The 144,179-nt window shown below is 32.5% G+C and overlaps 1 protein-coding gene and 1 long non-coding RNA gene across 4 annotated transcripts; both read right to left on the bottom strand.

The window, feature by feature from the left end:
- Positions 1-43,303: 43,303 nt before the first annotated feature.
- LOC127718970 (mitogen-activated protein kinase kinase kinase 2-like) lies at positions 43,304-110,650 on the bottom strand. Of its 3 annotated transcripts, none has more exons than XM_052225043.1 (16): positions 110,528-110,650; positions 90,153-90,452; positions 84,255-84,367; positions 82,543-82,592; positions 64,826-64,931; positions 63,868-64,044; positions 62,752-62,883; positions 62,082-62,167; positions 61,612-61,694; positions 60,672-60,971; positions 59,330-59,347; positions 57,390-57,538; positions 56,200-56,325; positions 55,289-55,418; positions 52,539-52,713; positions 43,304-50,629 (listed from the first exon to the last, which is right to left on the bottom strand). In XM_052225043.1, exons 2-16 carry the CDS (start codon positions 90,154-90,156, stop codon positions 50,392-50,394), a joined length of 1,887 nt encoding a protein of 628 aa, XP_052081003.1. In that variant the 5' UTR covers positions 90,157-90,452; positions 110,528-110,650; the 3' UTR covers positions 43,304-50,391. The 3 variants fall into 3 exon arrangements, with proteins under 3 accessions (XP_052081003.1, XP_052081004.1, XP_052081005.1); XM_052225044.1 differs by having other exon boundaries at positions 110,570-110,640; XM_052225045.1 differs by lacking the exon at positions 59,330-59,347.
- Positions 110,651-131,358: 20,708 nt separating this feature from the next.
- Positions 131,359-132,341, bottom strand: LOC127719008 (uncharacterized). Its single transcript, XR_007990093.1, has 2 exons — positions 132,117-132,341; positions 131,359-131,513 (listed from the first exon to the last, which is right to left on the bottom strand). It is a non-coding gene; the product is annotated as an uncharacterized LOC127719008 (long non-coding RNA).
- Between the last annotated feature and the right edge of the window lie 11,838 nt (positions 132,342-144,179).

The following is a 144,179-nucleotide window of genomic DNA, read 5'->3' as shown; positions in this document are numbered from 1 at the left end:
AGTTGATTTACTCTTGTTTTGTCTGCAGGGTTTTTTTATGTTGTTTGTTCTCATGTGTGTTTACTTTTTGGGTTCATATGACATTGCCTTATATAAAAGTTATTTGTTATATTTGTTATATGCTTAGGATACTTTTGTTTATACAGAGTTTTGATTTAAAGGAAAAACCGCCTTTGTCAAAAATACAAATACTAACATTACGACAAACACAATTCCGTTTTAATATTTTTGTCATGGTAAGAAAACACATCAGCTGATATCATTACAAACTCAATCTCAATTTGATATTCTTGTGCGTTAATAAAACAAATCTATTCTATTATTAGAAATTTACCCGCGATAATATAAACGTCACGATGAATACGTCAATATTGGTGACGTTTATCCAATATGTGACGTGCACTTTATATTTCGTGTGTGGTATACGGGCGTGCTGTCGTAAAATCATAGGAGGCATCCGTTGTTATTCGGCGATTTGCATCTTATAATGTACTATTATATTATTTATTTATCTATTTATCTGTGCTGAGTATTCTTGTGTTTATTTGTACTGTATTCCTGTCACGTAGTATTGACATTATAGGGATATTTTCAATATTGCCATATAAGTGGGAGGTTTGGCTTACCTCAAAACCAGGTTAAACCCCCTTTTTTTTCTTAAAATGTCCTGTACCACGTCAGGAATATGGCAGTTGTTAGCAACAGTCCGTTTCAGCTTGATACCTTATAAAGTTAAAGATTGTTTTATATCTGATTCAAACTAACCTTTTGGGGGTCTGGTTGATACCTTGGAAAGTTTTTAATTGGTTTATACTTTGTTGAAAGTAAATTCTAGGATGTCATGTTGAAATCTCTGAAAGTTGCACATTGGTTGAAACCCTATCTAAAGAACACTTCTGAAAGGACAGACTGGTGGCCTGGAAAGTATGTTGTTAACGTTGTGAGTTTAAGTTGAAATCTTGGAAAGTTACAGATTGGTCGCTACCTAATTCAGATACCTTAGAAAGTAACAGATTGGTTGATATTTAATTTAAAGTATAATTTTGGAGGTCAGATTGCACCATTGAATGCAATGTAGTAACTTTTGGATGTGAGGTTGATATCATCGGACGTTTTAAATTGGTAAATATTTTATTGAAAAAACTCTGGAAGTCTGCTAGATATTTTGGAAAGATGTCAAAACAAAATGTCCAAAAACAGCAAAACGTAATATGACGATGGGCAGGTGGGCGAGCGGACAGATTGCAAAGTGTTTCTACTTAGTGTAGTCAGTTCCTTCTCCAGTTTTCAACCCAGATGCTTAAAACTTTACAGAAGATTGTACATATGTTGAAATTATGCACTTGCAATATTGTCATTTCTGATGAGTTTATTTCTCATTTTTTTCCGAACTGACAACTTAATAATTTTGCAGCAAAATCTTGAAAGAGGGTACAAGTTTCGTGAAATCAATTTCTCCTTTAGTGTTCAACTCGTCTCCCTGGAACTTCACAGGAAGATTGCACAACTCTTGAGGTTATTAGGGAGTTCTTTTTTTTATTTTTCCAGACTTGGGAACTTAGTCGTTTTTCAAATATTTTAATTTCCCATATACAGTATTCTACGTTGGCAACCCACCTTTTGGGTCTTAGATCGATTTTTATAAATATATGACAATTCAAATTTATGAAATTAATAGTATTAAAGGTTAAACGTCTCCATGTTAATTTCTTTGATCTTTTTCCTATGATCAGACTATATGAGTACTATGATACACAAATGTACCAAACTTATGGTCTGGGATATATATATGGGAGACCTGCAGGCATTTAAATAAAATAAACATAAAAATTAGATTTAGTTAATCATTGATGAATGATAGAGATTGCCTTTTCATTGCTTCTGTACTTTGATTTTATTGTAAGGCTATAATGTTATCATCTATTTTATTTTTCATCTAACGATTATAGAGAAAATATAATTAATTTCCATTTACTTTATAAAGATATCTACTAAATACATCATGTGACTATTAATATAATGCAATGAAGATCTACTGTATCTAGGCATTACTATATCAGTGCTGATGAAATGTTTTCATTTCAGTCAGAATTAACAATACACTTCAAACCTGGAAGGCCATTGATGTTAAGATGTTTATTAACACAAGAGCTGCCACGGATATTCTCGAAAGCTTACAGAAAAACAGTTGTGTAACTATCACTGCTAGTTTTGGTGTAGGAAAAACGTTCACTCTCCGACATACAGCTTTACAATTTGCAGAAGAAAACTACGATGTTCTTCTTGTGACAGAGCCAAGTGACATTCTGAATTTTAACAATCCAAATAAGAAAACATTATTTGTTATTGATGATTTATGTGGGAATATTTCAGTTGATCAGAGTCACATTAATAGTTGGGGACCAGTCATGGAGAACATTATGCAGATTCTTGATACAAAACAAACAAAAATACTTGCCGCGTGTCGGTTACAAGTGTACCTAGATGAAAAGTTTGATTCTTTATCAGTTTTCAAGTCATGTGTACGCAACATATATTTATCAAAAACTGAAAAGTGTTCAATAGCTAAGTTGTATCTTACAGTTAATGCTTCTGAGATTGGTAAATACTCTGACTTATATGACTGTTTTCCCCTTTTATGTAAAGTGTATTATGAAAATCCTAAACTTAATATTAAAGATTTCTTCCAGCACCCGTTTTCAGTTTATGAAGCTGAAATTAACAAGCTACTGCAGAAAGGGTATTACACTAAGTATTGTGCTCTGGCTTTGTGTGTCGTGTTTAACAACAAGTTGAAAGTAGAAATATTTACAGAAGAAACGGATAAAGTAACCAAGACTATCATCGAGAACATATGTGAGGCCTGTAAATTAGACAGAGGAACATCTAGACTTATCTTAAAAAGTGAACTTGACTTACTTACACATACATTCCTAACGGAGGAACATAACGTTTACAAGACTATACATGACAACATATTTAACTTTCTAGCGTATGTCATTGGACAGCAAATAACCCGTTGTTTGATAAAAAACGCAGACAATGGTTTGATCAGAGACAAATTTTTATTACAAAAATGTGATGACATGGACCAGTTTATTGCTATTATACCACTAAGGTTTCATCAGATTTACTTACAGAGAATGCTTGATGACTGGACGAGGGGAAATGTACGAGGTGTATTTAATAACATCAATATGAAGATACCTCAGTTTAGACAGAAATTTCTTTCCTATATGCATACACTGAAAAGATCTTACCAAAGACAACTGGCAAATACATGTGATAAATCTAAACCATGTAAACAAAAACCTACCGTTGGTTTTGTTTTTCATGGATATGATACAGAAAATAGATCTGTGGATAATTGTTGTCAGCATGGTTTTCCTATAAACAAGTGTTCATATAAAGACAAGTCACCCATCATGATTGGAATAAAACAAGGTCATACAGAAATGATACAAATGTTGTTGGACATGGGAGCAGAATATTATAAACGTGACAGGATGGGTAGGTCACCATTAATGAAGGCTTGTAAGCATGGTCATACAGAAATAGTTAATATGCTGTTACAAAGAGGTGCAGACTGTCGTGAATGTGATAATATGGGAGAGTCAACTTTAATAGTTGCTTGCAAACGTGATAATACAGAAATAGTAAAGATGTTGTTGGACAAAGGAGCAGACTATAATAAATGTGACAACATGGGACAGTTACCTGTAGTGGTTGCCCTTATACATCACCATGCAAATGTGGTAAAGATTTTATTAGAAAGAGGAGACAATTTATTTGAACGTAGCTTCCTTTGTGAGTCATATGTACGAAAAGCTTGTGAAGATGGCTTTGCAGACATAGCAGAGATCTTGCTAGACAGAGGAGCAGATTGTAATAAATGTGATGAGAATGATAAGTCGCTTTTAATGATGGCTTGTGAACATGGTCATATAGAAATAGTAAAGATGTTGTTGGACAAAGGAGCAGACTGTAATAAATGTGATTACAAGGGACAGTCTCCTGTAGGGATTGCTCTTAGACATCATCATACAAACGTGGTAACTATTTTATTAGACAGAGGAGACAAATTATTTGAACGGGGCTTCCGTGGTGAGTCACATGTAGGAAAAGCTTTTGAACATGGTTATACAGACATAGTAAAGATCTTGCTAGACAGAGGAACAGATTGTAATAAATGTGACGAGAATGGTGAGTCGCCTGTTATGAAGGCTTTTAAACATGGTCATATAGAAATAGTAAAGATGTTGTTAGACAAAGGGGTAGATTGTAATAAATGTGACGAGAATGGCGAATCGCCTATTATGAAGGCTTGTAAACATGGTCATATAGAAATAGTAAAGATGTTGATAGACAGTGGCACTGACTTCAATATAAGTAACCGGTATGGGGAGTCACCTGTAATGATGGCTTGTAGACAAGGTCATTCGGAAATCGTGAAGATGTTGTTAGACAAAGGGGTAGATTGTAATAAATGTGACGAGAATGGCGAATCGCCTATTATGAAGGCTTGTAAACATGGTCATATAGAAATAGTAAAGATGTTGATAGACAGTGGCACTGACTTCAATATAAGTAACCGGTATGGGGAGTCACCTGTAATGATGGCTTGTAGACAAGGTCATTCGGAAATCGTGAAGATGTTGTTATACAAAGGAGCAGATTATAATAAATGTGACTGGTACGGTGATTCACTTGTAATGAAGTGTTGTAAACATGGTCAGAAAGAAATATTACAGATTTTATTAGACAAAGGCGCAGATTATAGTAAACGTAATAGGGAAGGTCAGTTACCAGTAATGAAGGCTTGTGAACATGGTAAGATTGAAATATTAAAGATGTTGTTCAACAGAGAAGCAGATTATAATGAATGTGACTGGTATGGTAAGTCACTTGTAATGATTGCTTGTGAACATCGTCACACCCAAACAATGAATTTGCTGCTAAACAGAGGAGCAGACTATAATAAATGCGACGGGTATGGTAAGTCACCTTTAATGCAGGCTTGCGAAAATGGGTATACAAAAATATTAAACATGCTGTTAGACAGAGGAGCAGACTGTAATACAAGTGACTGGTACGGGGAGACACCTGTAATGAAGGCTTGTAGGCATGGTAATACAGAAATATTGAAGATGTTGTTAGACAAAGGAGCAGATTATAATAAATGTAACAAGGAGGGTCAGTCACCTGTAATGGTTGCTTGTAAGCATGGTCATACAGAAATGGCAAAGATGCTGATAAACAGTTAAGCAGACTGCAATATATATATGTCTCTGGTATGAGGAGTCATCTAGTATGACTGTCACTTCGGTATCTTTCGTCTCTCTTGTGTATACAATGTCAGGTAAAAATAGTGAAGATGTTGTTAGACAAAGGATTAGATTATAGTACATGTATTCCGACATTAAAAAGCCATATTATACTGCTGTATAGATGTATTCTGACATTATACAGCAATATGATACTGTTGTATAGATGCATTCTGATATTAAAAAAGCATTATTATACTGTTGTACAGATTTGTTCTGACATTACAAAAAGCCACATTATACTGCTATTTAAATGTATTCTGACATTATAAAGCAATATGCTTCTGTTGTAAAAATGTTTTCTGACGTTATAATGCAATATGAAACTGTTGGATAGATGTATTCTAACATTATAAAGAAGAACGATTCACTTGTAAAGATGTTTGATGACATTTAAACGCAATACGATACTGTTGCATAGATGTATTTTGACATTATAAGGCAATATTCTACAGTGGTAAAATTAAATGTAATACTGATGGAATATATACCACTATCAAAAGATATAATACTGTTCCATAAAGATCTGCTACTTTTGTAAATATATCTTTCTATTATTGTTGTGAATATGTATGACTTATAGTTGTATAAATATGGATGTGCTATTGTTGTAAATATTTGTGGTATTATTGTGAAGAGTGTATATACATCTCCGAGTTATGTATTAGTTCGATATAAATAATGCTATTTGAATGTTTTTGTTAACATTTGGACCTTATATTCGTTCAGTAGTCAGTACTTCGGTACTGGCATGATTAATAACAAACCTTTCTAAATTTGCCCCGGTTATAAATTTAGAAATTATAAAGAAACTAAGGTTTTAACTCCCTCAGGCAAAGTTGGTCTTAGAAGGATTTGGCTATTATTTAAGGTCTTTTTGATTATAGCTCTTCAACTGTTTGGGTTTTATTCATCCTTGGCTTTCAAATATTCGGCTTTGAGCGTTCCTGATGAAGGTAAATTTAGAAAAGCGCTTCGGACACTTGAATTTAAACGTGTTGTTTTCATTTTTTTCTCGACTCAACCTGCAATTCAACTCATCCAATTTCGACTCAACAGGAGTCGAATTACATATTTTACAGAGTTCGGGACTATGGGAAAACTCCGACTACTCCGAAATTTCGAGTCAACCGAGCTAGAGACGATGATTGGTTGATTGTTTGTTGGTTGCTTAACGTCCGGTGGCAAATATTTCGTGCATGTTTAGGATGAGAGAACAAATTAACAATAAATACAATAATTAGTTCCTATATTAGAGGCAGTCCAGGATAACGGTCGGAGAAATTAAGACTGCCAGGGCAACATGCGGGTATATTGAATAGGGAAAGAAATTTAGCCTTGCTACAAGCCACCAACGGATTTTTGAAAGAGTTGTCACAAGGGTTCTTAATATGAAAAGAGCATGGCACTCTCTTTACAAGAGGCATCGGATTTAACGTCCCCATTCTGACCGAACGTGGCTGCGAACGTGTACATCCTGCACAACCAAACGGACGCCCCACTTCTGCGAGTGTTTTACTGCCAGTCGAAGGAAGACCAATGGTGACCATATTTCTATTCCCTAGTCATCCTGGAATCAGTCGTTTTTTATTTGTTTTTGTGTAGGAACACATTCGCTTGACTCTAAGTGCCTGACTGTACGGAATGCTCTTAGTCGATGAGCAGGATGGCAACTTTTTTGGGACAGATATTGGTGAGTATCAGTAGGCTTAGAATATAGGTCTGTAGATATCATGCCATCTGTTATCTGTTAGGGAAGTGGAATTATCGAGGAAGGTAATTTTGGATTTAGATCTTCCAGGAGTAAATTTGCTACTTTGATGTATGTTGTTAACATAAGTAATGAAAGTATCGAAATCCTGTCCACATCATCTATAAATCTAAACCAGGAAAGCCGTTTTTCGACCGAAGATTCAAAGAGTTGTTTTTTTCTAATTTGCCCATAAATATGTTAGCATATTATGGAGCCATTTTGGTAGTCAATAGCAGTTCTATTTACTTGTAGATAGTGATCTCCATCAAAGGTGAAGTTACTTTTTTCAGTTCCAGCGTCAGTATTTTCACCAGGCATTCAGTAGGTGGAGATTTTACTTGTTGGAAATTCAAAACTTCTTCACATGCATCAACTGCCATCTGCATGTGGAATATTCGTGTAGAGGGAGGTGACATCCATAGAGACAAGTGTAGTGTCGTCAGGAAGAGGATTTAAGGCCTGCATTTTTCTAAGATAATCAGTTGTGTCTTTGATGTGAGATCGTAAGTCTTCAACATGTTGACGAAGATGAAAGTCAACGAATCCCGAAATTGTGCAGTCGGATGACCGTTCGCGGAAACGATGGGTCTTCCTGTGTTCTTTGCCTTTTGAATTTTAGATAAAAATAAAATCTGCCCGGTTTTGAATTTTCCGGTTTCAAATATTCAAGAGTTTTGTCATCGATGAAGCCGTTTTACTACCAAACTAGCAGTTATTTCTCTGCTAAAAATTGTTGTAGTATTAGAGTCCAGTTTTCGGTAAAACCTTGCATCGTCAAGTTGGTGTTCAGCCTCTTGAATATAGGCAGATTTGTAAATCAAGCGCTTGGAGCAATGATAGAGGGTTTGATTCCATCTGCGAAGTAGTGTATTGGATAACATGTCAGGTGTTTCAGACATGAACTTGATTTGTAATCCGTTGGGAATGTTCATAATGGACTTAATTAGATGAGTAGTGTTCAGTTTTAATTTGGTGTTGTTTAAAAGCTCTAATTTGTTTAAAATAATCATTGATGTTCATGATGTAAGAGATGGAAACTTAAGTTCACTGGGATTGTGTGAGTATCATAATACAGGTCATTCACAGAAAAATAATATTGAAGGCAATACAGAAGGACCAACCATAAAATTTGATAAATGCCATCCTGCTCACTGTACTAAGAGCATCCCGTACAGTCAAACAATGTCTTGACGAGAAGGGGCTATACACTCAACACTTATTCTTACTTACCACCCATCTCTAAAACAGCTTCGGTGTCATTCGTGAGCATTGGTAAACCATTTTTTATTAGTACTGTTGCGCAAATCTTTAGAATTTTATAATTTTTCCATATCAAACTTTTGAAAATGAATGTTGGTATCAGGAGTTACGGAATGATAAAAATAATGTCAATGGTAATAATCAAGATTTGTTAAAATTGTATTGGTACGGAGCCTTATGTAAAGTTTTTTAATAATAGAATCCACCGACGTATTTTGTCATTTTTCAGAGCTTGTCCGTTACGATTTAAGGTCTAAACAGGTCGATATGCTATACCACCAGAACCTCTAGAAGATCGTTTGTGTATATTTTTTTTTTGTGATATTGGCCAAATTGATGATGAGAAACACTTTCTTTTTAATTGTTGTTTTTACTCTGATATCAGACATGAATTCTATGCCAAAGCCTGTCTTTTAAATGTTGACTTTGATTATTAATACGATATTGAAAAACTCCGTTTTCTTATGTGAAATGAGAATATGGTTCCTCTTTCAGCTAGTTCCCTTTATTTTATGTCTTATTGTGCTGTATTTGTGTTCTGTCATAAATTTATTTTAGGTGTTCGTTGTTACTCTTTGGTTTACATGTTGAAGGGACTATTATATTATTTGTTTATGTATTTCTCTGTCCTGAATGTTCTTGCATTTATTTGTTCTTTACTCCTGTCAGGTAATGTTGTCATTTTAGCGGTATTTTTAACAATGCCATAAAAGCGGGAGGTTTGGCATGCCACAAAACCAGGTTCAAATCACCATTTTGTTCTTAAAATGTCCTGTACTAAGTCAGTAATATGGCAATTGTTATCACATAGTCCGTTTTTTCAGTGTTTCTGTTGTTCCGTTTTGTTTCCTCTTATAGTTCATGTGTTTCCCTCAGTTTTGGTTTGTGACCCGGATTTGTTTCAGTTAAATCTATAAAAGATATTCGATTTAAAACCCAAGAGAATTTAGGAAAATTTGGAATAAAGTAAAGCTGAACAACAATTGTAATATCACGACTGAGTTATTGCTTAACGTGTTTTTAAAGATATTAACAAAACTAGTCATGATATCAATATAGCCAAGAATCTTCAAATTCCATGATAAATGAAAGTAATACAGCGAAATAACTATTAAAAGCTTTAGAAAATATTAAGAATACAAAATCGTCGGGTGAATACATTTCTTCTTATGGCCCAAGAACACAGTTATTTCGTAGTGCATTTCTTTTACACAATAAATGAAAATTGAAAAAATCGCACCTGCGCTTTCTCAATTATGTTTTTACAGTGTAGTGTACTACTTTTGGGACAAATTATATATAATTATAGGAAATTTCATTTGCTCTAACTCAAAATTTGAACTATTTTATGTTAAGGGGGGGCTTCAATTTTTTTGACAGGTTCCGAGATACAAGATAAAAAAAGAAAGATTTGATGGAGCGTTTGCATTGTTGAAAATGCACATAGACACAGGTGAACGACATTGGCTCTTTAGAACAAAGTGTCAAAGTGGATTTCACTAGACTAGTAATGTTTTGCTATGAAATATATCCTGTGTGAGATTACAATTCGATCAATGTAAACGTGCTTTGTTTTTTTTTCAAAAGAAAGCAGATACCCAGAGTGACTTTGATATGAATAGAGAGAATCTTTATTTAAAGTGTGTCAGCTTATACAGTATTTCGGACAATTGTTACAGTATTTCGGACAATTTCTACAAGTATCTCAACAGAAATAGCCTAATAATGATCATAGAAAGATGGCACGGATCTTTTATTTGCATAAGAAATTCTTCCATATTAACGAAGCCAATGCACTTTGATAACAATAATATTGCCCTGTTGACATCTTGGTTGTCTCATTTCTTCTTGTTCTGTGTATCTGACTGACTACGAAGAATGAATGACCCAAAGATACGCTATTCGCCTTTGACTCAGAGCAACGATAATATTGTTCCGGAAAAAAAATTACAGACGACTGACGCCTGGAAAAGGGTATATTGCCACCTGGCCTAAATGAATTCGCATATATATTGGTGGCTTTTCTAGTCTTTCTGAATATATCGCGACTGTATTCGGAATACATCTGCACGTTCTATAGTAAGCAGATACATTCGGAATATGGACTCATTCTTAGTTCATCTTAACCTTGGATCCTGACCAAACCTCAACTTTTCTAGCCATTTAAAATTGAAATATGTGTTTTATTCTTGTAAATTCCTCAATAATAATTTAATAATTTTGCTGAAGCGTAAAAATTGCAAACCGGAAGTGAAATCCTGAATTGCTTTCGGCCCGGTCCAATACGGATTTTGTACCGTAAAAATGCTTATTGGGCCGATTCTAAAAGTAATATTGACTCATTATTAATATCAACAGCGCGATGTCGTCAGAATTGCACATGCTGATGTATTCGTGTGTAGGCAGATTTTCTCATACCATTTATAATCGAATGTAATATGCCCATAAACAAGAACTTTCTAAACAAGATAAATAAAATATTTATTTGAAGAAAAAAAAAACAATACTTCTTCTGTAAGTAAGTAAGTGAGTAAGTAAGAAATTATTTATTATAGTGACATGTGTATTATTACATTCATTTATACATAAATTTCTCTAATTTGAAATTGCAAATGAAAGTACTGTAAGAAGATACCAGAGGGACATTCAAACCCATAAGTCGAAAATAAACTGACAATGTCGTGGCTAAAATAAAAAAAAAAGACCAACAGACAATCAATTGTACAACAAAATACAACATAGAAAACTAAAGACTGAGCAACACGAACCCCACCAAAAACTGGGGTGTAAGGAAACGACCATTTGATATTCATTTCATTTGTAACAAACTATATTTAAGCGATAGCAGAGTAGAAATCGTAATAAAATGAAAACAAATGAAAGAAAAACATACTGGATCCTATAATAAATAAACATCGCAGTTACAAGATACGGTACTTTTAGGTGTGTAAGATGCCAAAAAATATATGTCATATCAAAATGGTTGATACATGAATATGCATTTAGGTCCTTAAATTAATTTGAAAAAAAAGATAACGATTCGCAGGGACTCATTGATATTCTTTGTTGTTAAGGCGATGATTTTCAATTAAACTAAACCGTATGATCGATGAAATACAAATTGTCTAGATTTTGGCGTTGAAAATATGTTTTAATGACTATCGGTATATAGGTTGTAAGAATATATTAGCAATATAACTATTTGAGAAATTGTTTAGTTTTTCTATATCTCTGATAATGCAATCAAAAGAAAGATTCGTATGTTAATTTTTATGAAAAAAAATATTTGTGATTTCTAGGAAAACGGTCTGTATAGCGAAACGTTCCCTGTTGTCGTGTAAAGTAGGGGAAACAGTTGTGTGCACAGTATAAAGTTTAACAAATGGAGCATATATTGCATTATAAAGAGTTTCAAGCTGTGTGTATTTGTTGCTTTATATCTTCTCATTTTAAGTTCGAATGATGAATAAAATTGACGGTACAATAGTGTCAACTAAACATGACTGCAAAGAATACTACCTGGTATGGGAACTATCTGTCAAACAGTCTCATAGAGTTACGTTCACAAGGTGTCACTGTGTTAGGAAGGTCCACAAAAAGTCAAAGTCATAAAAATCTAGTAAATTGAATGAATCATAATAACTGTAAAATATGTATAACAACCCACGATAAACAATACTACTAAGTGTAAGAGCTTCCTAAAAAACTGGACCATGGGAATTGCATGCAAGGTGTCATTGTGATATGCTAGCCCAAAACAAAAAAAGCCATACGCTCATTTCTCCGTAAAAATGATAAAATCTTGATATGATAAGCTACACATAATGACGTGTAATCCAACCACAATTAAGAGGTTTCAGTGATGCTGTCTCAGAGGTCTAAGTCAAATACATGAAAATCCCCTGTCTTATCATACTAACGGCATAGTATGGTCAACAGAAGACTGAATTAGTATTGCTGACAAATATGCAAGCTTTCTATCAAACGGTCTCAGAGTATAGTTGTTTCAAAAGGACGGACGAGGACTACTAATATATGATTTCAACTTTACAATTGTGAATGTTCCATTTCTACATGTTCTGTGTAGTAACATTCCAGCTGCGCCTGCATACGGAGTATATATCTCCCAGTTGATACTATATTCCAGGGCTTGTATATCCTATCATGATTTCCTTCATTTAGGGTTGCTGCTCACAAGGAAGCTATTAAACCAAGAGCTGCAAGTGGTGAAGTTGTTATCATCCCTTCGTAAATATTAAGGACGCCATCACGATTTGGTTGACCGTTAATGAATATCCGTTTCACAGATGATAGTGGATATGTTCCTAATCTCGTCCCCTTTTTAAGAATGTGACCTACCGAGTTATACTTATTACCGGGTAAGAACTAACATGAGCAATACGATGGGTGCCACATGTGGAACAAGATCTGTTTCCCCTTCCGGGGCACTGGAGATCACCCGCAGTTTTTGGTGGGGTTCGTGTTGCTCAATCTTTAGTTTTCTATGTTGTGTTTTGTGTACTATTGTTTGTCTGGTGGTCCTTTCATTTTTAGCCATGGCATTTTCGACTTTGAGTTTGAATGTCCCTCTGGTATCTTTCGCCTCTCTCTCATAGAATATTTATTTCACAGATGACGACGGATATGTTCTAATCGTCATAACAACGATCCCACCCTCATTTCCCCGAATGTCATCTATGATTGATTATGTGCTATTCTTGTTCTAGTATCTGTTTGTATTAGGACTAGCGAGGGAATTGCCATTAGATTCTTGATGACTTTATGAAACATTTTCAGCCTGGTTTTGAGGCGGCGCTCAGCAAGTAAGAGCCATTGAAGACGGTATATCATGGATGTAACACTACTGGTGTTATGGTAGTCATGTATTATAGATGCAATGAATAAGCGTTGATTCTTGAAAAAGAAACCATGAGCCCGGAGGGCGAATGGTTTGTTTTTCATGAATCAACGCCTATCCATTGTATCTATAACTTAAACTATTGTGTTAATGTCTTTTCAAAATTAAAGCTTTTTCTTAATTAGAAGGTATTTTAAGTGAGTTCAAATGACCATGTTATCATGTTCAACGATGCATTAATAAATCTAAGTTCACAATTAATTGGTTAGAGAAATACAAATATAACAAAACACGTCTGTTTTTAAATTATCAGGCCCCTGAATATTATCCGTGTTTACAAAATAAGACATATTCGAACTTATTTCTAAGTATATATAATAATTATGTTACCGAAATTTCTAGTACGAAGTCGAATTCTAGGCATATCACGATTAACTTGCATAGGAATTTGCGAATAAACATTGGTAAAATTATGTAGCAAAACAGATGACATTATACTATATTTATAAAACAAAAATCGAAAAAAATTGAATGTAATCATTTTTGTTTCAAATATGGGAAATAGCAAATAATAATCCAACAATAAACGGTTAAACCCGCTATTATTACACAAAATATCCATAATAACATACAAAACTAAAAAAAAGAAAAACTAAAGAAAAAAGTAAAATCACAAAAATACTGAACTCCGAGGAAAATTCAAAAAGGAAAGTCCCTAATTAAATGACAAAATAGTCATAACAAAGAGAATACAGGGATTCGAACCTAAACCGACAAATCCCTGCCTTTAATTTGACCCTTTATCTCATCTATCTTAACCATGCTAACCTCGTGTCTACTAACTTTTATACGATTGCATATTAAGTATATATAAAGGTACAAGCCCTGTGTTTCCGTTGTACCAATATTGCTCATTTATATATACATAACAGACCTTTAAATTGCAACCCATTAGAAGCCGAGAGGTTTTGTCGATGTGTTGATCTCAGTCACAAATAACATATTTCAAGGAGGGTTTCGATTCCCAGTGAAGGCATACAAGATATTATTAGAAGTATTATACGTCTCAGCAAGGATGTAGCTCATTAGATACAGCACCGGGGCATCACTGTAAGTGAAACTTTTCATTAGATAGGCTGATAAAAAGACAAAAAATGATAATTATAGAAAACGTCTACTTAATCTATTTTCACTTTATTAAAAATTGCTATAATGCATACGTAAACTGATATCTTTATCTATAATTTAGATAATCTGATGATTTTGGTGGAATTAAAATTCTATTAAAATTAGTATTAAAAAGTTTGCCTTTTATTTAGGCAGAAGTATATGTCATCATACATTTGCTGATACCTTTCAAATTCTTTGGAAGTCTCGGTAAAAGCTAGCCATTTACAAAATTACAAAGTATATGATGCATTTACAGTAAACCTTTAAAAAGATATAATAAATTTTCAATTATAGAGGTAGTATATTAAGTTCGATAGATTGATTTAATACAGAAATTGTAAAAAAAAAAAAAAAATAAAAAAAATGGAAGGATTACACGGATAGGTCTTGTTACGTCAGAATTACTGACTAAACCACATACCTGCGAACTACTGGAAAAGTACTACATGTTACACACGACAAAAGACTGATACCTGTTTTACTACATGTATCTAGCTCCTCTGCAGATTACCGTGCTGCAGTTTCCTTATGTACAACAATTATGAGTTATGCTATGTGAAAAAACATTTGCAAAGTCAACCTGTAGGGTAAAATCTCCAACTGAATGGTTACATCTGAGATTCCTATAACCACTGATATAGTTATTTCAGGTCACATGGAACATGTGGAAGGCGATTTGCGGTACTATTGAATCTGGATGCCAGACATGTCAGACACTCTACTACCAATACAATAGATAATAACATTATTGAAGCTTGAGGACTGCAACTAATTAAAACTTGAACAGTTCTGTGCTTTTTATATAGTCAGGCAGCCAATCTTTTTTGGTCTTGAATGAAAAGAATATACAAATAAGAAGATGTGTATTCCAATGAGAAAACACTCTAGCAGAGACCAATTGACGTAATGACATAAAAGTTAACATCTTTAGGTCACCATACGCCTTCAAAAATTAGCAAATCCAAATGGCAAAGTGGCCCGAAATGACAAATTTTAAACAATTCAAACTAGAAAAACTAACAGCCTGATTTATGTACAAAACAATAAACGAAAAAAACAAACATTATATACAACAACAAACGACCACTGAATAACGGGCTCCTGATATGGGACAGGCATATACAGAACATGGCGATGTTAAACATGTTAGCTGGAAAAGAAAAATTATAAAAGTCAGTAAAAGAAATCTTACTACTCTTTGGTCGGGTTGTTGTCTCTTTGACATATTCCCCATTTCCATTCTAAATTTTATTAACTTACCGATACATAGCACAAAGTTAAGTTAAAGTATAGTTTCATGAACTTGAAAATACTTGACAAGCAGGTACATTTAGTAGGTTCGATACCAGGCAAACGGATGAGAAAGTCAAGTTATACACTAATTCAGATTGTTAACCTCAAGAAAATGCTATGAAGAGTTCAAGTAAGAATTCCACTTTGTTGATTTCTGCCAAGTACTCAAAAGCCAACAAAAAGTCTAATCAATGTCACGAAAAGCTGATAACAGTAAATATCTTATAAAAACATACAGAAAGAAGTTGAATTTCCTGACAACGTTCTGCAAAAAAAACCCAAACAAACATGTCAGGGCCTTTTATAGCCGACTATACGGTATGGGTTTTTCTCATTGTTAAAGGCAATAAGATTACCTATAATTGTTTACATCCGCGTCATTTGAACTTTGTTTGATAGTTGTCTCATTGGCAATTATACCAAATCTCCTTATTTAAGCATACCACATCTCCTTATTGTTATAAACATCTGAGAAACGTCCAACTCTAAAACAGTAGAGAAATTGGCATAAGTGTTTCTGCTTCTATATATACATAGAGCAGAAAAACCCAATCATTGGTCATGAAAGTATCTTATTTTCTTCCTTCAAACGTTCAGCTCTGATTGAAGGTTGTTTATTTCATGATACATCATATATCCTTTGCACGCATGCCCATTGAGAAATGGATTTGCAAGTGGCTGCAGTGAATGTAGCAGGTCATAACATAAAACCATTCGTTTAAATTTATGTGACAAGGGAAACGTTGCTAGACATGATATATTTTTTCTTTGCTTCTTCACTATGTTCACTACATCGCGGTACAACACGTTTTACTAATAGATCTGGTGATGTGAAGCAGATTTCTCTTTTTACTTCTCATTGTTTCAAATTTTTAATTTCTTTACTCTTGTGATGCTAAGTCATGCATGGAGAAAACAAAGTTGTGTCGATTCTGTTCAAGACCTGTCGGTACATTATGAAGTTATGTAGATGTAAATGAAACATTCCATGTAAAATAATTTTATGATTTAAAATAAAATAAATCTATGTCAATATTTATTTTCAATTTTTCGTTTAAGTGTCACTTCTCTTTCTTTTGGCAGTAAGTTTGTAACTAATTATTTTGTTAAAATATATGAAAATGAAAAGTTGTTCTGTGATTGAGTTCATTTTTTTAAATTATTAAAAGGTACGATTTAAACTATAATTTTTTTTTGTTAATTAGCTGCGTTTTAAAACATGTTATGTTATGAAATGCTTATTTCCTAATTCATTTAAATCTATTTTCCTGAAGATAATACACAAAAAAGTGAGAGCACTTGTCTTAAAAAAAAGCCTGTATGTTCGGATGTATATCAGAACATACAAAGTCGATTCTTCTTATGGCATCCAGTTATCCATCAGACTTTTGATGATTACTAACTGCTTATTACGGATCTTTGTACAGATGCAAATATCTGCCTGATTGATCAGCGGTGAATTTCCCCAGAGAACTCAAGAAATATTTTAACTTCAGAATCTGTTGGATAAGAAACAGAAGTACGGAAACGTTTCCGATGTTGATCGTATTGTTAAGGAATTTAAAAGTTAAGACGTCATTTGAAATGTAAACAAAGAAACGCTATCATCAGGTAACGTTTTTTATCACATGAAAATCTGAATTAAAAACTGTACATTTAAGTGGTAAAAAAAACAGAAAACTCTGTTATGTTAATGTAAACAAGAAGACGTGTTGCTATGAAGCCATCGGCCATCTTTCGGGTTGTTGAAGAGCGGATCTGTATCATAACCGACAAGTGTTAAAATGATCATTAATCATGGCGATGACCAATTGACAAATGTTATATGACTTGATACAACTTTGAATCTTCGTTTCTGTTTGTTTAATGTCAAACGATAAACAAAATAACATTAAGCAAAGTCTACCATAAATTGAAAAAAAAGACATGAAAAGGATACACATTTTATTGTTATTGTGTTGTTGTCCATATTCTTTTTGGTAATCATTTTTAATTTTCAGGAAATCGTATGACTTACATCGCATCGTCCGTCAACAGAACCGGAACAGGACAAACTGTCAGAAAAACTTTGACGATTATAATTTTATTAGTAAAGTGATTTTTTATATTTGATTTTTAGTAGTTTTATTGATTTGCTTACTGATATAAGGTACGTCCCCATAACATTTTACCCAAATCCCGAGAGATAAACGATACCGGAAAAGATTTCTACGCAGATGCGGTAAAATAAAAAAAGTTAACGATTTTGAGTTCATTAGTAGATTAGATTTTTATTTCTATTTGTATTGATTTTTCTACAGTAATTGGGGACGAATTGGGGACTTCGTCCCCATATTATTCCGAACACGACACCTGGTGAATTCTTGTTTTCTATTTTCATATTAATAAAAAGACAATTGTGAAATGGCTTCTTTCTTTTATTTTTGCCAGCTTTAACAAACACTGGAAAAGTTTTTAGGATATCATGAGAGTTATATGCCGATATCCTTAATCAGTATATTTTGTAACTAGGGATGAATTTAATGATATAAATGACTGCAATATTGATACACAACAAAAAAAAAACTTACCCCGTTTCAATTTAGAGTGCTAACATTTCCTTTGTATTCAACTATTGAACAATCATTATCAAAACCTTACCAAGGATACCAGGCTTATAATTTTTTTTTTGAATAAGTAGTTTTGATATCTCTTGATGGTTTGTATAACAAAAATATTTGTCCGCAGCAATGAACATTGGCCATAGTTGTACTCTATGATAAATGATATTTGCTTGTATCATAGATCATTTGGAAGCTAAGGATTGATTGCATAATAAACAAATCGCATTTAGTTGTTATTTTGTAATGTATTCGAGTTGAAGGCTAAACTGATTTTGAATTAATATGAAATAGAACGAATATTTTGTATGATTTGGATGAATTCAGGCAAACCGATTTTAAAATGTTTAGATTATTTTGAAATCTGCATTCGTGCAACCATTAATTTGAACCTACGCTGTAGATGAATTTGACCTTTGAGTTCGGTATTATTGTTAATACTAATGTTGTATTTTATAAATCAAATATGAGAATCAAATCAGTGAGCATAAATTTGATTACTAAAGTCACTTAAAGGAGCTATATATATATAAAACAACTGATATATTCCTGACTTCCGAAGAAAATGGCGGGTTGAACCTAGTTACATTAAATTTTGTATATTTGTATGCCCAGTGATTATGTTTATCAGTCTGTTGCAGGTTAGTTTAACTAATGATATTGAAATCTTCATTTTAAAATGATCATAATAAATCACATGTTTTATGTTACTGTCAATTAAAAGTATATATCTAAATACACATGAATCAATAAATAATTACCAGATCCTTCTGAGCAGAATCAAAACACATTACATTTTCTTGGTGTTTTAAAGTAAATGGTCCCACTTGCAGAGCATGGTGTGGAAAGTGAACTCGTTGAGCATAATCCCATGAATAGTATAGAGTTGTTTGTACTGACTGTGTAGAATTACCTGTAAAACAGATGTAAAGGTCAACAGCTAAAGAATACATGAGGTTCAGGATATCCTGTAAAATAAAATCTTAATCATTTAAAAAAACACACATTCCTGACATCATTGTAGTACATTTGAATTTCATTTACCCAATCCAGGTCATATAAAGTCATAAAAGGATACTTGTATATGGAGCCATGTATATGTATTTTCAATTGCCTGAATTGAAAGTAAAATTGTCATGATTGTAATTTATTAATTGTTGTCTAGAATAAAGTTGACAATTTATACAACTGAATGAAAAGCTGATCTACATGTGAATATTATTCATGCACTGACCATTCGGTAGGGACTTTATACACGTTTTGTATTTTCAATCTGGCTACAAAAGCAAATAATCATGATTCATTTTAAATGTTTTATTAAACTTCTTCAAAACAAAGATTATTTTCCCATTTACATTTCGACTTTAGCCAAGAAGCTACCTATATTTTCCAAAAGAGCACTTTGAATTGCCTCCTATTTATCATGTTGCACAGCTGGTCTAATTTAAATATAGATCTCTTGTTTCGTTATCCTCATATGCTTATATATACTAGCACCGGAGTTAAGATAGATCTGAAGTTTAATCAGATTGCATGTAGTAATGTTATCTATTGGAAGAGAGGAAATGGGAAAGAGAAAAATAATTTTTTTAACAAGAAAATTACACCCCACATAGGACATCAGCATATTAAAAAAAATATAGGTAAAATCATGCTTCTTTATATAACAATTGTATCTGATCTTTCATTCCTAACAGGCATTTAGGTTCACGATTGCATTTCTTTTTTTTAAAGAAAGCAACTTGTCCTTACCTTGAACATAATAAATGACATATTATTAGTATAATAGTCCGAGTCCTTATAGATTAAGTTATATACTTTAATTTGTTCACCATATCAGTGGAAAAAAGAAAATATTCAAAAAACAATTTACAAGATTGACTTTTTGTGCTGCCAATATATCAAAAATCGAAATAATATACGGCAAACGCATAAAATGTTAACCCTTAAGGAATGTAAAATGTTGCATGTCTGTTCGTTTTATTTTCTTATTATTGGATGGTAATTGGCTTTAAAAATCAGTCATCGGCGCGCTTATGATTACATTGAAATATGATTAGATAACAAGACTCTAAATGATCGTACTTAAAATCCAGGCATTCAATTGTAGTAGTTAAGTCACGTACTACAGGAAGTAGTGAATAAAAAAGTTATATATAATTATTGATTTTCTTCTTTATTACTGCACATATATCAATTAAACTTTGTGAATATGTAGTTTATGTTATAGTGAAAAATTTAGGTTATAAGTCAAAAATCGCGAATTTTCCCTATTTCACTAGCAAATAAATAAGCAAATAAAATATCACAAAAAGAATAAGAAAAGACACAAGTAGGTCTAATGTAGATCATCTTCTCCTAAGATACAACATAAATCATTAAAATGTCATAGCATTCAAATATCAAATTTATCATTGCATAATTCTAATCAGACATCTGCAATTTAAGAATAAAATTGAGAATGGAAATGGGGAATATGTCAAAGAGACAACAACCCAACCAAAGATCAGATAACAGCCGAAGGCCACCAAGGGATCTTCAATACAGCGAGAAAATCCCGCACCCGGAGGTGGGCCTCAGCTTGCATAATTCTAATCAGACATCTGCAATTCAAGAAACGTATTAACAATAATATAGAAAAGATAGGAAGAAAAGGGAGAGACAAAATAATTTGCATGTGTGTGTGTTGGTGTGGATCACTATACATTCAGATTATGCACATAATTGAAAAAGGAACCTTTTGGTTTTTTTATCATTATAGTCGAAAACAAAATACCAGATGTTATAGGCTCTAGATCCAACACAAAATCATCTGGTAACCAATTAAGACTATTCCTAAGAGTATGACGTTAATTTCTATTTTGTGTATTTGAAAGAGATAAAAATTAGGGAATGTAGCTAAACATTTAAATTGCTTTAAAATAATATTGAGTTTTTTTTTGGACAAGAGGCGAAGTTACTAGGCACCGATTTATTTCCTACTTAAGAAATCTTTTTGCAAGGATGACCTTGAGGGAATCCGCAGTAATGCTATGACGTAGAATTTACGGACTACTTTATGGTTTTTAAAACACGTTTACGAAAAACCTAACGCTTGCACAAACTTATCGCTGGGTTCGCCGATGTCTTATTTGCTATGACGTCAGGACTACTACCAAATGATTGTACTAATGGTAGAGTATGAATTGTTGTGAAATACATCCCAAATTATAGAATAGACGAAAGATACCAAAGGGACATTCAAACTCAAAGTCAAAAACGAGCTGACCACGCCAAAGCAAAAAACGAAAAAGACTAAAAGACCAACTACAATATACAAAACACAAAATAAAAGACTGAGCAATACGAACCCCACACAAAACTGGAGTGGTCTCAGGTGTGGTTACAAACAGTGGAACATATCCGTCGTCATCTGTGAAACAGATATTCCATAACGGTCAACCATGCAACTCGTGATGGGGTCCGTAAAATTTTCAAAGAGATAATTTCAACTTCACAACTTGTAATTTGGTTTAAAAGCTTCCCTGTGAGCAGCAATGCTCTATCAAGAAAACCACTGTCCAAGGATTAGTGGAGGGTTGGGAGTCCGCTAACATGTTCAACCCCGCCACATTCTTTATGTGCCTGTCCCAAGTCAGGAGCCTGTAATTCAGTGGTTGTCGTTTGTTGCTGTTTATCATATTTGTTTTTCGTTCATTATTTTGTACAAAAATCAAGCCGTTAGAGTTCTCGTTTGAATAGTTTTACATTTGTCATTTCGGGGCCTTTTATAGCTGACTATCCGGTATGGGCTTTGCTTATTGTTAAAGGCCGTATGGTTACCTATAGTTGTTAATTTTGTGTCATTTTAATCTCTTGTGGAGAGTTATCTCATTGGCAATCGTACCACATCTTCTTATTTTTATAAGTCCTGGAATATATTGAATTTAAGTAGACTATAGAACAGCAAAAAGGAATGTTCTTTTCCTTAGTTTGTTGTCAAATGCTTTCGAGGATTTGTGTATGATAACCCGTACTAGTTTCTATTCGTCATGATATCATATTATTAGCTATGTTTCTTTCAAAAAAAAATTAAGATTGATCATGAACCTAAAACTTGAATAAGAGACTTAGTGAAAGAGCTAGGACAAAAATTTCCAATGTTAGTTTCACTCGTAGAGTCAAAATCAATAAATTATTAAATCTTACTGGAAAGTGAATATTATGTGTGGCATATAATTAAAACATTTTCAAACAATTCTAACATATTTCAATAAAACCAAAATATGTTACTGATGATGGCATTTTAATAAAATTAGCAAAAATGCTTTTCGGCTCTACATGTTTCTAATAAAGGCATTTTGTTCTAAAATTGCAAATTTTACATGTTTTATAAAATTCTGTCTCTAGGGACGTTACACCTCAAAATGAAATAATTAGAAATACAATACATAGCTTTACTTCGAACAACAATCTGGTTTTAATTTCAAGGAGAATGTCCCACTTCTACATTTTACGGATAGATACACAAAAGTGCAGAATTCTTACATACTTGCGTTTTTGTGTAATCTTCAGGCTTTCAAAACGTGGGTATATTATAATCTGTTTAAAATTAGCTACAATATTGTAAGTATTTATAAGAACACCCATGGAACCTTGATAATGTGAATTAAAGTAAAGATTTTTCAAGATTTCTTTCTTATTGCCGCTATGTGTAATGATTTAATTTTGGATGTAACACGTCTTCTAATCTGCTGAAAGTGTTTTGTCTACCAGCTCATAGACATAATTTTGTCATGTGACCGTGACGCGGATTATTCAGTGTGCATCACATTCTTTATGTTATTTCTTCATAGACAGAAAAAAATATTACAGTCATTCCTTAAATAGACCAAGGAGGAAATTGGCTCTACACCTTTGATTTTAAAGTCAAATATACCTTTTATATGAATATACATTTAGGTGTTGGAATAGGAATCTGAAGACACATTCGAGGGAAACAGTCGGTTTGACATTTTATACAAAGTCACGGCTGATCGGACTACGAATGTTTATTGAATTTATAATCCGGCGTTCAGACAGTGCCTTGCACTTTTCTCTTTCAGGTGACCTATTCGATGTCAACCTTCTATGCCAACAAAAACTACCAAATTGATAAACTGTTTAAATATTTTTCGTCCTAAAATTTATTGAAATATTTGATACTGGACGTAAGAAAAAACTGCAAGTTACTTCTAGCAGTTTTCAGACAGATTTTATTCTGAAATATTTATTTGCCACCAATCAGATATCGGCGTCATCCTTGCTAACAGTACGTCAGTGCTTTGATTTAATTTATTTTGAATTTTGATAACTGGTATCTTGTTATAAACTGTAATTCTGCGTTAATTTTTAGTCATTTTGTCGACGCAACTGCTCTCTTGGTATAACCATTTCTTACAATACGCATTGCCACCAGATTCTGTAATTTCAATGCATTAAAAAACAAATCATTCAGTTCCGAAGGGAAGTGGATATAAGAACGGCTCTCAAAATAAAATTGATTATCTCTGATGCGAACTATTGCAATCAGGGGACAACTTAAAATCTGATTTTATTTTTCAACGCCCCGCGAAATAATTGTTCAGTAGGTAAATGGCTTAAACGAGTAAGGTTGCCCTAAATGTTAATAAAATACATCCCTGCTCCTTAACAAAAGACAAATACACTCATTTTTTGACAAATGCAATTACATTTCCTTCATATAAACAACTTTTCATTGGCTAAATTATTTTGTCAGTTTTTTTTTCAGTTTGAAGAGATAAATTCAAACTTCAACTAGAAAATTTGTTTCATAAAATGACAAACCCTTTGAAATATGCACAGTGACAATTACAGATAGAAAAGGCCTATTTTAAACTTAGTACTAAAAAAAGCAAGTTTGTCCAGGTACACTCATAAGGAAAAATGATTTGTTTTTAAACATATTTTTTAAAAAAGATTTCCCATTCCAACATTTTCCAATCCTTTCATTGGAAAATTATACGACACACGTGTATTTAATTTTCCAATTAAAATGCCGTTATGGAATTCCATACCATCATGAATAATAATATCGACTTTCGCTAAATATTTTATATATCTTGTTGATATTTATATCAGTAGAGAAAAGAACTACTTTCATAATCCAACAATAATTTGGCTTAATGAGTAGAAGATGGTTTTTGGTCAAAGATTGTTCCTCTTAAGTATTGTTGCTTTGGAGACTTTAGGTAAGACTAACATAATTTAATGCATTGTATTGCCTGAAGAATAAATGTTACATATACATGTTTTCGATATTCAGATGTAATATAGCAAGTTCTAAATGCAGACAAAATTTAATTCTTTTGTTTTTAAGTAATTTTAAATTTCTTAACTAAAAAAGACTTGGTATATTGTTTTCCTATTTTTCACTCTCAGTTTTTTTGGGCCAGCACATTTATTAAAAAATCCACTCTCCCGTTGTTTCTGTTATAATGAAGGAAAAATGTACAGAAGGTAATTTTAGTCAAAAAGAAAGATTGTAGGTGTCTGATTTCAAAACACTCGTTACTTTGAAGCTATCGTTTTCCTTTTTTCATTTTTTTGTCTCATTATAAAATTCAAAGGTTTTGTTGAGAACAGTATTAATTACATTGTATATTAAAATATTTTAAATAAACATTGAAAAGTTTTTATTGCTACTGAGGTTTCATATGCGAGAACAACCTGTAAAATATAAACTTTATCTCTATAAGTTTGAACCATGTACTTCTGAGAGAAAAATCCCGAAAACTCTTTATTTTATTATTGTAGATTATTGGCATGAAAGTCAAAGCTACAGATTTTATGACATCAAATCCGAAATCCAAATTTTTATCAAATACAGAACAAAACAATTACAATATACTGAGCTTACTATAACAGTCTTAGCAATGTCTTTGTCATCTTTATTAATAATATATTGTATGAACGTGGACCACAAAGAAGAAACTAACAAAATAATAATTTGAATATTGCCGCTCGCTCAAAGTTAAAGCAGTAAACAAAATTGTATGTTCTACGCATATAGCATACATTAAAATGTACACCTCTATTCGTAAAGTAAAACGGCCAGTTGCAGGAAAAATTATGTAAGTCTCATTTCTCTGTCGTAAGTCTTAAAATAAATGCATCAATACTCAAACCAGGATAATCATGTCAATGTCCCACCACACAATCCTCGAAATTTAATAATTAAAAAAAAAGTACATGTAGCTTTCATATTTTACGACATTTAAAAATATTTGACTAATTCTTTCATATTAAGGTGGTACATAACACTACAGGGAGATAACTCTCTAACAATCAGCTGAACGTTTTAATCACATTCTATTGTTAAGGAAATATTAAGCTTCTCAATTATAAAAATTAATGTTTGTCAGTCTGCTATATATCCAATAAAATTTTTCCGATAGAGTGTGTGGTTCAAGTTTTTTTTAAATTCTTATATTTTTGTCAAAGGGTCGAAGTAAATGTTTTGTCAAAATTAAACGAGCCAAATTGATTTTAGTCAAGGTGTTCGGGACCACCTTAAAGTTTACAACAAGTTAATTAATAAAAAACACGAAATACAATATCAAAACAAATTGCATTTTTATCTGATTGGTAGTAAGCAGTTTTGTGTGGTTTTGTCTTCCTATAATATAAAAGGTGTATAAATACCTTTGTAGCGTAGTATTAAGTACATTTGTTCGTCCTTTTTTATGTTGGTCATGTCATTGTCAGTTTTCATTGACTTAATAATATTGGAAATAACATCATTAATTCAGGAAAAAAATCGGACGAATGACATAAATACTGAGTCCTCAACAAAAGGGGCGGAGTTTCAAAATGAATGCAGCGTTGATGATTCCGACCAAAACTCAAACCGATGACTTATTAAATCCAGGGGCGGATTCAGGCGGGGACGTAGCGGGCGTGTGCCTCCCCCCCCTACAATTTGCAGAAAATGGGTTGTCCTCAGCTTAATAAAAAATATTTCGATAATTTTACCTCAAAAAAAGGTTCGCCTCGCTCCACTCGGCAAAATAATTAAGTTTACGTCCCCCCCCCCCCCTCTCCCCCAACCTAAACTCCTGAATCCACCCGTGTTTAATAAACAATTCCGAATTCCGTAATTTACCTGGTTGACGTGCCCTTTTTTAAAACTGAATTGTATGAAGCAAATTAACTTAGTAGGTACATAGAATAGACTGGTTCCCTGTCCATTATCTGTTTTGCTCGAGTGTACCAGCCTAGTAAATGGAATTTTGTTTCTTCCCCTGTTGTTTCCAAAGTTCGATTTAATGTTTTGTGTACTGTTTGTCTATTCGCCTTATTTTTATTCCAGTCATGGTGCTGTCTTTTTTCTCTGGTTTTTTAATGCCCCTTTTCTACAAGTATCTTATCCCCCCTTTTTTATCATATATTTTCCTGTCTTACTCTGAGTGAACTGGATTGGTTTATATATATTATTTTACAGGACTGGTAATTGAAAATACATTTACAACACCAAATATTGGATTCAGGAGTTTATTTCACATCGCTGATTTTTTGCAGTACGTTGTTGATATCAACAAAAATGGTCTTGATTTAAGCGGAATTGAGACACTTACATTTGAGGTGAAGGCGTGTCAATCTGTCACAACTATTATGTCAAATTCAGACGATGGAAACTCTTCAAAGCCCATTTATGAATTTATTATTAGTGGCTGGGCAAATCTAAACTCAGCTATTCAAAGACGGAATGACGATTCACTTACACCAGGTAGCCAGCAGACCATCAAATTCTACACTCCTGGCCTTTGTAAATGTGATGAATACCGACCATTTTGGATCAGTGCCATCAACGGAGTTCTAATGATAGGAAAAGGACTTATCGTTGATATAAATGTTAAAGCTGAGTGGACCGACCCAGATCCTTTTACAGTAAGAAGCATAGGAATATACACTAATTCGAGAAATATAGGAGAATGGAAGGTACAGATAGAAGGTAAAAACTGTTTCCTTTTGTTAATTTCTTAATCGCTTCAATACAAGCGTTATTGTTTATCAGATATCTAATCCTAATGAACTTTAGAAAAGAATTTGTAAATTTTGCTCTTTGAATTCAATTGAGAATGAAATTCATTTTCTGATGGAATGTCTAGCATTCGAACAACAGGGACAAGTAATGTTAAATTTTTCTTAAAAAATATTAAATAATTTTAAAAATCTAAACACAGAAAACAGCAGTGTGGCTATAATTAGTTTTACCCCTATTTTGACATTTTTACCTATAATTATGTTTGTTTTATTGGTTCACACATCGTTGTCAATATAATGGAATTTTATGCGACTGTCATACAAGTGAGAGGTTTATCAAGCTATAAAACAAGGTTTAATCCCCCATTTTCTACATCAGAAAATGCCTGTACCAAGTCAGGAATATGACAGTTTTATCCATTCGTTTGATGTGTTTGAGCTTTTGATTTTGCCATTTGATTAGGGACTTTCCGTTTTGAATTTTCCTCGGAGTTCGGTATTTTTGTGATTTTACTTTTGACGATAATAAAACAACTGCTGTAGTAAAATCCATATTGTCATAATCATTATTGTTTTTTCTTATTTATATCTATTATATCTATCATTATATGTAACATGCATTTTAAGGTTCGATCAATAGTTTAATAAAGTTTTGGAATTCGTATTCGAGAGGCTTTAATGTTAGCGGTCTCCGGTAACATTTACATTATATTTTAGGTAGTAAAGCGCTTTAAAAATGTCCCATGTAGTTTTTCATAGTTAGATATTTTCACACTTTATTGAACTGTCCGTTTTTAATGGCCTGGTCATATATTAAATATTTTGAATATGTTTTGCAGTTGTGAACACCCTTTACGATGGTCGTTTCTCTCGATGTACAACAAACTATAAAGCAGTCCTGAACATTTTATTCTCAAAGAATAAAACGCCATTGTTCCAATGTGCTGCCCTGTGTGATCAGCTACTCTCTTGCATTGGACTCAACTATCATAATCAAAGGTATGTTTTGTTCTTTTTCATAGTCATTCCTCCAAATTTTCTGAACAACTAAAAGAGTATACTGGTATCAGGTACTTCAGACAGATATATTGCATGCAATACCAAAATCCGAAACAGTGGTGACATAAGCCACACTTCTTTACTTTGAAGAGAGTTGAGGATATGACCCGAAAGAAAACGCTGTATGGGGTTTGTGTAGAAACATGATATAGGCTTTGAGTTTCCTGATATTATTGTAAATAGGAAGTAGTATACAGATGACAATTTGCTCTACTGCTGCCATTTGTATACTTTTTTTACATGTCCTTAGCACAACTATTGTGGGTTCTTTATTAATCGCCAGGTACATTTTTTTAATCGATAAAGCTGAATGACTAATTTAAATATGACATCAAAATACACACATGTTGACGGACTTTAAAATTGCAACACACATTTTGGTGACTTTTTTTTTAACAATTCATGATTGATCCTCATATACTACTATTCATGCTTACCATACTTCTTTCTGTTTAGAAAAATTCAATACCTGACTAACCTAAGGTTATTGGACATAACGGATTATTGAAGTCGCTCGAATTACTTAAATAAACATTTGAAACCCATAAATGATTTTTTAAAGTTTTTGTTTCTTCTCTCAATCCATACCCACACTTCAATTAGTAAACAAATGTTGTATTTCGATATTGCCGAGACTGAGTAATGAAAATCTAAATTAGGCCATAAGAATATTGCAGGTAGAAATAAGTGAAGTGCTATTGCTAGACAATTTCACGTCAGAAACTCCTCTTACTGTCCTTATAACAACTGTACAGACAGACGGGATTTGTTGATGACTTCCCATGACCAGATCAATATGAAGTGACAACGCCTTGTCAATAAAGTTTGATTACCTAACGTCACTTGCGAGACATGTTTACGGCCACAAAGTCAACTGCTTAATAAGTCGTCGAATTCCATGTCCAACAGATTAACGCCATAAATGTTTCCAACATACTGAATTACCAAAGAATCTCTTGCAGAAAATATTTAAAGCCCTAACGTTTAAACTGCATAATTGACACAAAATACAGTAATGGATGGAACAGAGGCCAAATCAGAAGGTACAAAACAGATCTCGAAACATGCCAAACAGAACTGGTTTACCTTTCTGTCAATCAATTGAGTGTTGGTTAGAGGAAGTCACTGCCTTCGACGGTGACATATCCCTAAGTTAGGGGGAAGCCAGGGTTTTCAGTGCATACCACATGATTTGAACATTAAACATGACGTAATCAATTAAATTTTTGAGCTTCAGACTTTTCGTATACAATGAAGTAATGCATGAAATTTATGTTTAAGCATTTAATTTACAAGAATTGCATATTGGAAATTGAGAACTAAAAAGAATGTTTTTAATGTCTGTCAATATATTTAAAATTGTGTATGTAGAATAAGTGAAAACTACAAAATGAAATAGCCACGAAAACGCATTTTTTTCTAAATGCACGTAAGCTCCGCCTCCTTAAGAAAAGATTACGCCTGCATAAAAGCACATACTTTTGTCTGACGCATACACCAATGTCAATTTTATTAGGTTTCAAATAAAAAATACAAATTCAAGGGAAATTTCTACGAATTTTCTCAGTCAGACAAGAATTTTGAAAATCAACATATTATCAAAACAATCCCAATAATGAATCTATTTGAAATGTTGATCAAGTTGTAATTTGAAAATTGAACTTCCTCTTTGGTATTTGTAGCGTCTTTAATGAGTTTTGGTGTGGTCCTTTGACGTTTTATCGCAGGAATGGCCAACACGCTCGAATGTTCCATTTGTCGCTTCAGTACCAAAATTGTCCTCATAAATGGGCGCTAGTGCAGTCCTGGTGGCATCTAGAGGCGGATTAAGAATTGGAAATCTCCTATGTCAAACGTGTCTAAATCTTTATAATCCACAGCTTGTGAAACACTCATTTCATAAAATGGTTCAATATTTTGATGCATTAGAATTTGCAACTGTCTATATATTCTTTTTATTGATACCTCAAATATAATTTTCTTTAAAAAAAAAACATACAAATGAAGAAAAAAGAGTTATAAAAGTATTTACTAAAATAGAAAATATAAACGACTTCAACATGTATTATATATGTTAAGGTTCTGAGTTCATGGTCATGAAACTTTGTTCGTGTAGATCTGACGAGTTCGTTAAACACTTCCTACTTGAGTGTTCTGAATATTCTTCTATACGAAATAAATACTTTACTGTTATCAATGAATACCTAAGTTTTACCTTTCCATGCATCTGCTTCATAGCGTTATTGTCCTAGGATAAAATACAAATATTGATAGGTGATCATTTTTATCAGGTTGATCCCTATATTAGTAAAACTATGCGCCGTTTAAGTGAAAAAATTATGAACGAAATGAACTCTTACAGATCATTGGTATTGGAACCTAAAGTTTGGATGTGATTTGTCTGTGTAATATAGATATGTAATTTCTTTTATGCAAGCTGTCTTATTTTATAATGAACCAATTTTAACAAGATAATGACATATGAATATCGTTTACTTGTTTGTATATATTTATTGTATATGCTAGACGCATCTTTGGATACCCAGTTCGCAAGGTCTGCCATCATCAGGGGTCCAACTCTCAATTGTTTGTAATAATCTTTAACTTTGATCTAGTAAGCATGTCTCCTAGCCTTTTTTGTTTGCTAAACATACCGTAACTTTTGGTTCAACATTGAACACTTGCCCACATTCTTCGTCAAATTGAAATCAATGCTTATATTTCATATACCTTATTTTACACATATATGGGTTATTAAAACTAAAGGAATATATCCTTTTTTCTTAAAGTTTCTATACTGCAATATTTCAGTATGATCAATAAATAAAGCATCTGTAATACTAGTTTTATTTATTTTGATGTTATTCAATCTACAAAAAAATGTAATTAGAATTAAATCTCTGAACTCGCTCATTTTTTATGCTTGGTCGTTGTGTGGGAGATCTAACAAGATCCCATTTGAGTTCGAGTAAGTTGTCAAAATTTGAATAAGGTCACAACCTTTGTCTGACGCAGCGACCAAGCATAAAAAACGAGCAAGTTCGGAGATTTAATTCTAATTACATTTTTTTGTAGATTGAATAACAGCATGATTTGAAGCTGCTTCATGTACGTTGTTCCATTCAGAGTAGAAGTTGACAATGGGGTAGAATTAAGGTCAACGGGATGCTGAACGGGCTGGAACCTCTGCATCACCTCGTGAGATTTGAGTATCATTGTGGAACACATCTGCAGCACAAAGGCTTTCGGCATCTTTATGAGTCACTCTTTCAGGATCCACATATCTTTCTCTAAATATAATATAAACGGTCAAAACAGTGACCTTCACATTCCTGCTTTCCACATCCATAAGTAATGATATTTTAGTTGGATAAAAAAATGCCTATATATAAAAATAAGAAGATGTGGTATGATTGCCAGTCTGTATCTGTATTTGTATCTTTTCTTCGTCTCTTTCTGATCCGATATCAGATCAGAGATTTCTCGCTAAACGTATATATAAAAATTTCACCCACCATAATGTCATTGTTCGTTTGACTTTTATATACATGTATTTGCAGAAAAAAAATTCTTAAGAATCCATTTTTTCAAATCACAATTTTTTTTCTTGATATATGTGCACATGTGATATATACGAACTCTGACTATTAATTTCGTAATTTTTATCACTTATTAAAATAGTTACCCATTAGGTCTCTATGATAAATTAATTTTTTGAGGTAGTTGATACTTGATGGAGTAAGTATAAATAGTCTAACAGCCTTCCAATCAAAACAAAAAACAACATACATGTGCTTTAAATGTCTGTTTGATTGTATCATGTGACTGAACATATTTAAATATTAAAGGACATCTATAAAAATGCTCAATTTTTTCTTTATAGATTTGATTATTGATTTTATATCGGTTTATGAGTTAACAAACATATATTCATAGATGATTTTGGAAATTAAAGCTATTTTTACAAGATCTTTTTTGTGTTTTGTTTCTTAAAAAGAATGATTAGAAATATATTTGATTTAATAAATATTTCTATACTCTATAAGCAAGCTTTTCATGCTTTTAACACGGTGAACTCACAACAAAACAAATAGACAATCTTTTATCAAGATATACCTACATAATAAACATTTCTTTTTTTTGTTAAGTGCAGACCTGCAGACCAGCAAAGCAAAAAAGCAATTTTTTGAAAAATAAGAAAATACAGTTTTGGAAATATCATTGATAAAGACCTTTATGGCTGAAAATAACATTATTGTATTTTGATAGTAAATGAAGCTATTGATATAAATCAAAATGCAATATTCATTTTGATCGTATTTGTCTATAATGTACTGTTTTACTTGTTTATAATATATCTTACATTTCCTTATAAAATAGAAATTTGACAATGGCGAATACTTTGCTATTTGATGAGACATTTAAAAATCACATGACATCTAACTTAACTGAAATTCAATTCTGTTGACTGGTTAATTTAGGTCATTTCAATATTTAAATGTTAAGTCACATGATGCAATGAACCAGACATTTAAAGCACATGTATGTTGTTTGTTGTTTTGATAGGAAGGCTGTAAGACTATTTATACTTAATCAATCAAGTATTTACTACCTAAACAAATAAAATTAACATAGAGACCTAATGGGAAACGTTTTTAATTATAGACCACAAATTATAAAATTAATAGTTAGTTCGTATATATCATATATTAACATGCATCCAGAACAAAAAAAAAGATTTGAAAAACTAGATTTTTAAGAATTTTTTTCAGCAAATATATAGAAGTCAAACGGACAATAAAAGTAAAGTCCATCACCGTTTATATATATATACACACCAGAGACCAAATGACATAGAAGTTGACAACTAATGTTCACCGTACGCCTTCAACAATGTGCAAAACTCTTCCGTATATTAAGTTATAAAAGGCCCCAAAATGACAAATGTAAAACAATTCAAACGAGAAACGATTTAAGTACATGTACAAAACAATAAACGAAAAACAAATATGTTATACAGCAACAAACGACAGCTATTGAATTACAGGCTCCTGATTTGGGAAAAGCACACACAGAATGTGGCTGGGTTAAACATGTTTGATGGCGCCAATTCTTCCCTCTTACTTGAGACAGTGGTGTAACAGTTCGACATAGAAACAAACTTTAAAACCCTGTTGAAAAGGGCTTATCTCATCAGATCGATACAAAGCACATCAAAAACCAAACAAAACACAAAAGACACAGAGTAGAGATTTGAGAGTACTCGCAGTTACTTAAAGCTAATTCAAAGTCAACAACAACTAAAAAATATCATGTGTCTAAGGCTAAAAAATCAATCAGTACAAATCTAACATCCAATGGATTTAGGATCAAGACGTCATTAACAATCAGAGAAGAACATGACCTTGTGTCATATCAATTATAGGTATCGACAGATTGTAGAACCGTGAATGTGTATAACAATGATATTTAGTTTGGTCTTAATTTGCTGATAACAAAAGCAATATTTATACCGATAAAAACAATTTTCAAAGATCTAATTACAGTGTTGATTTGGTATCCTTTTAGAATAAAATTATTTAAAGGATGTACAAGTTTACCCGGATCGTAACTAAATTTATTAGCTCGGAAATCAACATTTTTGAGATAACGAAATTCTTGACTCAATAATTTACCAGTAATCTACATACATTACGTTGATTGAAATCTAAAAAGTCACTACAGACACGGGGATACCGAACGATTTGTGATATATGAACACAATAAAATGGTGCAAAGGGAACATCACCTTCCAAAAAGGGAAAAGTGATATTAGGGAACGAAAGATCGTCCCTGTTGTCGTATATTATTGTGTACAGTTTCACGTGTAAAACTAAAATATCTAAATCTTGGAAAGGAAAATTATTTAACGTTTGAATTTGATTTATTTAAAGCAAGTTCCTTTGTGTAAATTTGGGCAGTATATTTAGAAAATTCTTTATTATTTAACGCAAAAACATCATCAAGATAACGGTAAGTGTTATTAAATACAATTTAGATGAATCTTTACTGAGTTTGGCCATAAACTGTGAATCATAACAATACAGGAACAAGTTTGCTAATAAAGGGACGCAATAGGTGCCATTGGAAATACGTACAACCTTTATTGCCGAAATGTACATAAATGTTGAAAAGAAGAAAATGTAGAGCTTCAACCATTTCATCACACCTCCAGTAAGTATATCTAGCATATTTACCTTTCTCTTTAGAGAAGAAGGCTTTATATGAGTTGCAGCAAATAAATTTGCAATCAGATATTTCAAACGACCATTTAATAAGACAGGAAACGTTTTTTTGATAAGATTGTTTGAAAGTGTAGTGTAAGGAGTTGAAAACTCAAAACTGACAACCAAATCAAAAGGACCATCAAAAGCAAGTACATGTAATTTAACGAAAAAATCGAATTTTTACACTCTAACTATAGTGATTTCCACTATTTACATATGTATTATTACAAAGGTTAATGATCAGTTCTTTGACTAGTTAAAGGCACTTCAAGAGGTTTAGCTAGCTATAAAACCAGGCTTTACACACTTTTTTCGTCGGGTAATGCTTGTACCAAGTTAAGAATATGACAGTTGGTTTTCACTCGTTCTGTTGATTGATAAGGTTTTAATTTCTCACGGATATTAATGAAAGAATATAGTATCTGTTATATATGTAGACTGATTTTTACGAAGTCTTCTTAGGGATCTATGCAGACACTAAATATATATCGTGCGACAATATACTATTTTGTGCACTCAATATTTATTTTGTGCACTCAATATTTATTTTGTGAGCTCAATATATTTTGTACGCATAAATTATTATTTTGTGTGCTCGATTTGAAAATATTGTGGGCTTGAATTAATATTTTTGCGCTAAATATAAATATCTTGTGCGCTCAATTTCGTATGGAGTTTACATGTGGTAGTGTTGTCTAATGTCTCTAGTTATGAGAGATTCATCAGTCATAATAGATTGTATAATGTTTTATTTTGACATGAGGTTAGATTACAGGAAAATTATCTCACTTCTCGCAAAATATCATCAATTATGTATAGTTTTTTAATCGACATTTGAAACGATATTCCGGAAGCTCCAAATGAAGATTTCGTTGCAATCATCAAAGAAAAAACATTTAGAATCCAATAACAAATTTCCACCTTATCATGCTTATGGAAAAACAAATTATTGCTGAAATAAGTTGTGGTTTTTTTGAAAATGTAAAATTGGATGAAAATCTTATTCCGCACTTTTATACTCAGATATATCATAAAAGTTACAGATCAAGTTAGAGTTTCTTCTGGACGAAAGATTTTTGCTGATGTTTTGTCCCATTTTTTATGATTTCTGGATCAATTGATCCGGTCTAATAAAAAGTATATCAAATCTAGTTTTCGTAACAGTAAATTGCTTTTAGTTTAAAAAAGATGCATCAGGGATTGGGTTCGGTCAGCTGTTGTTAGTCATCTTCGCATCTTTAAATGAATATTCTGGCCCCAAAAATGATAAGATGAAAATTACCTTCTACATTAGTATCAACATACTACGATATATTAGAAAGTGTAACATTATAGCAAACTCAGTACCATCAGAATGCTAGTTTATAAAATGTAACAATACCTTATCATATGACAGACAAGACCTATGTTTGACAAAAATGTCCGAGAAAGTACATGAACGAAAATCAACTGTATGTATTATCTCGTTTAAGCTTGACAAAAGATATTATCACACCTACTTTGGTCATTCTGAAAAACAATTATTGCTACTTTAATTCAAGTTAGATGATACATACAAATAAAATGTGATAACACAATTTTGGATTTAAAGTGAAACATTCTCTTAAATTTAAATTATCCAGAAGTTCTTTGGGATTTTTTAGAATCCACATATGGTTAATACCACTACGCGGGTAAACAGTTTCACAGTATTTCTGAAGACTATCTTTCACTGCGGACAGAATTCTTAAAATTGAGAATGGAAATGGGGAATATGTCAAAGAGACAACAACCCGACCAAAGAGCAGACAACAGCCGAAGGCCATCAATGGGTCTTCAATGCAGCGAGAAAATCCCGCACCCGGAGGTGGTCCTCAGCTGGCCCCTAACTAAAATTGTGTGCTAGTTCAGTGAAAATGGACGTCACACTAAACTTAAAAACATATAAATGAACTAAAATTAATAAACATACTAGACTAACAAAGGCCAGAGGCTCCTGACTTGGGACAGGCGCAAAAATGCGGCGGGGCTAAACATGTTTTGTGAGATCTCAACCCTCCCCCTATACCTCTAGCCAATGTAGAATAAAGAAACACATAGCAATACGCACAGTAAAACTCAGTTTAAAAGAAGTCCGAGTCCGATGTCAGAATAGGTAACAAAAGAAACTAAGCAAAATGACAATGATACATAAATGAACAAAGGACTACTAGCAGTTACTGACATGCCAGCTCCAGACCTCAATTAAACCGATTGAAAGATTATGTCTTCATCATATGAAAATCAAGTACAATCCCTCCCGTTAGGGGTTTAGTATCATACTATCATAAAATATATGAGAAGAACATAACCGGTATCATGCCAACAACTGGTTTTAGAATAAATGTGTTTATTTCCGATGCAAAGACCCTATGAGTGAATCAATGTTAATACCAAAATATGCAATCCTTAATGACATGACAACAGTATCGTTACTACTAATTGTCAATCTAATGGACAATTCCTTTGTAAAACATGGAGATGAGCCGACAATGTACCATTGTTTGTATGGAATTTGATGAAGCTTAGGTATCCAATACAAAAACTAAAGTTGAGGTTTCAAACTGTTTCTATTTTACAAGTCTGACTGGCTTATGTTTCCTGTGTAAGGAATATTGGGATCATTCCTATCTTGAATATGATAACCAATGTTTAAACCATTTAAACCATTATTGTTTAATTGGCTAATCAAAGCAGATTTATATTATAGTATTAGCAAAAAATTATTTAGAGTTTTGAACTAAATTCAAACTTGGTACAAAGAAAAATCTCATTTACCAACTTCTTTAATAATAAAACGGTTTGCACATTCAATTTATACTTCAGCAAGGACGCAATCTCTAAAGCAGCACCTCGAAATGGATCATTCAGTGGTGTACAAAAATGTACTCCCATTTAGCAGGCGGTAATATTATCTTTTGAAAATGATTTCTTTAACTCGAATTATACTCAACATAAAACAGCAGTTACCCTAAGAATCCATGTCAGTTTTTTACAACCGGTTTAAAGTATGGGTCTTATTCACGCATCTTTATACATTAATTAGAACACACCTACGACAACCTTGACTGAATTGAATAAGTGCGTCTCTATTTAGCCGGAGGCTGTAATATTCGTATTGTCATCTGATATTTTCGCAAGTAATAAGATTGATAGTTTTCTTCGCTTTCAATAGCTTTCGGTCTTGATTTTTAACTATCAGAATTTTGCCAGGAGTAGCCAGGCGGGTGTCAGAGTGGATCATTCATGTATCCTCACGCCAGACTATGGTCAAATAAGAAAAGGTTGAATTTGACACTCTCTCAGAATGGGTTAAAGCAATTAGGTTGTTGATAAAACATAGGTTCCACAAGTTGACAAATAATGTGAAAATCCGTATATAGAGACAAAAAGGCGTTGAAAAGTTCGAGGTCTCTTCACAACAAATATATTGTTGTTTCTGCATACAAAGCTTCAAACAATATTGATTGTGTCTGTAAATCCTATTACTACGAGTGTCTTTTTAAAGAATAAGGAATAAAACAAAACTAGGGTAATCCCAGGTACAGAAAAATAACCTTTGATAAAGATGAGAATTTGGCAAACCACAAGTCTTGTATGGCATCATTGAATATTTCAATCAGCATTAAATCTGAGCACTAACCTTGTTTGTAGTGGTTATCTAAGCATCACAAAGCTCCGAACAAACAACGGTATATTGCCGGCTCATCTGCATGTTCTACTAAGGAATTGTCCGTAATATTACCCAAAATTTTGTCCGCAGTACGAAAGGGATTACAGAAATATTGGGACACTGTTTAAACGTAGTAGCATTAACCATATGTGGATTTTAAAAAACTCAAAAGAACTTCTGAAAATGTTTTAATCGCGGTCATTCTCCGAAATAAATTTGATCAAAACCTTCGATTTTTTCACCCTTTACATCACCATACCACATGAAAAATTAAAGACCCGTTTTAAAAAAATAATCAGGAATACTTTCATACATAAAATGGTACCATACGCTACAACTTTATTGTTTTGTAATATAATTCTACATATTTTGTAAAAAAAATATCCAGAAAAAGAAAACTTGCTCCACCGAAAAACAAGTGATCAGTATGCTAGAGTTTCAATATCATTGACAACATATTTGTTGAATTTGGAGGTAAAATTTTCCAGCAAGTTGTAGACATTCCTATGGGAACCAACTGTACATATTTCCTGTCAGTTATTTTTTAACTTTCACATGAGTCGGAGTTCCTTCAGACACTAGTAAAAAAACACGAAGATCAAAGAAACTAGATCATTAAATTTCACATACAGATATATTTATGTTCTTTCCATAAACAATTCAAACTTTTCTGATTGGGTCACATTACTATATCCTCCGGAACTAGAGATAAAAGAAACCACAGATACAGCCTCCTCCGTATCATTTCTAGACATTAACCTCGAATTTGATAACAGGGCTAATATCAGTACCAGGATCTAAGACAAACGAGACGATTTCAATTTTGAAATTATGAGTTGTTTCCCCACCTTATCAGCAATTTACCAACTTCAACCACGTATATGGAGTATACATTTCTCATCTCATACGATATTCAAAGCTTGCAGCTACAGGAAAACGTCGCCGGTGTCTGAGCAAATGATTAATGAGCAAGGATTTGGTCAAAAAACGCCAATTCCGTTTTCTCAAAATGGTTCGTCGAAAAGTACCGAGACCTAATAGATAAATACTACAGGTCTACTACACAAATAATACAAGGTTATCTTGAGTTATTGATTCCGGGTGCTGAAGTTGTGTGTCTTTTTATTTGCTTTAAAGCTTTCCCCATTGTTTGTCTTCCTGCTATCGTGTTTATTTTGATCTTTCTGAATGTTGACTTGAGTCGGTATTTAAGCATCCCGCTATCGGGTTTTTTTTACTTTGGGCGTATCTGGGGCAGATGTGGACTGAGGAGCCATTCGGACGCAAGAGGGTTTTTTCTATCTTGTTGTTTCCATTTTTTTACCCTTGTATTTATATTTTACTGAATTTGTACTATCTCGAGAAGGTGTGTGCTATATAGGGTTTGTACAATCAACTTCATTAACTTTTTTATCGGCGTCGTTGTCGAGATGCTATCAACATAAAACAAAATTTGTTGGCGTTTTTGTCAAATTTACTATCAACTACTGCACCTTTAAAAGCGTCTTCGTTGGATTTATTTGTATGTTTGTTTGAATCGTTTGGTCAGTTGTAATGTATGTTTACACTTTTTTTGCTGCTGGTTCCCAATTATTGTCACATTTTCCTATTATGTCTGTTTGAGTTGCTCAACCATTTTGTTTCACTATAACGGAACTATAAAAAATTTCATACAAATGGGAGGTTTAGCTAGCTATAAAACCAGGTTTAACCCACCATTTCTCCTGAAAATGCCTGTTCCAAGTCAGGAATATGACAGTTGTTTGTCATTTGATCTGTTGATTGATAACGTGTCATATCGTCAGTTTTTATGGACTTCCTCTTTTTGAATTTACCTTGGAGTTCAGTATTTTTGTTAACTCTTTTTCTCTAGTTTTATAAGGGTGTATGCCTGCCACTTGTTGCCCCTATATATTCTAAAGAACATGCGATATACCATAACGGTAATGTATGTCCATAATTAATATATTCATGTTGTCTCCCGTTATACGCAGTAAGGAGGACACATAAATACCGGGCGTCCTTTTGTCCGTCATTGCATTCGTCCGTCCAGTCGTGGTACCGCTCTCATCCGTAGAATTCTTGCCAGATTTTTATGAACATCATATGATAGTTAATATCAGCATTCATTTGTCTCGGACAATCTCGAAAATTAAAACTAGCTTTAAAGAAGTTAACATTTGAAATATAAATTATATGGTAAATAACAAATTATTACATTATATATTGGAAATATGTCTCATTTCGGGGCCTTTAATAGCTGACTATGCGGTATGGGCCCACTTTGCTCATTGTTGAAGGCCGTACGGTATCTACCATATGGAGTTGCGTTTGCAAGGCATCACTGTGGTATAAAAGTCAAGTCCAATAACTCCCGTAAAATAGTTGAATCATACTGACGGTAAAATATGGACAACAACACGTGATTATTCAGTAAAAAAATCGATTTAAAAAAACCAGTTTTCTGTATAAAAGTAAAATAACAAAAATACCGAACTCTAAGGGAAATTCAAAACGGAAAGTCATTTATAAAATGGCAAAATCAAAATCTCAAACGAACGAAAAACAACTGTCATGTTCCTGACTTGGTACAGGCATTTTCTTATGTAGAAAATGGTTGATTAAAACTAGTTTTAAAGCTAGCTAAACCTGTCACTTGTATGACAGTCGCATATATAGAAACAAATGTATCTTATTGATAAATGGCCTTAATTCACATTACACTTTAACACTAATAGCATCAATCGTAGGCGAGTCACATGATTTCGCAGAACCCTATGCAATTTTTTGAATTTGCCTGTCCAAAACATACCAAGGTGACATTTGAAATTCATAAGTACACAAAATACTACATAGAAAATTAAAGACTTACAGCAACGTGAAACCTTGCAAAAACTTGGGGTGAGCTCATGTGACCCGGAAAGGAAAGCAGATAATGCCCCACTAGAGGCACACTGAAGAACAAATTTGGTTATGCTACGATCCAAATATATGTACAGGAATATCAGTGGTCATCTGTGAAACAGATATTCCATTACGGTCAACCAACTCGTGATGGCTTTCGTACAACTTTTTAATGACTTCAATTTTAACAATTGCAACCCGTGGTTCCCTAGCTTACTTGTAAACAACAAGCCAGGAACCTCGGCAAATGTTGTTTTGTGTCTTAACATAATTGTGTTAGCCATTTGGAGAATCGGATTTACATGTAAATAGCACATACTTGATTATTCCTCCAGAATTCAGTCACAACTTTATAAACTCAAGACGATTAAGGGCTAGACACTTATTTGTTGTTAAAGACTGTATAATACACTTCATGTCTTTTCGATATGTTGGTCATTGTCTAACTGTCACATTGATGCATAGTGTCCTGTCTTCATCTTGCGGCCATCTCATTTTATTGTGTAGATTATCCTGAATATTACATTTTAAGGGTATGAAAATAATTTGTATAGTTCCATTTTTGAATATTAAGCGACTTACAACTACATCTCATTTTCGCTATGCAAACGTAAACGATCACTATCAATAGTGTAATTATAATTCTGTGTACTATATGGCTGTAAATATTCTATGTGGTAATGGACTTTTAACTTTGAAGTGGTTGCATTTCTTTTATTTTCCCTATTCCTCCGTTTTTTTTTTTTTTTTTTTTTTTTTTTTTTTTTTTTTTTTTTGCCCATTTAAACAGAGATCAGTCCTTGTTTCCTATGCATCCTATTCTGTAGTTGTGTCAAGTTTGAAATACTCCAGACTCCCTTTGTCTGTTCCTTTTCCCATAAATGGCAAAACTGATGAATTTCAAGAAATTTGTTTAACTGTTGATATTTTAAAGTTAAATTCACAGTATTGTGAGATTTTATTTGGGGGTTATGGATTAAATGAGGATTTCCTCGATTTCCTATTTGGGTGGTGAAGATTACTTGCAGATACAGATACAGATAGAAGCGTCTAGAAGCTCAGAGGAACCACAATAGAAATTGAAGAACGTTAACATATCATTTGTGTTAAAGAAAAGAAAATTAAAACTTGTATCATACAAGTCATATAAATCTTGATTGAAAATTGGTAAGTATTTACCGGGACAAAGACATCATTTAATTTTGAAGTTTATGTTAGGATACATATATTAAAACCCTTTCAATAAGTCTACTCTTGAATTTTACTTGAACATCATCTAATGACAGAGGGCATACGCAATACCCAAATTGCTACAGATTTTTATAGTTTGTTCTTATGTTGTACTGTTACACCATTGTTCCAGGTTAAGGAATGGTTTGGGCGCTCACCAACATGTTTAACACCGTCACATTCTTTATGTGCCTGTCCCAAGTGGGGAGCATGTAGGCAATCGTACTTCATCTCCTTATTTTCATATGGTACAATATGAATTGATAGATGTGATGAATTCTGATCATACTGATTTAGTGGGTTATCTTGAACTTGAAGTTATGGGGATGATTTTGCTCTGTATTGAAGGTCTGATGGACTCTGAATTTGAAATGAAATACTGCAATAATATCACTGTTTCTTTACATTTGTTTTTTTTTTCAACTGAGTTGGTTTATTATTATACACTATATCCCTTCTAATTAAATTTGTGTGCTAGAATGTGTTCTAAAACTACAGTGCCGTCCTTTGTCCATACAGAGCTGTAACTTGTTCCTGATTTCAATATTTATCTAAAGGAGCTTTTTGTGCCTTGTAAGATAATTACTCATTACAAATGCTGATGTTAAGGAGAGCATTAGGCATGTGGCAAAGCAAACAACTGCATCAACTTTCTGAAATGGGTTCTGATGTAAAACTAAGTTATGGAATACAGACATAATTTAAGAACCATATTTACTAAAGTATGAGTATAGTATCAAAGCCTAATGGATTGATTGTTGTTTGTTGATAAATGTCAAGTAGCCTAACAAGCTAAGGAGGAGACGTTTCTTCTATTCTTGGTTTCTGGACACACAACAACAGACTACTAATCAGGTGAAAAGAAAAAATATTTCAGTTGTGACCTTTCATCCTCAACTTTAGGTCAAGGATATTTATTTATTAAATAATAGTACAGTGAATTGTCACATGATCAAGTTGTGATAGTCACATGATATATCTATATATAGTAAGTGCGGTCATATGACAAATGTAGCATATAAAATTGTGGATCACATGATACAGCTTTTGTGAAAAGAAAACATACAAAAGGCGAAAAATAAATGATCTTCCGACTTGAAACTAGGTTTTGTTTTTATGCAATAATAAATTGTTAACATTCTTTATACATTTTGTTGCAAAATATCATTTGGTTTCAACACATTAAAGGAAGACCTTCTGATACTAAAAGAAGAATTTATAAAATCTGAAAATATGTAGGTGCCTCAGGCAGACACACAATTCATTACATGTGGCCTTAAGTAAACAAATAACCTGAATTGTCACATGTCCACAAAGTGTAAACATAAAATGTCACATGATACAAAACAAATGATAATCACATTTGACTTTTTTATACAAAATCACATGATTAAAACAAAAGAATGGGAAAAAAATCAAGGTCTGTCACTTTGTGGACTAAATTACAAAAAAAACATTCATCTTAGTAAAATATAATTTTCTTGAATTCAAAGTACAAAATACTAATTGCCTTTTACATGGTATGAATGAACCGTAGCAGACATGATATTTAAGCCTTAAATTTTGTCTATTTTGGCAGGTACATTAAAATCTTAGTTTCACTCCAAATTATGATATAGTCTAATCAAAATGGCAGTTACAAAAGATTCACATTTGACCTATTGATAGAAAGTGACAGACTTTGAACAACTGACCTCTCCATTGCACTATTGTAGTACCAGCACTTTAATGTAATGATTTCATTTTACAAATGGAAGTAGTATCACAAGTTTTCACAGTATCAGTAAATTTCTGATATTTGAAAAATCTTTTACTGTGGTAACTTTCTTTTCAAAAATGTTCACATTCATGTACATTATCATCTTTTAACAATCACAAAATACATTTATTTTAATAAAAAAAATTTAAACTGATGTAGATATAGATATGAGTGTATATATATGATAAATATATTCTATTCTTAAGCCATGAAATATGATTTTATTTACAAATTCATTTTAAAAAATACAAGCTTTCTATCAAAATATAATAACATACATGTGACAGACAGCAGTGGAACAGAACATTTTATAATTGTTGAACACAATACAGTACATGAATATTCACCAGGCCAGACAAGACAACTATGAATATTCATTAGGCCATAAACGAACACAAGACAATCATGAATATTCATCAGGCCAGACAAGACAACTATGAATATTCATTAGGCCATAAACGAACACAAGACAATCATGAATATTCATCAGGTCATACAACATTAGTTCTAATCTTAATAGACTGACATTGATTTGTTTAATTTCCCTCATCTGATAGAGTAAAAATAGCTGTTGTCAATTTTTTTTTTTTTGGAAGGAGGGGGAGGGGATTTTATATTAGTAACACTAATCTTTTAAATAGAACAAATTTAAAAATTTAAATCTAACAGGAGAAATAGGCAGGTCCAAGCTGAAAAAATGAAGAAATACATTAGAAATTTTTTCTTTGCATCTCTTGCAGAATTTTATATTCATTTGGCAGTTTAAGTGTCAAAAACAGGTTTCAGGTATCCAAACATATTGCAGGTGATGGTCTTGGGAGGGAATATCATCTTAGAAATTTATTTACTTTTTTGTGTATTCACAGAAGTGAAGATTGAAATTTGACATTTTTACAATGTTTCATATTCTTGTATATTTTCTACTTGTGAAAGTCCTGAAAATCAATTGGTCTACAGTGATTGAAAATTTCCCTCCACTTTCCCCAAGGGTCATTTAATTTTTATAACTTTTTTTAAATGTTTTGATGTGCAATAAAAATGATATATGGTTGAGAAATACTGAAGTCTCTCCAGTTTTTAGCATATTTTGTTGTGTTTTTTAACAAAAAATATAGATTATTTTAGCAGGAAATATTTGACATTCATCTAAATTGGATGTGCTTGTACAATATGTACAGTGATGTATATATGTATTATCTATTTACAGACTCCAGTCAATATTTGCATTCATATAGTATTAACATGAAACTGACAATGTTATTCATGTTATTAGTTGCGCTTGTTACATGTTAAAACTGAATTCATTTCAAATGAATTTTAAAATGAATCTTAATTTTGATTTGTTAAATGTAACCACAGGCTGTATTTGATCAACACTGCATTTTTTACCGGAAATTATAGAATGAATATTTTCATTTATCTAAAATATAATGGAAACTTTGTATCATATGTGAAATACAGCTCAGTTATACATTTTCATAGGAAAATATTGTCTGAAGTGACCAGCACTTATGGCGCAGCATTCATTTCGTTCAATAACTTTTTTTTGTATCAACAAAAAATTTCTATAAATTTCTATAGTATAGGATGAGTTGTAATTCTAAATATTCCCATGGGAAAATATGAAACAGGAATAAGCCATTAATGTGGGTTTTGTTTTGTAAGGAAATTAACAAAAGTTTAAAGAATAAAAATAACTCCATGTAAAAACATTAAACAGTTCAAAAAAGACTATATTCACTGTATTCCATGTTGTATATCAATCGAGAAATTGCCTCTTACAAACCGGGATAGATAACTCATACATTGTCATGAAAGTAAGCACTATACAAACATATAATACAGTATTTACAAACAAATAGACAAAATTTGTACAAAATGTAAACAAAAAACAAACAAAATTATCATTTAACAAATCACAGAATAGTACAATAACAAACTCAAGCCATCAACATAAATATTTGTTTTTATTCATACAATAACAAACTCTTTTAGGTCATTACATGTGTTTGGTTTCTCAGGTTTTTTGCTTTTTTAAAATATAACTAAAAATAAGGAGATATGGTATTATTGCCAATGACACAACTATCAAAGATCGACCAAATGATGTAGATGTAAGCAAGCCTTCAATAATGAACTATTTAGCTATGTCAAACTATTTGTCGGGTTGACTAAAAGATGGAAAGTTTACCATTCCATAGTACCTGAGTTTTAACCCTTGGTTCTTCGTGAATTTGTTAAATTTTTCTGCTTTACAGGGAACCAGTCTACATGTCTTTTTTGCCTTAATGTTTTGAAACCCCCTTATGCTTTGCCAGACTAGGCTGTACAAATATTTGCCCACCAACCCTTCTTTCCCTAAATTATTTTATCTCAAATGCTCATAAATTATTTTGTCAGTCTTGTTTATATATTTTTGACACAATTTAACATTCATTTCTTGCCATACATTTCATATGAAAAATCAAGAGACATCCTTTTCCCCCAAATAATTTGAAGTGATCAAATGCTTTTGTTTCAAAATCCATCTGATGAACTGATGATCATTTGAGATAACTTTTTCTTAGTCCAAGGACCATAGCTCTGCACAAAATCATCAGACTGGAACATAATTCGAACTTGATCTGTTACTTGTCATGATAAAACTATATACCAATCATCAAATCAATATCTTCAAGCATGACAAAAAAAAGTGAGGAAAACTGATTATTGAGTGAATTTTCTAAGTTCAAGGACCATAACTCTAAATAAAATCATCAGACCGGAACAAAATCTAAACTTGATCTGTAACTTGTAACTGTAACAATACACCAAATACACCAAATATCAAATCAATATCTTCAAGCACTAAGAAAAAAAGTGTTGAAAACTCATTTGCCGGACTGACGGATGGACAGACAGACAGTCAGACGGAGTGCAAACCTAAAGTCTCCTTCGACTTCGTCGGTAGGGGACTAATAAATGCTGATATTTTTGTATACCAAACTAAACAAGTAATAAAACAGATCAACCTTCTCTTTCCATCATCAAATTAAACAGTCAGAAAGAAAGATTAAAACCACGGAAATTCCTTAAAACACTGATCCTGGAAAAACACTGATGGGCTTATCAAATTTCAATATTGGAAGATCATTTTGTCAGTGCATTTCAAATATATATATATATTTCTAAAGAAAACATTCATTTTATAATAACATTTCTTGTTTTAAACCCATCTTAGAAACCTGAGAAACAAAACATTGTAAATAACCTTACAGAATAGTCTTTTTGCTTATACTTTAAGGTGGTACCAAACACCTTGACTAAAATTAATTTGGCTCATTTAATTTTCATCAAATTTTAACAAAATATTTACTTTGACCCATTTGACAAAAATATAAAATTTAAAAAAACTTGAACCACACACTTAATAGGAAAAAAAATCATTGGATATATAGCAGTTAGACAAACACTAATTTTGATCAATGAGAAGCTTAATATTTCCTTAACAATAGAACGTGATTAAAATGTTCAGCTGATTTTTACAGAGTTATCTCCCTGTAGTGTTATGTACCACCTCAAATTTCTACAAGACGTTTTCCTAAGGAGGGAAAATATTTTCTATTTTTATTTATGCCTTATTTAATGTTTTAAAATCTTTTAACTACAATTATCTTCATCAAGCTAAAAACTGTTGATATCAAAAGTGTTATCACTTTCAATGCATCATGCTTTTCATGGGCAGCAGACCATATTGTCTGGTTTAGAACCAGTCTATAATTGGCAAAGGGAGACAACTTGTGATAAAAGTGTGTAATAACAGAATCAAATCAGCAAATAGACTATTTTTGAAAATATCATTCTAAAACAGTATAATAAATTCAACTAAAACAATTGTACAAATGTCTTGTTACCTTAAGTAAAATCATCTTCCTTTGCAAAAGAGCTGTTATTTTATAAATATTCTGACTAACAATTGTCATAAATCTAGCCTTGATTTAAATAATATGCACAATTACAGGTTAAAATTTGTGTCTCTGAGGTTGAGCCCTTTCAGCCTTCTGAAAAAGACTTTTCAAAATGTTAGTATGCCCTATTATGATTTTATAAAATTTTTATTTCTTTGTTAATTTTAGAACTATGAAAACATGAAAGATGCACTTTTCAATCTTACATCAATATCTTGTATCTGGATTGCAAATCTGAGTAAAAAAATGCTTTTAAATGGGTTTTTTAATGGAAATGCTTTTGAAAATGTCAAATAATCTTTCAAGATCTGAATCTACAATATTACAGTGAAATTTACAGAGCAATTTCTGACTTTTGTGATCTTGATATGTTTTAATTGAAGATCATTGAGATTTTGAGGTAATTTATTAAAAGCTGACATAGAAATAACGTTTTTAATAACACATTCCCCTGCATGCCATATGACCAAAGCTTTATTAATTGTTGCTTGCTGAACATCCTGTCGCAATTATTTCATGCATATTTAGGATAAGAAACTATTATACCAATTCATACAATAGGCAGATTCTACCTGGTGGGACAACAGGGACGAACTGCCGAAGTTTTAACTTCGACCGGTAAACAATGGTACTTTAGATATAGGTGCAGGAATTTTGCCTTGCAGTCACATGACCCAGGACAAAGCTGTGAGATGCAAACCATTTGTTATCATGATGGTTATACAAAAATTGTTTCACACTGATCAGGTGTTTTTTTCTGAGCATCTCTACTGGGCATGTTGCAAAAATACTTTTTTGGTTTAAAATAATTTACTTAGCATCATTCAATATACAACAAAAAATATCTAAAACTTGAAATCTAAAGATTGAACAACCAAAAAATTAAATGTGGCTAAGTTACATTTAAAATTTTCAGAAAATAATCCTTTTAAGATCAACAGTAGATAATCATACTGAATTTGATAGGACAATTTGTTTTCAGGATTTTCAAGAAAAAAGGCCTGTGACTACCTACTTTTATTTGATAATTCAAAAGTATATAAGAAAAGCAATTCTCTCATTGAGTTTCAACCATTCTGTTCACTCAATGTTTTCTCTATAAGGAAAAATCAAGTTTCCCCTATTTAACCCATATAAAATAATTGTGATTTTGTTAAATTCAATGTATATTGACAAAAAATAAGGACCATAATCACCAGTTCTATATAGAAATTTGCAAAGTGCATTCACCCAGAAGTCTTTTTCAAAAGTTTTAGAAAAATCTATTGTCGAACATTTAAACACCCCAGTCACCTTAATTAGACACATCATGAGAAAGCAAGATATTCTTGCATAAACACTGTAAGTATCAAGAAACAAGGATCCCAATTGGCTGTTCTTATCCTGAAACTTCAGCATGCATTCATTATTACTATTGTTGCCCATCTGACAAAATGCTTGTTTAATTATTGCAATTTAGGAAATACTGCATACAAGTAATGCAGTCAAAATTTAAATTGTAAGTTTTACTTTTTGCAAAGAATACTATTACGTATTTATCTTAATTTGTGGTATTTCCTGTCATCATTTTCATCTGGTGCCTTAAAACTAGTACCGTTTTTTTTTAAAGTAGTATGCTTTTCCGATTCAATCTAATAGTGAAATATGACCCTAATTTCAAAGTGTGGTAAAATTATTATTTTTAAATACAGCAATTTTGGAAAACAGCTCTTAATTAGTTTTAACACATTAATTTTTCCATTCCTAGTTTGATCTTGTAGCTCTAGTTTTTGATTTCAGTCATGGTCTTCATTAATCCTCTTTTCAAATAAACAGTTCTTTAAAATATGAATTCAAATCCTTTATTTCTAGATTACTAAGTGGATCATCAAACTGTCATAAACTCAACACAACTCGTTCACTCAGAAACTAAATATATCCATATTACAATTTTTTTTTTCTTCAGATGAGTGTTTAAGTATTTCAAGTAAACATTTTGTATCTTTTTTTCGCAAACTTTTCGCAGACTTGTATAATACATCTTTTTATCTTCCAAAATATTTTATAGATTCTATGTAATTTTATTTATACATAAGTCTACAATGGAAATCTAATAAATCATGTAAGTACACTGGCCAACCATTTTGTACAAAGCAACCTCAATGTCGACAACACAAACAATTTTCATTGTGATTATCTCCCTTGATCGGATCATTCTGAAAGACTTTTGGTGGTTTTGTTCGATATTGGTCATTATTTTGATAAACATATAGATCACGTCGGCCCACTGACCACAAATCTATGCCGTAATAAGTCTTCTGCCGTTGGCCGATCTTTAACGTTTTTCTTAAAAGTCGAGGATAATAACAGATGGCATTCCTTTGAAATGTTACTAGGGAGTTTATATTGAGGATGATCTTCTGTGGCTATTTTATAAATGGCTGCCATCGATTCATAATCTGCATAAGGAGGTCTCTGAGTTAACATTTCTACTACTGTACAACCTAAACTCCTGAAAAATAAAAGTATTATTGTGATAACTGGTAATAAATATATTCCCATCAGAAAATAAAAACTAAACACCAATTTGGATTGTGTCCTTTGGATTTTCAAACTTGATTTTCTCTACCATGCCCTCCCTTATGGAGCACCTGAGATCACCCCCAGTTTTTTGGTGGGGTTTGTGTTGCTCAATCTTTAGTTTTCTATGTTGTGTTTTGTGTACTATTGTTTGTCTGTTGGCCTTTTTCTTTTTTAGCCATGGAGTTGTCCGTTTATTTTTCGACTTATGAGTTTGAATGTCCCTTTGGTATCTTTCGCCTCTCTTTTAATAAATTTATTGTCTATACTGTTATATACTCTTGTTTTAATGTTCTTAATCTTCTGAATGGTTTCAACACACCCTGCTCGCCTTAACTATGAGAGGTAGTGTTTGAAATATCTGGTACTTTAAAGGTAGGTTCAGGCCAATACCCATGCCAGTTGAATTTAAACAAAAGAAATGAAACTCTTTATTAGAGAAGGTAAAAAAGGCCAAGTTGGTATGATCTAATTGTTTTCATCTGTTTCTATGGGCTTTAAAAGTTAAAATTAAGATACATAATTTAGGATTTTGTGCCTCTTATTTACGTGTTTCTACTTACATTATAGTATGGAGCTTTGAGATGTTTGTAAACTTTTAAATTAGAGACAAATTGTCACAAAACAGTTGATGGTGGAAGGTGCAAATACATGCAAATCTTTTTTGTGCATAAGCATAAATTTCCCGAAAAAAATCCACAGAAAGATAAAAGATAAATCTATTTAATGCATTAGCTTGCATCTCTGCCCCCGGCCACAGTTAAGGGGGAAAAAGTCCTGAAAATTGTCAATAATTTCATCGAACAGAGAAAGTCTAGTACACCTTTTTATGTTCAGGAATGTTTCAGTTGACTAATTTGTCTTAAAAATGTATAAAATAAATGTATTTCATACATCATCTCACTTCAGATTCTATTATTTTTATACATATAGGCTACAGGTTTATATCATAACATTAAAAATTCACAGTACAAAAAAAAATGTATGGGTCAAGTGAAATACCTTTTGAATGAGTATTAATAACAGAGTAGGTGTGTTTGAATAAAATTTGTTTACTAAAAGTACTTGATGACAGTCTTTACATGTAGATCTTGAAAGTGCATAACTTCAAAACAACTTTTCTTGTGTTTTATCTAAGAGTTGGCAGTCTTTGACTGCCGAAATTTTTAGTCAGCCCCTCCACTAAATATTTAACTAGAATTCTTTTTAAAATTTTGGAACTTTTGAAAATCCCCCCTGAAAACCGATGAGACAATAATTTTAAGTTGACTAAAGACATAAAAGTATATCAAATGATGCTCAATTGCTAATAGATATATTTGTCTTTTAAAATACAAATGGCATATAAGGATTGTAATGCTGCTATGTGGATAAATTTATCAGTTTTGAAGAGCTAAATTAACAGCACGTCATCCCTACAATGGCTTTCATTTTACGATTGTAAAAATTAGGTGGCATAATGGGGAGATAATTTTGACGAGGTAGAATCCTGACTGAGGTTGGAGTGTGTTCCTACCGATTTGTAAGCTCTTGGTTATTTTGTATTGTTCACTTGCTGTATCATTGATTTATGCCCCATATATCTATTTTTTCGTAACATGTTCAATATCTTCCTCATAGTGTTGATCAGTGCAAAACATACTTCATACCTATGCCACATTCATTTAACTTTTCTAAAAAATATGGCTGGAAAAAAATGGCCTTTTTTAAACATGAAAGTTCATGGGTGAATTTGACATTTTAATTTTTGGGCATGTTCCAAAAAAAATGGGAAAATTTTGTGAAGTTTTTGTGCGGTTATTTTGTGGTCATTAAACATGTATTGAAGAAAAATGATTTACCAAATGTCAGCTTTTCTGCCGTATCCCTCTCCGTTGATAACTTCAGGAGCCATCCAGTAGGGAGTACCTACAACAGTTTTAAGTCCTGCTATGCTACAAATTGTCTGTAATCGTTTGGAAGAACCAAAATCTCCTAGTTTAACATTGCCATCACTGTCACGTAAAATATTAGCAGCTTGAAATAAAAACAGAATCTCATTTAAATAACTGTCATAAAATATTATTTGATGTGTTTGAGCTTTCAATTTTGCTATTTGATAAGGGACTTTCCGTTTTAAATTTTCCTTGGAGTTCAGTTTTTTTGTTATTTTACTTTAAACATACAAAAGCATTTCTATCTCAAACTTTCAAATTTATTCATATACTTTGTGGCGTTTGTGTTGCTCTTGTTTTTTCGTGCAGTGTTTTCTAGACAGTTGTTTTTCTGCCTTTTTAAATGTCTGAAACATAAGACTTAAACTTCTAATAGTATACATGGTTAATAAATTTTGATTGATTGTTGATGTTTAAGTGCCAGTCTTTGTAAGAATCAGGCAATTTTGAAAAAAATCAAAACATGGCCGAAAAAAAACCACCGCCCTATCCATTCTATTTTGAAGTTACCATCATCCTGAGTTAGAAATGCTAGGTCTTTCGTTTCTGCGTGTCTGGTAATTCGAGAAATCTCTTGATAAATTTTGGTTAGAATGATAGCAAATTACAGAGTTAGCTCCCCTTAATAGTTAATTTCTAGTGCATTTCAACCAAATTATATCTTGAATTACCAGAACAGGAAAAGGAAACGAATGTTATATTCATGCACCATTATACATTTTGATTAAATTAATGTCAACTTGAGATGGTTTTTGTTTCTCATGTTTTCACCACTGCCCGATTCTTAGGCAGATTGAAACTTTAAAACTACATGTTCAGGGCTCTTGGCTATATCATGGAAGACAGATTTGTTGGTGAAGGAAGCGAGAGTACCTAGAGAGAACCTTTGACCTTCAGCCAAAAAACTGGCAATCCTAGTTGCTGTAAATTCAGAAATTATTACATGCATTTATTATTGCGATTTTTAATAAACTGCTTCGTGGAGCGCAGCTGGATACGCCCGCAGAGGTCCAACCCTGAACAGTTGGGGCAAAAATGGACACAATATTCAAGCTTGACACAGGTCTGAATTTGGATTGTAATTAAATATTTGACATATTATAGGTTTCTGAATAAATGTAGTCAAAGAACTTGAAATTGGTTATAGGAATTGAATTTATATTCAATTACAGATTTCTTGCAGTTGTGCAATACACTGTGCTGTTGCGCAATACTTAGTAAATCTGTTGTCGGACTATAAACAAATAAAGTTCAATTTCTTCTTAATGTCATATTCGAAATTTATGAAAATCAATAGGGAGATTACATCAATAGCTATAAATAATTCACCAAAGTTTCATGAGAACTGCTGAAAGCATTTTTGAGTTATTGTCCAAAAACTGGAAAATCCCCCCTTTTTTAATGAATAAAACCCCATAACTCAGAAATGTAAAATCTAAAATTTATAAAATTCTAAAGAGAACTTACATCAACAGATATAAAAAATTCACCAAAGTTTCATGAGAACTGCTGAAAGCATTTTTTAGTTATTGTTCGAAAACTGGAAAATCACCCTTTTTTTATGAATAAAACCCTGTAACTCAGAAACGTAAAATCTAAAATTTATAAAAATCGAAAGGGAGCTCATGTCAATAGATATAAACAATTCAACAAAATTTCTTGCAAGTTGGTGAAAGCATTCTTGAGTTAATGTCGGAAAACTGGAAAATCCCCCCTTTTTTAATGAATAAAACCCCAAAACTCGGAAACGGTATATCTGAAATTTAAAAAAAAAACAAAAGGGAGCTCACGTCAATAGATATAAACAATTCACCAAAGTTTCATGCATATTGGTTAAAGCTTTTTTGAGTTAATGTCCGACATGTTGACGACGGACGGACGGACCGACGAGAGACGGTCAACAGTATACCATAATACGTCCTGTACACGGGCGTATAAAAAATGGACAAGAGTGCCAGTTTAATTATTGCGATTTTAGAAAAATCTACATACAGATCTATGGTTTAGTTATCAAAATGCAAGTTCTTATTATTGCGATACTCACCGAGTCGCATTATTTTCGCTTTAATAAAAACCTCGCAATAAATTTAGTTAATTAAGATCAGAGTGGAACACACTTGCCATGATTGTTTTTGAACTCACAACCCCCGTCTTGACAGGCCAGCAATCACTGTTGATGAACTACCACTTGGCCACAGAGGTCAATAAATTTTTTTTGAAGTTTTAGGCTTAAACAAGGGTTTTTGACACATTAATTTAAACATGACGACAGATGCTAAAATGTATGGAGCACTAGAGTTCTTCTTTATAGGGTTGTTTTTATGTTTGCCTTTTTTTTCCCTCTCTTTTAACCACCAAGTTGTCTAACTTCAACTTCTATTCTTTTTATTATACCAATGGTATCTTTTCATTTTTACTAAATTATCAGGAAACAAATACAGAACATGAAGGAACTGTTATAAAAGGATATGTGGAACTAATATCAATTGTATAAAAACATTTTTATTGCTTATTCAGGACAATCATATGCACGACAGAGCGAGACCCTCATGTGTAGTTAAGGTCGTTAAACACTCCCTAGTAGCATATGCACGAAAACCATTCCTGCATCAGAAATGCATTACAATAATGTCTGTATATCAATTTGTCTTAATTACCTTTAATATCTCGATGAACAATAACATTTTTGTGAAGAAAGGCCAGCCCTTCTAACACTTGGCGAGTATATTTGCGACAAACCACTTCGGTTAATGCCCCATATTTGTTAAGTAAATCTTTTAATGAACCCTGAAAAAGATAAATATCTAAATAACATAAGAGCTACATGAGGTGCACTCTTCAATACAGCATTTGGCCTTTAACAACAATATGTTATTTTCAAAGAATGTATATAAGTGGTCTTTTTTCCACATCTTTAAACATACCAAATCTTGAAAACTGACATGTGCTTCATTAAACTCTTATCTTCAAAAATGTTTTAATGCACATTTTACAGAAAAGCAGAAAATGATCAGTCCCTAGTAAGGAGTCTGAAATTCATGGGTTGTCATTGGATGTAGTCATATTTGTTTCTCTGTTTGTTGTACATATTTTATCATAATTCAGGACATTGGTTTTCTCATTAAATGTTTTATATTTTGACATCGCTGGCCTTACCTAAAATAGCTACTTTACAGTATAGGTTTTGCTCAATGTTGAAGAATGAAATTTTCCTTTGGGCCAAAAATAGCATTTAAATTGTTTGATGTTGCCTACCTACCCACCTAAAAAGCAGCCTATCTGAAAATTTTATTTTACAAATCATTTCAATTTTTTTTTTGAAAGATTTTTTCCAACCTTAACGTCCTTTTCTTGAATAAAATATGTAATTTATGTTGTTTGCAAAAAAAAAATCTCTACCTACCTACTCAACTCTACAAGGCATGGGTAGGCAACATCAAACAAAGAATTTGTTAAGGGTGGCCTTAGTTGCATGCATCCATGTATTTAAATGTGTGGTAGATTACTAATTGGCAATAATACCACATAACATTGCCTTTTTTTATACTGTCAGGTTATTTATACTCACCCCAGATAAGTATTCCATGAATATAGATAAGCTAGTTTTACCCTGTTGACAACCAAAATATGAAACTATTCTCTCATGTTGGAAATTCCGCAACAATTGTATCTCATTCTCTAACGCTCGCACTTCCTAAAAATACAAACACAGTGTAATATTTGAAGTTATATGATTTTATAAATGCAATTATGATTTGATTGATTGTTATGGAGTATCTGTGTCTCAGATGACCTTGGATATGATCACAATATTATAGCCACAAGCATGTCCTCTTGTTTTTGATTATGACATCACCAAATTGGACTTTTCACAAAATTTGAACTTCCCATGAGCAACAAAACAGGTGCTAAATGTGGTGCAGGACCTGCTTACTCTTTAAGAGCACCCAAGATATCACCCAATTTTTTCATGAGGTTCAAGATGCTCAGTCTATTTTTCTACGTAGTATGATGAGTACTGTTGTTTGTCTTGTGATTTTTCAGGGGTTATTTTGCCATTGTATAGTTGTTTTTTCTTCAATCTATGATTTTATAATGTCCCTTTGGTGCCATCTACCTCTTTTTTTTTAAATATGATAATCAAATTACAGAAACGTATGATTAAGTTATTTCATTTGGTTTCCAGCACACTCATTGGTATTCTACAATACTAGGTAGGAAAGAAATCCTATTAATGTACATAGCTCTTGGGTCACTTATGTGTGTGTGTGTGTGTCCATTTAATGTAAACAAACTACTTATATAAGTATGCCACTTTCTACTTTCCAATATTCAGTATTAAAAGAAGACACGAATACCCTGCTTAAGCTTCAAACAAACGAAAATGGGACCGACAGACGGAAATACGGAAGGAAAGAAGGACAGAAAGACGAAAGTACTAAGATGGAAAGACAGAAGGACGGACGGTCAAGAGTAACACTTAATGCGCCCGTCACCTACCTTGAGGGCATAAAAATGGGATTACTTTCATTCTTAATTTGAGAAAATAACCGCCTTCTTCCGGACCAACTTCACGACAACAACAAAATTATTTAAGTTGACGGTGCAAGGGTTTAACAGCAAGTCAAGGTCATTAAAAACCACCCAGCTAGTTATTTTGAGAAAGAGTTGAGTGAAGTGCAATGTAGTTCTCTATTATCTTTTCAATGGTGTTTTACACTGACTCTAAATATGTTTGACTAAAAGACCTATTCTTACTTTTGAAGCTTCTGCATTCATACTTGTAAGAGTGACTTGTTTAACAGCCAACTCTCGACCTGTATCCCTGTCATAACACAGGTATACTTCTCCAAAAGCTCCACTGCCTAACAGTTTACCCATCTGCCAGTTTACTGGAGCACGGGGAGCTGAAATAAATAATATATTTCTTTTTATTTAATTTATCTTAATTTTATTAGTATAGCTGTGGCTCAATATATCACTGTACTAAAAAAAAAAACTCTCAGGAAATTTTATTTTATTTATTCATTTCAAAGCTTTTATTAGGGCCTCTTTTCAGCACTTTCATAAGCAAAGTGGGTTTTTTCTGTTTTGATCTAAATATTTTATTTCTATAACAATTTTAAAATTATCCTATTAATTTGTAAGGTATTTTTAACATTGCCTCATATATAGTATTTGTTTATAAGAAAGTATTAAGCACTTATTCAAAAAGCTGCTCCAAGTTATACACAAACACACATCATATTACCATTGGCACACATGTACAATATATAAACACCTTTGATGTTGATTTACACACGTGTACAATATATAAACACCATTGATGTTGATTTATACACGTTATATAAACACCATTGATGTTTAGCAGGTTTAGAGCTCTTTCTTCCTGAAGGCTTAGTCAGTAAAAGATTGGTAAGTTGGCTTCCAAAGTATGTTGCAAGATTTGTTCAAGCGTTACAATTAATTGGACACTTCCCGATTGACCACGATATTGGTAGAATTGCAGTATCCTTAAATACAGAATACTGGTTTTGATTGGACAAATGATATACTGTTAATTCAGAAATTATTGCAAGGTTTTTATTAATACCAATAATGGGACTGGTTGAGTATCGTTATAATTCGCATTCTAATATCTTAAACATCTATCTGTTGCAAATTTTCCTGAAATCCAAATAAGGGCTATTCCATTAAAATGTATGTGGGAAGGTAGGAAGGGAAGTATAATTATTGAATGTGGGTCATGGGTCTTTTTTCAGTATGCGTCTATTACCATTATGCAAAATTATCTAAAAAATGGTTCTTGGTTGTAGGGATATTTTGAAAGTCCCTTCCTACCCTCCCACATACATTTTAATGGAATAGCCCTAATTAATCTTGCATTGTTTTCTATTTTCAAAAAATCGCAATAATAAATACATGCAATAATATCTGAATTTACAGTAATCAACCTGTTTATTTTAAATGCAATGCATAAACAAACATCCCAATTTTTGTAGAACACACTATTGAAAAAAAGAACTAGCGTCTGATTTAGTTGGAGTACAAGAAATTTTTTAAAATCTGGAATATTTAGAGAAAATATGTCACCTAAACATCTGTAAAAGTTGAATACAATAATAAATGATAATAATAAGAAACCATCTTGAAAATAATAAAAGTTAAAACATATCAAAAACGAACTATTAATGTTTAATCCTTGCTGATAAACATGTATTTAAGGAATTTAAGGAATGACTGTAATATTTTTCTGCCTATGAAGAAATAATATTAATGATGTGGTGCACACTGAATAACCCACATAATTATATATTCCATTTTTAAGGAGTAAATCGTGAAAAATCGTTGATGATGTCACGGTCACATGACAAAATTATGTATATGAGCTGATAGACAAAAAACTTTCAGCCAATCAAAAGATGTGATACATCTCAAATTAAATTATTAAAGATTGTCTACAGAATGACTAGAGTGAACAAAAATAACATCATTTGCATGCATGATTAAAACTGAATACAAAATGTTCCAAGTTAGATAAATATTGAAATTTCATGTGTTCATCCCACATACATGTGTGTACATATATATGTGTGTCCAATACACATTATTGATCGTTATACCATTAACTACACAGCACACAACAAAATTACAATTAAATTAGAGTACATTGATATGGGATAAATAAATATACATACGCTTGTCCGGTGAAAGACCTTAAACAGTTGGCATCAAAATTTATATATAATTTGTTTTCATCAAAGTTTTATCAGTTTCAGCTAACAGATTCAAGTGTATGAGAAACAAACACATTAGTTCACTTTCTTTCTTTCAATTTTTTTTTTTTTATATATGATGGAAAAACAAGAATGTGTTCTTAGTACACGGATGTCCCACTCCCACTATCATTTTCTATGTTCAGCGGACCGTGAAATTGGGGTCAAAACTCTAATTTGGTATTAAGATTAGAAAGATCATATCATAGGGAACATGTGTACTAAGTTTCAAATTGATTGGTCTTCAACTTCATCAAAAACTATCTTGACCAAAAACTTTAACCTGAAGTGGGACAGACGGACAGACGAACGGACGCACAGACCGAAAAACATAATGCCCCTAGGTGGGTCATAAAAATGAAAAGATGTATCAATTCACGACAAAAAAATCACTACACACACACACACACACAATATTAAAGCAAGGAACAGCGTTGTTGTTGCTGTTCTTTACCTCAAAGTCACATCGAGGCCTACAACATCACAACTCTCACCTCACTGTAAGTTCAAGACAGCCCTATGCACCTGATTGAAAGAGAGGCTTTGCTAGATATCAATCCCACTACATCTTCATTTTCCATGAAAAACACAGATGCAGGGTAATAACAAAAAAATGTTATCTGGCGTAGAAACTTATATAATTATAATCTTACTATTTGATTAAGTGCAATTAATTATAACTTATGTCTGCAATCAATATCAATTAGCAGATATGTGAAAATTTTAGGCTAAAAATAAAATTCAAATTGTTTGATGTTGCCTACCTACCCATCTAAAAAGCAGCTTACCTGAAAAATTTTATGACACAATTTGTTTCCGATTTTTTTAAACAGATATTTTACTGTTCTAACGTCGTTTTCTTCTCTTAAACATCATGAACATGTAACTTTTGCTGTTGGCCAAAAAAAAAAAAAAAAAAAAATCCCTACCTACCTACCCAACCCTACAAGACATGGATAGGCAACATCAAACAAAGAATTTTTGAAGGGTAGCCTTATAGTCTTAAGTTTGACGTGACCAAGGATCACTACAAACACCCTTCTCCTTTTAAAGAACTTTATATGAGATGAGCTTCACCACAAAATTATTTTTTTAAAGAAATTGACAAGATGGATAGTCTATGAAGTTTTTCATGTCTGCCAAAGTCATGATGATTACTTTTCAAATAACCAGGTCATCGTTAATAATCAAGACAATTATGGTCAAGATTTTTCAAAGTACCAAGTACCAAGATATTTTCCTTTCACAATTTCACTAAACTTACATTTAGAGAAGGCTAAATCTGACACCGGATTGAACACAGGACTATCTATATCACTATTTCTCTTTAAACTGAGTCGGCCCTCCGGTGAATCCATGTCGGGATCTGGAGGGAATCCACTGCTGCTACTACTATTGCTGAGAGCACCTGAACTCCCACGGGATAAAAGTGTGCTCCCTAACTCAGGCCGTCTCTGTACCATATTACTGGCACGTGGGAATGTTCTGTGGCCTTCAATGTCATGAGTGTTATGTGTATTTACATTGTAATTCCGTGGAAACGTATCAAACCATACTTTGCCATCTGAAAACAAAAATTATAAAAGATTCTAATATGTTTAATGAAATATGAATGTAACAGCACTTTTGATTGGATGGTGTCTGAAGTCAGTTCATTGGCAATAACTTGAGAAATAGCCATAGACAGATGTTTGTATGTAGCATTTCACAAAGCTTGATATCATATATAAGTTTAATAACATTTGGTTGAGGCAAACTAAAGAAAGAGGATGAAACAGCAAATTTAGCAAGGTTTCAATTTATAAAGGGACATAACTTGAGAACAGTGAAAGTGATGCCACCCAATTCAAACTTGATCTGTGTTTGGTGGTAATAAGCCTTGTTTATAAGTTTCATAACATTTGGTTGATGCAAACTAAAGTTAGAAAAAGGATACTAATTTTGAGACTTACAGAAGGACAAGGGTAAAACTTAATGCCCCCTCTGCCGTGGCGGGAGCATAAAAAACTATAAATGAAGAATCCATATCAAAAGATAGACAGGCAACTATCAATCTGATCAAAATACAGATCTTGTGTCTACCCAGAAATTTCATTGTAATAATCACCAGAACAAAAAATTGCTAAGCTTGGAGTCAGGATCGGTTTTTTAATCAGATTGGGCAACCATATTTTACTTATTAAAAATAAAACTGTACCACATACCCCCTGTTTCATCTTTAGATGATGCATCAGTTAATACACTTCTCCGTGAACCAGCTCGTATTCTAAATGGGTACGTGTCACCACTGTAAAACAAAATAAAATTGATTTTGTATATTTTCATTTTTTTTATAAATTTTAACACTAAATGCCATCAGTCATATAATGCATGTAAACTGTGTCGTTGGTCTCTTGTGGAGAGATGTCTCATTGGCAATCATACCACATCTTCTTTTTATAACCTGGTATAAACTTTAAGAATATGACAACGTTTTCAATTTACCATGATTTAAAATTTCATGGTATTATTTCTAAAATTATTTCTTAGGGACTAATATTTGCAGTTTCCAGTTTGCGAAAGTACTATTCTTAATAGGTTAATTTTCTCTTGGGTTTTTAATTTTATGGATAATATCTATCGCCAAATTGAAGGAATTTCAAACTCCAACAAAACTTTCTGTAGATATACTTACTGACTACTACTGGCATAACTTCCACTGTCCAGTGATGAGATACTACCGGTCATTTTCCCTGATCCTTCTGGACTATGGTATACACCCTAAAAAAAATCATTATATTTAAATATCCATCGGTAAGCATTAATTGTACTGTGTAACAAGAATGAGTAAGCTAAATTGAATCATTGACAAGGACAATGATCAGCATTTCTGTCACTGTAACTGAGAAATAATTCTTATTTTGGGATTTATCAATTTTTACTGAAATGAAAATATATCATTAGAGGGACATTTGGATTACAGAGCAGTGTCTAATGAGTAATGAGGTACTGTAAGTTCAGAAATTATTGTGAGGCTTTTATTAATGTACCATTGACGTCACACACTTATCACTTTCTTTGGTGCATCACACAGATTTTTCTTAAGATCCCATAACTTACTGACATATCTGTGACAAATACCAAGAATTACCTTTATTTTCATCTTTTTTGAACTTTTTTCTTTTGCTCTGTTCTATAGAAAATGTCTAATATTCAAATTATAATGTATTTATAATAATGATATTGTATATCTTGCATGTATTATATTGTATGTAACTTAGAGTAGCCATAAGCAGCTAAATTATTTGACCCTCATATGCACAACTACAACTGCCTGACTCAATTGATACCAGGAAATGTCTTACCTCATCCCCATCCTCAGGAATGAACTCTCCTTCACTATTAACAGAGGTACGTGAAACACTATGGGATATTCCATGTGGCAGGTGTCCAGGTGGTGGGCTAGGTGATTCTCGGTAGTCAGAATGTTTGGAAGACTGAAAAACAGACAAATTAATAATATATTATTTATTCACAATAAGCATATAAAAAAATTGTTAAATTTTAAAAAAAAATATAAAAGAATGTGTCCATGGGACACAGATGTCCTGCCCCTACTTGTACATAAATTTGTTAATATATAATCTTGAGTCAATATGCTAATGCAAACATTTGAGCGTGGAAATAAAACTTTGCGTCAGTATATGTAATAGTAAGAGTGGGGACAAAAGAACTTTTCTATTATAAATAGGCATAACTAAAAAACAGTAAAATTGACAGAGTGCCCCTAAATTCTACTTTGCAATTTTCCATTTATAAATGGGCATAATACAAGAAAAGTGAAATTAATGCCTACCAAATTGATCTTTGTTTGGTGGTTATAAGCATTATGTATAAGGTTGAGGCAAAGGAAAGTTAAAAGTGCGGAAATGACAATTTCAACAATTTTTCCATTTATAAAGAGACATTACTGGAGAATGGTAAAAGTGATGCCACTCAAATTTTATCTTGATCAGTGTTTGATGGTAATTTGCATTGTGTGTCATAACATTTGGTTGTGGCAAGGTAAAGTTAGAGTGTGGAGACGGCAAATTCAGCAATTTTTTTTCCAATTTCAAGATTTACATACAGACAGAGGGATAAGGTCATACCTTAATACCAGCTGTGGCTAACTGAGAAAACTAAATAAATAAAAATTACTCAAAATAATGATGATATTTACAATTTAATACCAAAAGCTGAAATAGGACTGCATTGTCAATTTTCCGTCTCTAAAAGTTGCTCTAGCTGAATTTTTTAGATAAATTTCCGAAAATGGAATAGAAGTCTTCACATATAAATTTTCAAACAGAATAAATTTTGGACTGTAGTAACAAATTCATTCTAACAATGGACATGATTTTCGAAAACTAAAATGTTGCTGTTTGTTATATCTATTCAAATGAAATAATCAATGGCATATTAAGACTGCCTGTACTAACCATTGTACCAAATCCACTCTCACTAGCCGAGTCTTTGGACTGATGTTTTCGAACATTAGTATAACCACAGCCGGCTGGAGGAGACAGGAATAGTCGAAGACTTGTGATTTTCTCATTCTTGTCCACCAGATCAATGGCTGCATCTAATTCTTTTTGATTTGTGATTGGTATGTGTACCTACAAATGAAGAAAAAGCTTATATTACTAAAACATATTGGAAATACTAACATATATATGCAGTTGTATATAACTAGTAAAGCAATTTCAATTGATATTTTATAGTGTGTCTTTCTATGTTGTGATGTTACACTATTGTTTCAGGTAGGGTGAAGGTTGGTGACTACTAAAACGTTTAAACCCGCTGCATTTGTTTGCACCTGTCCTAAGTCAGAAACCTTTTGTTCAGTGGTTGACGTATGTTGATTTGGTCCGTAAGTGTTTCCTTCGTTTTTTATATAGATTAGACTGTTGGTTTTCCTGTTTGAATTGTTTAACACTAGTCATTTTAGGGCCCTTTTGTAGCTTGCTGTTCGGTTTGAGCCAAGGCTCTGTGTTGAAGGCCCTACTTTGACCTGTAATGGTTTACTTTTTACACATTGTGACTACTTTTGCTGTTGTCTATGTTTTCTGTCCAAATTTGGTAAAATCCAGGATGGTTTATGAATCTAATAAATGTTTTAAAAACTTTAACCACAGAGTGAATGTAATGTTAACTATAAGTAATATATGGATAAACGGGATTTTTTTTTTTACAAAATTTACTTCTGGATACTATCTTATAATCATTAACAAGCTTCTTTCCAAGTTTGGTAGAAATCCAGGATATTTTATGAAAGTTATTAAAATTTCAAAAACTCAATCACAGAGTGAATATTTGTGGATGCCGCCACCGATGACGGAATGTAGGATAGCTATGTGTCGCTTTTGCTACAAAAGTTGCAGGCTCGACAAAATTCACCTCTCCATTTGCCTGTGTGAAGAATATCATTAAATCCATTGTATACATCTCTGATACTTTCATTCTCAGGTGGCTGTACGTCAGTGGTCTGTGTATGTTGATACTCCTGAAAAACAAAAAAACAAAAATTTTAGTCATGTAAACCAATTCAACAACACTGAAGGTAAGAATCATGTCCAGTTTGATATTTTAACATATTAAATACAAGACCATATGATCTACTAGCATGACTAGTAAATTTCTCTGTTTTTTTTTTAAATTGTTTTTTTTTCGTTTCGGATGTGGGGAGGTTGCTTTCTCAATGATGCAAAGCGAACCTACATACTTCTAGCATATATTTATATTTTGCATGCAATTATTAGAAAGTAAAATAACAAAAACAAAAAATACAAGGAAAATTCAAAACAGATGGGTTCTTCTGAAATGCTCAAACACAACATCAAATGAATTTAAAACAACTGTCATATTTCTCATTAAGTCATGGCATTTCCATATGTAGAAAAATGGTGGATGAAACCTGGTTTTATAGCTAGCTAAACCTCTCACTTGTATGACAGTCACATAGAATTCCATTATATTGACAATAATTATGTGTGAACAAAACAAAATGACAAAATAGGTAATCAAAGAAGAATGTGTCTGAGGACACGAATGCCCCTGCTCAGGCTTTGTAACAGAAATGGGACAGACGGAAGGAAAGACAGAAGGACGGAAAGACAGGTGGACAATGTTAACACTGAATGCCCCTGTCGCCTACCAGGTACAGCAGTCAACATTGTATTATGATCTTAATAAATTTAAGGGACATCATCATGATGGGTGACATTTTCTAGAAATGACTTTGTTTTCTCCATTACTTCTTCTTACACATACTGTACGTTCAAATTTTTTTGGATGAAAAAGAAATTGTGTTTTTATAGATATTTGATTTTGAGGTTTTGCCAAAGTCAGCATATGGTCACTTAACTGGGTCATTTGATTGAGTTTTTTTCACAGACTATTCCATGTAGTCAAACATTTCAAATAAGTCTAATAAATCTTGTTTATATTGACCCTAAAATAAAGGTCACTAAATGACCTTTAATGTATCTAATACAGAAATAAAATTATTATCAAAACATTCACATAATTTTCTTTAAGTTCCAAGTCCAACATCCAGGTCTCTTTTTCACATTTCATTAGAAACCCTTTTCTGATCAACACAGGATTAAGTAAATTTCACCTTTCAAAATCAGTATAAATTACCATTTGATCCTATTTTAAACTCAGCAGCTTTTCAAACCCATCCATCCGCAACATTTGTTCTTACATAAAATACTAAGCACTAACATTACAATTAATAGTCGAAGATTTTTATCTATTTAGATCACGTAATTTGATTTTCAATTTTCAATTTTACTTCATTTTCTCACTGTTTGAAATTGAATGCACTTTTACTTGTACCCAACAAATTGCTCAAGGTTAAATCAAATGTTATTTTCATTTCAAAAACATGTAATACAGTACACCTCTACATTAAGTCAAGGTAAAAACTATAATCCCATGATATAACAGGCTGCTTTTTTTAGGGGGGGTTAAAGGAGGGGAAAGTTGTTGAGATACTTATCTAGTCTTACTGAGAGGGATAACCTCTACATTAAGTCATGGTAAAACACTATAATCCCATGATATAACAGGCTGCTTTTTTTTTAGGGGGGTTGAAGGAGGGGAATGTTGTTGAGATACTTATCTAGTCTTATTAAGAGGGATATCTAAAGGTCAACCTATGGTCTCAGACTATCAAATAGTTATATAAATCAGGCTTAATATCATCCCCAGTCTAAAAAATAATTTTTAATCATTGTTAATGGAGACCATCAAATAACTGTCAACCTAAAAAATGTTAATCTTTAAAATCTTAAGAGATCTTGAGAAAACAAACAGACAATCCCCTGTATAGAACCTCTCTAATACAATTAAGCCTTGTTCTTTTACAAAAACAGTTTTATATAACAAATTGCATTTCTTTTTCTTTGTGTCGCTTGTACCTAATACACTCTATGTTTGATAACAACCAATTTGTCCCTGTTTATACATACATAAAACCACAATCTAACTGCATCAATGATATTCCCCTGTAAAATAGCAATCAATACTTGAAAGACTTTTTATTCAAACTCTAATAATTTTTCGATGTAAAGGCATTTAAATCTTTACTGAAATGTTAACAAATTTCAGAATTTAAAACTTTTTGATTGACTTTTAAATTCATAAATTATTTTCGATAGATTTGTTGGCAATAAAATTTGTTTTCAATTTTTATTTGATAAAGAAAATTACCGAGGATGAGAACTTATAAATGCGAATTATTTCAATTCTAAGCTATTTGTTAGACTGATCTAATACACTGAATCCCCTTTCACTGACAACACTTGTCTTCACTTAAAATTTATCAAAAACAAGCATTCTGAGAGTATTGCATGGCAATACATAGTCCCCTACCAGTTAATAATTCATTATACTGTAACAAAATGCTAACTTGATCTATTACTTGTTATGGTGTAAACTATATAACGAATTGTCAATATCTTAAAGCATGACGAAATAAAAAGTGTTGAAAACTGATTATTTGAGTGAATTTTCTAAGTCCAGGGACCATAACTCTGCACAAAATTACAAGACCGCAACAAAATTCAAACTTGATCTTTAACTTGTCATGATAAAATTATATACCAATTATTAAATCAATATCTTCAAGCATGACAAAAAAAGTGCAGAAAACTATTTATTTGAGTGAATTTTCTAAGTCCAAGGACCATAACTCTGCACAAAATCATCAGACCGGAACAACATTCTAACTTGATCTTTAACTTGTCATGATAAAATTATATACCAATTATTAAATCAATATCTTCAAGCATGACAAAAAAAGTGCAGAAAACTATTTATTTGAGTGAATTTTGTAAGTCCAAGGACCATAACTCTGCACAAAATCATCAGACCGGAAAATAATTTGAACTTGATCTGTAACTTGTCATGATAAAACTATATACCAAATTTCAAATCAATATCTTCAAGCATGAAGAAAAAAAGTGTGGAAAACTAATTTGGCAGACTGACTGATTAGACAGACAGACAGACAGACAGACAGACAGACAGACAGACAGATGGACGGAGTGCAAACCTAAAGTCCCCTTCCACTTCGTTGATAGGGGACTACTAAACTCTTGTGTCAAGACAAACAATATGAAATTATTAATTCAACACATTTTGCAGGGGTAAATTATAAATAGTTTTCTATGTGAATAAAAGATTTGGGGTATATGTCAATAAGACAACACCCAAAAACAAATAAATGGGGAATGTGTCCATGGGACACAGATGATGCCCCCAGCTTGCATATCATATAAAGTTATAAAGGGACATAACTGAAGAACAGTAAAAGTGACGCTACCCAAATTTGTACTTGATCTGAGTTTTGTGGTAATAAGAATGGTGTATAACATTTGGTTGAGGCAAACTTAAGTTAAAGAACGAAAACGAAAAATTCAGCAATTTTTCCACTTGTAAAGGAGCATAACTCTAGAACAGTAAAAGTGACACCACCAAAATTCAAACTTGATCTGTATTTTGTGATAATAAGCATTGTGTATAAGTTTCATAATATTTAGTTGAGGCAAACTAAAGTTATTATAAGAATGCTGAGAATGCTGAGAATTATTAGGACTATTCATCATGTTCATGTTAACATTTCTATGAAGAATTATCACCCAGATTGGGCATATTTACTTCTAAAGTAAATTTTACCTCTATTCAGATTGACTGATTGGTGTTTAACGCCACTTTCAACACTGTTGTGCTATTTCATGTGGTCAGTTTTTATTGGTGGAGGAAGCCGGAGTTCCCGAAGAGAACCACCGACCTTCGGTAGGAAAACTGACAATCCTAGTCAATTAAGATTTGAGTCGAGTGCACTCACCCCGTGCGGGATTCGAACTCACAACCTCAGTGTTGACTGGGTAGTGATACAGTAGTTTGACTACTTAGACCACTTGGCCACCGAGGCCCCTACCTCTATTCAGACCTAAAACTCTGCCATACTCCTTATTTTACCGCAAAATAATATAAACACCATACAAATCTAATGTAAAACAGAAAACTTAACATTTTTCTGTGGAGCAGGAATCAATTGATGGGAATATGCTCAAGAAAGACAACTCTTAAAGAAATATGCAAACTGATAAGGTATCTTAATATTAAAAGGGTGATATCAGTGAACTTAAAAGAAAAATAAATGGAGAATGTCCATCGGACACAGATGATGCCCCCGCTTGCATATAATGTTATAAAGAAACATAAGTTAGAGAACTGAAACGAAAAATCAATTTTTCCATTTGTAAAGGGGCATATAAATCTAGAACGGTTAAAGTGACACCACTTAAATTCATATTTGATCTGTGTTTTGTGTAATAAGCATTGTGTATAAGTTTCATAACATTTGGTTGAGGCAAACTAAAGTTAGAGAAGGGAAACCAATTTCGTGACATACATATGTATGCATGTACAGACGGACAGGGGTAACACTTAATGCCCCCTCAACTGTGGTAAAGGGGAACCAAAACAAGTCATATTATTCAGTAAAAAGACTGACTCTCTCTAATACTTGCTATAAAAGCAGTCACAGAAAGAAGTAATTAAGCCCAAGGTTAACGCATAGTTTCTTCTAAAGATAAAATACAAATTCTTTTTATATTTTTTTCTTCTTTTACCTAAAAAAAATTAAGAGGACTTTTACCAAGTTTAGTCTAAATAGTTACAAAACCAAAGAAAAAGATGTTTAAATCATCTTCCTAACTTCGTTGATACCCATGCAAGCATATATGACCATTATTTTATAAGTTTATTCTTTATCCCAACTTATAAAATTCTGAAGTTGCTACTTAAAAGCTGTTGAAAATTACTCAAATATTAGTTTTCTGGCTTCAATACCCCAGACAACACTTCCCAAGTAAACAAAAGGAAGCACAAAGGATAGTAAATCTATTTTTGTCATCATTTTCAAGTCATACTTATCATAAGTATACAAATATCAAAATAAAATGTCCTGTTAGTCAATCAATCCTGCCACCCACACACTTAATATGACATTTTAATGTTAGTCTGCAGTGTGCAGTCACTGAGCAGACGACACGCTAGGTCAAGGTCATTACATATGGAGAATATGATCCTTTCTATATATAGCCAACTAACTGAAAACATTCTTCTTCCTCAAATATTTGACATTGTAAAATTTCATACTGTAGATATAGACATGTAATATAAAGATTATAGCACTGCATCAAATGTGATACAATATTTCTCTGCAGGAGTCAGTTAAATTTTCATATTCAAAATTTAACTGCCGAGTGAAGAAAAATCGTATTGCACAAGATTTAGTGGTGGAAAATGACTTTCTCTTATGATTTTTAGACAACATGTAGACAAACATATTCCTTTTTTGTCAATGATCTGCCAACAAGATGTGTTCTTTCTATGTGATGTCATCAGGCATGGTCACCTTTTTTCATGGCATCACAGAAGTTCAGACCTAAGCAAGAAGATTTGACGTCATCATTGAATTTTGACCACTGAAGAACTGAGATCAAGCGTAATTAACGGTCAGGGATAGAATAAATCAGCTAAGTATTAGAGAAATGTATATATCCGTACAAGGAGGAAATAAATAAAAAAAAATGTATAAATTCAAGTTTCTGTTTAATTTTAGTTAAGAGAAAGTGGTATAAAAAAACAACAGAAATCTATAGAAGGCCACTTCAATATACCAATAAGTAAGTTAGCCTATACTGCTGATTGATTTATTTTCGTGGATACCGATTTTCGTGGATTGAGGAAAACTTGCATTTTTGTGAATATTTCATTTAGTGGTTTTGCCAAAGTCTGCATTTTATAAATTCTTATAGAAAATTTGTAATTTTTTGTAGATCTTAATTCATGGTTCTCAGGTAACCACAAAATCCATGCAAATTTGTATCCAACGAATTATAATTAATCCACAGTTATATTATATATATTTGTAGGATTTTGATTCATATTGATTATCTTCTTTCAAAAGGAAAACAAAACCTAATAAAAACAAATACAAGGAAAGAAAGAAGGAAAACTGAGAAAAAAAATATCCCCTTTATGAACTATCTCAGATCTTGGCAATATAATTTTCGCAACAGTGAATTAGAAATGATTCATGTGAATAAGACCATTTATATATTTTATAATGAATTGCTCCTATGGTTAACCTGGGGGACATTTTCCCACTAGACAAATGTATATTTTATGATGTATTTTCTATCTTAAATACAAATGAAAAATTACAAAACAGCAAATTAATAGATCATTTGTTAAAAAAAAAAAAAAAACAAGGATAAAAGAAGATGTGAGATAACAACACAACAACAAAATTAAACCAATCAGATCTAGAAGACAACATGAATAATTCGGTAACCCACAAGTGTCTATCATGTCAGATTTGTCTTATAGACTATTTTAGTAATAGGTCAAGCAAGAGCATTTAACAGAACTAAAATCAAGCTTACAATCGGTGCAATTTGGTGAAAAAGTTCACTTTTTACAGTTGATTTTGTCGTGCATTAGAAAACAAAAAACAATTATTTTTTCCACTAAATTGCACCGAATGTTACGCTTGATTTTACTTTCTTTCTGTTGCTATCACTTGACCAAGTACCAAATATCTTACAACAGATAAGGTCATTCCAGTTGAAAAATTATATACTCCAGAGTTAAAAGTCGGTTATATGAAAATAGTCTATTGAATATGTCAAGGTGTACATCATTATGTGTGCATCACACAGAATCTATAAACTGCATATTTGATTTTTTTAAAACTCCTTTCTCGAAATGCAATGAAATGTTTGAAGTGAAAAGAACTATTTAAAATACATGAGGTGTTTACATGCATTAATGATCAATGGCTCGATGCATTCTTAATAAATATTATTTAAATCCCCTAAAATTTTCTTCATGATTAAGTATCCAACTAAATGGTTTACCAAGGAGCTGATATTACATACTCGTTAAAATATTCTATGTAAATATTTACAGTATCACTAGCGTGCATAATTTTACCTACATTTTACCAGACATTATATTTATCTTGAAATCTTTACCAATTTTTTTAAAGTGCATCTTATTTTCTTTAAAATTTTTGCACTTTAAATTATTCTCTCATCTGATAGAGAGAAGCACCTGTAGAGATTACATATGATAATTTCTAAATGAATTATAATTGGTTATGTTTGTTTTTGCAATTAAATTTTACACATTTTTAAATGTATGATAATCTTGATAATTTAGTGGTCTTTTTGATAAAGAGTCGGGTAAAATATGAAGGAATTTTGCAAGATTTCTTTTTAAAAATAAAAAGATGAAGTATGGTTGCCAATAATCCAGTGGCGAATCCAGGGGGTTCTAGGGGTTGGAAACCACCTTTTAAAAATGACTCGATACGCCCCTGTAATCACATATATCTCCTCGAGACCAAAAGACATGGATATAAGAAACTATAGGTCATCTTACTGCCTCAACAGTGAGCAAAATCCTTAACAATATAGAAAGGACCCCGTTGTGACAAAAGGAAAACAAGTCAAACAAGAAAACCAACATCCTCCTGATCTTGTCCGTTACCGCCTTTATTTTGTAGATTTAAACTCATCAAAGATAACAGGCCAATAATTTGGTACAAGAGAGGCCCTTTTCGTTTGTGTTCTTCCACGGACATATGTAGCTTTATTATCATCTAGCAAAGAAACCAGTGATAAAAGGGTCTTGAAACTGGAACTTTAAGGTAACAGTAAGGTATGAACGTTTGCCCTAATTTAAAGGCCTTTCTGTAAGTAACGTTGCTGTCATGACTGTTCCCCAAGAGTTAACTGGAACTTTAAGGTAACAGTAAGGTATGAGCTGTTGCTCCTGTTGCTCTATTTCAAAGACCTTTCTGTAAGTAAAGTTACTGTTATGACTGTTTCCCTCAGCTTTGAGTTTTGTAAACTAGGCCACCCTTAACAAATTCTTTGTTTGATGTTGCCTACCCATGCTTTGTAGTGTTGGGTAGGTAGGTAGGGGTTTTATAATTTTTTCAGGGGGGGGGGGGGGGGGGCTATCAGCACAAGTATCATGTTTTAGAGAAGAATATGATGTTAGAGCAGGAAAAAATCTTTCACAAAAAAAATTTGAAACAATTTGTGACATAAAGTTATTTGGGTAGGCTGCTCTTTAAGTGGGCAGGTTGGCAACATCAAACAATTTAACTTTTAGTTTTGGCCTTAGCGAGGATATAGTCCTTATGATTCCTTATGTATTGAACACAGAAAAAAAACAACTGGTATATGTCTGACGTACATGTATCTAAATGAATATTCATTAGCGATTAGCATATAATTAATATTCGTGAGTTGTGAATGAAATCATCAATCATATGCCTAACATGATTTACATTCTAAAAATAATCTATTTCCAGTTATCAATCATACATAATTTACTTATATATACATGATATATATAAAAATATTGTTCAGTTGTACAATTTTTTCTTACACTTGTTTTTAAATTATGACCACCCACCCATCTACTTTTGAAATTAATAACATCCTTGACTAACTTAACTAAGTATTTCACTGCTAGAACAGGGTTGTGTTACTCATTCAGATCATTGCATATATAGATTGATGAACCTAACAAATAATAAGGAAAAGAGGTGACTATTGATGACTAATTACAAAAAAAACTGTGCCATTCTAATTTGGCTTAAACTACTACAGCACACACAGGGTGATTCACCTCGGAGGAGGTGAATCTTCACAGTCAATCATTGTGGATGTTTCAGTTTAAAACTCTGAAATACTTATGTTTTTGAATACTGTCATATACAAATAAGAAGATGTGGTATGATTGCCAATGAGACAACCCTCCACAAGAGACCAAATGACTCAGGAATTAACAACTATAGGTCACTGTATGGCCTTCAACAATGAGCAAAGTCCATACCGCATATTCATGCAGCTATAAAAGGCCCAAAATGACAAATGTAAAACAATTCAAACAAGAAAATGTAACAAGACCAATACCAGGTCTGGACCTGCATCGCTGCATGAGTATTTGCTACAACTTAACATTATAAAGCTACAGACCAAATAGACCAAATATTAAATCATTTCCTTGTTTACATGGTATAGAAGTTAAGAAAAGCTTGAAAGTATCAAAGTTTTCTTTTGGATGGACAGACAGAGGGATGGATGGATGGAGTAGAGAGGTTACTAGACCTGCTTCCGCCTTCGAATATGCAAGTAAAAAGGTGACTCCAACATGGTCAAATCTGACCTGCTACCTTGGAGGGTTTGACACTGGCGACCTTACGACCTGACCTAATTGTTAAACATAAACCTGTCAAATTTGCTTAAAAGTGACCAGCTGGTGACATGATGCAATTTTTAAACACAAACTTGTGACCAAAGGGGGTATCATAATCTTACTGGAGCCCAAAATAGGTATATTTTTGCTGAGTTTAACTTTTGTGATTTCTAGGACCAACAGTCTATTTGCGATGTTTTATTTTTCTCTTTTTTTCTTATCAAATGTCCTGATCTTCCTTCAAGATCATAAAAGTCATGCAGGGGTCTTTTTTTGCAATTCTATCTTTAGTGCCAAATAAGGAAAGAAAAAGACCCTCATTAAACTCATCACCTATCACCATTTTCACAGTCTATCGCAGACACATGAAAAAAAGTATGTTTGACTGAAACACTTTGTGTGTACTGTGAACTAGAGCTACCGGTACATGTATACATGTGCAGGTTAAACTCTCTAGTACTTTTGATTATTTTACTCATGTTAATAAAAATATAGATTCCAATACCCACTCCCCCCTTTTCAATTTTTTTTTATATGCAAACTGTACATTTTATAATAGATTAAAACAAATTTAAAGTGCACATTCCTTAAATAATGTAAATAGACTTTTCCGGATCTGGAGAAATATTTTAATGTTTCAATGCATTAGTTTTGTTTATTGTCGATTTTATTTCCGCTACTAACAGCCACCATCATGACGGATGACTGTACACATCTAAAATTCTCAGTCAGATCCAAGTCTATGTTATCAAATTTCTAATCCCTCTGCAAACTTATCCATATTTTGCATTAAACTAACCCATGTCAAAATTCCTCAAAGAAAAAAAAAACAAATTCTGAGGATTCATTTTTTGTCCAATATTATATACCAACTTTTGTGCAAGGAGGAACATTGTATTTTTGTGAATATTTGATTTTGTGGATCTGCCAAAGTCTTCATACAAGCGTATTGAAAGTTTGTACTTGGTTGAACTTTTAAATTTGCGGTTTACCTTTTTCCAACAAAATCCACAAAAAATGGTATCCCACGAATAATAATGAATCCAAAGTATGTTAAAAAGTTCAGAGATAAATAGGTCAAGAGGTCAGAATCAAAGCAAATATGAAAGAGCTATCACAGATAAGCAGGTATACAGTTATTGTGTAATATTTGTACAGTTAATTCACAAAGACTTAAGGATGTTCGCAGCTATGTCTCAAAATATCAAACATTTTAAAAGACTTATAAATTGATGTTGATAGTATATAAATGACCGAACAAAAAAAGCACACAAAAGATGAAAGGCCTGTGTCCTTGAGCCATTGAAAATTTGGCAGGAAATGATTCTCTCTAGATTTTTCATACATTTAATATTGGCACCTTTTTTCTTTCTATAACCATGATAACTATTTAAAAATAACAAAGATATCATTACATTTTCTAAAATGGCTTTTTAAACTATATGTAATAAAATCATAAAAAGAAAGTAGGGCTTAACAAGAATAATTGTTAATGACCACTACACATGCTACATGGATAAAACCAGAGGATTCCAAATATCTGACAAAAAGTCAAAAAGAATATCAGCAAACATCCTAAGATACGTAACAGAGACATAGTTTAGGCAGTGCAAATCCATTGATCATAGCCTTGAAGAAAAGTTTCCTTTTTCTAAGTGTTATAATGTTGTAAAATTGATCTTATTCTTCCCATTAACACGTTAGTAAGTAAACAGATCAAATGTATTGCCAAAAACCTAATTTTATCTCAATGACATGTTTTGTTTTTGTTTTAATATCAAGACCAGTCAGTACAAGTGGATGTCTGAGTAATTCTAAGTCAGGACCTTAAACTTTGGAGTATCTTTCAAAATATATACTTGTATACAAATACAACTGTTCACTGTGTATGTATACAAATCAATATGAAGAAATGACAATAAAAGGAAATGTTGATATACATCTATGAAACAAAATCACAAATACAAAAACAAGATCTATAGGTCAACTATATGATTGATTCATTGATTGATAGTTGGTGTTTAACACTACTTTAAGCACTATCTGCTAAAACATAGCAGTCAATTTTTATTGATGGATGAAGCCATACCACGGGCGCCAACCCTCTGCAGGAAAACTGAGATCGGAGTTGGATGCACCTGCTAGGTGCAGGATTAGAACTCAAAACCTCAGTGTTGACAGGCTAGTGACACAGTAGTTTAGACCAATTGGCCACCTAGGCTCCAAATGTCTTTTGATCTATGATATATGTAACATCCTTCATTTTTTCTTACTTTGTTCTAGTCACTGCGAATCACATTTAGACTTACAAGCCAGAAAATCATTTATCATAACAGTTCTTTAAATTATTATTAAATCTTGTCAGGCCTCTTTTCAGAAAAATTTTACTGGCCAAGGCCATTTGACTTGATGTTTATCATGAAGACTTCTGTACAAATCATATATTCAAGATCTACATATAAAAGTCACAAAAAATATACATCCTCAGTTCTTGTTTTTAATCCCCTCGCCATATAAAAATTCCACTTCCGTTTTTCTACTCAGAACACACAAGATATAATTACTTTATGTGGTAATCAGTGATACATATATATCTGCAGAGTATGCATCTGATATTGTGACTCATTCACCTGGGAATTAGGCCACAGTAATATACATTGGTGCAATTAGGTGATCAATAATTAGGTTAAGGTAGTATGCATAGGTGCAATTAGGTGATCAATAATGAGGTCAAGGTAATATGCATAGGTGCAATTAGGTGATCAATAATTAGGTCAAGGTAATATGCATAGGTGCAATTAGGTCATGATTAAAGAGGAGGGTATAAAACATGACATAATGGACATAATTAAAAGTTTAAACCAAAACTTTTGTTTCATTTATATGTGTACAATAATTTTATTTACTACATATTATATGGATAATTAAAAAAAAACTTGTCCACTAACCCTACCTATCCTATGTTTTAATGCCTACCCTTAAGATTTGTTTGTCATTTTTGAACAAGCATTATTAAAGTCAGACTGGCATGACCGGTTCCCCAGTTAAAATCAATCAAAATATTTTTTAATGAACAAATTTTTGAGTATCGACCTACTCTTATTTTTTTCAATATATGTTAGCAGGAACGCTGGTACTTTTTTAAATGGGCTATAAATATCACAATCTGAATTCCTTTAATAATAATGGTATACAAAGCAACCCAACAACAAAGGCAAAACAAAACTTATCTCGCAATATGAATATAAAAAAAAATATCAAAGAATAGATCTAGATGATTGATTGAGTATTGGTGTTAAACACCACTTTCATTACTTTTGGCAACACCTAGGTGGCCTATTTTTACTGGTGGTGGAAGCCAGAGTGCTGGAGAGAACCACAGCATAGAGCAAATAAAATGCTCCGCAGGGCGCAGCTTGATACGACCGCAGAGGTCGAACCCTGAACAGTTGGGGCAAGTATGGACACAACATTCAAGCTTGATACAGCTCTGAATTTGGATTGTGATTAAATATTTGACACAGCATAGGTTTCTGACACAGAATGAATGTGGTCTAAGAACTTAAAAATTTTAAATTGGACATTCACCTATTATGGTCCAATATCCAAAATCTAAATACATGGTTAGATTCAGCATATCAAAGAACCCCAAGAATTCAATTTTTGATGAAATCAAACAAAGTTTAATTTTGGACCCCGATTTGGACCAACTTGAAAACTGGGCCTATAATCAAAAATCTAAATACATGTTTAGATTCAGCATATCAAAGAACCCTAAAAATTCAATTTTTGTTAAAATCAAACTAAGTTTAATTTTGGACCCTTTGGACCTTAATGTAGACCAATTTGAAAACGGAACCAAAAATTAAGAATCTAAATACACGGTTAGATTCGGCATATCAAAGAACCCCAATAATTCAATTTTTGATGAAATCAAACAAAGTTAAATTTTGGACCCTTTTGACCTCAATGTGGACAAAGTTGATAACAGGGCCCAAAAATCAAAAATCTAAATACATGGTTAGATTCAGCATATCAAAGAACCCCATATATTCAATTTTTGTTGAAATCAAACAAAGTTTAATTTTGGACCCCGATTTAGACCAACTTGAAAACTGGGCCCATAATCAAAAATCTAAATACATGTTTAGATTCAGCATATCAAAGAACCCTAAAAATTCAATTTTTGTTAAAATCAAACTAAGTTTAATTTTGGACCCTTTGGACCTTAATGTAGACCAATTTGAAAACGGAACCAAAAATTAAGAATCTAAATACACGGTTAGATTCAGCATATCAAAGAACCCCAATAATTCAATTTTAGATGAAATAAAACAAAGTTAAATTTTGGACCCTTTGGACCTCAATGTGGACCAATTTAAAAACGGGGCCCAAAATCCAAAAACTTAATACACGGTTAGATTCAGCATATTAAAGAACCCCAAGAATTCAAGAATAAAACCCCATTGAAATTGATCAAGAAATAAGCAATTTATACGAAGTATCTTCTTTTGCACAATACTGTGCAATTGAATATTTCTTGCTATTGCGCAATACTGTACAATTGACAATTTCTTGCTATTGCGCAATATTGTGCTATTGGATATTTCTTGCTATTGCGCAATACTGTGCAATTGAAGATTTCTTGCTATTGCGCAATACTGTGCAATTGAAGATTTCTTGCTATTGTGCAATACTGTGCAATTGAAAATTTCTTGCTATTGCACAATACTTATTAGATAATAATTTACACATCCTGTTTGGTGTGTATCTCCTACCATATCATTATTATTTGCTTTTAAATATTAATCAGAAATAACCAACTTAAAATGGAAAATTTTAAAAGAAAAAAAAAGGAAAAAAAGAAAAAAAAAGAAAAAAAAAAAATCCCCCCCCAAATTTTTTGAACCCCCTTATGATTCATCACCCCCAAACTCAATCCCAGCCTTCCCTTTGTGGTATGGTACCTTACAGTACAATTTCAGAGAGATCCATACACTTGAACACAAGTTATTGTCTGGAAACTAGAAAAATGCTTATTTTTGGCCCCTTTTTGGCCCCCAATTCCTAAACGTTTCCGGCAATTACCCCCAAACTCAATTCCAGCTTTCCCTTTGTGATATGGAACCTTGTAGTACAATTTCAGAAATATCCAAACACTTACACACAAGTTATTGTCATGAAACTAGAAAAATGCTTGTTTTTTGCCCCTTTTTTGGCCCCTAATTCCTAAAATTTTGAGGCAACTACCCCCAAAATCAATTACAGCCTTTCCTTTGTGATATGGAACCTTGTGGTACAATGTCAGAGAGATCCATACACTTACACACAAGTTATTGTCTGGAAGTTACAAAAATGCTTATTTTTGGCCACTTTTTGGCCCCTAATTCCTTAACTGTTGGTACCATAACCCCCAAAATCAATCCCAACCTTCCTTTCGTGGTATTGAACCTTATGGTAAAATTTCATGGAGATCCATTCACTTAAACTAAAGTTAGAGTGCGAAAACCAATGTGTCTTCGGACGACGCCGGACGACGCCGACGACGACGACGACGACGACGACGCCGGACGACGACGACGCCAACGTCATACCAATATACGACCAAAAAATTTTTAATTTTTGCGGTCGTATAAAAACTGACATTCTTAGTTAATTAAGATAGGAGTCAAACACACATGCCATGTGCAGGGTTCCAGAGATGCAGCTAATCGTCAGACTTGTCAGACATAGGGGCAGAATTTTAGAGGGTCCGGCAAATGACCGGCAAATATCTTTACTGTTTGGGGCCGTCAAAATTGAAATTAATGGATAGTTGCCTTATTGGCAAGTGTAGTACAACATTCTCATTTATTTATTTGATGTTGCAGAATATTTAGCATGTTTAAATTAAATGTGGTCTCAGTCATTAAACCATCCCATGGTCATATCCTTATTAAACCTGGTCGTTCTAGTCAAGGTTTTAAGGGGTATCTTAATCCAACTAGGAACTAATTATTATTTTTCAAAAAAAGTAGGTCTGGCAAACAGATGATGGGACTGACAAAACTGCGTTACATGAGGACCCAATGGTCTGCATCTCTGGTGTTTTAAAGTTACAACCTCAGTGTTGAGACTTTTTACTAAATACTGTTGATGAACTACTTTGACCACTAGGCCACAGTAACCTTGATTTAAGAGAGAATGTGATTTTTAATAAGCAGAGACTAACAAATTTTGTGGGAAAACTTTTCAATATGTTGATCAATTTGTGTAGTATGTGAACACGTTTTTGGTTACTGCCATACTGGGTACAAGGACACAGTGGAAAGTACATGTTCCATTGGGAACTAAATTGATATGGAACCACATCTCCCTGGAAAATTTATTCTCTGGAAAATTGATATTTCAAAAAAAATAAATCACTTCAAGATATATTTGAAATGAATTACTATGCATGTAATGTACTTGGTTTAACTGTGAGTTACTAAATATATATCTTCTTAGCCAACAAAAACCCATAATAATAAATCATAAATTGTTAAGCTTTGTTAGTTTTCTTTGTATTGTGACCTAGAGCAATCAGCACCTAAAAAACTTAGATGTAAATATGTTCAAAAGAACTATGACCGAATTTTTAAATGCACAAAGTTTCTTTTTTTTTTTTTTGTTGCTTTTTTTCTTTTTTATAGCTAGACACATCATAAAAATCATAGGTCATTGATCAAAACTGAAATATTTTCGGGTCAACAAGTTTACTTTTATTCAACTTTCATTTTTTAAAGGCATATTACAAAACAAGGACCAGGACAAAGAAATGGTTTTTGAAAAAAAAAAAACAATGTGTACCATAGTAAACGGATGCCCTACTCGCACTATCATTTTCTATGTTCAGTAGACCGTGAAATTGGGGTCAAAACTCTAATTTGGCATTAAAATTAGAAAGATCATATCATAGGGAACATGTGTACTAAGTTTCAAGTTGATTGGACTTCAAATTCATCAAAAACTACCATGACCAAAAACTTTAACCTGAAGTGGGACAGACGGACGAACGGACAGACGAAAGGAACACACGCACAGACCGAAAAACATAATGCCCCTCTACTATCGTAGGTGGGGTATAAAAAGTATAAGACAAAAAACCCAACAACTAAACTTCACAAAAAATATAATGATATCATAAAGGTCACCAGTTTTCAAGAACAGACAAGCACCTAAATCTTACGACATGAGTGTCTTAGGTGTTTACCAGTATTTTTAAAGATTGGATTATTTCCCTTGGTTATTAGTTAAATCTTCTGACATGGGTGTCTTAGATAATGCTGTTAATAAATGCAACACAGACAACCAAAGAGCTGACATCTAAACAAAATTCTAAAGGAGAAGAGCAGAGGGTTCAAATTTGCCTTAAATCAAATTAAAGGTCTTTTTAGTATTTTTAGTAAAAGACCCTCCCTATATTAAAGAAGGTCACAGGTCCTATATAAAGTGTCAATAAAAAGGATGACTGGTCCTGGACTTTTGATATTCAGAAATAAAACTTTTCCTCCATGAAATGACAGGTCCATAATCAAGTCCTTGACCTACAATCATGACAATTAATTGAACTGCTGAGGGGTACAGAACCATTTTTGGCACCCAACAAATAAACTTTTGATAACTTCCAAAACTTTAAGTATGGTTCTGTACCCAACAAATAAAATATTGATAACTTCCAAAAAATTAAGTATAATAGTATAATACAGGGAAATGCCCCCCCCCCCCTCCTTCCCCCCAAAAAAAGAAATATTATTAACAAAATTGTAGAGTATATCTATGTCATGATATGCACTCTTTTCAAAAAAAAAAAAAAAAAGAAGAAACACTGGTATACCAACTATTAGCAGACTTCAACAAATCACACAATCCTGTAGTAGAGGGTCTAGATTGTGGGTCATTCATTTCTTTACTCTTTAATTTTAGAGACAATTGAACTCGATTCTTTATCAATTTTGCACATTCTAACATATATTCTGTATTCTTAATTTCATTTGCCCTTTACATGTTTATTCAGAACATGTTCTCAATCTACTCGGTAAACCCCATTCATACCCTCATAGTAAATCTTGCACAACCAAAAACCACATACAACCAGCCGTATCCAAATAAAACTCTCCTGAGGCAATCCAGGCTTATACAATATACCATGTATATCAATGTTTTTGAAGTGCTGAGTAGTTTAATTATCAAATAAAGATGTATTAAGAGTGATCAGACCAAATATTTAAATGTCGGAACATATCTTAATACTTGTAATTTTCTCTTTAAGCTACCTGGAGTTTTTTTTTTAATATTACCTCTTTTCTCCATTGTATTCACATTTAATCCGTAAAATTTGTTCTCTTTTCTGAAAAAGATAAACATAAAAGTTTAAGCTTATCAAGTGTCAAAAACAAGAATGGAGTAAATATTTTCCTAATCTCATGTACCGATTGTGAGAGGTGAATTTCTGTACAGTAGATAAACATGACAAAGTTACGAAAACAATTTCAAAAACAATATTTGTACTATCAATCCACTTTACATACTTATGACCTTAGAAAGTGTTTTCCTAGGCCATACATTATGTTAAATTATTAAGGTCACCTCATAAGCTTACAACCAACAATTTTCCTGTTACATTAGTCTGGTGATGTGCAGTTCGATATTACAATTTTGCATATTGATTTAAGTTTTATAAAAGTTATTTTAAGTTGTCTCCTTCAAATATTCAAATTTGAAATATAAACTGTTGACACGGAGATATGTCTCGCCATTATGTAACTTTGATAGTAAAATGCAAATGTAAAAAATTAAAATAGCAATAACTTAACATGAAAATTATGCAAAACATTAAAACTCAATGAACCTCTCTGGAAATGAGATATGGGAATGTAAATGAATACCATTATCAATGAATTATATGTATCAGAAGTGACCTACATGTAATCACAAATTTTAAAATGTTAACTATGCAAAATTTCCAAAGTCAATGAACAATGACTGAGGCAAAGTTCTCACCAAGAAGAGTCCATGAGTTCTGAATCTGGTTGGACTCATCCTTTTCTAACTGTCAGATCAAAAGATACATAAGCAGAGAGGGTTATATAACGTAGTATCAGCTGAGCGAGATTTCATCCTTTTATGGCATGTATGGCAAATGTTTATTATATATCTTAATTTGAAGTCATTTCCTGGCTCTTTTTTTGTGATTGAGACTTCAGTAATAAATTAATAACAGTAAAGACATCCTTTTTCTCCTCACTGTTGGACTCACCATGCATCCCATGGCCAAAAAAGGGGAGTGAGTCCCTAAACTTAACTACAAAATCCTTAGTGACAAGGATCGTTTACATTTGTAAACTCCATAGAATTGAGACAAGTTAATGCTAATTCAACTGCATACCAAATAGCATTGCCTTGTTAATATTTTAACTTTAAGCAAAAGTTTCAAAGTCAATAAAAAATAACTGATTGGGGTGAGGTATGGGGAGATCAATTCATCTCCATGGAAATGAGATGTGTTAATACTATCCACTTGTCCATGTCTGTCCCATCCATTGAAACTGACAAATAATCTAGGATTGTGTAGGCCCTCTGGGCAGCAGTCAGAATCTAAAACCCTCATTAACTTATCTCAACATTCCAGTGTTTCCACAATTCAATAAAGTTGAGAATGGAAACGGGGAATGTGTCAAAGAGACAACAACCCGACCAAAGAGCAGAAGAGACAACAACCCGACCAAAGAGCAGAAGAGACAACAACCCGAACAAAGAGCAGAAAACAGCCCAAGGCCACCAATGGGTCTTCCAACACAGCGAGAAAATCCCGCACCCAGAGGCAGGCTTCAGCTGGCCCCTAAACAAAAAATGTGTACTAGTTCATAGAAAATGGACGTCACTCTAAACTCAGAAACATACAGACATATAAATGAACCGAAATTAAAAAAACATACAAGACTAACAATGGCCAGAGGTTCCTGACTTGGGAAAGGTTCAAAAACTCTTTCCAAGTCATGTGATAACATACCTGTAGGTCTGTATAGGCTCTTTGTGCTGCAGTTTTGTTCCCAGACTGCAGACCTTTCAGTAACTGGGTCTCAATATTCCCCATCACCTCCTCTAAATCATTCTTCTTATCACCTGACAAATAAAATACTTTTCGTCAAATTTAATTATCTATGCAATTAAATATCATTAATCATGCTTATGTTTGAATGTGTACACAGACAGAAAACGTATTTAACTGAGTTTTAGGACTGAGAGCTGATATCGAAATGAATGCTCTGATGATGGAAAAAAGATGCTATTTTTCTATTTTTCTACTTTGGTTTTTTGGTTTTGGTTAACTTGTTATACAATTTATATCTATCATGTCTATAGCTATGTTTTATTAGATAGACATGAAAGATGGTAATATTGGCCTAACGACCTGTTACTAAATGTGCTGACTTTCTTGTCGATTTTTTTGGTGAATTTGAACTTTTATATACATGTACAGGTACATGTACCTTTATCATGTTTATCATTTCACTCATGATTGGCAATATGCATTAACATGATTAAAAAACAAAAATAAAACTCCAAGATTCATAAATGCATGAAATGAAGAGCTACATTATATAACAATACCATATGATTAAGTTTTACCAAATACAAAGTTGTTCCCAAGCTTCAAATTCATCATGCAGAAACAATTTATCATCACAAATTGTTCAAGAAAATTTACCAAACTTTTAAATTTGATCTAACTTTTAAATTCAAAATTTATGAAATCTGAATACACGTTCAGGGCATACAATCATAAAACTTTTGTGATTGTTGTATTCAAGACTTAGAAATTAATCAATCATAATACTGGATCTAGCTTTTCAAGCAAAAAATTTGTACACGAAAAATGAGACAAGATCAATGAAGATTAATGACCAATGCAAGAGTCCAGGTATCTAATGTTGAATCAACTCATTTTTTTTAAATATATAGTTAACATGGTTAAAGTAGAGAAACCTTAACACACATATTTTTTTCTTTGAAATAATAGATGTACCATATTCTATAATAGGACATTTTATTTGTATGGCCTTGAACATGGCCTTAAAAAAAAAAGAAATCGTCCCTACATCTACTTTTTTTTACATGTTAACATTTTTTTTCTTTCAGCTAATCATGCTAATCAAATGTACTATATATTCTATAATAGGACATTTTATTTGTATGGCCTTAAGAACATTGAGCAAATAATAGAAAGAATTTGTTTCTACATCTTTTCTCTTTTTCTAAATCCTAAATATGTTCAAGCAGGTTATCCATATAATCACACACATACTTTTTGTTTGACCTAATTGATTTACTATATATATAAATATGAATAATTGACCATTTTATGTGTACGGCCTTAAGAAACCAGGTTAATCTTCTATTCCATCACAATGGAAATATTATTTAAACTTTCTAATCAATTTCATCTAAACAAGGTCATAATGGTGTATATCTGATTACAAAGACACGGTATAGGGTAGCGAGAGAGTCATTCTGACTTAGTAACCTGATGTGGGTCAAAATTGTGTAAACATGGCTGATAAATATCTACTAAAGCGGAAAATAAAATGTATAATTATCAAGTCAATCAACATGATCAATTTTTTGTTGGAGTCTGATATTTCTTAAGTTGTGTCAGTCAAACGGCTTTTGGATTCTATAAATGGGGTCTCGTGAAGTCCATTAACATGATTAAGGACCAGCTGGTCAGTTACAAATTAAGTAATTATATAATCGAATGGCACAGAAATCTACGACAAAAATTTTTTCCTGTTAATACTGAACAACACTATATATAAAATGAGGGCATCATGAATGGATTAACAAGGTTTACATAAACTTAATCTAATTCCACGATTTTTTTTTTTAGTTATTGTAACTTTATACCGATTTTTTGTTCTTAAACATCTTAACCAGACAAAATGACAAAGTCAATTAAAATATGGACAAGCAGCATGAAATAACATACACAACTGCTACATGTATGTCAATTGGTCTGTCACTGAGAGTCTGTGGTGGAGAGTGGTCTCTTTAACAATCATATCTCATCTTCGTATTATAATACATGTAAATGAAATTGGATTGATTGATTGTTGGTTGCTTAACGTCCAGCGGCAAATATTTCAAGCATATTCAGGACGAAAATGAAATTGGAACTCCACATGAACATGCTAAACAAAATAACAAAAGAATTTTTTTTTTTTACATACATGTACCAGTTAAAAATCACTTCATATGATATTTAACATGTTTAAGTATCATAATATGAGAAGGAACAGAGGACTTTAATGAATTACAATCATGTTAACACAATAACATATCAATGTACATGATGTATGGAAATACCAAAATACAACTTCTGAATTTTAAAATGTGGGTCTTATCAAACAAGCACAGGAATCTTACATCAATGTTAAATATATCATACATATAACATGCAACTTGTACATTTCAAAGCATATGATTTATGTACATGTCAGACCTTGGCATTGTGTGGTGAGGTCGTGGGATAATACATAACTATCGTTATATTAATTTTTAGTTTTTTTACAAGTATTAAACATGCGGAGATGAATGTTAAGACGCTTTATATAATTTTTTATTGAGTCATTTTATTAACTGAGCAAAGGTAAAAATTTCCCATAAAAAGCGCCTACTACAAATTGCATGAATTGTATGAATTTTCTTTTTCGAACTACAAGGTCTCCTTAGACCATGTCGACATGTGTGATTTAATATGCAAATGAGCTTCAAGTTGGTTCTACAAAAAACTTTAATAAGGTTGATAAACATCCTATCGGAAGGTTCTCATGATTCTTCAGACATTGTCAGATGCACAGACAGTTTACACAAAGTCACTTTAAACTTTTGCACTGAATAAATTAACTTGCAATAAGATTTTCACTTTGATTTTCAACCTCGAGATTAATTTTTTCTACAGCTATGCCAGTATGATCCTGTGCCAATTATTTTTTCCAATTGTCCTTCTAAATCTGTCAATTTGATGGTTTTGAAAAAATAAATTAAATACATGTGTGTACATACATAGGCCTATGTTTATGATGTAAATTCAATAAGTTTTATAATGATATATTCCACTATGCCACTAAGAGACCATGTTATGACTTTAGGCCATAAAAAAGAATATGTTTGTTTGCCCTGTTACCAATGGTTACCTTACCTACCCAGAAAATATCTGCCTACCCAAAATCTTTTATTGTCCTCAGATTCCTGATGTGAAAATTTTTTTTTTAATCAGATAGGAATGAAGACTAAAAACATTTGACACTTCGATTTCTCTTTGTCAAAAAAAAAAAGAAAAGAAAGTGCCTACCTACCTATCCACTGTCCCTACCTTTCATGCCTTTGGGTAGGGTTTGGGCAAACCAAAATATTTTTAAATGTGGCCTTAAAATTTTTTATATTAATTATTAACATGATTAAAGGAAAAGTAAATCAATTTGTTTATGTAAATCATAAGTAATTACATGATTACCAGAACCCAATCAACCCTAAGGACCTCAACACAAGTTCAATACCTGTATTGTGTACATTTCAAAGCATGTTATCATTTGCATGTGAATTAGTGTCAAATGAATTTAAAATATAAATCATGTAAAAAAATCTGTTAATATTTTATCACTTTCTTAGAAATTCATTAAATAAAAACATGGTTTTAAGAAATACACTACAACTTCTGGCCTACATGGCCTACAAAGAGTCTAAGATTTTGCCATGTGAGACAACTGAGTAAAAAAAATTTTTTTAATTAAGGGGGAGACAATCAATTACCTTTTTATATTAGTCTTAGAGAAAGCAATTGGTTTACTTGTAAATGGTGGTACTATAGAGAAAATTTGACTAAAATGACAACTATTCCTATTTTAGGGTAATATATTTATAAATATGAAGGATTGAAGCAGATATCCATTTATTCTTATTATGATTTAAAAAATAATACATTAAGCAATAAATTCGCTTTAATTCTACTAAAAATTGAAAATTACAAAAGCACTCCTTTAAACTTTACAGGGCCGTTTATTAGGGTTAACGGCTTACTCCTTTTAGAAGATGTTTATCATTAAAACAAAACCAGAGGATTCTGAAAGGTATTCAAAACAGAAAGTAGAATAGCGACTTTGATTTAATTTGATTTGATTTTTGGTGTTTTAATGCCACTTTTAAGCACCGCTTTTGGGCTATTTCGTGGCGGCCAGTTTTTATTGGTGGAGGAAGCCGGAGTGCCCGGAGAAAACCACCGACCTTCGATAGGAAAACTGACAATCCTAGTCAATTAAGATTGGAGTCGACTTTGTGTCAGATTCTTGAGAGCAGGGATACAGTATGTTTTTCATTCATAACCACTAACATCTTTTGTTGACCTCTAGATGCCGTTTTGGTTCTTTGTGTCACTAGGTTACTGTCTTATTGACTTTCTACTTAATTTGTTATAAATAAGGACATTAGTTTTCTCAATTGCATTGTTTCATATTTTTCATGGCAGGGCCTTTTTATAGCCGACTATATGGTATGGGTTTTTCTCATTGTTGAAGGCCGTACAGTTGTCTATAATTGCTTACATCCACTTTATTTGAACTTTGGCGGAAAGTTGGCTGTCTCATTTGCAATTATAACACATATCCTTATTTTTATAGAGGTGATCACAGAAAGCATCCCTCTACGATACTGCTGTATAACGATCATGACAGTGCAGAAAACCTTAGCTGGGTGGTGGTCTCTTTGAAATTTACACCATATCACATTTTGCTCATATTTATACACAAACATGTAAACCTATCTTTATTTTACAAAAGTGTTCTTTTCAAATAACAGAAGTCAGAAAAAAAACAATACGAAAAACAACTCTTTGTTGTGGTTTTTTTTCTCACACACAGGTGCACTATAATTTCATCAAAGGCAGGTAAATAAAAGAAAAGGCCATGAACCAGAGATAATACAAAACTACTAGAGGCAAAGTAATGAAATTATACCATCTATATATCATCTTTATTACATAAATCTCTATCTACTATTTTAAGGCTATTTATGCTGATTTAAGAGACAGCGACTGTTTAATGGCAGGGAAAAAATTGCCTTGTCTGTTCAGTTTCTAATATTTTTTTTAGTAACACACAGCATCTTCTGCATAACAATCTGATTTCAAGAAAGAGGGAAAAAAGTTCAAAATCGCAAGAGGAAACCAAGTCAACATTCATGAAATTGTTGCCAAAAGAAAAAAAAACAAGGAGCAGTTTAAGACTTTTAAGTATAAAAAGTTGTTTTAAAAACTAAAATTTTTAGCAAGTCAGGTGCTCAGGAAGGGTAAAGCAGTTCCCCCTCTGTTATAAACCTTTAAACAAATTAACAATATAAAATAAGGAGATGAGGTATGATTGCCAATTAGACAAATATCCACCAAAGTTCAACATGTTCAAATAATGTGGATGTAAGCAATTATAGGCAACCGCACGCCTTCAACAATGAGAAAAACCCATACCGTATAAAACTAACGTCCTAATTTATAACAAAACAAGTACAGAATGATAATGTCCACCTTGCTTTATACATGTACATGTACATATTATCACTTAACACAATATCTTATTTTTGCAGAAATTTAAAAATAACTGGTTCTACTTAACTTCAACATGTGCATGTGTTGATTTTTCAAAAGTTAATTTTGTTAGAATAAGGATTACAGAATTCTGTCTTAAAATTTGCAAACATCAGATATGATTTAATTGATGAAAATGATTATTTACTGACTCAACTACAAATGTAATGCATCTCCAGTAAACTCAGTTTGCCACCATCAATTCAATAACTGATGGTGGCAATTTCTAAAATATTACAGTCCTCTTAATCAGTCACCTAATTGCTTAAAACTTACCCATAGTCAGTGGTGATATGATTCAAATTTTCACTACTCTATTTCAATTAAATAATCCATAATTAGTTAATTAATCCAATTAATAGCATCCATAATTAGTTAATCCAATTAACATTATTCATAATTATTTAATCCAATTTTAAGGAATACACAACTCATAGTAATTAGAATCCACACATGAACACAATGTGTAATAAAACATGATTTTTCCTACAATTCACCCCATCGATGCACTAAAACCTTTTTTCATTCACTTTTCACATCATCTCTACTTCAATCAACATGGTTTCTTTAATTTATCTGAAAGTAGACAAGATTTCACACTTAAGATGAGAATTCAACACAAGCATTTTACTATAACAAATTATTATAATATATATACACTGAGTTTATAAATACCATTGAAAGTGCTTTACTAATTAAATTATATAATTATGTGAGTTGGTGCGTTTTGCTTTTTGTTCCCATTTCCTTTCAAAAAAAAGTTAAGGATTAAAACACCAGGTGTGGTAATAAAAATGCATATATATGTGAAAGAAAGAAAAACAATATAATGTAGATGTCTGACTGAGGAATATATAGACCTGTACATGGCCCAAAATGATAAGCATTTTTGTTTATCTTTCACTTGTAATTGTAAAAATTTGAAATGTTTTTGTCAACAGGAAAATAATGCAGAAACATGTATCTCGTCTGAGTTGTAGAAGTCAGTTTTAGGAGAAGAATAAAAGAAGAACGTGTCTGAGGATGCAAATGCCCCTGCTCAAGCTTCAAAGAAATAAAAAGGGGACGGACGGTTGGACAGAAAGACGGAAGGACAGACAGTCAAGGGTAATAGTTAATGCCCCCCTTGCCTAAAGCGGGGGCATAAAAATATGTCAGGAGGTAATTCATGACACACAAAATTCTGACTTGTTTATATCAGACCTCTGATTGACTTTCATTTGTCTTAAATTCACTTTATTTTGTGTGGTGACTTTATAAAAAAAAATAATGCATTTTTAAAGAAGGAAATATTTCAATAAAGGAAGAGATTTTAATACTTTTTTTAACATCCAGGAACTACACATTTGTCATATTGTCCTGACTGTCAACATTACATCCAAACCATCATTCTTTTCATTTTTCATTTTCTATTAAAAGAACTTCAACAGGTTTATGTACTCAGAAAACTCAGGTATGACAGTCGACATGTAGGTATATGATACAACAACAAAAAACTTGGGATTTTCTCAAACAATTCACCCTTTGTAAGTACATGTATTTAATCTTAGTAAGACCCAAACCTTATATATATATGCATATATGCAACATGTCATTTCATGAAGAAGCAGCCGTGCCAGTTTACAAACTTATCAGTTTGAAGAGGGCCTATTCTAAAATATGAACGGTACAAAGATATGGAAGCATTGGGTTAATAAAAGTAACTATAAATGGAGAAAAAATATATTTAGCATTTGACTTGTTTCCATTTCCCAAACATCATGAACATCATGAACATCAAATTTGTTGTAGTTAATCTTAAAATCAAATCAATGCATATTTACATTAAACATGAACAATGATGAATATGCATATAAATAGTTTGCCATTGATCATCATTAAATTTGATTCCAGTCCATAAAAACATCCACATTTTCTAAAATGCCATTCTTAAGATGCTGTATCATGAACAAAACTCACAACATGATTAAGATGATCCTGGCGATCAGAAAATGTTGTCCTCACAATTTTTTTCCCATGTTTAAACTATCAAACTGTTCTATCATTTTAGGTTACCTGTGACGTCAAGGTGACTCTGTTTAAATGCTGTGCCTGCGGTCAGATTATCGCTACGAAGATATTTTTAATATCATCGTGAGGTACGAAAAGAGATAATATATAATTGTTGTTCTCAGGTATCAGCTAAGTATCTTTATCTGAATCATAGCTACCGATATCCATATTTAAATGTACTATAGTTTTCTATGATTGAGTTCAGTCCTTTAGACCACTTCTGAATCATTTAAAACATTTACCGATTCAGTCTGCACCAAAATCTTTTCCAACTACTAGTCCAAAGACCAATACTCCAACAATTTTCTTATAAACAAATATTTGCAAATGCTTACTAGTCCAAATAAAATTTTACTAGTCTGGGGCATCAGACTAGTTGCTAATGGTGCAGACTGCTGATTTCCAAGATCTCTTAAAACTTTTTTTGGGGGGATAATCATGTAAATAATATTTCTTTACTGAAAAAAAGCAAAAGAAATTCCTTAAATGTTTGTTTTTTTTCAACATCCTTAATAAGGATTTTTTTAAAATAAATACTTCATGTGTAAGTAACAATGGAGTCTATAGGTCATTTACAGTAACCTATCTTAGTATCTGCACTTGTCTCTGTTCTGAAAACGACAGAAACCTCTTTCAATTTTCTTATTATTGCTTTTCAACCAGATGAATTTATGGTACATACATGTATGATAAACCTCTCTAGAGATTTTTTAAATATATTTATGAAATCATGCAAACAATTTGGTCTTAGTTTTAGCTAATCCTTCCTTAAGACTACCCCTAAAGATTTTTTTTTCTGTCATATTTTAACAAACTGTTGAGAACTATCAAAGTCAGACATTTCCCCTGTTTAAACCACTCGATAATGTTTTGAAACAGACAATTATATAGATTTGCTTTACCTACCTCGCTACCCTAATTTTTTCAGCATGTTACTTAAGTAGAAACAAGGGTATTCATGTTTTTTTCAGCATGTTAGTGGAAACAACCTGGGTATTAATGTTTTTTCAGCATGTTAGTGGAAACATGGATATCAAAGTTTTAAGTTCTTTCCTTTCCATTTATTACACAGTTTGTTTGTTGTAAAACATTACTACAAGTGTATCCTCTATCATCTGTTATACAAAAGACTTATCAGTATAAATAAAATGAAAAGTGGATATTAGTTGAAAGAAAGTAACCCAACAATTATACACTACAGAAAAGACATCTTGATCTTTCAACATTGGGCCTAAAATAAAATATTGTTTGTTTCCCCAATCCCGACCGACCCTACAAAAATGGTGCTACTCATAAAATTTTATTGTCAAAACTAAGTCAAATATTATTTTAATCATTTTGGATTTTCAGGTTTGCCAGATCGTCCGATAATGTTCAAGCTTTTTGGAAAAATAATAATATTTCCCTACCTACCTACCCACACCTGGCTTGGCAGGGTCGGGATTGGGGAAACAAACAATATATTAATTTAGGCCTTGGACAATTGTCTATATAATTAGGCAGGCTCTTAACTGCCCTGAGTCTCAAAAGTTATGAAAGAAATCAAAATTTAGACTTATAATCCAAGATCTGCCATCCATACCAAGTTCATAAATGTTGAAAAAAAAAACAAACCTAAGCAGTGAATTTTACTTTTGAAAAGCACCAACTTTATTTCATTTTTTTTTTAATTTCATTTGTATATAATCATGATAATAAAACCAAAAACTTACATTTTGCTATGCTCCTAAGTCAACTTGTAGACATTGGCACAATTCAGTAAAAAAAAATTTTTTTTTTACAACTACTGTAAGGGCTACCTCCCAAAACAAATCAATTCTAAGTGCAATAACTTGCATTTACATGTAGTATAAAAATCTTTTCCAGGTAAAAGTACACAATTATCAGAACAGTTCAATATCCTGCAGTTTTTAACATTAGTAAAAGAAGATGCACATTTATTTACAACTTGTATCAATCGTCGCATTGAATGTTTACATATATATTTACATGTATCTACATCAAAAAGAGTTGAAGTGACAGAGATTACAACTTGTCGTCTGCAAGAGGTCATCAAGGTGTTCAAGATGCTTGAACTTAACTGAATGATTAATCCCAAGTCAGCTATATTAGTCCTTTGCCAAATCAATTTTCCACGATATTTTCAAGCCTAAGGAAAACAGTTTTGACGATTAACATCATCTTTAATATCAATCTGGCCTTCAGACAATTTTTCATTCATATAAGCTGTGAAAGTTCACAAACTTATTCATTATTTTCTGAATAAATTTGAATTTTGTAATAATAAATTTATTTTTCATACTACAGGTGCTGAATAAATATAATATAACTTATTTTTTCGATTGGTGTAGTGCGTCTCTTCTACACTTCTAAACATAACAATGTCAAGATAATCCATACAAACACACTTCTGCATTTCAATGAATAATTGCATTAAATAAAATATGCAAGTCAGAAAATGTTAATCAGTATGGACCATAGTCCTGTCTCACAAGCAATCTCTTCATTTTTAAGTGCATCAGCCTTAATATATATTGGGACCATAGTCCCTTTGCAAAAACAGGGACAAGGTTTAAATTTGAAAAAAAATGTTAGCATACCATGTCTGCAACATCCTAACAGAATTGTGGGTATGTCACCTGACCATAGATTTTCAGCAGGGGGTTGTGGGTAATGTCACCTAACCATAGATTTTCAGCAGGGGGTTGTGGGTAATGTCATCTGACCATAGAGTTTCAGCAGAGGGTTGTGGGTAATGTCACATGACCATAGATTTTTCAGCAGGGGGTTGTGGGTAATGTCACCTGACCATAGACTTTCAGTAGGGGGTTGTGGGTAATGTCACCTGACCATAGATTTTTAACAGGAGGTTGTGGGTAATGTCACCTAACCATAGATTTTCACCAGGGGGTTGTGGGTAATGTTACCTGACCATAGATTTTCAGCAGGGGACAAATAGAAAAGTAGAACAAAAATTCAAATGGAAATCTTAAGATGCATCGAAAATGTGATCTAACTTCCATGTTAAAATGGTCACTCAACTAACTGTTTCAGTACGCCTGAATTAAAAATCTTGTGAAAAATTTACATTTTAAATTATGTTCCTACACCTACATACAATAAGGAATCAAATCTGTCAAGCCATTAAAAAATATGTTGCTATTTTCTCCACCTACCTCCCACCATCTGACCACTTATAACCCCATAATCAGAATAAACAATTTCATTACATACATAACTTGCCTGAATTTGGTTCAACAATTATAACAAAACTCATACTTTTTCACATTAAAATTTGTTTATACAGAGAAAACAATTAAAATAGCCATTAAACTTAATTATTAACATGTTTTCCTTATTTTTTTTTGGCTAAAAACATATCGTGAAACAGTTAAAATTAACCCACATTTAAACATAACACCTTCCATACACCTACACCTAATACAGAGCAATTTATCATTACGCTTTAAAACATATCAGATGTCATTTTAATTCTGATCAAATTTTTGATCAAGGGAACAAAAAACCTTCTAAGTTGACATCAGAAGACTAACTTCAGACTAAGGACACACAAAGGCTAATAAAGTCTAATTTTTCTTGTCTGTTGCTATAAGGGCTTTTACATTTTTTTGTAGTCAGACTGACTACTTCAGCTAGCCTAAATGTAAGAATTTTATTTGAATGCTGTAAGCTGATATTAAAAAATAAACTTAGTGAGCGAGGCACAATCCAAAAACTGGTCTTGGTTTAAACATTCCGATGTATATCTCTAGCTTTTCCAGGATTTAGCATTAAACATTTAGAATTAGCTGCTCCTATCATTCTAAATAAATTGTTAGACTAGTAAGATATCATTTATAAAATATTGTAAAAATGTTATTGCGAATTCCATCAGAGAAAATAGCAAAAAATGGGGTGTTCAAATATAAAAAAAAACCAATTATACAGGTTTCCACAAAAAAACTCTAAAAACACCAAATTTATTAGTTAAATTATAAAACGGAAAATATTAAAAAAAAAAAAATTATTTTTCTTCACCTGCTTTTTCTTGATCATAAAGAAACTTCTATCCAAGTTCTCATCTTTGAAAAGATTAGACAAAGTTAATGACTCTAAAAAACATTTATCTATATGTGTGTTAATGTATCTGTAAAATACATCCATTTATCAGTAAAATACAGGAAAATGTAAAATTAATTTTCAAAATTTTTATCAAGATGTTAGTTTCATCAAATTGAAAAGGTGTGGCGAAGCTATTGATTTAAAAAAAATCAACCAAGGACTAAACATCTTAACTGTAACTGCAAACAAAATTATTAAGTCCATCTATCATATCTATAGGTCATGTATGTGAAAAAATAGAAAATTCATAAGGGGTTCCCCGGAACCCTGTGTCTCGCCTGCCATTGCTGCTGTCAGTGTTAAAGTGTAAAATTGACTTAAAAAGTAAGTCCATTTATCAATAAAATACAGAATTTAAAAGCTGTTATTTTTTTATCTTGAAGATGAGCTTCTGTACAAGTTTCATAACAATCCATTAAGGTTTACAAATTTATCATTATCCCAGACTGTCTTTAAATGTTAACTGTAAAAACTGAAGTCCATCTATCAGAAAAATACTAAAAATGAAAAAAATATATTTTCAAAGGTCTGCTTCAGACATTATCTCTTCATCATTAAAAAGCTATACAGCCAAAGTTTCATAAAACTCTATGAAGGTTTGACAAAGTAATTGATGTGTAACAAACTTTAACCCCAGACTGTATCTACTTGTTAACTGTAAAAAAAATAAGTCCATTTATAAATATATAATTATCAGTAAAAAACAGAAAAATGAAAATAAATATTTCCAAAATTTTGCTCTGAATACTATATTTTGGTCATAAAAAAGCTTCTGTCCAAATTTCATAAATTTCCATGAGACTTTGACAAAGTTATTGATGACTGAAAAACTTTAACTTCAGACTGAGCCTGAGTGTTAAGTGTAAACAAAACAAGTCCATTTATCAGTATAATGTCCCAATTTCATAAAATTCCATGTATATTTGACAAAGTTATTGATGTCCAAAAAACTTTAACCACAGACTGAACCTAAAGGTTGAAGCTGACGACGGAATCTAGGATCACTATGTCTCGCTTACAGAAAATAAATTTCGCAACCTCAACAAAAAATGATGTATGCACAAAAAGCTAAGTCCTGATTTATCACTAAAATATGGGGAATTCAATAAAATTTTTTTATATTTTGCTAACGTCATAAACTTTCTTTTGATTATAAAGAAGCGTCTGTCTAAGTTTCTTAAAATTCCATAAAAGTTTGACAAAGTTTGTATTCTTATAAAAAAATGTAACCACAAATTGAACCCAAATGTTGACGACGCCAACATCTACGGAATGTAGGATTTCTATGTCTTGCTTCCACGACTTTCTTTGCCGGCTTGAGAAATCCAATCACGACCCTAACATATTAAGGAGAATATTAAAAGTACTACACTTCGTAATATGTAAATTGTTTCCTACTTTTTTAAAAGTTTGAGCCTTTCCTTATTAAAAACCACAAAATGTATTTAGTTTGGTGCATGCATGCTCACTGACGGAAAACCTACTGCACATTTACATGTACATGACGTACAAAAGCAAAAAATAAAGAAAACACAAAACTCACCTGTACAAATCAAATTCATCTCTATTTAAACTATTCAAGTTTATCAAACTTAAATTTTTACATCACTAAATCTTCTTTATATTGTGCATAACTCCTTTAAATTCTAAAAAAGTGACATTTCACTAGCACATGTTGTAAATAAATTTACAAAACAAGAATATTTAGAATACATATGCAAACATCGTCTTCAATTTAAAATCTTCCTTTGCAATAATATCATGAATATGTTATCAATATAAAGATATTCCTTTCAAATTAAATCTTCCTTTTATCAACTTTATGAGATTTTTTTTCTCTCTCCAGATCATTTAAAGTTTAATTTTTTCTTGCCTGTGAATTATTACATAAATTTTCAAACATATGTATAGATGATTAGATCTAGGATTTTAATCGTCAGTGACCCGTGACCTTAATACTATTTAAAAGTAAATATATATGAATTTTCGATAATGCACGGTGGTTAACGAAAAAAAAAAGGAGTTGAGGGGTAAATCTCAAAGAGACAGCAAGCGTGATCGATAGGGTTAGGGTTAGCATAACATACCTAAAACTAGATATCTAGGACAATGTGGTTCCCAAGGCTTTGAGAAATCAATTGGACATTTGGTCCAGTAATACATTCTTCTTAACTGGACCAGGCTCTTTTTTACAGGACATTTACACCTATGATTTGGACATAATTAAAAATTTTACTGGTCATTTGGTCCAGTTTTGGTCCAGTAATGCATATCACTTAACTGGACCAAACCATTTTTACTGGTCTTTGCCCTTTTGTATGACTGGGACATACTGCAAATATTTCCCCAATCTACCCAAAAGGGAGAGATGATACAACATGCAAGAGTTATTTCTCTTTTAAGAATTTGGAATTTGTAACATGTTGTTTTCATTTTTTACAGCACTGGGTCGATACCTCTGCTGGTGGACTATCAGTCCCAGAGTGTATCATCAGCTCAGTTAAGTCAGTTTTGGTACTGACATGATTTATAACAAATCTTAACTTTCTAAAAATGTCCATAAATAAGTTTTGAAATTATAAGAAACTAAGATTTCAACTCCCTCAGGCAAAGTTGACCTTAGATGGATTAGGCTACTTTTTATGTCCATTTTGGTCATATAGCTCTTTAACTGTTTCGGTTCTTATACATCATTGGCTTTCAAATATTCGGCTCTGAGCATTCCTGATGAAGTAAATCCAAAAAAGCGTTTCGGACGCATGGAATTTGTAATGTGTTGTTTTCATTTTTTAATCAGGCATATTCATAATTATATGTACCTTTTAATTTTTTGGCAAAAAATTTTTTTTCAAGCAAACTAAATTCTTTAGTCTTTAAAGCCCACAATATAATTACAGTATAGACATTTGGATACTGTATCATTCGGTCTACCCTCATCTCATTTTAATCAAAAACAAGAAAAAGTTGCATACATTGTCAGTCATGCCATGGCTAAACATTTCCACTTTTTTTTAAAAGTATCAGAAAACAGGAAATGTTTTGACAGGTTTGAAAAGTGCACTCATGTTACAGTCATTTCTATCAAGCTGCTGATCAAATATGAACTCAGTAAGAAGAACCTTGAAAAAGTGTGATCAGAATAAGTGTTGGTTGAACGGACTGAGGAACGAACAGACGGAAGACTGAACAGTCAAGGGGAATTTCTCCTGTGGATTATATTATTCCTGTATATGGTGGAAAATGAGAGGCGAAAATTACCAAAGGAACATTCAAACTCATAAGTCGAAAATAAACTGACAACATTACGGCTAAAAAGGAAAAGACATACAACAGTGGAAGTTGCTGGTTTGTAGTAGCATGCTACCTCTTATTAGTCTCAAGTCTGTCTGCACTAATTTACATGGCCAAAATTATTAGTGTAGTTTTTAAAAAAGATTTGCCAATATACATTTTGGCAGATTACATTGATTTCAATGAAACTTAATGTTTATTCTGCAATGATTTAACATATATATGACATCTAGCATGTTTAGATAGCACTATTAATCTTACAATGACCTGCAAAAAGGAAGAAATAAAATATGACAAACCTCTTCTAATTTTACAATGACATGCAAAAAGTACATGTAACTGCATAGTGGGAAGGATTTTAATTGCTGTGATGTAATAGTTGAGAAAAAAACAATAACACTTTGTTTATTATAAGTACTATATAGTATGAGGGTCTGGATGGGGTTCACAGAATAGAATATCTAATGTTTATCAACTTACGCATGATCAGAACTTGATTTTGGACAATTTTATTACAGACTTGTTACTGTCTAATTATAAGTCAGGGGAAAGACTAAGGATTTATCAAGTTTGTATTCTACTCTTATGACACGGGCACTTGTCTCAGAAAAAAAATTTCCTATATACCTTAATATTAAGGTATATAGGAAATTTTTTTTCTGAGACAATTGCCTCTGTCTTATGATACAAAAAGTCCTTTCTTGGATTTTTTTTGGCAGGGTAATAAAAATGATAATGGGTCTATAATCAAACATAACTATAGGTCAGTCAGGCGACAGGAAAGACAAAAAGTCATTCATTTTTTTCTTGCCTAATATTTTTGGGAGCAAAACACAAATTCAGGCCGAATATATATGTAGGACTCGGAGGTGCGATGGGGACGCTGAAGTGCGATGGTCACGCTGAAGTGCGATGGTCTACGCCGAAGTGCGATGATTCGTTCGCTGGTGTGCGATGGTCTATTTGACGCATGATGGCTAGTTTAAAATTTACAGATGTGCAATTGTTATGAGATGTACATGCAAATTTTTTTAATAGTTAGTACATGTATATAAATTTACATTCATTATTGTCTATGACTGTCCTTAACAATATTTTATTTAGTTGCATAATAAATGAGAGATCGTCCTCTTTGATTTTCTGCATGTTGACATAGTTCTGCGTTAACATTTTATCTTTACTTTGTTTCTCTCATATGTTCCTCGTTTACCGTAATATTATAATACGGAGAGTCTGTCTGTGGACCTGTTTGTATTTAGAGAATGCCACGCTCCATCGTACGTAAAAGGAACCTTTTGTAGATTTAAAAAAGGCCGCAGAAGGTAAACTTTCCCCTATCCACCAATACTCCCCGTTTCTCGTAGTAATTAAAGTTTATAAGCCCTTATTAACTTAAAAACCTGGAAAACTTCTTCTAACATACAAATTGACTTCTACATCGACATGAAAAGCATTAAAAATGTAGTTTGTGTAGACCATCGCACTTCAGCGTTACCACCATCGCACTTCAGCGTAGCTATCAACAATATAGCGTCACAATGCCACCATCGCACTTCAGCGTCAAACCATCGCACCTCAGCGTGACCATCGCGGTTCGGAGTACCATCGCAGTTCAGAGTCCTACAAATATATATATGCAATTCCCTTTTCTTATGAAAATGTGGACCACAAAGGAATGATGGCTTACAATATCTGAAACAAAAAATGCCTAAAGTTCAATGTATTGCCCTTGAAAATCCCATGGGCTTTGTTAACACACATTTAACACACTGAAACTATAATTAACATGATAACTTTTCTTTTATAACATTAAAGTGTTATTTATTATTAATTTAGTATTCCAAAAATGATTTAAAAATTCCATGCTCTAAAAACTATACCATTACTCAAAACAAAAATAGCTTGGCCAATCATTCTACATGTTCTAGAGGCATGAATCTAAGCAGTAAGATAAACAAGCTTCTGGTGTAGAGCGTTACACTTCAGTGAATTCAAAATCTTATATTTTAAAGTAATTCAATAAAATGTATGATAGATTAGAAAAATATTATAAAAGTATTTAAATATATTTCTTCACAAGCTGCAAGGGGTTTCATATTCAATTTATTATGCATCGGCTCATTACATTGATTGTCAGAGTCTATGTATAAATTGTTATGACCTTTATGGCTGACAGCTTAAAGCAAAAATATTGAAGTTGAAGGTCCTCTTTAAACAGAAATGCATCCTTCCAAGCAACCCTTTTGCAGGAGCGTCATTAAAATAAGTAGGAAAACTGTAGCCTGCCATTCAATGTGTTCAACCAGGTGTCCTAAATCTACAGAAACAGAGTTTTGAAATCATGGTCCAGGGGCGGGTCCAAGTGAGGGCGTAATGGGCATACGCCCCCCCTTTTCAAAAAAAAAAAAAACTATCGTAATCTGCTAATATTGTATTGAATATGGCAATTTATCATATTCATAAATTATCTTGGTTTTTTTTAGCAAAAAAAGGTCCAAAAATTTTTTCGCCTCGCTCTTCTCGGCAAAAATATTTCATTCTACGCCCCTCTTTCAAATATCCTAGAAACGCTTCTGTGGTCATTAGGACCACCACCACATCAAATCTGGTGGTCCAAGTGAATATTTGGTGGTCCTAAAATTGCAGTAAAAAATTTTGCTCATTATTATTTCCACCGGTTTAAACAGAGTTAGGTCAACATGGTCAATGAATACAATAATTATCTGGTTCCGTATCAAATACTGATATTGTTGTAATAAAAAGCTATAGCAGATACCAGAAAGCCTAAACAAGTATAAAATCACCAAAATCCTTAATCCGATATCCGAGGAACACCACTACAATAATGGACCTGATTTTTGGTGGTCAGGACTGACATATGACTGCCAGTTTGTGAGAAGGCTGCAGAAATCTATATTTATGTTGGGTATCACAACTCTGATACATATATTAGCCTAGAAAAAAGCCAGAGGAGTCACAAAATACATTGAAAACATCAGAAGAGATACATCCTTAATGTATATAAGCTCACGTTAAAAAATCTGTATTATACTTAAGGATCCCTATGTTATATCTTATCTGTAAAGTGCACATTACACAATATCACACGAACTGTTGCAGCGTAGTCGCAATGACCAAAGAATGTCTGCCAAAACATTATACAAGATCAAAGAATTGTCTATCACTTTCTGTTTTTTTCTTCAAAGACAACATGCCACTAATCTTAATCTGTTGGAAGGAGATGGATATATTAATAAACTAACAGCTTATAAAAGATGACATTGAGCTAAATTTGTAGACAAGTATCTGAAGTGTGTCAATGGGTGCTCTTAATCACTTCATTGTCATGTGTGTGCTCTCTGTATTGTTACAACTTGAGAAATATATTTCTTGTAGCAGAGAAAAAAATATAATATGAGCTGCAACGGATAAAAATCGACCTTATGCAAGTGCATGAATACATGTACATGTATAAGACTTAGATTGATTTTGGAATATTCAAATACAAAATAAAAGATGACTTTTGGTCTGTGCTGTACATGTTGTAGGGTTCTTATAAGAACTCAATTTTCAAACAGTTATAGACTTTCTGTAGAGATTTTTTCAACCCGAAATAGGTTAACAGGTGTATTGATATTAATTTGCATAAGGTCGTTTTCTATCCAACGCAGCTGATATAATATAAGATTATGGCATTTATAATTATGTATGATTTAAGAATACAATGCATCCAATGGTTAAAAACACACGTAGAGCAAATAGCTGAGGTCAAACTTCATTTAGTCTTTAAGATAAACTTCTTAAGTCGCACAATGCACAATCAACCATAAAAGGTCGCGTATATCCTGCCATAACAAATTTGAAACTAAACAATTTTCTGAAAACATCTCTTTTAAAAATACTGTTGAATCACTAAATCTCAAGTAAGACTAGCCAAGGTTCTGGAGTCCAAAATTTAAATCATGACCATTACAGCATCTGTTGATTAATTACAGGTATAACAAAAAATCAACTCAACATGCTCAATGTACCCTGGGAATGAGATTGAGAGCAATCAATCACACCAGGGGTAATGCTGATATTTAATCAGTTAATTCCAGCATTTCCTTAGAAGCAGGTAACATGCAAAACAGTTTTTTTCTTCTTCATGATTTTGTCTGCTGTCTAGCTATTGAACAATTTTTAACATTTGTAATTTAAACAATTTGTTAAAGAAAAACTTTGCTAAAGATGCACCTCTTACTTCTAATTTTTAATTCACATGCTGCTTTATAAAACATTTATGGAAAACACTGCCATGACTGTTATTGGCAATTTATATGAACTTAGAGTGGAATTTTAATACATGGTAAACTCTTATCAAGTCCGTTCCCAAGAGACCCGACCAGATTTTAGAACATGCCTATCTACAATGATCCAGTTTCTCCAATAATCCAGTTTCTCCAATTCTTACTCGATTTATCCCTTTTCTGACCTGTTGATTATTTTTATTCAATCAACGTGTGGTTCATTTGATCTCAGTTCTTCATTGGTCAAAATTTGATTATGACGTCAAATTTTCTTGCTTTCCTCTGAAATTCCTATTGCGACGTCATGAAAAAGGCGACCATGCCTGACGACGTCATGTAGAAAGAACACATCTTTTTGCAGGTCATTCGAAAGGAAGGAATAAGATTGTCGTGCATATTATCGTCTTAAAATCATTAGAGAAACAGATTCCACCACCAAATCTCGTGCAATACGGCATTTATCCACTCTCGACAGTTAAATTTTAAATATTTAACTGTCTCGAGTGGATAAATATCGTCTAGCACTCGATGCACTGGTAGCATCTATATTTCTCTAATTTTTTCACTGTTTTCACATTTCCCAACTGATTGTGAAAAAAATTGTTCTCCTCACTAGTGAAATGTCTGTTCTCGGCAAACGATTGGTAGAAATTTAATTATGACGTCAAATTTTCTTGGTTTCTTCTGATTTTTCTTCTGTGACGTTATGAAAACAGGCGACCATGCCTGATGACGTCACATATAAAGAACAAAACTTTCTGCAAATCTTTGGAAAAGGAAGGATAAAAATCATTAGAGAAACAGATTCCACCACTATAACTCGTGTATTACGATATTTCTCCACTCTCAGTTAAATCTTAACTATTTAAAAAGCTCGGCAAGCCTCATGCACACTTTAAATATCAAAATTTAACTGTCTCGAGTGGATAAATATCGTCTCACACTCGATGCAGTGGTAGAATCTTTATATACCCATCAGAAAAACACTGGAATTTTAATACATAGTAAACTTTACCAGGTCCGTACCAAAGAGACCAGACCAGATTTTAGAACATGCCTATCCACAATAATCCAGTTAACCCATCAGGTTGTTGTATCAGTTTTATATCAAACATCTTCTGAACAGTATCCAAAACAAAACAAATTTGTTTGTTGTGTAACCAAGATAAATGTTGCTACGACAACCAATATAAATATTGCTGTGGTTTTCTTTAAATTATCCTATGTCAGCTCGGTTGCTAGAGAGTGATAAACAAACAAAAGTATATGCAATTGCACATGTAAATTTCTTCCAAATTCACAAATGTAACATTTATGTTCATGCATTCGTGGTATAAGGACAGCCCTGTTTGTACTACAAACTTTTAATTTGAGATGTTTAGATCAAAACGTGAAATAAATCTTTTTTCATTGCTATTTTCCAACTGCTAAGGACATTCGTTATAGGCAGGTATATATATAGAAAACAAATTAACTCTATCATGTTTTGTTCAGACAGACTAGAATTGACTTTTTTGTTTGTTCCTGTTTTAAGCCACCTCAGCTCCCATTGCTTTATCAAGGTGGACAGTTTTTATTGAAGATCAAAGCCAGAGTAGTTGGGGAGAACCTCTCTGCTAACCCTACCTACCCAGTCAGTCTTCGCACTCAACCACAGGCCCACCAGCCCAGGCTTGTGAAAATGATGTTGGGCCTGTAAAAATCATCTCTACAGGCCAAAAGAATCTGACTAAAATTTTAGTAAAATTCAGCTTCGGACCTGTAGATTTAAAAGTTTATCGTGAAGACTGTACCATTATTTTTGGTCTGTTCTCTATATGTTTGTCATCTTTAACAAGCACTCTCAATATATCTTAACTACATAAAAATCTTTAAAAAAAAATCAAAATTATTTGCCTACCTTCAGACCCTATTGTTTGGTTAGAACTATTATTTTTTTAGGCCTAGGTAAAATAATTATATTTCAAAAATATTTTACATAAGACTATGTATACATGTACAGGGTAATGTTCTGAATCTAACAGTGCCTACATATATAAATCAAAAATGTCTATCAAATGTGTTAGGAAAGGCAGGAAAATTCAGAATAGGTAGGGAGGCAGGAAACAGAACTATATATTCGTTTGGCCTAATCTGTAATGTCCATAAAAATGTCCTGTTTCATCAGATAGATCATACATGCATGATGACATGTACCACTTTTCAATATACATTCTATATATCTGGTATTAAAAGCATGTTGGTGGAAATTAATGCAAAATGGTGATGTTTTGAAAGAATTTCTTTTATCTTTTTTTAAATCCTGAATTTCAAGGGAGAATTAGCAGATACAACATGTACAATATTAAGGTTTAAGCATAATAACTGTGGATAGAAAATGACAATAATGAACATGATGAAACTTGATTTCATTTTGTTTTTTGCACCTGAATATAGGATCAATCCTTTTTGTTTATTGGATATTTGACCTATGGACAGTAATTTTTGTATTTAACGAAAGTCACAACATATTTTATGAAATCTCAGCTTTATATGGAAAGTATTAATCATGTAAATTTGTAAAAAAAAAAAAGCTGAGCACTGTTCAATGACAAAATCCTCATGCCTTTCTACATAAATTTGCAAATAAAAAAGGTGGGATTCTGGAAAGTATTTGATAACCATAACTTTCACCAAAAAGCCTGTGATTGGTCTTTCAATTACTTCAGTTTATGTATGTCATATGAATGAAACAAATCACAGTTAACAACTATTTCAAAAAATATCATCATCATTAATGCTACTAAGCTGCAGCACTGTACTGCTCTTATAATCATCATGATCATTGGGATATTTTATGTGCATGGGTTTTGCTCATTGTTGAAAGCCGTACAGTGACCTATTGTTGTTAACTTCTGTGTCATTTAGTCTCTGGTGGAGATTGTCTCATGGGCAATCATACCACATCTTCTTACACTAAAGTTCTTATTTTTATAATATATGTATGGTTAGATGTTTGTTTGAGGGTTTTGTCATATGTATCCCACATAGTTTGCAGAACACTAGCTCTTTGGTACTTAGCTGTGGAATCATAGCTGTTATGGTGAATATATGGTCCTCAAAATACAAATAAAATTATCACATATGAGCTTGGTTGGGGAAGATAATCATCAATGGAAACTAAGTGATAAGAATATAAACTTTGTATTTCAAGATATTTGCAGTCATGGCCATATGGACTTGAATTGACTACAGGTCAGACTGTTAGCCTGTTGATTGTCTACGTTCATTATAAAAGAATAGTTTAAAAACACATGAAAAATATACCCCTAACTTCCAAGTTTTGGGAAGAAGGGGTTTACGTTTTATTTTGCATTAAAAAAAAACCATAGTTATACCCCTACTATCCAAGTCTGGGATTGTGGGGTACATACGTTTTATTTTAAAATGCATGTACAGTGTTCCCGCCTGCCCTAAATAGAAGGGCGGCCCGCCCTTGGTGCCCTTACCACCGCCCTTCTGCCCTCTAAAGTAAAAGAATGCACCCCTCTGCCTTTTCAAAAAGATAAAATTTTCAATTTTCATGCCTACCGGCATTTCCGGTAAAATTGTTACCTGATTATGTAACACTAATTAACTGACAATGGGATTAACTTAAATACCTAGTGCTTTGGCAGTTTTATCACCTTTGTTAATGATTGTTTACTGCTAATTAGTGGATTTAAGATAATTGAACAAATACTAGATATTTAATACAGAATGAAATGTCCACATGTTATCCATTTGTAATGTTTATGTACAGCATGTACACCTGAAAAAATTTATCTCAGTAGGCATAACATAAAAAATAAAATCTTAATCAATTTTAAAGGCATATATAGTTTTGACTTAATTGGTAAAAAATGTTTTGTTTCATAACCATGAGTATGAAATTTAAAGAGGAATCAAAGAAATTTGTACTTTGAACATAACAAGATTCACTTCCTGTTTTTAATACTTCTTGTATTTTATAATCCTCCTGACATAGGAGCACTCAACAAGTTATTTTTAACAATGATGGAGAAAAAAGTAACTGTTTATACCTTTTGCAATATATAATTGCATCAATATAAAATATGATTATCTCCTGTCTCACCTGTTATATTTATAAAACTCCTTACTGAGGAGCACTTTGGTGTGCACTTAAAAATAATTTTTTGTAACAATTCAAATGATAATAAATAACTCTCAATAACATATATACTATATGTTTGAACAAGTAATTTAAATGTAGATGATTTAATTACATTCAACATTCAATTTTGCATGTATAACTCCATCTTTCAAAACTACTTGTTTATTTTGGTATAAGTTATAAAACATTGAAATTTCTGATGATTATTTTCCATACCAAATGTACAAGTTTGTTTAGATTAACATCAAAATGTTATGCTTTGCTTCATGGTTTGATAATTTGATGGAAAAAAATTCTTACTGGAACCAACATCAAGAAAACATTAATTTCTGAATATTGTTTAAATACAACTAATGTTCTCCAGCTGAGCCTAGCAATATTCAAGGTAATTTAATACACTGTCCAACATTGCCCTTGAAATCTGGGTTATAACGATAAAGTGCCCTTTCAGACAACTAGCACCCTTCTGCCCTGAGATTCAAGCTGGAACACTGATGTAGATTATTAACGGGCTACATACATGTACATGTAGATCTGACCTGTAATCATGGCACAAACATTCAGGTACAACATGTACAAAAATGTGACAACATTTTTCCCAAAGAAACAATCTGAATAAAAGTTAATACATGTACAAATGTAGAATCCATTTTTGAAGGCAATTATCTTTGTATTCAGTTCTAACATGTCTAATATGAACTATATAAAAATAAGGAGATGTGGTATGCATGCCAATGAGATAACTATCCATCAAAGTTCAAATGAAGTGAATGTAAGCAATTATAGGCAACCGTACGGCCTTCAACAATGAGAAAAACCCATACCCTATAGTCGGCTATAAAAGGCCCTGACATGAAAAATATGAAACATGATCTAATTAAATTATTAAGGAAACAAACGGCATAATTTGTAACAAGTTCATACAAGGGAAAATTTTGTCATTTATATGAATGTTTGGGCCATGAAAGCTATTATAATGAAATACAAAATTATATTTTTAATTACTGAAGTGATAACCGATTTTGGGTACCCATAAATGGGGATAGTACCCATTAAAATAGTCCTATGTTATATATGCCTTCACATTATCTTTTCATTATCAAATGTTTTTATACTGATACATGCTGATATTTTCATTTTTTTGTTTAAAATAAAAAATAGAAAATAAAAGCTAACAAACATGACAAATAGATAAAAAGAGTAAAAATTCGTAAGGGTTCCGCGGAACCCAGTGTCTCGCCTACTTTTGGTGTTAATCGCAGGCTCAACAAAATTGAGGAAAAAAATTAATAAAAATATTCCTCTCTATACTATCTTTTGATTGTAAGTAGCTTCTGTCCAAGTTTGGTAAAAATCCAGGATAATTTATGAATCTAATAAATGTTTTAAAAACTTAAACTGCAGAATGTATGTAATGTTGACTGGAAGAAAAACTAAGTCCATTTATAAGTAAAATATGGAAAAAATGGAACAAAATTTTATCAGAATTTCCTTCTAGATACTATCTTATGATCATAAACAAGCTTCTTTCCAAGTTTGGTAGAAATCCAGGATAGTTTAAGAAAGTTATTAAAATTTCAAAAACTTTAACCACAGAGTGAATGTAATGTTTCCTGGCAGAAAAACTAAGTCCACTTATAAGTAAAATACGGAAAAAATAGAATTTTTTTTTAACAAAATTTACTTCTGGATACTATCTTATGATCATAAACAAGCTTCTTTCCAAGTTTGGTAGAAATCCAGGATAGTTTAAGAAAGTTATTAAAATTTCAAAAACTTTAACCACAGAGTGAATGTAATGTTTCCTGGCAGAAAAACTAAGTCCACTTATAAGTAAAATACGGAAAAAGGAATTTTTTTTTTACAAAATTTACTTTTGAATATAATCTTATGATCATAAACAAGCTTCTGTCCAAGTTTGGTAGAAATCCAGGATAGTTTAAGAAAGTTATTAAAATTTCAAAAACTTTAACCACAGAGTGAATGTAATGTTTCCTGGCAGAAAAACTAAGTCCACTTATAAGTAAAATACGGAAAAAATGAAATTTTTTTTTTACAAAATTTACTTTTGAATATAATCTTATGATCATAAACAAGCTTCTGTCCAAGTTTGGTAGAAATCCAGGATAGTTTAAGAAAGTTATTAAAATTTCAAAAACTTTAACCACAGAGTCGCCGACGGAATGTAGGATCGCTATGTCTCGCTTTTCCAAAAAGGAAAGAAACAGAAAGAGAAAATAATGCCCCCTAGGTCATATATAATATTAATATAGGACTACTATTTATGAGGATCTTCCCCTATCTATTATAATTAAAAATAACAATCTTGTGCCGCTATGCAGTAGTTTTGATTTCACACAGAACAATTGAGTATCTTATGGACAACCAGAGCTTTAGTACAGAGGAAATGGTTTATTGTCAGAAACATGTATTTGGGCCACAGTGCGATCTGTCTCCCTCTGGGGCATGATATAAATCTTAAAAATTGACATTTCAATAATTTGTTTGGAAAGTTACTGAGATCCGTATTAATCGTGGAATACTTTCTGTAACTTTTGATTTCTTGATCGACTAAGACTTTCATTAAAATGTGTGGGAGATAAATAGGTCGAGATCTCTCGCCGATATGAAAGGTTTCACCACCAAGGACCACGTTGAGATCGTTTTAGTTTATAAGCTGGCATGTGCTCTCAACGAATAATTTGCAAGTTACGTATTCATTTAAAACTGAAAGTTTTACTTACTATCTGCTTAACTCAATCAAATTCAAGTTTTAAAAAGCATACTTGTCAAAGTTCTCACTGATTGCCTCCATGTTCGTGACGTCATCAATCATTGCACTCTACTTTACTAGTAATACACATGTTTTTCAACAGGTGTCGCGACCGAATACACATCTTTTTTACAGGTAAATTGGCGGGAATGTATGTTCTGTTTAAAATCACCGACCAGTCATCTTTTACGTTTTTAATAGTTAATCATGATTAAAAAGTTATTTGTTTTAAAATGGATATTTCGTGAAAAATTGAAAAAAAATATTCTTTAAACTTCTTGATTTTTGTGGTAATTTTCCTCTATTTGGTGTTTGGGTACAGTACTGAGTCTAGGTACAGTAATTATGTTCGGAATTCGTACTATGCATGCTTTTTAAATGGAAACTGTGACGTCATATTACATTCTTAATAGTACGAAAACCCATAATACGAGGATGCAACGTTTATAAATACAGGATTTCATATATTTTTTTCATAATTTCAGTTATCTTTAATTTTATAGATCATTTTCCCCTATTCTCTTTTCTTTATTTTCTTGGCCCATTTTTCTGCATTCCGTGTATAAATTTTGCCCATTTTTCTGTACCAGTACGGCGGCCCATTATTCTGTATTCTGTAAACCCCATCCAGACTCTGATATACCCACGGGGGGGTTCGATATTTTTTTAGTAGGGGTTTGCCATTTTTGCCTCAAACACGTACACATTTTTATATAACATTCACTGAAATTCAGTACCTATAGTTATATAAATATCTAAGAAAGAATGACCCATTCTTATATAAAATATTTAAAATATGACCCATGCTTATATAAGCACTAAATCTATATCATCAATCATAATTCATAAATATACAGCTACCCTAAAAAAGCTTTTATATATTATGAATTGACATCCGGGGTTCATTTGGGAACTTATTTGAAAGATGAACTTTCAAATGAATTGATTTAATTTAGTATAATAATTGACCATTATTAATGTAAGATTCTCAATAGCATATTTATATATGCTATTATGTAGTCGTAGATCATACCCCAAATCAATATACAGTCATCAAACGTAAATGCATTTTGATATAGGATGTCATTAAAAAGGAGGGTCATTTTTATATAAAATCTCGCAAAATTATGACCCATATTTTTGGCACATCCCCGTATAACCCATAATAGGAAATAACCCCCCCTCGTGGATATACTAAGGACCTTCATTTTTACGTTAGCTATAAATCATTGTCCATACTTTTCAAATATATAAAAAAAGACATTGTTATATGGATAGTAAAATAATGGATTTTATCAGAGTGTATAAATTCACACAAAACAAAGATTTGGTTTGCAAGTTTGGCTGTACCTGTAAAAAAACTTATTTAAGACGGAATAGCACATTCTTAATTTTACGGTGATGTTGTTTACCGAGGCCGGAAATTTATATACGATCCGGGTAAACTTATCAATCTTATCCTTTAAATAAACTTATTCTAAAAGGTTACCAATTCAACACTGTTTTAGATCTTTGAATATTGCTTTTATTGGTATAAATATTGATTTTGTTATCAGTAAATTAAAATCATACTAAACAGTTTTGTTATGTACACATATGCACTTTAACGATAGTACAGTCTGTCGATACCTTTATTTTGGCATTTCACAAGGTCATGTTTTTCTCTGACTGTTAATGACGTCTTTACACTAAATCCATTGGATGTTGGATGTGTACTGATTGGTATTTAGTCTTAGGTACATATTTTTTGTTATAAGTCGTTATTGGCTTTGAACAAGTTGTCAGTAACTGCGAGTACTCTCAGATCTGTACTTCGTGTCCTTTTTGTTGTTAGGGATGAGGGATGGATAAATACCATGCCACGTCCGGTCTGTGTTTATGTTTGATGTTTTTCTTCTTTGTATTGATCTGATGAGTTAAGCCTTTTTCAACTGATTTTTATAGTTTGTTCTTATGTTGTGCTATTATACTTGTTCTTGTACTATTGTTCTTGTCACAGTTTATGACCAAACTCAGTAAAGACCCGTCTAAATTGCATTTAATAGATATCTTGGCATTGCATAAGATCATGTTTTCACTGACTGTTACTGACGCCTTTTCACTAGATCCATTGGATGTTGGATGTGTACTGATTAATATTTAATATTAAATGCATGATTGTTTTATTAGTTGTTTTTGTATTTGAACTAGCTGTACTCTCAGATCTGTACTTATTGTGTTCTGGGGATGTATAAATACCCTACCACGTCCGGTATAAGTTCTTGTTAGAGGTTTTTCTGCTGTGTATCAATCTGATGAGTTAAGTCCTTTTCAACTGATTTTTATAGTTTGTTCTTATGTTGTTCTGTTACACCACTGTCCCAGGTTAGGGGGAGGGTTGAGCGCTCACAAGCATGTTTAACCCCGCCACATTCTTTATGTAAAATTGAGAATGGAAATGGGGAATATGTCAAAGAGACAACAACCCGACATAAGAGCAGATAACAACCGAAGGCCACCAATGGGTCTTCAACGCAGCGAGAAAATCCCGCATCCGGAGGTAGTCCTCAGCTGGCCCCTAAATAAAATTGTGTACTGGTTCAGTGAAAATGGACGTCACACTAAACTCCAAAACATATAAAGGAACTGAAATAAAAAAAAACCATACAAGACTAACAAAGGCCAGAGGCTCCTGACTTGGGACAGGCGCAAAAATGCGACGGGATTAAACATGTTTTGTAAGATCTCAACCCTCCCCCTATACCTCTAGCCAATGTAGAATAAAGAAACATATAGCAATACGCACAGTAAAACTCAGTTTAAAAGAAGTCCGAGTCTGATGTCAGAATAGGTAACAAAAGAAACTAAGCAAAATGACAATGATACATAAATTAACAAAGGACTACTCGCAGTTACTGACATGCCAGCTCCAGACCTCAATTAAATTAACTGATTGAAAGATTATGTCTTCATCATATGAAAATCAGGTACAGTCCCTCCCGTTAGGGGTTTAGTATCATACCATCATAAAATTTATGAGAAGAACATAACACGTATCATGCCAACAACTGGTTTTAGAATAAATGCATGTGTTTATTTCCGATGCAAAGACCCCATGAGTGAATCAATATTAATACCAAAATATGCAATCCTTAATGACTTGACAACAGTATCGTAACTATATCCTTTCCGAATAAGTCTGTTTAAAGGTTTGGTTATCTTTTGAGGTGAATGCCGACATTTTTGTGCTTTGTATAGAATATTACCATAAAATATTGGATGTGAATTACCTGAACGTATAAGATGTCTGCATGTTGATTTGTATCTACGAATGATGTCCTTGTACCGATGATAAATTTTAGTAAATGTTTTGACTAGTTTGTGATATCGAAAACCCTGGTGTAATAATTTGTCAGTAAACAGAAATTTCTTTCGGTGAAATCAAATACGTTGTTACATACACGAGCGAATCGAACAAGTTGAGATATATAAACACCATAAGATGGTGACAAGGGAACGTCACCATCTAAAAATGGATAATTAACAATAGGAAATGAAAAATCATCTCTTTTATCATAAATGTTGGTATTAAGCTTCCCGTTGAAGATATAGATATCAAGATCCAGGAAAGGGCAGTGTTCATTGTTAGTATTAGCTTTATTTAAAGTCAGTTCGGCAGGATAAATCTCTTTAGTGTACATACTGAAGTCGTCATTATTGAGAGCCAATATATCATCTATTCATAAAATATCTAAAAGTGTTATTAAATTTTTGAATCTGTCCCAAGTCAGGAGCCTGTAGTTCAGTGGTTGTCTGTCATATTTGTTTTTCGTTAATTTTTTTGTTATAAATTAGGCCGTTAGTTTTCTCAGTTGAATTGTTTCATATTTTTCATGTCGGGTCCTTTTATAGCCGACTATAAAGTATGGGTTTTTCTCATTGTTGAAGGCCGTACGGTTGCCTATAATTTCTAACATATACTTTATTTCAACTTTGGTGGATAGTTGCCTCATGGGCAAGCATACCTCATCACCTTATTTTTATTTTGTATGTGGTATAAAGATAGAAAATTGAATATTCAGTGCAATTAAACATTGAAAAAAATATCCAAACCCTGTATATACCCAAGCGCCTGCACGTGTATACCATATGTATGTATGGTATAATTTTCACAATATTATACATGATAGTTTTGTTATATCTGGACTTCGAGAAAAAAACAGAGAAAGAAGGAAGCAATCCTGTGGGAGTTTTCCGCGATCGAACTTTTAGGCATAGCAACAACAAAGGTGATGCGGGGCTTCTAAGCTAATCTGACCGCTTTGCACCAGCTGATGTAAATGAATGACTAGGGTAGGAATGGAACACACGTACGCAAACTCCGTTCACCTATATACAAAAATGAACAAATGTCTGCTCCCAGAACTTCGCCATGTGAGGTTAAGGCTGGGGGTTTCAACAAAGCTATGGTATAATTAACGAAACACCGAAAAACTATCCAAGAGATATGAAATATCTATAACTTTTTTCGGTTATTGAGATTTATACTCCGGTTGCATTTCCATATGCTCCATTGTACCGCTATAGATTAAATATAACTTGTGCACTCCATCATTCTCTCTATTCTTTAATTTTACCCCGTCATTCTCTATTCTGTAAATCCCATAATAGTCAAAAGTTAAGTACAAAGGTATTGATTTAAACAATGTGTAGATCCTACTGCTATACCTGTGTTATGATAGTTGTCTCAGGCGGCGATGTCACTTTTTTTTTTTTTTTTATCAAAGTTGAGACTTCAATGCAATTATTGTATCGATCCTACATATAATATTTTTCGCTCCATTTAAGGAGTATCTGACTGATGATAAGAATATATGAGATAAAGAAGATAAAGAATTTTTGACAATAATTTGTCAATTAAGAGAGGTTTTGATTGAAAAAAAAAAAAATATTAAGTTAGATTATCTTTGTATAGAGTTATAGACATATGTGATCATATATGCATTTACATTATTTACATCTAATAAATAGAGATGTGGTGTCCAGTAAAGGACCCAGAGTAACAAACAATGGGTTATATTATATATTTTTATTATTACAAATTACTTATTTCATTTACTTTGATATTAGATATTAATAAATCAATTTAATCAAGACAAATAATGTTATACTTTGTTTAACCTATCTTTATTTTACTTTTATATTATGTTTAAAAATTATATTGTAATTATTCTACTCATTTTGGGCGCCGTGATTGGCAAATAAAGTATTTGTTTGTGTGTTTGTTTGTTATATAAATTATTTGTTGATACATACCAGAGAAATATACATATATAAGAGGGTCTGAATGAGGATGTCTTCTGTATATAGATATTCTTTAATTTTAAGGCAATTTTACTCTACTCTCTTTATCATTTATGAGTACTGATATGAATATTGACATGATTTATAACAAACCTTTCTAAAATTGTTTACCTGCAAGGGGAAATCGGGACCAGAAATATGGTCACTAAGGTCCTGTTCCGACCGGCAGTAAAATCTTTGTCCGTTTAGACTTTGCAAGTGTGCGGGATGTATAAATACGCAAACACTTCTGGTCGTAAGGGGAACGTTAAGCAGGATCTGCTTACCCTTCCGGAGCACCTGAGATGGAGGGGTTCGTGTTGCTTAGTCTTTAGTTTTCCATGTTGTGTCTTCTGTGCTATTATTTGTCTGTTTGTCTTTTTATTTTTAGCCATGGCGTTGTCAATTTATTTTCAATCTATGAGTTTGACTGTCCCTCTGGTATCTTTTGTCCCTCTTTTTTAAATCCGATGCCTCTTGTAGAGATATCTGCGCGTTAAAGAACTTTTGCAACACCTATTGAGGGTAGGAAAGAGAGCCTTTTAACAACACTTTGGTGATCCTTAGGTGTCCTGTTGCTAGACTAAGTTTTGTACTAATGTGTACGCCAGACGCGCGTTTCATCTACAAAGACTCAGCAGTAACGCTGGAATCAACAAATTTAAAAGGCCAAAATATAAAGTACGAAATTGAAGAGCATTGAGGATTCAAAATTCAAAAAAGACTTTGCCAAATACAGCTAAGGTAATCCATTCCTGGGGTAAGTGTTTGCCCCTGTCCATCAAACCCTCATATTCAGTGGCAGTCCAGATTTCTCGCCCTTCAATCCGGTCCGCCTACCTTGCAGAAGTTATATATACATATTGTGTTAACTGTTAACGGTTTCTTTTCCTTAATATGTATGAAATAGTTGCCACTGGACAATAAGCAATCAACAATTAACCAATCAATCTTAAATGTCATCAATACCCTCATAAAATGCTTTTTGTTTTGTTGTCACTCTGAGACTTTTTTGTCTTGTGAAAGATCGAAGTGCAGTTTAAAATAAAAAAAAAAAACTTTTCAGTTTTTAATGAATACTACAAAATCTCACTACTTTTTAAGTCTCGTAAAAATGTGGCATGATTGCCATGATACAACTACAAAGGGGGGGGGGGGGGGGGGGTATCCAGAAAAGACAAAATGACGATGATGTAAGCAACTACATGTACATGTATAGGTCACCGTACATCCTTTGGTAATGACCAAAAACCCGTATATTAAGCTATAAAGGCCTCCGGTGTAACAGCATCAAACAACAGTCAACCGAATTGTTACAGACACATTCTTAAAGAATATAATGTTGTTCAATTTGTTTTTTAGAACCCAACCTCTCTCCCCTTTTGACTTGGGACAATGGTGTTAAAGAAACGACGTAACAGCTTGTAGACATCATTGGAATAAAAGGATGTTTGAGGTAAACTTCACGAGACAGCAACATAACCACTTGTGATTGACAAGGTTTATTAAAACATGTAAAACAAGTTGTTAATTGTACTGAGCAAAACAATAACTGCGAACAAAATAGTCCATAAACCTTATATAGACAGGTAAATCGTGTAACAGTACACGACATCCAAACTATATCATGTAAAAAAATATGACGTGAGTGTCTGGAAGCATGGTACATACAGAATAAGGGATAATAGACCAAAAATATATAGAACATGTACAGATAAAGAGGTCAAAAATATAAAGAATAGACTATTGAATAATTGAAAAAAAAAGAAAGAAAAATGACATGTATATCTTAAATCATTGCTCTTTGACAATTAATTGACGATATAAAAAATGAAAACAACACGTGAAAAATTTCATGCGTCCGAAGCGCTAGCTTTGCTGGATTTACCTTCATCAGGAACGCTCAAAGCCGAATATTTGAAAGCCAAGGATGTATTAGAATCGAAACAGTTGAAGTGCTAATATGACTATAAAGGACCTAAAAATAACCAAATCCATCTAAGGTCAACTTTGTCTCAGGCAATTGAAACTGTTTCTTTATAATTTAAAATTTTATAAACGAACAATAGTGCCAGTTTTTATAGTATTTTCACTAAAATTCTTAAAGACGATCTTTTTTTTATTTTGAAATTCGTTCTTTATGTATGGTAATTATAATTTGTTATTAGCATTCCTGAATCGAGCTTTAAATATTTGATTTACTGCACTTTAAAAATTGTGCTTAGAGCCTAAACAATTTCCTAAACATGTTTAAGTCTAGACATATATATATGGTTATGACTTCTATTGTAAGTACAAATTGTGTATATATTATCAAAATATAACTGTTATATACTTATGGTTTAAAACATTTACTAGGAACAAAGGTTTGAAAAAAAATATGAACTGATCACGTGATTTTCAAAATGGACAACCCCCCCCCCCCCCTTTTTTTTTACAAACCTCAAATGTGCTCTGTCCAATAACATAAATTGGATAATGAAAGCAATAGTTTTCGTTTTATTTAAGTAAGTTAGCATTCTTTATTTATTTCTCAAATTAATTAGTGTAGTTTTAATAATATTTCAGTAAATAATTTCAGACAGATAGAGACATTACTTTTAGTTTGAATTTAGCTGGTGAACCAACAAATTACAGCACAATAGCCAAAGCAATACAAAAAAATGCAGGGTAAGTTATTCTATATATTTTTTAGATACATGTAGTGCATTTTTTAATGTGTTATGTCTTTTGCAAAGGGAAGCTGTATTCTTTATCTTTTTCGTTCTTGATAATTTAAGACACACTTTTAGCTTCATATATTGATCACAGCCTATGAATTCTGCTGTTTGGCAGAACAAAGAAAAGGTAAGTAGATACATATGTAGACCAAACAATTTTATTATTTCACAAAAACTGTGTTGGGAAATGTCCAGGACTTGAACACTGATTACTGAAAAGTGCCTATTTTAATATGTAGAATAGGCATGAATTTAAGGATAAAGGTGGGGCAGCAGGAAATATATGGCAATATTTATTTACACACACAATAACGCTTTATGTCTTTTATACATTAAATGGATATGGTATGAAACAGAATGCATTGGTACAATTATTTAAGTGATGCATTTTCTATTTCAGTTTAGAAACTTAAACATGAGAAGACAGAAAGACACCTGAAAGATTATAGTGGAAACTAAAGAAAATTGAAAAACAACTGCCACGGAATTGTGGAAGGATTGAAGATGGATTTAAGCCAGGACATTGATAACATCATTTTGAGACTCATCTTTCATTATAACGTATGGCAGTTATCCTATCCTAAGCAGTATCAAATTCTAGAACTTTTCAACAGTACATTTTATAGAACATTATATGAATGCCATTTATGTAAATTGTAAAAAAGTAGAAGACATTACTATGAAGAATAACAAGATACATATATCAGATGTTTTTGTTTTTTAAGTTGATGAATAAAATGTAAAGAAATCAAAATTGCTTATCTTATATTTTTTGTAATCTTTTTAAGTATGATTATTTAACATGATAGTTTACATTTATTGCATATACACGTTGTCTTGCATTGATGTAATGTGATGAAAGAAATATTGTATCATGCATGGAAATACGAGGGAAAATAATGCATGTCAGGCAATTTTCAAAGAGATAGAAGAATCCTACACAAATGTTTTAAAATCTTAAGTTTCAACAAAATTAAAATGAACTTAAAGTAAAACTCAAAGAGGAGAATCCAGTGCCACCAGTGCTTTTACAGCAAAAGCTACAGTACAAATTTATGGAAACTATATGAATATATACATGATTTGCATTGAAAAAAGGCATGTATTGAATAATTTACATGTTTAAATTCTAAACACATTTAACCTAAACATGTCATCAGACTAAACACTTGAAGAACAAACACGCGTTTAGACTCTAAGCACTTCCCTAAACATGTTTAGATATTAAGCATGTTTAGCCCCTAAACATGTAACCAATTCGTTAACATGAAATGTGCTTAGGAAAGTGTTTAGGCCCTAAACACAATTTTTACAGTGTGACATTGATCATAAAGGGGATTTCGAAAAAAGAATATCACTCTTTAAATAAAGCAGGTTCACTTAAATGAGGATGTTAATATTCAATATGAATAAAACCGAGTGAAAGGGAAACCATTCAAATGCAGATCTAGAACCAATGTAAAAGTTCTGTATATTTTAACAGTGAATTTCAAACGAGTCACTTTTTATTTTTCAGTCGGCATTTTTCAGAAATGCTTTTTGACATAAAGATACATTTATCATATGGAAAATCTTTCATTAACGTAAGAGAATGTGTTGCTATGATTGCCAGTGAGACAACTCTCCACTTAGGACTAAGTGACGAAGAAGTTAACAACTATTATATAGGTCACTGTACGGCCTTCAACAATGACGATGAGCAAATCAAATACTGCATTGCAAACTATAAAAGACCCCGAAATGACAAAATGAGGAAAAATTATCAAACAAGAAAACTAACGGCCTGATTTATGCACAAACAAAATAAACAAAAAACAAATATGATATACAGCAACAAACAACAACCACTGAATTCCAAGCTCCTAACGGGATTTGTTTACTTCGAACAGTTGCATTGAAGTACAATGGATACATTAATACACGAACCAAACATCAAAATTATACAATACACGCAATATTTTTTTGTTAAAATCCTATAAAGGTCCACCAAGGAGGGCCTGGATGGGATTTACAAATAGAGAATAATGGCCAAAAAATAATGACTAGAGAAAATCACGAGAAAAAAATTAAAGAAGATGACAATAATGTGCAAAAGTGTAAAGAATAACTGTGGAAATTGAAAGAAAGATGTACAGAATAAAGAAAAGAAATCATATATATAATGTTGCACATCATGTTTGTGGTATACCATCTTTTCCGCAAATTTATTGTTTTCTGTTTGGTATTAGATTAATATTAAGATCCTTTGTTACATCTTGTGATCAATTTATTTGGCAATCGCCAATGGCAGTCAGCAGGGTTTAAGAACATCCGTTGTTCGACCTGTTAGTCAAATGCGTTTTGTTAAAATATAGTTTTTCACTTTTTTTTGGTCTTTTGGAAAATGTTGTTTGTGCTGTATTTCGACCCCTCTACCAGGAAATTTGTTTTACATGCACACGTATAAAAATTGCGGTTTTTATCCAACGCAATCATAGGTTTGAACGTTGTTTTCAATTTAGACTTGTAAATAATTGTTATAGATACCTTCAACAGTAAAATCATTTTCATGAGAATTTTACAGTAATACACGTTTTGTTTTAATAAAGAGAGATGCCCCAAAAAATTAAAGAATACATAAACGAATAACCCCTCATCCGGACCCTCATTTTGTGCATCATTACACATATGACAGTGGTTCAATTATTGAACATTACAGTATACATACTGTCTCTGATATGAAGATCGAAAGAGAGAGAGAAAACACTCTAAAGTTGTGATAAAAAGCTTTGGTTATCTCTCTTTGAACAATTACATTTAAGAATAGGACGAACGATTCATAATGAACAGACAAAGAAGTAGGACCACTTTATCCTGAATTTCTATTTTTCCAAAGCCTCTTTTTGGTTCAGTTTTGCGATAATTAAGCAACATTTGCCAAAGCAATAACAGTTGTCAAAGCTGGTGTTTAAAGACCACAATTACGTATTGAAAAAAAAAGTTGAACATGTAATAGATATTCGTAAAAGCCAAAATGTTGTTATCTTGAATATAAAGGTAGACACATGAAGTTGTCACATTGTAAATTTAAGTTAAGTTAAGAGCTTTAGGAAAGACCCACGTACGAAATAAATTCGAGGGATATTCGCCCTACATGTACCTCTAAGCTGGCAAGACATTCTTACTACGGCATTACCTTCATAGCTTTTATTAGAGTATATACATTGAGCAGGATCTGCTTACCCTTCCGGAGCACCTGAAATCACCCCCAGTTTTTGGTGGGGTTCGTGTTGCTTAGTCTTTAGTTTTCTATGTTGTGTCATCTGTACTATTATTTGTCTGTTTGTCTTTTTATTTTTGGCCATGACGATGTCAGTTTGTTTTCGATCTATGAGTTTGACTGTCCCTCTGGTATCTTTCGTCCCTCTTTTTTAAGTGCCATTTTCAAAAGTACTTCAACAGCTGACCCTGGGTTTCCAGTTTGTGCGATCATGTTGCCCCAAACTTGAATTTTAATCCACTCTCAGCTAGGTTCTTAAACAGTGTTTTGTCATTAAATATAGAATTCTTTTATACAGATCTGTTACAATTTACAGTGAGGTACAATCTATCACAGTATGAAGAGAATTTATCTGAGCCTTTTTTCGGAAGACTTTCTTCGCTGACAAGACAACAATACATCAAAAGAGCTAACACGAATAGTTGAATTAGCCACTCAGTACAACACGTCAACCACCAAAACCCGACTTATAGAAAAGCAGACTTTCAAACAAAAACGAACAACAACGAACAACACATGACCCATATAGTCATCTGTAACCACTGAAGTTATTTGAATGTCGAGGTTTTTTTCTATACTAATTGCTGAAAAAAACACGTTATAATATTGTTTGATAAATGGTGTTAAAATAAAATAACAAACCGGCCGAACAAACAAGCAAACAAAATAAATTACACTCACAAAAAATTCGAACAAAACAAACGTAAAATAGACGACTGTCGAATTTGTGCACTTTCCCGTAACATTTCTATGTCACAATGCTTATGTTATTACGTTACAGTATATAGGAACCGATTATTCGATGACCTCAGGTCAACCGGTGTAACTCATTTATAAAAAAAGGAGATTGGTGTATACATCAATACTGACACTAGTAAGAAATTGAATGTGTTATTCCGAATGGTACACTGTCCACACTTTTCCTAATTTCATAAAACACATTTTTCTTATTTTTCTGTTATATCAAATGTCAACTCACCGTTTCAGTGTCTAATGCATTCTGGGAATTTTTTCAAAAGCGTACACCAAAACATTGTGATTTGTCAAAATGTCCTAAACAGAGAAATTCAACCAATGTTCAATTTGGGAACTAATTGAACTATCCATACACATTTAGATTCTAAAATGGTAAATTTTACATATACAATATGTATAGATTATTACATGGCATTTTTCATATCAGACCCTTTATCGGCCCTAGGTCATGATATCAGCCCAAGAGCCGCAGGCTCGAGGGCTGATATCATGAACGAGGGCCGATAAAGGGTCTGATATGAAAAATGACATGTAATGATCTTTTTATCATTATACTTCAGCAGAAGAAATACAGACAAAAACTATTAAAGTTTTGTCTTTCTTTGAACTTTTAGATAATAATTTACAGACAACCAAGTACAAATTTCTTAACTTTAAATGTTTTTATTGATATTACAAGCATTTTATTTATCTTGTCACAACAATTATCATGTTCTTAGTTTGAAAAAATTATTGTCATCTTTCCTGTGAAAACATGTGCATAGTTTTTCCTTTAAATTGTAATGGACAATTTCTGGCATCTCATTTATGTCTTTCAAAACATGTTTAATCTTAATTCATTTTTGCTACTCAACCATTTTGTGAAAAGTCCTTTTAAATCACTTGCGGTTTTCCGCACTGTGATGTCGTTTTCAAACAAATTTCCGGAAATGCACGAAGTTGCATGTGATAAACGTCACGGAAATTAACGGAAAGCCATGTGATAACATTCCGGAAGCAGTCAATAAAGGTTCCTTTATCAGCCCGCTGAGGAAATTCTTAGGAATCTGGTCAATAAACCTATTAATCCTTTCATAGCCTTTTAATATTTTAAATTGTTATTGAACTGTAAAATTTTAGTAATATTTTATACAAGTATATGATAAATGGTCATATATGTCTTGATAAGATGTACTTAGTTCGTCAATAAACAACAATATCAAACCAGTTTCGTGAACCATTTGCATAAAATACTTGCGGTGCAAGATATATTAAAGAGGCAAAAAGAGGGATTGAAAAATATTTTCCGTAGGCAAAAAATAATGCAAAACACTTTTACATCGAAATGTGATCAACTATAGAAGACGGTTTTTTCAATGAAATTTGACGCCTTCATTAAAAAACTGTATGAGACATTCGTTTTATCAAATAATCTCGATTATCGGGATGTAGTACTTAAAGTTTGTTTCCATTTGTTAAAATATTTTTGCAGAGATGGCCGACGGCGAGCATCAAAAATGGATTGAAAGTAAAATTTCTAAATTATTATTGAAACAGAAATTGAGAAAATTGATTGAAAAGTTTTTTTTTTCATACAGATCGGAATTTTAGTTGATTTTCTCTTTCTTTTAGTAATCATTCACTAAATTATGATCACTTAGTCTATGTTCAATGATATATACATGTACATGTATATGTAAAATTATATGATTATATTTGAACATGTTTAACCTCGCCACATTCTGTATGTGCCTGTTCCAAGTCCGTAGCCTGTAATTCAGTGGTTGTCGTTTGTTGCTGTATATCATATTTGTTTTTCGTTCATTATTTTGTACATAAATCAGGCCGTTAGTTTCTCGTTTGAATTGTTTCACATTTGTCATTTCGGGGCCTTTTATAGCTGACTATGCGGTATGGGTTTTGCTCATTCTTGACTTGAAGTGACCTATAGTTGTTAATTTCTGTGTCATTCGGTCTCTTGTGGAGAGTTGTCTCATTGGCAATCATTTCACATCTTCTTATTTTTATATATATCAGTTGTGCAATATAATTGAAGATGATACTTATTTTTTGCATACACATGTATCATTTTGGAATGCCTTGCAATCGTTGTCCGCTTACAAAAATTACGGATTCTAACGAAACATACACGTAATGTAATTGTATACAAATATTATGATTTTGTATAGTTATTCATGTTTTCTTCAATGTTTTGTTTATTTTCTGACAAATCAAATAAGTACGTTTTACATGACATAAAAATTGAATTGATTTTTTGTTACATCCTCGCTTTCTAAAGTGGCGGTATATAGTGATTGTGGAGTGTGTCTGTCCATCCGTCCGTCCGTTCGTCCATCCGTCCCACTTGTGTATCCGCAGCTGCTCCGGTACTGCTTGACAGAATAATGTGAAACATTCACAGAATCTTAATTATATAATGTACGTTGTCGTCACCTACTGGTTTCTTCATTCAAATGATTTTCGGAGTTTACCTTTGGATGACATGGACTTAGTAATGTCTGCACACTACAGTACACATTTTTTTTAGGGGGATACCAATTTTGTATAGACAAATTTTGCTCACGTGAATTTCACGTATTAGCTTGATTCACACGAAATTCACACGAATCTTTTCACGTGAAATTAACGAAATTTTCCTGTGCATCACAATTAATTGAATCTTTCTTAAAATCTTAACCAAATAATGTTATTGTCCACCTATTATTTTGCTTTCTGATCCGAAATATTTTTGGGATTTCTCTTTCCGAAGCAATTGTTTTATTCAGTTTTGTTCAGGAGGTACCAATTGTTTCATCTGCAACTCCTTCTACACCCCTTTTTCAATGTATTGCAATACTATATGCAGTTAAATCCGAAAATTATATCTCGTACTCCTGAAGGGAATAACCATGTGTCAAATTGTATGAATCTTGCACAATTAAATATGCACAAACATGCGTATGGATGCTCCTTTCTGAATATATATTCAATAGTAAATTTTTACATGCATTTCATGGGCACCATCAAATTTATGTTGTAGGAGCTGTGATAGATCAATTGTATCGTGTGAGTTCAAACAACACACCAAATGAATATAAACTTTCTTTAAACGTTACTTAGAAGCTCTTTTCTGGATAAACCCTCGTAAGATGGTATGCATATTTAAATAAACTTGAATCTGTAATGATATCTTCCTTTTGTCCTGGTCGTACTACAGCTTGGGGAGTTCGAATAATGCCGCCATTAATGGTTGATTCTAGGGAAAGAAGTAGGTGCTTAGTCTACTTTTCTACTTCTACCGTATAAACACCACTATGACCGGGGGCATCTTCAAGGTTATTAAGGTGGTACATAACACTACAGGGAGATAACTCTGTAAAATCAGCTGAACGTTTTAACAACGTTCTATTGTTAAGGAAAATGTAAGCTTCTCAATGATCAAAATTAGTGTTTGTCAAACTGCTATATATCAGTGGCGGATCCAGGGAGGGGGTCCGGGGGTTGAAACCCCCCCCTTTTTTTTGGCCGATCAATGCATTTGAATGGGGACATATGGTTGCAACCCCCCTTTCTCCTGGGTTGGGAACACCCCTTTTTAAAATGGCTGGATCCGCCCCTGTATATCCAATGAAATATTTCCGATAAAGTGTGTGGTTCAAGTTTTTCGAAGTTTTTGCATATTTGTCAAAGGGTCAAAGTAAATATTTTGTCAAAATTTTATGAAAATTAAACGAGCCAAATTAATTTAAATCAAGGTGGTTTGGTACCACCTTAAGTAAACTTCAGTCTACCGAAAATAACTGCACTGGAAGCCACTCCTGCTGCAGTTATAGCTGCTGCCCATTCGATAACACCAGTCAACATGGCGAAAAGTTTTACAATAAGAAAAGTATCACGTTGTTCGTACTACATTCCAATTATCGTTTATGAAGTATTTTTCAAACAAGTCTTGAATTTTCCTTCCTTCCCGGTCCATAATCTGAACAACCTTCTGCGATTCGTTTTAACACCTTAATCATGTTAATTGCTTGCACAGAACTGAATACTCTATTGATTTCAAACAATTCATTTACATATCTGTATTTAAATATTACGAAATAAGTAAGCAGAAAAAAAAAATCACCAAAGATACCGCGTATGAATGTGTGGCCAGATGAGGTCCAGTAAACAAAAGACTCATCAGTGACGTTTGAATAAAAACATATTCAAATATTAATCACAGATGATCGCTGTACGCTGTTAAATTAAGAACGTCCCGAGGAATTATATGAGAAAAACCAAATGAATGATCACCTTATATTTTTAAGGCAGCTGGTACAATCGTTATAGTGTCCACGTTTTCTGAACTTGTGGACATTTAAACTCTTTTAGGGGTAATGCCACCATTGTTTTCCCCTATTGGTCTTTATCAAATTGGCATTTTTCAAAAAATGTGAAGAATTTAACTTTGTTTCAAATAAAGAAATACTTGGCATGAATAAAGTTTTATCCTGTTCAGTACTACAGTGAAAATTTCACGCAACATTTCATTGCATATACAACAGTGATTGTTAATTATGACGTCAATAGTCCAAGTGTCGCAGATTCTCCGGCCAAGTGTCGTAGATTCCCATATAGCGATAAGGTCTATTGCAATTCAGGGTTAATTTCCTACAACTGTCAAATCCAAGGGAATATTTTTTTTTTTTGGCCCTTTTTAACATGAAACCGGATATGACGTACTATGTGTTTGTGGTTTTACACCTTAATATAGACATACATGAAGCCTACTGTTCATCTGAAACAATTTTGTGTTGTTTTCTATATAATTAGCGTTGATACTAGATATGACTCTAATGATATCAATGGGTGAAGTATGTGTACAAGATGATGATTTCTCTAAACAGTCTGTTTTACGGTGTCCGATTTCATTATACACACAAACGTCACATGATAATGTCAGAAATCTATGCAGTGTTGGGACCAGTACAACATGGTCTAAATGAAAACATAACCATATGGTCGATGTCACTTTACGGTAGTTTTTTCATCACAGTGCATGAGGATGTCAAACTAGAACAGCGTTGTCGACTATTTTTTAGTTTGCTATCTAATTAAACCATACCATTTGCTTAATTTACCTGTGTAAAAATCTAGGCATGTGCATAGAAAAATGTCACGTGATACTTGAAGACTTTTCAATCTCAACTCTTCCAATTTCGTCCAATATCATTTACTGTTCATGCTTTGCCGTTATTCACCAACGCATGTGTGAAATTCCTGTGTTTTTATTCTAAATGAGAACATTAACAGTGTTTTTTGGTGCGTCCGTAGCGCTTTTCTGGATTTACCTTCAAACCCAAATATTTGAAAGTCAAGGATGTATAAAACTTAAATACGTGACGTGTTTTATGACCTCCTTTCCGACCTCTTCTTATTATCATATGAGTTTGAGTTCCTTCAGACCCTTGTCAAAACAAGATCAAATAAGCTAGATCATTTAACTTTACATTCAGATATATTGATGATGTTCTTTCCAAACAATCAAAACTTTTCTGATTGGGTTCCATTAATATATCCTCCAGAACTAGAAATTAATGAAACAACAGACACGGCTTCCTCCGCCTCATTTTTAGACTTATACCTCGAATTTGACATAAGCGGTCATCTCAGTACCAGAGTCTATGACAAACGAGACGATTTTAATTTTGAAATTATCAATTTCCCCCACCTAAGTAGCAATATACCACCTTCACCTGCATATGGAATATACACTTCCCAACTCATTCGGTATTCAAGGGATTGTAGCTGCTACTCAGACTTTGTAAAACGTCACCAGTGTCTGAGCAGAAAGTTGATGAACCAGGGTTATGTCAAAGAACGTCTCGTCCTTTTTCTAAAAAGTTCATCGGAAGATACCAAGACCTTGTTGATAAACATTCCGTATCAACTTCACAAATAATACATGATGGTCTTGATGTAATTGTATAGATTCTAGGTACTGACGTTGTTTATCATCTTAATTACGTGTTGTAGTGTTCTTTTATTTGTCTTTGTAAATTATTAACGTTTACTGTTTGGTCCATTTTTGGTAATATCCTTTATGCTTGGCTCGGTACTTGTACATCCGTGTTGTTGTGCTATGATCGTGATCATTCTTTGTATTCTTGTGTTTCATTTTTGCGTATGTGCTTTGTCTATATGTCATTTTGTTTGTTTTTTTGTTGTTGACATATTTGTTTGTTTTTACAGTGATTGAGATTATAACACAATGTTGACTGCTGTACCTTTATTTTTGACATTTTTACCTATCATATCTGTTTGTTTTGATCACACATTGTTGTCAATATAATGGAATTCTATGCAACTGTCATACATGTGAGAGGTTTAGCTAACTTTAAAACCAGGTTTAATCCAGCATTTTCTACAGAAGGAAATGCCTGTACCAAGTCAGGAATATGACAGTTGTTTTCAATTCGTTTGATGTGTTTGAGCTTTTGCCAATTGTTAAGGGACTTTCCGTTTTAAATTTCCTTGGAGTTCGGTATTTTTTATTTTTTTACTTTTTATGACCGGAAGCGACATACAAATAATAGACAAACTGAACAAAACTCAAATTTGCCTTAGGGAGTTGGACCTCTGGGTTTAAATAATTTCTCAGTTAGTTAACAGATAATGGGAAGAAATATATGTTATAAATCTTATCAGTACCACAACAATGACTACTGAGCTGCTGATACCCTCGTAGGCTAGTAGTCAACCAGTATTGACTGATACTTTAACTACATTGCTGAAATTCAATTGTATTTTATTTTTGTCTTTTCGAAATCTGAAAATGTCATTTATTATCAATGGTTTTATCGTACATTACAACCATTCATCTTTGAATTCACCGCTTAGGGAAAAATTTACCAATGAACAAATGCATATGTAGTTATGAAATGTTTGCTTATACATACCACCAAGAAAACACAATACTAAATCAAGTATCATGTTTTGACTTTAAGATGACTTGTTTAAAGATTTACACGACATATGCTAAAATAAAAGATAGAGTGAACAAGTATGCATGCAATAAATATTCTGCATCATCTAATCAAAGGAGGTTAAAGACAGCGATAAGAATTAGTCATTTGTTCATACTTACTTATTTTATTATACAAGCCAAGTTTTATATTCGCGTGGTTAATGGAACAATATTGAATTTTCATCTATAAGGTTTTCGAATAAAAAACTGCATGTAACTTTTGACTGGCGTGTGCGTGTTTGATGTTCATTTTGAGAAATAACTATGAACGGTTTTCAACCATAAATAACCGACCGAATACAGGGATCTCTATGGATGAACATTTAAGTGATTTAAGCATGGAGGAAATTTCCACAGTACAAACCTCACGTGTAGTGAATAGACTGATACATCTATTATATTTTTTACATTGTAGAAAAAAACAATATTCTCATTAGTTGTCATTTGTAACAATTTCAATGTCAAGTCTGGCGGCTGCTCTTAGTCAAGGATGACCACAATTCATCCGTCCTGTTAAAATCAAAGTCTTTTCCTGTCAGATGTTTCATGAGGCGTTTTCTCTCTATTTTGGTAATTTTGTTACTTATTAACAATCGGGATAGTTTTTCTCACTTTCAAATAAATTCAGAATTCACAATCGACGATGTGCAGCATCAGCAAAAGAAGTGTGTACGCGTTTTTGTAAAACGCTGAATAACGATTTGTGGAGGACTATTCCCAGCAGGCACAAAACGTTGTATCAACGTTGATTCAATGTCAGTCTTCAACGTTGTTACAACGTTGAAACTTGGGTTAGTTTTGAAAGTTGTAATGACGTTGAAATTCTGACGTTGAATCAACGTTGCAGTTTCAACGTTGTATTGACGTTGATAACATGTTGAAATCGGGTCCAGTGAGGTTGAAATCAGGTCTTAGGTTGAAATCAGGTCGGGTTTAGGTTGAAATCAGGTCGAGTTAGGTTGAAGTCAGGTCAATTGTAGGTTAGTTGAAGTGATGGTTCTCTGATGTAAATTGATCCTTATTGGCACTTGTTCAAATACAATAACAAGATACCTGAATTATGAAATAAAAAAGCCTCTTTCAAGTTTTATTTCAAGTTAGAATATCCATCAACAGTTCTTTTATCAACAAGAGACAACTCCAAAAGAGAATTGTAGACAATAACAATCAAAACCAAAGAGGAGGGACGGTTACAATATCAAGATTTTATTTGAAACCAAATATCTCAATATTAACAAAGCTTTCTCTTCTAGCACACCAATTTCTCAAAGCAAAGGCACATATGTAAAAACTCACTACAGCACACTGGTTTGATTCTGGTTGATCAAATTTTCCAACTTATACAAAATCATGTAAATGCAGCAAATTTGACACAGTTACACAAAAAAGCCTCCTTTGTTTTAAGTGAATACATAGCAGGACCATTTAAAAAAACCTGATTTCATTTTAAGTTTTTGTTATCCGATATTTAGTTCTTTTTTTTTGGTCTTTTTTTAAATTTTTTATTGATATCTTGTTGAACTGAAATTTGACTTTTTGAGGGTATACCGTATGTGTTATTTTTACATTTATCTTGAAGGCATTTGGAACAAACCATACCATCACCAAGCTGTTTACTCATTCAATCATTATCTATACACCCGATACAATTGAGAAAACCGAACAAAAAGTTGCATACCGGTAACACCAAATAATGTATTTCTAAATTTCACTGCCCTTTTTTTACTGGCACTAAATTAACTATAGAAATTAATAAAAAAGAGGTTTTTAAAATGAAAAATTTATTTTGTTTTAAAGATTTATTCTTTTGGCCTAGCAACTCCTTCTGCTCTCTGTGGGGCACACTTTACATGTCTTGCACACTGCTCGGGTATTTTGGATTCTGGTGTCTCTTTGTGGCAGAATAGAACAGCATCTGAAAACATGGAAGAGAAAAAACATAAATTTGAATTACATAATAAAAGTTGTGTACTTTTAAAAGCCGGAAATGTTATCAAATTCTACCAATTATAAAACAATTATTTTAAATCATAGAACACAACATGTTCATTTGAAACAATTGTTCCAGCTTGCATCAATAACAAGACAAAGCATGAATTCTAACCAGATCTGTGTTTTGCAATAAGCATAATGTTCATATACAGATGAAATTATGAAAGATGAGTGATATTTTACGAAAAAATCTAAAGTGTTTAAGAGCAGACCATTTCTATGTGTATCAGACACACCCTATCGAGTTGTATTGGAACGAATTGGCTAGTATTCGATGGCACCCCCCCTTTTTTTTGATATTACTGATTCTGTACATGGCTAGATATGTTTTATTTTAGTTCGCTAATTAGAGGTTATATACAATCAAATCATTTACCTGTTTTGACACGAAACTGAATCAGATTCAGTAAGATAAGACCTTGTCATAATTTCTGTGAACGTAAACATGCAGCTAACTAATTTGATCATTTGAATGTGTTTGTATATATCATGATTCTTCGTTAATTTAACTGTAAAATATACTTACGCTAATATCAAGAGGTTAATACAGAAAAGTCTTCTCTCGTCTTTATATTCCTTAGACGCAGCTGTTCACTATTCGTTCATCAGTCTGGTGCGATAATTTCTCGAGGATGATTTTCAAAATGTTCTAAACGGATGTTGAAAAGAGGTGCGCGTGCTTGCGTGCGCATCCGAAAGAAAATATTCGGAACTCAACTTGAAAAACCGCGAAAATTTAAAAACTTCTCAATTATTATAATCACATTGTACATCGATGATATTTTAAGATTATATATTAAATATCAATCGGTAAAAATAATTAAAATAAATATACCAAAAAATTTCTCCTATTTATTTAAATGAAAGAAAGCAACTAAACAAATCGATTTGATTTTAAAATATAAACTAAGAATATATCATATTTATACAGATATACATATAATTAAGATAGTATGAACAGGTTTTGAGATCTCCCAAAATATAGAGAATCATCAAACCCAAATTACTTAATAATTGGTTAGAATTGTTTTTTTTTAAAGATACTTAAAAAATAAACACAAAAAAAATAATTTGAAAAAGCCGATTTGTTATTGGTGATGTCTCCTGACCACTTGTTCTTGCCCAAAACTCCTTTCCATGCATAAACAATGCAATCCGGTCTACCCCCTTTTTCGTCGAAAAAAATGATTGATTATATAGGGATCATGGAAGCATGACAGGAGGAAGCCCCCTCACGCTTATGGCAGTCAGTGGACCCCCTTATAAGTATTATAAAAAGTTCTGGATTAGCCACTTATTATCCAATCGTTTATAATACTGCAGCACTGCTTCTTGTCCGATCTGCTCATCAAATATATCTATACCCTTTCAATTTTGACAATGAGATTTTTCTTTCGCGATTGACTGACGTTAACCCAACGTTGAATCAACGTTGTTGTTTAAACGTTGATTTTAACGACGTAAATTCAATGTTGAAACAACGTTGTAAAGTCAACGTTGAATACCATGACGTTAGATCAACGTTGAATTTAGGTCGATCAACGTCACGACCAAATTTCAACCAAATTTCAACGTTGTTACAACGTCGAGTGCCCACTGGGTTGTTTTAAAACTGAAACGGTTCTACAATTTCAAAGGCCATAGCAAAAGACCATGCAACATGCATGGTTTGGTTTTGAATGTATTAATTTGATTGTAAAATACGAAATGAAATCGGAATTACGATATGAATTTTTTACAGATTATCAAGTTGCAGTTGATATTTGTGTATTTCCTTTTGTACATGTATTTAGTAATTCAATTTGATCAATAATGTTTGTAATCGTGCTATTTAGCTTAAAATAATGCTACGTATTACGATCAACAGTCTAAAATGGTAACCGTTTTAAAAAGGGAGATGCGGATTGCGTAAGTCAATAGAAACACGTGTTCGACTTAATCCTTTTTTCGTAATTAAATTTTATTTTTTAATCTAAATTTTATAACCATTTGCTGAAAATTAATTGAATAATGCAATGATTCGTCTATCTTGATCAATGTTTTCTTCTGTCAGATGTGTCAAATCTACCTGTACAAGTGATTAGCGATCATATTGATTATTACTGATAACACAATCGATGGCGGCTAGCGAAACGAAAACTATTTTGACTTCACCTTTAAATCATAGAGCATTCTTTTAACGATGGCGAGGATCATTTGACGATGACGGCAGATCCATGCCGATAACAAGCTATAAAAATCCCTAACACGACGAATGTAAAACAAAACAAACGGAAAAACTGACGAGCCTGTGGGTAACAAATTTCACAGAGAAATGTCATTAGCAATATTCAGGTCAACAGTGATAACGTGGCCAGCCATATTATACACAGTTGCAACAAAGAGGTTCAGACTTGAAGTTGTCAATATTAAGATTCTGCAACACGTGTTTATAATTGCACATTTAAGTCGTAATTTGTTTGGTATAGATGTTAATGATGATAGGTACAGATTGACCTTTAAGCTAATTTCGAGTGAACTGATTTATGAAGAAGGATATTGCCCAAATCACCATTGCGATCAAATAAAATATTTGTTATTTTTTTAATTTAACTTACATCGTACACATTATTATGCAGGACATATTGAATGTTTTCTTTGTATCTAACTTGCTTTACATATTTCATATCATTATAGAATAAATAAGTGCAATTTGTAAAAGTGTAAACAATCTACATATCTTTTATCAAGGGGTGATTTTTTTTAATTTTTACCGAATCGCAAATAAACAAATTTCCTTGGTAGTATATAGAGGGAAAAAAAACAGAAATTTTGTTTTTGTAGTTCAAATGACAATTAAAAATCGCAATTATTAAAGGGAAGATAGTCAATTGCATACCTTAAGGTATTCAATAAAAGAAATCCCTTTATGTGACCTCTAAAGTCCAATGGATTTTTATTTTTGATTGATTTTATAAAAATTCCAAAACAAGCAAAACCATTCTTGAAATCGATTTTATCGTTTTAATGTACCCCCGTATGACAACTTAAATATTTGGATATAGATTTATAGCAACAGCAGTTGTGTTGACATGAAATTCCTCCATTTAAAAAAAAGCATATATTAAAGTGAAAACACTTCATGATATTTTTATTAGTTCTTGTTCCAATACAGGACATTTAAGACGGTAAGTTTCAATATATTTCAATTATCAATGTTATTTTGATAAGTGTTCAAAACTCATTAAAATCTTAACAAAGTTTTTTCTACATTGTTGCACTCTTAGTTTTTACCTTTCTAACATTAATCCGGTCACACATTTAACTTCTGAATAACAGAAGTGCAAAACGTTTTGATTGATTGATTGATTTGCTTTAATGTCCAGTGGAAAACATTTCATGCAAGTTCAGGATGCGAACAGATTCACAATAAATACAAAAGATAGGTCCTGTAATAGTGGCCGTCCGGGATGAAGGTCGTGTTAATTTGGATTGCCACTGCAAAATTAGGGTAAATGGAAAAGAACTGAAATTTTTGCCTAGCAACAGGCCACCTACGGACCACTTAAAGAGTTGTTACAAGGTTTCTTGACGTACTGAGAGCGTGGCACTCTCTCTACACCAGGCAATTGTCAATATTAAGATTCTGCAACACGTGTTTATAATTGCACATTTAAGTCGTAATTTGTTTGGTATAGATGTTAATGATGATAGGTACAGATTGACCTTTAAGCTAATTTCGAGTGAACTGATTTATGAAGAAGGATATTGCCCAAATCACCATTGCGATCAAATAAAATATTTGTTATTTTTTTAATTTAACTTACATCGTACACATTATTATGCAGGACATATTGAATGTTTTCTTTGTATCTAACTTGCTTTACATATTTCATATCATTATAGAATAAATAAGTGCAATTTGTAAAAGTGTAAACAATCTAAATATCTTTTATCAAGGGGTGATTTTTTTTAAAATTTTTACCGAATCGCAAATAAACAAATTTCCTTGGTAGTATATAGAGGGAAAAAAAACAGAAATTTTGTTTTTGTAGTTCAAATGACAATTAAAAATCGCAATTATTAAAGGGAAGATAGTCAATTGCATACCTTAAGGTATTCAATAAAAGAAATCCCTTTATGTGACCTCTAAAGTCCAATGGATTTTTATTTTTGATTGATTTTATAAAAATTCCAAAACAAGCAAAAACATGCATGGTTTGGTTTTGAATGTATTAATTTGATTGTAAAATACGAAATGAAATCGGAATTACGATATGAATTTTTTACAGATTATCAAGTTGCAGTTGATATTTGTGTATTTCCTTTTGCACATGTATTTAGTATTTCAATTTGATCAATAATGTTTGTAATCGTGCTATTTAGCTTAAAATAATGCTACGTATTACGATCAACAGTCTAAAATGGTAACCGTTTTAAAAAGGGAGATGCGGATTGCGTAAGTCAATAGAAACACGTGTTCGACTTAATCCTTTTTTCGTAATTAAATTTTATTTTTTAACCTTTCTAACATTAATCCGGTCACACATTTAACTTCTGAAACACAGAAGTGCAAAACGTTTTGATTGATTGATTGATTTGCTTTAATGTCCAGTGGAAAACATTTCATGCAAGTTCAGGATGCGAACAGATTCACAATAAATACAAAAGATAGGTCCTGTAATAGTGGCCGTCCGGGATGAAGGTCGTGTTAATTTGGATTGCCACTGCAAAATTAGGGTAAATGGAAAAGAACTGAAATTTTTGCCTAGCAACAGGCCACCTACGGACCACTTAAAGAGTTGTTACAAGGTTTCTTGACGTACTGAGAGCGTGGCACTCTCTCTACACCAGGCATCGGATTTTACGTCGCCATTATGACCGGAAGTGGCTGCGTACTTGTACATCCCGCACAGACAAACGAACGCCCCATTTTGACAAGGGTTTTACTGCCGATCGGAAGAAGACCAAGAGTGACCATATTTCTATTCCCAGCCACCCTTGGATTTTGATTGTTTATTTTGAAAATTGAGAGGTAGTTGTATTAGAGCCTAATGGATGCTTTGATTTGATGGATGTCTGTGTTATGATCAATTCGTTAGTTTTAGCTTTATACTCACGACATAGAAAGAGATTTTCAATTGAAGATAGCATATTGCAAAACGGAAAATTTGTCATGAAAAAGTACGAACCAACATATTATCATAATTAATGAAAAAAGAGAAAGATACAAAAAATATAATTTTTTTGTATCAATGACATGTAGGTTTTTCCACAACATTCCCTATTTAATAGTTGGATTTGGCGGTTTTCCTATCTTTTATCTGTAAGTTACTTATAATTTACGCTTGAAATTGTGTTATCAACTAGTATATATTTAATGCAAGTCAAAAACTATATCAAGGGATATTGCTTATTTCATATAGTCATTTAAAGATTTAAAACATTATTAAATCACGTTTTGTAAAATCTATTGAAAGCATGACTTCATATCAAAGGTTAGCTTGGTTTAAGCTAATAAAGCCTTTCTATGCCCAAATGTCAGATTGATTTACTCAGGGATCACAATTATTTAATACTTTTGACGAAAATTACCTTGTTTTTGTTTCTATGTATTTCCGTCTTTCAATGGAAAAATCGTTTCCTTTTGCTTTTGCTTTAAAGATTTTTTTTACATTTTTGTGGTAGAATTTTTTTCAGTGCTGCAGTTTAAAGAACATTAATTGTTTTGATCTTGTTTTGTCTTTTTTTACACATTTTGTTGTTTTTAGGAGGACAGGGGGATATAAACAGTTCCATGATAAATTTCGTATAATATAGCGAGTATTTACGGGCTTTCTCAACTCACACTTTTTATCCGAATGCATTCCTTTAATCCCAGAGTTATCTTGATTTAAAAATGAAAATTTTACCAGCATTTTTTCGGAACCGCTAAATTTAACATCTTTTGTATTTGTGCGCATGCGTCAAATTGAATGGTCGTCTTTTTTTCGAAGAGAAAAAAAATCTAATATTTCTGAATTTTATTTGGATTTTTTTAATTTAACTTACATCGTACACATTATTATGCAGAACATATTGAATGTTTTCTTTGTTTCTAGCTTGCTGTACATATTTCATATTATTATAGAATAAATAAGTGCAATTTGTAAAAGTTGTAAACAATATACATATCTGTTATCAAGGGGTTATTTTATTTTTATTTTTACCGAATCGCAAATAAACAAATTTCCTTGGTAGTATAGAGGAAAGAACAGAATATTTTGTTGTTGTAGTTGAAATAACAATAAAAAATCGCAATTATTAAAGGGAAGATAGTCAAGTGAATACCTTAAGGTATTCAATGAAATAAATCCCTTTATGTGACCTCTACAGTCCAATGGAGTTATCTTTGATTGATTTTATAAAAATTCCAAAAACAAGCAAAACCATACTTTTTAAGGTCACGAAAAAGTACGAAGCAACAATATTAAAGAGACAGATACAACAAATATAATTTTGTTTGTATTAATGTCATGAAGGCTCTTCGACAAAATTCCCTTTTTAATAGTTGGATTTGGCGGTTTTCCTATCTTTAATCTATAAGGTTGCAATTCTGTAAATATAGACAATGCAATTTCCCATAGGAACTCCCTTTGCAGCTGAAACTGTGCCACTTTTATAGATATTATATCCCAGAACGGAAAGTTGATATACACTACTATTTTATTCAAAGGTCAAAATATAGGGCTGTGCGGCATATTTTCAACATTTATATGCCCTGAACTTCTAAAAGTTCAAACTTATACTAAAATTCTATACTAGCCCTACCTCCTAAGAATTAAATTTTAGGCGCTGCCATGTTTTTCTATACTGGTAACATTCCCAAGTTATGTCTCTATGAGATGAAACACAGAGATCATATCTGGGAACCAGTACGCTAACAAATTAACATATCTATGAATATTATATATCTCCCCAAAAGAGGCGTGGCTTGTGAAACAGCTGTATTTACAAAGTGCACCCTATAAGTAACTTACGCATGAAATTGTGTTATCAACTAGTATTTAATGCAAGTCAAAAACTATATCAAAGGATATTGCTTATTTCATATAGTCATTTAAAGTTTTAAGAACCTTAGAAATCACGTTTTGTAAAATCTATTGAAAGCATGACTTCATATCAAGGTTAGCTTAATGGTTTAAGCTAATAAAGCCTTTCTATGCCCAAATTTCAGATTGATTTACACTTAGATCACGAACATTGAATACTTTCGACGAAAATTACCTTGTACATATGTCATTTCAAAACAGGAGATTGTACTTAATCTTAAATGCTTTCCCATGACTATCTTCTCAACGTTAACGTACCTTATTTTGGTTGTCCTTTTTTCGTCAGATCAGTAAGCGGACTAGTTACATCTGGGAAACAAACTTTCAGTACATTTCAGCCAAGCCAATGAAACTTCTAACTTGTTTCACCATTGTGGGCCTAGGAGCATTTTTAATTACCTCAATTTTATCTGGGTTTGTTGAAAGACGATCTGTTCCAACTATATGACCTAAAACCTCAATACGGTTATATGCTATTTAACACTTCGATGGTCTTGCTAGCACATGTCAATCTCTCAAATATACTCCCTAAAACCTCCAAATGGTGCTTGAAAGAAAATGTGTACACTATGATATCGTCAACAAAATTGTCGACGTTTCCTAATTCTTCTAAAACTTTTCTCATACACCGTACAAAAGTAGCACCACTATTGACCAAGCCAAAATGAAGAACCTTGAATTGGAACAATCCTCTAGTATTTGGAATGCTGATTTAGGTTTTACAGCATCCGAAAGCCCAATTTGCCAATACCCTTTTGTATATAAACTTATAACCAGACAACTTTGAAAACATCTTCTCTATATTACCAATCGTTTCGGCATCGACAATTGTACTACTATTTAAACCTCTAAACTTTATACAAAACCAAGTACTCTGATTCTTCTTCTTCACAATCACAAATGGCGCAAATAAGGACTATCTGATCTCTCATCGATATCCATTTCTATAATTTTATCATCTTCCTTGTTCACTGTTTCCAACATAGCATACGGTATGGGATAAGTCAACTTGCTTTCGAGCTGGATTACAATCGTCTTACCTGGAATATCTGATAATACATGTGAGAACTGATCAAGTAAACACTGTACCTTAATTACTTCCTTTGTTTCTAAAGCTTCGTTGATATGAACATCTCGTAGTGTCTCATTATCAACTGTAGCGGGCGTTTCAATCAACTCAACTTCATAACAGTCAACTCCATCTGCATCCTCATATTCAAGATCTATAACTGAGACTGTAACAACAAAACTTTCCTTGTGCTCTGCTGGACTAATACACAGATTAGTTGGCTTACGTTCAACAAGTGTTCAAAACTCATTAAAATCTTAACAAAGTTTTTTCTACATTGTTGCGCTCTTAGTTTTTACCTTACTAACATTAATCCGGTCACACATTTAACTTCTGAAACACAGAAGTGCAAAACGTTTTGATTGATTGATTGATTTGCTTTAATGTCCAGTGGAAAACATTTCATGCAAGTTCAGGATGCGAACAGATTCACAATAAATACAAAAGATAGGTCCTGTAATAGTGGCCGTCCGGGATGAAGGTCGTGTTAATTTGGATTGCCACTGCAAAATTAGGGTAAATGGAAAAGAACTGAAATTTTTGCCTAGCAACAGGCCACCTACGGACCGCTAAAAGAGTTGTTACAAGGGTTCTTAACGTACTGAGAGCGTGGCACTCTCTCTACACCAGGCATCGGATTTTACGTCGCCATTATGACCGGAAGTGGCTGCGTACTTGTACATCCCGCACAGACAAACGAACGCCCCATTTTGACAAGGGTTCTACTGCCGATCGGAAGAAGACCAAGAGTGACCATATTTCTATTCCCAGCCACCCTTGGATTTTGATTGTTTATTTTGAAAATTGAGAGGTAGTTGTATTAGAGCCTAATGGATGCTTTGATTTGATGGATGTCTGTGTTATGATCAATTCGTTAGTTTTAGCTTTATACTCACGACATAGAAAGAGATTTTCAATTGAAGATAGCATATTGCAAAACGGAAAATTTGTCATGAAAAAGTACGAACCAACATATTATCATAATTAATGAAAAAAGAGAAAGATACAAAAAATATAATTTTTTTGTATCAATGACATGTAGGTTTTTCCACAACATTCCCTATTTAATAGTTGGATTTGGCGGTTTTCCTATCTTTAATCTGTAAGTAACTTATAATTTACGCTTGAAATTGAGTTATCAACTAGTATATATTTAATGCAAGTCAAAAACTATATCAAGGGATATTGCTTATTTCATATAGTCATTTAAAGATTTAAAACATTATTAAATCACGTTTTGTAAAATCTATTGAAAGCATGACTTCATATCAAAGGTTAGCTTGGTTTAAGCTAATAAAGCCTTTCTATGCCCAAATGTCAGATTGATTTACTCAGGGATCACAATTATTTAATACTTTTGACGAAAATTACCTTGTTTTTGTTTCTATGTATTTCCGTCTTTCAATGGAAAAATCGTTTCCTTTTGCTTTTGCTTTAAAGATTTTTTTTACATTTTTGTGGTAGAATTTTTTTCAGTGCTGCAGTTTAAAGAACATTAATTGTTTTGATCTTGTTTTGTCTTTTTTTACACATTTTGTTGTTTTTAGGAGGACAGGGGGATATAAACAGTTCCATGATAAATTTCGTATAATATAGCGAGTATTTACGGGCTTTCTCAACTCACACTTTTTATCCGAATGCATTCCTTTAATCCCAGAGTTATCTTGATTTAAAAATGAAAATTTTACCAGCATTTTTTCGGAACCGCTAAATTTAACATCTTTTGTATTTGTGCGCATGCGTCAAATTGAATGGTCGTCTTTTTTTCGAAGAGAAAAAAAATCTAATATTTCTGAATTTTATTTGGATTTTTTTAATTTAACTTACATCGTACACATTATTATGCAGAACATATTGAATGTTTTCTTTGTTTCTAACTTGCTGTACATATTTCATTTTATTATAGAATAAATAAGTGCAATTTGTAAAAGTTGTAAACAATATACATATCTGTTATCAAGGGGTTATTTTATTTTTATTTTTACCGAATCGCAAATAAACAAATTTCCTTGGTAGTATAGAGGAAAGAACAGAATATTTTGTTGTTGTAGTTGAAATAACAATAAAAAATCGCAATTATTAAAGGGAAGATAGTCAAGTGAATACCTTAAGGTATTCAATGAAATAAATCCCTTTATGTGACCTCTACAGTCCAATGGAGTTATCTTTGATTGATTTTATAAAAATTCCAAAAACAAGCAAAACCATACTTTTTAAGGTCACGAAAAAGTACGAAGCAACAATATTAAAGCGACAGATACAATAAATATAATTTTGTTTGTATTAATGTCATGAAGGCTATTCGACAAAATTCCCTTTTTAATAGTTGGATTCGGCGGTTTTCCTATCTTTAATCTATAAGGTTGCAATTCTGTAAATATAGACAATGCAATTTCCCATAGGAACTCCCTTTGCAGCTGAAACTGTGCCACTTTTATAGATATTATATCCCAGAACAGAAAGTTGATATACACTACTATTTTATTCAAAGGTCAAAATATAGGGCTGTGCGGCATATTTTCAACATTTATATGCCCTGATCTTATGCCCAAATTTCAGATTGATTTACACTTAGATCACGAACATTGAATACTTTCGACGAAAATTACCTTGTACATATGTCATTTCAAAACAGGAGATTGTACTTAATCTTAAATGCTTTCCCATGACTATCTTCTCAATGTTAACGTACCTTATTTTGGTTGTCCTTTTTTCGTCAGATCAGTAAGCGGACTAGTTACATCTGGGAAACAAACTTTCAGTACATTTCAGCCAAGCCAATGAAACTTCTAACTTGTTTCACCATTGTGGGCCTAGGAGCATTTTTAATTACCTCAATTTTATCTGGGTTTGTTGAAAGACGATCTGTTCCAACTATATGACCTAAAACCTCAATACGGTTATATGCTATTTAACACTTCGATGGTCTTGCTAGCACATGTCAATCTCTCAAATATACTCCCTAAAACCTCCAAATGGTGCTTGAAAGAAAATGTGTACACTATGATATCGTCAACAAAATTGTCGACGTTTCCTAATTCTTCTATAACTTTTCTCATACACCGTACAAAAGTAGCACCACTATTGACCAAGCCAAAATGAAGAACCTTGAATTGGAACAATCCTCTAGTATTTGGAATGCTGATTTAGGTTTTACAGCATCCGAAAGCCCAATTTGCCAATACCCTTTTGTATATAAACTAATAACCAGACAACTTTGAAAACATCTCCTCTATATTACCAATCGTTTCGGCATCGACAATTGTACTACTATTTAAACCTCTAAACTTTATACAAAACCAAGTACTCTGATTCTTCTTCTTCACAATCACAAATGGCGCAAATAAGGACTATCTGATCTCTCATCGATATCCATTTCTATAATTTTATCATCTTCCTTGTTCACTGTTTCCAACATAGCATACGGTATGGGATAAGTCAACTTGCTTTCGAGCTGGATTACAATCGTCTTACCTGGAATATCTGATAATACATGTGAGAACTGATCAAGTAAACACTGTACCTTAATTACTTCCTTTGTTTCTAAATCTTCGTTGATATGAACATCTCGTAGTGTCTCATTATCAACTGTAGCGGGCGTTTCAATCAACTCAACTTCATAACAGTCAACTCCATCTGCATCCTCATATTCAAGATCTATAACTGAGACTGTAACAACAAAACTTTCCTTGTGCTCTGCTGGACTAATACACAGATTAGTTGGCTTACGTTCAACATGTTGACATGAAACATCTTCATTTTACCTTTCATATCAATTCTGTAATCAAAATCGCCCACTTTTTCCACTTTAGAAAATTGTCTTTTACAATGCACCAGCAATTTGTTTGCTTTAGTAGGAAGCAGTACCAATACCTCTTACCCTACCTCCGTCTTTCTTGATCGTGAATTTCTGTTATATACGCGACTACTTACGTCAAGGTTTCTCCATGGTTTGTTGTTACCAATTCACAAGCTGCTTCTAATCTTTCTCGTAGATTGATGACATACTCGTATGTGAAAATCACATCAGGATCAGTAATTTCTCTAGTCCACAATTCTTCAGTGTTATTGGACCTCTGAATGGCCAACCATATACCAATTCAAATGGAGAAAATGCCTCTCCTGAGGTACTTCTCTGTGGGTAAATAATGCTGGTCCTACATAATTATACCAATCCCGTGAACGCTCAGCACATAGTCGTTCAACATTAGCTTCAGTGAACCGTTAAACCTTTCACCAAGTCCGTTACACATGGAATGATACGGAGTAGTAGTAAGCTGCCGACGAGAAATCAATCTACTCACCTCAGAAATTAAATTGGAAGTAAATTCTGCGCCCATGTCAGTCAACATATAACTGGGAAAACATACCTTACAAAATATAGAAATTAATGCTTTCGCTACCCTTTCCGTCTCCATAGGTGGTAAAGCTTTTCCTTCCGAATACCTTG

The sequence above is a fragment of the Mytilus californianus genome, unplaced genomic scaffold, assembly GCF_021869535.1.
Source record: "Mytilus californianus isolate M0D057914Y unplaced genomic scaffold, xbMytCali1.0.p SCAF_10, whole genome shotgun sequence".
In the NCBI taxonomy this organism is placed as follows: Eukaryota; Metazoa; Mollusca; class Bivalvia; order Mytilida; family Mytilidae; genus Mytilus; species Mytilus californianus.
This window is presented reverse-complemented; position numbering and strand designations above follow the sequence as displayed.

Bases quoted from the DNA above. Each gene is read 5' to 3' on its own strand.
- LOC127718970 (XM_052225043.1), bottom strand. The intron at 60,972-61,611 runs GTATGTGGTACA...TTTTGTTTTCAG, and splicing joins ATCTAAAGATGAAACAGGGG to ATGGCAAAGTATGGTTTGAT. The intron at 50,630-52,538 runs GTAAATCATTTT...TTTATTTTTCAG, and splicing joins GGCAGAAAAGCTGACATTTG to GAGTTTAGGTTGTACAGTAG.